The sequence below is a fragment of the Mercenaria mercenaria genome, chromosome 10 (genome assembly GCF_021730395.1).
Source record: "Mercenaria mercenaria strain notata chromosome 10, MADL_Memer_1, whole genome shotgun sequence".
NCBI lineage: Eukaryota > Metazoa > Mollusca > Bivalvia > Venerida > Veneridae > Mercenaria > Mercenaria mercenaria.
Window position 1 is genome coordinate 14,533,684 of NC_069370.1, and position 105,008 is coordinate 14,638,691.

General features: G+C 34.9%; 5 protein-coding genes across 12 annotated transcripts in view; 2 read left to right on the top strand and 3 right to left on the bottom strand.

Annotated features, from left to right (window-relative positions):
- Positions 1-273, bottom strand: part of LOC123560053 (uncharacterized) — a 16,441-nt gene extending 16,168 nt beyond the window's left edge. For both annotated transcript variants that reach the window (XM_053552296.1, XM_053552294.1), the window contains exon 1: positions 1-273. This exon is cut by the window's left edge. The gene's annotated coding sequence lies outside the window, so the exon portion shown is untranslated.
- Positions 274-328: 55 nt separating this feature from the next.
- Positions 329-4,343, bottom strand: LOC128559777 (uncharacterized). The gene is made up of 4 exons (XM_053552297.1): positions 4,061-4,343; positions 3,556-3,640; positions 2,700-2,745; positions 329-2,344 (listed from the first exon to the last, which is right to left on the bottom strand). The coding sequence occupies exons 1-4, from the start codon at positions 4,308-4,310 to the stop codon at positions 2,141-2,143; spliced, it is 585 nt and encodes a 194-aa protein (XP_053408272.1). The 5' UTR covers positions 4,311-4,343; the 3' UTR covers positions 329-2,140.
- Positions 4,344-23,979: 19,636 nt separating this feature from the next.
- LOC123560055 (uncharacterized) lies at positions 23,980-35,788 on the bottom strand. 3 transcript variants are annotated; one of them, XM_053552299.1, is made up of 11 exons: positions 35,675-35,788; positions 34,072-34,359; positions 32,299-32,328; positions 30,379-30,485; positions 29,654-29,783; positions 28,909-29,034; positions 28,031-28,186; positions 26,793-27,521; positions 26,290-26,374; positions 25,447-25,492; positions 23,980-25,091 (listed from the first exon to the last, which is right to left on the bottom strand). In XM_053552299.1, exons 2-11 carry the CDS (start codon positions 34,151-34,153, stop codon positions 24,888-24,890), a joined length of 1,695 nt encoding a protein of 564 aa, XP_053408274.1. In that variant the 5' UTR covers positions 34,154-34,359; positions 35,675-35,788; the 3' UTR covers positions 23,980-24,887. The 3 variants fall into 3 exon arrangements, with proteins under 3 accessions (XP_053408274.1, XP_053408275.1, XP_053408273.1); XM_053552300.1 differs by lacking the exon at positions 35,675-35,788 and adding an exon at positions 35,279-35,485 and having other exon boundaries at positions 26,302-26,374; XM_053552298.1 differs by lacking the exon at positions 35,675-35,788 and adding an exon at positions 35,279-35,484.
- A 6,413-nt stretch (positions 35,789-42,201) lies between these two features.
- On the top strand, positions 42,202-85,932 carry LOC123560057 (V-type proton ATPase 116 kDa subunit a 1-like). 4 transcript variants are annotated; one of them, XM_045352306.2, is made up of 22 exons: positions 42,202-42,335; positions 46,601-46,756; positions 46,993-47,071; positions 50,709-50,806; positions 51,467-51,595; positions 59,308-59,414; positions 59,988-60,114; positions 60,715-60,797; positions 61,148-61,241; positions 61,875-62,087; positions 62,765-62,915; positions 63,421-63,560; positions 64,054-64,190; positions 65,183-65,279; positions 66,219-66,337; positions 67,119-67,270; positions 68,442-68,503; positions 69,370-69,471; positions 71,347-71,466; positions 78,199-78,319; positions 79,179-79,353; positions 80,006-85,932. In XM_045352306.2, exons 2-22 carry the CDS (start codon positions 46,640-46,642, stop codon positions 80,100-80,102), a joined length of 2,520 nt encoding a protein of 839 aa, XP_045208241.2. In that variant the 5' UTR covers positions 42,202-42,335; positions 46,601-46,639; the 3' UTR covers positions 80,103-85,932. The 4 variants fall into 4 exon arrangements, with proteins under 4 accessions (XP_045208241.2, XP_053408276.1, XP_053408277.1 ...); XM_053552301.1 differs by lacking the exon at positions 71,347-71,466 and adding an exon at positions 72,056-72,154; XM_053552302.1 differs by having other exon boundaries at positions 59,329-59,414.
- A 3,283-nt stretch (positions 85,933-89,215) lies between these two features.
- Positions 89,216-93,602, top strand: LOC123560058 (uncharacterized). Of its 2 annotated transcripts, none has more exons than XM_045352307.2 (6): positions 89,216-89,340; positions 89,514-89,635; positions 90,931-91,100; positions 91,654-91,823; positions 92,561-92,754; positions 93,265-93,602. In XM_045352307.2, the coding sequence occupies exons 2-6, from the start codon at positions 89,524-89,526 to the stop codon at positions 93,483-93,485; spliced, it is 867 nt and encodes a 288-aa protein (XP_045208242.2). In that variant the 5' UTR covers positions 89,216-89,340; positions 89,514-89,523; the 3' UTR covers positions 93,486-93,602. The 2 variants fall into 2 exon arrangements, with proteins under 2 accessions (XP_045208242.2, XP_045208243.2); XM_045352308.2 differs by having other exon boundaries at positions 89,231-89,249.
- The last annotated feature ends 11,406 nt before the right edge of the window (positions 93,603-105,008 follow it).

The window sequence follows — 105,008 nt, forward strand, 5'->3', positions numbered from 1 at the left end:
ATCTGGCGTGTTAAAATCTAACGTCCAAGATAAAAACATTGACTGACCATTGATTATAGATAAATGTTTAAAAATATTGAGTTTACAGTTTTTCAGATTAGTCATTAATAAAGATTTTCAGTATAAAAGTCGCTCTAGACCCTTCGTCTTCGTATCAAACATGCATGCTCAATTCACGGGGGACTTGTAACAACATGTAAATTTAAAATAGTATAGGCAAGCGCTAGAGCGGACGCAGTGGTCCAAATTTTGTCAAATTACAAACTGTGACCGCTCAGTACGATCACCCGCACACCCCCACCCCCACCACTCCCCTCCACCCCCCGCCTTCGAACAATTCTAATATTCGGATAAGATACCCATGTACGGGTGTTTTACACCTACAAGAGAAACCTCCTGAACTGAAACATCTTCTTGCTCTCCACTCTCATTAAATATTACTAACACTCTTACACCTTTCTGTGAGTGTCGCCCATATGGGTTACTAGTATCTGTAGCGGCTTTAATTAAACTAAGTGTAATAACGTAATATTCAGCCTAACCATTTTGACCAAGACGTTTTTCTTCATACTGCAAATACCCGTCTTCAAAACACATCATCATGACTTGCATACTATTTATCAAAAGTAACTGGGTTAACTTTAACTGCACTAAGCTGCAATCACTAATAAGCCTGTGTTATCTTTATTTAAATAATGCCCTGTCTCATCTGTTGGATCAGCAATTCAACCAGTCAACGGTAACCCGCTGATAAAAACTATATACATAAATAAGGAAGTGTTCCATTTCATGAGTCACCTTTAGTATATATACTAGATATATAAAATCTGAACATCTCTTATCTGAATGTGAATTGCTTAAATTAAGTTTTCAAGTACTAGGCTAATTTCAGGTAGAAACAAATAGATTCATGTTATGAACTCACTACTGATAATAAGATTATTTCCCCAAAATATTTTCAGTAAATTTGAGTTTGATCGAAACAAAAAAAACCCACAATACTATGATAATAAAATCTGCAAAAGTGAAAACTACTGGTATTGTGGTATGTGCAGAAACAGTATCAATTGGTAAACATGTTCTATTTGTCAAATTTATCTATCAACGATTCATCATACTTATAAAATAGAAAAAAATGGAACATTCGCAGGTCACTCAACACGACAAAAACGAAAATGTTGCAGGCACGGTTTGATTGAGCCTGTTCATGGACGGTAGTGGAAATGCATGCTACCGTCCACGCCCTCTAGCCCCGGGTTGAGCAGAACTCAACATTTACACATGCTAAAAGTACAAAAAGCAGTTTAGAGACATCCGCAGATGTATTCAAACGGCGGTGAACATGGAACCTTCAATGATACACGTGTTGAGGCGTGTAATTCCATGAAGAGCGGCGTTTGGTCCCCAGATAAAATAGTGGGTTTGCCCCAAACGAGAAAACAATGGGCAGAACTAAACAAACTGGAATTTAGGAAGGGGATCTGAGGTTATGGAGCCTGCGTATCACAGGAACTGTCAAAAGACAAAATTAAAAAGCAGGCACCATATCCAAAGGGTGATTATACAATACCCAAGGCTATGAAAGCGGGAGTATTGGAACCACCCAGGCCGAAATGGTCATGTTGAGAAACTAAACAGTACCAATAACACGACATAAAAGTCGTGCTGAACTATCTGAGAAGATCGAAATATAACAGCCCTGATTGAATGTACGGGTCCTGCCTAAAATAAGGTTTCATGCCTTTACAAATTTTCATACTTATATACGGGTAGGCTGATGTAACAACTGTATGCATATTACTCTTTGTAAAAGAATTACATAACCCTAATGACAATATATAGAGAATAAACATGACCTTTTGTTTAAAGGAAATTAAATGATGAAATGTGTACTGCCAATACAAAAGGTTTTGTCCATGAAGTGACAGTCCTTTGATATTTAAAGATATCTGATAACATATTATACATATTGATTTTAGTGACTTACGTCTAAGGTATATTATTAATATATACCTCTATTTTCATGTTTACTAACTCGTCTGGTATATTAAGATTATAAATTACCTCGCGGTAGTTTGGATAATTAGACTAAATGTTTTGACTTATACATGTAACAGAAAACAGTAGTTCTATCTTTAAGTTAGTACAGTACATATTCATTTTCCATGGCTGGTCTGTTATTGAACAAAAACGGTGGCCTGTATCTGTGACTACGAAAATCGGACCTTATTGCTCTTGGACAAAAACTTGTCTCCTGTAAATCACTGTAGGTGTTGGTTCTTTGTAGAGTCTCATCAAAGCCCTCCAGAGAACTGTCTCCGCTCAGATGTGGAGGATCGTCAGTCTAAAGAGCAACAACAAAATATTTTGACTTCTGTGCGGTGGCGAATGCAACGCTTATATTTTTTATAATTGTTATAGGATAAAAGCAACGGTAATTTGACTTGACATTAAAAGCGTGAACGGCTAGCAACGATTAATGTCTAAAAGAACGTTAGGAAGAAAAGAAAATGTATTTTTCAAAATGAGAGATGAGAGACATTGACTATGGACCCTATCGGACTTCACGCTAAAAAACTGGACGGATTATCCTTTAACCATAAAATAATACATACATTTATGCTAATGTTATAAACCTATCTAAACAACACATTCTGTCGGAACTATTAACAAACGAATGGGTTATAAATCTTACTTACGAATGTGGTCGTTCTGTTTACAATTTTCTTCAGGTTGCTCAGTGATCTGCAGTTAGTTTGAAAATTGATGCAAACAAAATTCTACTGTATTATGTTCAGTTAGTCCCTACATGGATATCTTAAACAAAAGTCTGACGAAGGAGCAATCAAATTTTTAAAATCATTCACTCAACAAACATTCAACTTTGTGGAACTTACTGCAACAAGTAAAATCAAAATGTGAATGCAGAAATGAAGTGTTTTAGATTCAGAAATACACAGGGTACTGGTACTGATGATAATCCCGGAAAGATGATAAAGACGACCACCTTGGAATTTTTCAATTGCTATCGGATGTTTATAAAACTGAACACACCGTCTAATAGCAACCACTAACAACACCTACTAGTGTAACCTAAAACAAAATTGGTAAGTGTTATGTATAAATAAATGACTTAGTTTTATCTGTATAAAAAATATTTATCAAAAATTACTGGGGAAGAGTATATACTTTGCGCATGCACACTGTCAACACATGAAGGCCTGACATTGGGTCACTTTTCATTATTTGATCCGGAATGACTGCAGCATTTTTGGGAAAGTTTCAATATAATGATGAAGAAAATTTTGTAAATGACAAAATGGTCGAATTTATCATCAGTCAACGTTCGTACAGTCCCCGTTTCACATACCTGTTTCAGGGCCTCACTTTCTGTGAGTTTGCTTACTTAATATAAATTTGAATTATGTAAAGTTTTCAGCAAATGTTAAGCTTTATTTTGATACCAACCATTGATAATAATTTGCAGAAATAAAAAGTTACAGGTAAAAAACATCATTTTCTGTCCGGGTTTATCATCAGTACCAGTAATATTACCTTTTCATGTACACAAACATAACTCCTGCAGCAGCTAGGGAAAATGCTGCTATGGCACCAACCACAGCTACGGCGACCACCAGATCTAAACAGACAAAATTCAAAAATATTTGTTGCAACAATATTGTCCCCACACGGCATTTATATACTATCCTGTAAATTTCAAAATACACTACATAACTACCTCTGAGTTCAGTATAAATCAAATCAGTACATATGTCTCCGCCAATCTACTCATATCATCATATGTTCATCAAATATGCATATATATAATATGTTTCTTTGGCCTCTTATACAAACTAGCATTTGAAAATATTTCCCTAGTATTCCAAAAATTAATTTTGAAACCCATTTAGCTCATTAAAGTTCTTGAATTAATTAACGTGAACAGAATTTTTTCAATTCTATATCAGTGAGTTATGTATTTATGTATATTTTGTGTTTGACTACACTTTCTTATGCAGAATGGAAACTTGGTCGCATTCCAAAGTGCGATTAGGCTCACCTGTTTCAGAACTATATTTCTGTGTAATAAACGATGGCGTCGGCGATATCTGTTGAGGTATTGGCGTGACTATTGAAGAAGCAAGTACCGCTGCTGTTGAAATTCCATCCATTTCTGTTCGTTGCGATGATAACACAGAACTATGAAACGATGATTCTGAAGCCGCTCGATATGTGTCGGTTTTTGATGGTACTATAGATGTCATTGAAGTACTTGTAAAACTATACTTGATGCTGGATATTTCTAACATTGCATTTGTTGGTGAAATATATGTGTTTACAGCAATAGAATGAGTAACTGAGGAATGTAATTCAGACTGTGATAGAACTGGTAAGCTTGATAAGATTTCAGTGATAAAAGTGACTGACGGGTCTACATGCGGAGGTGATGTACCTGAGAAAGAACTGTATAAATAGCTTGAAGTTTCTGATGATGTTTCAGAGTATCTTTGTGTTGTCGGCAATATGCTTAGTACACTCAAATGTGTCTCACTGCTTTCAGTTACTATCGTGAAATGTGTTGACAATGGCTCAGTATGAACATATGTATCATAAGGCGAAGAAAACATGACTTCGGAAGACTTGTCTGTAAAATCTGATTTCATTCGGTCTGTAACTGAAGCTAGTAAAACACTCGATTCCGCTCGAAAGGAAAATTTTGGTGTCAACGGCAATCGTGGATAATCGGATAACATAGAATGTGATACTGAAAGTAAATCCGAAGTTATCATTTTAGAATATAATGTAGATTGTGATACTAAAATACATTTTGATCTATCACTAGAATATAATGTAGACTGTGATACTGAAAGTATATATGAATGTATCCATTTAGAATACGGTAGTGAACTATAAACGTTATTGAGAGATGTTATCTAAAAATTGCTGTGAACGTGTTGAAATTAGTTTGGTTGGTGTAATACGCCATAATTTTACCTTTTATATACTACGCGTAATGCTTCCGTTCTATTGATAACTCTCAAGAATATTTATTATAAAACGGATATTACAATAGACAAACCATTGGCGTAAAAAATGTAACACTACCGTACAGTGAAAATATAGTCCGATTCGTACAAAAACGAAGAGGGACTTAGAACTAGCTTTAAACAGTACGTTTTGTCTTTGTTCAACATATCCAGGTGTAATTTTGCAAGAATAGAAAGATTTTCAGCTGTAGATATGATATAGTGTTAGTACTTACATTGGTCGTCTAAAGAAAACAAACCAATCCAATACTCCTGTCGACAACCTTGCACGATAACAAACCTGTCCAGTAGGTTATCGTAAGAGTTATAGCAAGAAAGAGGTGACCATTTCCCTGCTTTGCTATCGCAGTTTGCTTTCCCGTTGAAAAGCGCTGAAAATCAAAAACTCAAAGTAAACATCATGCCTACATCATGTAAAGGTAAAGGTACTAAGTAACCGCTCAGGATTATTCCTGTAGAAGTCTGTAAAAGCTTGAAATATATTTAGAGTTTGACTTAGTGGTTGGTCAATTCTTATTGTTAATAATATTATTGTTGTGGATTCAATAAAGATACACGACATAGTACTTGACATTTCAATCTACTCCGTCCGCGATTTTTTTTTATCTTAAAGTGGCATTATACGATTCTGAATACTGCATAAAGTGTGTTTTTGTTAACGTTTTATAAAGCAATATTCGGTTGCTGTGCATTTAAATGTGTTAAATCAACGATAATACCGCATGTGTATTTGAAGTTGATGCTTTAGAAATAAAGAAATCGGGTTTTTAAAATAAAAGCTTTTTTTAATCTTCTGCGCAGTGATCCTCCTTATCTCAAGAGTTTTCTGAAGTTGAAAGGGAAGCAACTCCTGTGTGCAGCTTAACTTTCCCAAGTCTAAATAAGAAAAGTCATTTTTGGAAAAATACTATCTCGTGCTGGTAACAGGAAGAGTTTGGTATATTGTCGTTAAAGGCTATAAGTTCCTCCACCCTTTTTACACACACATCTATTTCAGCTGGATTCTTAATTGAAAAATGCGCATAATTCCACTTTACTTGATCCAATGTTATATCTCTCATATATTTATAATATAATGACAACCTACGACTTTTACAGAGACTTTTAATCCCTGTTTTACTGCAGTTTTCAACACGATATTGTCCTTTTTTGTTAACAACACAACCAGTAACTTTCGTTTGTATACCACGTGCTGCAAGTTCATGTAGCTTAGCTGCCGAGAGAAAATATCATATAGTTGAACGTGTATTCTTCTTTAAACATGACAAACATATGCATATTTTAGTATCAGTAATTTAAGGTTCTAGACGTATGTATTTGTACGATAAACCGAGGGATTTCGAGATTTCTAACATTCCTTGAAGCCACCAATAGTGTCTTTAGAATACTTTTAAGTACGTGTATTGCAGATGCTAACAGACTCTTTTATATAATATTATCTAAAGGATAAATGTCACGGTATGGGACGGTGACGGCATTACACTGGTTAGTATCCGACGCATGTAATTGCTTATATATAAAGTACCCGCTGAAATTCGAGGACGAATTTCAAAATGGCGGGGAAATATGTCACGGTATAGAACTTGAATATTAAAACGGGGAGAAAATGTGTAGGCGGCCGGATAGCTCAGTCGGTAGAGCATCGGAACGGTATTCTGAGGCCCCGGGTTCGAGTCCCGGTTTGGCTGCACATTTTTCTCACCCTGTGACATTTGGCGCCCAAGATGGGACCGTGACTGAATATATACTCCGAGATCATGTTTACCTTGTTCTATATCCCATTAGAAATTCGAGGACGAATTTCATATAGCGGGGGAGTATGTCACGGTATAGGACTTGAAAATTAAAACGGGGAGAAAGTGTGTAGGCGGCCGGGTAGCTCAGTCGGTAGATCATCGGAACGGTATTCTGAGGCCCCGGGTTCGAGTCCCCGTCTGGCTGCACATTTTTCTCACCCTGTGACATAAATCCTTAAGTCTGTCTTAAAACTGTAGTTATTAATAGTAAAATAGCTTTCTGTCCAATTCCCTTATCACATTTGCTGTATATTATTCATGTAATGACTTAAAAATTAATAAAATGTGAAATTTTTAATTTAAACCGATAGTAAACTCAATGAAAAGTTCATTGCAACCAGTCAATATACTGGTAATAGCAATCGGGACTGTTCATTAGAGACAGTGCTTCGTGCAACGCATCCTGACTCCCCTAGTACGGGTTATTAGCTGAACTCTATTAAACCAAAGCCTTGTTATGTGTACAATGTACAAAAAATGATGTTTTGGTATAGGTAACATATGTCATTAAGGAAACGAAGATTGTGACATGCATGACATTAACATGAGTAACAACTTATGATTATTGTAAAAACTACCTTTCATGTAAAGTGACCAATGTCCACCATTGATATTGCCACACGTTATCATTGAATTATGTCCACAGGGTTCACAAGATGAAGTCCTACTTGGTGTTTTAGAGTTGAGCTCACATCTGCACATATTCCCCTGTAAATTGCAGTGTTATTTTTCTAAAAACAATGTATTTGAAAGAAAATGATATAAATAAAAATCAAAAATATATCTGTAACTTATCTTTTTGTATTTCTAATATTTACATACCATATTTACATCTGATCATAGAGGATATTTGTTTTTTTACACCATTTTTTTTAAAGTGCGCGTTTGCGCCCGTTTTCTATTCTCAGTGTCTTATTCTAAACATTTTAAGGCAGTATTTAAACCTTGGATTAGCAGTAATATTCTAGTTTTTAGGATATGTATGATAACAATTGTGACTGTTATTTATACGGCAATGTAGATGTCTATAAGTAGTTTTTAAAAGTCTCTTGTAATTCATTTGTGAATGGCAATGTACTTTTAGGTATTAGGTATGATTTCTTCTGACAAAGCACAAATATTATTAACGGCTTCCCAGGCTAACCACATTTTAGTATACCTGTAAAGCAACGACCATAGACTGCGGTCCACATTTTTCAAAGCACGTGTGTGGTAAATTGTTCGAGATTGGAAAACCATTGGGTGGGATTTTTTCCACATGAAAACAGCCTGAGAAAAGAAGAGAAGCGAAGTCAATCAACCTATCTCTGGGGTCTGCCGCTCAACTAGGGGGGTCGTGGGTTCGAGTCCCTCTGTGGTCACAACCACATCTTCTCATATGACACCAGTACTGCTTTTCTTGGAATCGGATTCGAGATGTGTTAAAAAAAAGTTGAAGCTTTCATCACAGTCATGCTATAAACTAGTATATACTAACCTGGCTCTGTACCCTGATAATAATAGAGATAACATTACGCATTTTCCAGTGAGCTAATACTAACGAAAATAGTACCTGATAATTTCAGGTGTCCAAGCAGGTGTCGTCAAACATATAATAATGGTCGAGGTCGTTGTCACTGTCAATGAAAATATAAACACGAATCGAAAGAGATCAATGAAGTACACTCACCTTGTGTCCAAACCCACATTGGTTCAGCGGCTGTAAAAAAATTAATAGATGTCAGACAGGTAGGAAACTGCAAGCTTTATCAGTTCTATGTCTTCTCACAAATTCTATCGAATGGTTTTGAACTTGGACTCTTTTATTTTGACACATTTTATCATGGAGGTCATTTGATATGCTGTTATAATAGTGTTGATTCATTTAATGCTAGAAGGTCTAAGAGGTGTTGCAAGCTCCGTTACCTCTCCGAGTGCATAGCTGCATTCAGAGGATCATTTTATAGACTCATTTATTATACAGTTATTGACTTATGTTTCAGTCAATATTATTTTTGGCCAATCAAAGAGCGCGTTTAAGAAGGGTATGTAATATTACTTTTAAAAACTTCTTGATTTCAGAAAATAAAATGCTAAAACTAATGTAGCTAAAATGCTAAAATAATATGTCGAAATAATAATATTATTGATTCACTTACCTAACCGTTTGATATATAGAAATATGATCATTTGAAAACTGACGAGAAAGTAGATCCTCCTTGGCAAAATATATTCCATTTATTTCTGATAATATATGAACGCTATCTGTGCACAGTTCTTCCGGCAGTAGTTTGATATACAAAATTAAATTCACTGGTATAGTCCTCTTTTGTCTGTCATGAGAATTCTTAGTTCTACTTTTGTGTGCATCCTCTGTGTTCATGATGTTGCGTATCAGCTGTCTGTATTTTCTTTTTTAAACCTGTATATGATGCTAGAAAATGAACAATGAATACATGGTTTTGGTAGAAGAAGAACTAACCTGTACATGTTGTAGTTCGAATTAAAGTCTTATACATTTTTTTTAATTTAAAGTGCAGAGCTAGATGTAATTATAGTCATAACAATATCAATGATGATGATGACGACGACGACGACGATGATGATGATGATAATGAATTGATGTCCGTAGCAAGATTTTTCTCTAATTTCTCTTTATGAAAATAAGGCAATATCTTTGCCATATTTTGTTTTGTTATTAAACTGAAAACTAATATCCATAGCTTTGAAATTAGTTTATATAAAAATTCTGTCTGACATAATCCATAAAATGTTACTAATATTATTACTCTCAAAAAGTATCCTTATTTCACTTAACAAATTTTATGTATTGATAAGTGACTAGAATAAGTGACCAATACGTTCTTTCCCTGTATTAAAATTTGAATATAATGTATATGCAAAACAAAAAGAAGACGAAAAAAAAACCTGACAGAAACATGGATCGTTGGCTGAAAAGGGGTTCCATAGATGGAAATCAACAGAACCCATCAGTTATTCTGAACTTTGTACTCCTAAATGTATGATGTAACGTTGCGCGAAGTTAGTCTGGCACATTTCTTTGGATACAAGTGTATAGTACTTTTCAGTTTAAAAAATGAGGGACAAGTATTTACAGAAAGTAGACATTTATTTCTGTTAATTGTCAGATTTTCTGATTATTTATAGTACATATAGAGATCAGTACGTACACATATCTGATTAACAAACTGTTTGAAAGAGTGACTTTATCCGAATATAACTAATTGTTATATTTTCAATAAACCACTGAAAGTCATTAAAAACATAATAATTTCAAATTGATGATTTTATAATATTCGTGGAAACAATATGATAAACTATTTATTAGAAATAATAATATGAAAATAGAAAACACTTACCGTTGCTTATTTTCAAATATATCTTTCACTTAATATTTTGTCATAGAAAATTGCGTTAATCAACATGACATATACGAGTGCAAGCTTGTTATTATTTGATAATATGTCGATAAGTTTATCAAATTAATTGTAGCTATCTGATGAATTATACATAAAAAGAGAATTCGGACAATCCATTCTTATCCCATGCCTAATAAATCTTTCAATTTCATTCATTTCCAAAAACATTTACGTGCAATGAAATCTATGTAATAGACATATTAATCAAAAGAAAACTCACCTTTTCCCTCACTCCCTACTTGTCTTTTTTCAGTTTCTAATGGCAACTAATGTTGCTGTAAATCCATGTCCGCCTTGGCAACGGTAAAAATTAATTAAACAAATGATTTACTTACGGAGAATTTTATGTAGTTAATTAGTTGCTGTTATATAGCTACGCACTAATGCAGTCAAAACAAATACAATTTGCCATAGCTTCTTTCCTACAGTTGTCCTGTTGTATTAATCCAACATGTTAAAATCTAACGTCTAAGATAAAAACATCGATTGACCATTGATTAAAGATAAAGTGTTTAAAAGTATTCAGTTTGCAGTTTTTCAGATTAGTCAATTATGTTAAGCACGTAACAAGTTAAGTCAAGTCAAGACAAATAGTTTATTTACGTCTCTTCATACGTATAGCATGATAAAACATTATAATATTTAAAAATAATACGTATGCCTTTCTATATAGAAATATAAGAGACAATTTGATCTATACACATTTACATATTCTAAAACCTAATATCTATTAAGATGACTGAGTCACCAACATAAAACTATTAAAATATTTATATGTAGGTATACCTTCAAAGATTTTCAGTAATTTATATGTAAGTGATTCTAGGCCCTTCCTCTTCGTATCAAACACGTGTGTTCACTTCATGGAGGACTTACGAAATAAAAAAAAACAACAAGTAAAATGGTATTGATAAGGACTAGAGTGGACGCAATGGTCCAGTGGTTAAAGTACGATCACACGCCCATTCTCCTACCTTTCCCCCTTCTCTTAACAATTCTGATATTCGGACAAGATACCGAGGTATTGTTGTTATACGCCTACCAAAGAAACTTCCTGAACTGAAACTATTACTAACACCCTCCATATGGGTTACCTGTAGCGGCTTAGATTAAACTAATTTAAGATATCATGAACTATTTGGCGTTTGTGTAGTAACATAATGTTCAGCCTAATTTAACCCTTTTGACCAAGACGTTTTTCTTCATATAATAATTTGTTGCGTAATGCAAATACCCGTCTTCAAAACACACCGTCATGTCTTACATGCTTTTTATTAAAAGTAACTGGATAACCGATTAACTTTAACTGCATTGAGTTGCAATCACTGATAAGCCTGTGTTATCTTTATTTAAATAAGGCCCTGTCTCTCATCGCCCAGCAGGAGATTGTTGGATCAGCAATTCAACCAGTCAACAGTAACCCGCTGATAAAAACTATATACATGAATAAGGAAATGTTCCATTTCATGATTCACCTTTAGTATATATACTAGATATATAAAAGCTGAACATCTCTTATCTGAATTGAATTGCTTAAATTAAGTTTTCGAGTACTAGGCTAATCTCAGGTAGAAACAAATAGATTCACGTTATGAAATCACTACTGATAATAAGATTATTTCCCAAAAATATTTTCAGTAAATTTGAATTTGATCGAAACAAAAAAAAACAATTATACCGGTAATATCATGAAAATTGGCACCTGAAGTTGGTACCAAAGCAATGTCCAGCCATAATAATCTAGATATTTTTCCATTTTTATCAGAAAATAAGAGACCAAATTTTCAAAGTCAATTTCCCACATACATGTATTACCAAAATGGAGTTAAAGCACCATAATAATGACACGACGAATTTTACTCACTGAATAAAACTAAAACCTAAAAATTCACAAAGAAAGTGGCATAAATCTACAATTACCAATACAATCAGCAATAAAATAACAGTGACACCGTTATATGACTCATTATTCCATATTTCATCTCCAGCATGGAACTACACGCCTTCGTGATATAATTCCTTCGCATCTGAACTCCAAACAATGATTTATTCAGCGACAAATCTCTAAATGAGATGATATTGTTTCTTAACACACACACACACACACACACACACACACACACACACGAAATTACAGTGAATACGCAACAGCTAGATTTCCATATTATTTCGTTTTATCTATTACTTTCTCATCAAAATATATGAGTTCACATAACTTTACTGTATATATCATAAAATGAAATATAGCTATATTCAAAATAAAGCGACTCTGTTTATATACAAAGTTAAAATATTTGTACTACTACGGCTATTGATAAGGCTACATTTGCGTTTTTGGGTGCTAAAATTAACGATCATTTCAATGACATATAAATTGCATTGAATCATGGCGATTAGTAAATATAACCTAAATAACAGACTGTTCGATTATTAATTAAAGGTACAAAAGCATTACATCGTTGACCACGAAACTGAACTATTGAGTATGGTGGCATATTTCTGCCATGAGATAGCTGGGTAGCTATCGCGACACTCTATAGAAAATGTGACTCCTTTCCTGTAAAATATTGACTCCCCTTATAAAAAAACTGACTCCCTTTGAAAACTCTATAGAATAACGACCACCCGGTCATTATTCTATAGAAAAACTGACCCCTCCAAGTAAAATACTGACTCCCTAAAGATGACTCCCTTCGAATCTTATAGAATAACGACCCCGGTAATTATTCTATAGAAAAAGTAACTCCTTCCATGTAAAATACTCACTGCCGAAATTACTGCATTCGAACTCTCATACAATATCGATTCCTGGACATTATTCTATTTAAAAAAGTTACTCTTTCCGTGTAAAACACCGGCTCCTAAAAAGACTTTTGACGATAATATCTATTAAAAAGTGATCCCCACCAAACCTAACGGACAATTTTACTAGATCTACAACTCTAATACCCTCCATTGCCAATAGTTAACATTTAGATTGTACTACTACTACTGGTGCCGCTACTTCTATTGCTATTACTACATGTACTTCTTCTTCTACTACTACTACTACTACTACTACTACTTCTTCTACTACTACTACAACTGCTACTACTGATACTACTATACCTGCTTCCACTAATACGTCTTGTACATCTACCTCTTCTTCTCCTGCTGCTGTTGTTGCTGTCACTTATTCCTCTGCTGCTGCTGCTGCTGCTGCTGCTACTGCAACTGCCACTACCACTGCCACTACTACTACTACTACTACTACTACTACTACTACTTTCTATTGTTGCCGCTACCGTACTTTATTGCCACTGCTAAGTATTGCAACTTCTATTAATACTAAGTTCTATGCTAGCAGTTTCTTGTGCAGTTTTCTTCTGAAGAATTACTTCATACCAAAGTTTGCAGGGATTATTGACACTGGTGTGTTTTGTGAACGTATTGTGAATTGTTATTTTCCTGAACAAAAAAAATGTGTACACCAAGATACAGCGTCTAGAAATAGAATCCCTTTTCCCGTTGCGGAATGCTCTGATTTCTGTGCCAAGTGATGGTATCTGGGGCTAATGGTCAAACGGAAGGACGGACGGACGGACAAGGGCAAATCTATATGCCCCCTCCCCCGAGTAGGGGCATAAAATGCAGCAATTAGGCCTTAGATACATGAGTTATCACTAAATTTGACCAAATGACCGGGGTTCATTTTTTTATGGGAGTCAATATTCTTCGCGAGGTTCAGTTTACTTCACGTGGGGAAGTCATAGTACTATGATCTGGAGGCCATAACACTATGACCGGGGGTCACTTTTTCTATAGAATAATGACCGGGGGGGGTCATTATTCTATGGGGGTCGAAATACTTCATTACACCGGCTTGTGTTAAGATTAAAGAATTGTCCTTTTTATCTTCTTATTGCCAAGGTAAAGTTTATGGAAGAAATCACCAGAATTTAAGTAAAACGGCGCAAGTAACAGAGTAACTTATCATAAATTATGCAACCCACCTCTTAAGACTGAGAGGAAATTATAATATTTCATATAAATGTCTGACTAAACAAGTCATAATGTGATTAATGAAGTGACAATAAAAGCAGGAAAGCTAGAAATCATTGGTTCAAATAATACTATAATTTCAATCTTATTTTTTCATTTTAAATCGTAATGTCGGTGCTGTTTGGACATCAGAACAGATTTTGTCAAGACACTGACAGTATATGATATTTTTGAAGTTGCACTCATGATAAAGTCTGTTATTAACTTTGAACATAATGCCACAAATGCAAGTAAATTCATGTGACTAAATTTGTAACAACATTATTTTGCCAGACAGTCTGCTCTGCTCATAATAAATCTGTATAGAGATTTGACCATTGCATAACTCTGGGTTTATCCTGACACACATTGTTATTTATTTTCGCACCCAGCAGATTTCCGGAAAGTTGTTCAGGGCCCTCACTCTACTTTGGGGGAAGGGGTCCGCAGCCCTCAGGCGGGAGAATTTTCGCGTCGTTTCAGCCTACAGGGGGAATTTTCACTGCCTAAAAGGCACTCGCTACAGTTTTTCGGGACGGGTCGATATTTACCCCAACACCGTGCCAATTTGGTTGTGTTTCTAATCGATGTAGCTCACTGCAGACTTGGTGCGGTCTTCTGCGCATGCCCGGAAGTGATTATCTAATGTCGCATATGGCAAAAATTCGCAAATTATTGTATGTTCGCATGCATTTAATGTGCAAAATGTATAATATACTGACTAAAAGGTTAGGGTAAGTATCACCATGGTTACAAAATATATATTTTTAGTTCAAATTGCTTCAATCCGACATATACTGGAGTCTGTTAGTTATACCAGCGCTCAAACTCTGCATTGAGTCACAGCTGTTTCTAATCCCGTACCGTACATTCGCACTCCAGGAGAACTACGTTCCAACGTAAGTCAAGTCTCATCGATATCATGTGACATACCTCAACGATAAAGCTACGGTATCGCTTCGAATGACCTTGTTGATTCACTTATTATGTGTAATTAAGCATATATTTTACGTTTTCATAACTGAAAAGATAAGTTTGATGTGTAGAATATATATTAGCTATTTGCAGCATTTTGCAAGATACAAAGAACTAGTTACAAATACACTTATGTAAGCTACATAAATGTTGCAAGGCCGCAACGATAACATACATTATGTGACAACCTCTCACATACAGTGTTGCAAAGTCTCAGCATCATAATTACCATTTGAACTTGTAGAAAATTACACTTATTAGATAGTACTGAAACTGCTTTTATTTATTTTTTATTTAGATAGTACGCACATGCGTACGCCGGTAATCAATACTGTATAGATAATCAGGATCGTAAAGCATTACTTCAAGAACTTTCCACATAAATTAGCTATTTCGTAACAAATGTTTTCGACACCATGTGCAGGCATCTGGCTCATTCTGTCCGCATATAGTAATTATTATTATGTCGTGCAAATGTATTAGGAATCTGAGACGTCATGACTCGTGACCATACAAGGCGCAAGTGCCCTCAGGACGGATATTTCTGTCGAGTTCGTAAACACATAACTGAATTTTTTCTTGCATATCGTATAAAAATCAGCGTTTCATTCTGACAGATCATTTTTGTTGCATGCCGTATTTTACAAATAACAACAGAAATTTAAAAGCAATTAGAAACACTTCATTTGCAGTACTCATTCTTATGGCAGAGCATGTACCCCAGCGCGGGAAATGAACGTCCGTAAGCCGAAGTGACGTCATCACATTCAAGTAAGCACAATAACAAAGTTCCACTTTAGTTTTATCGTTTAAAGCGTAACGGTATGTTCTTTCTGTAAAATAACGTATTTCAGACCGACAAAAATACTACATGTAAATAGGACGAAGAGAAGGTCTCAAGGTACATGATATTGTCTAAGTTCACATATACAATACCATATAATATCAAAGCAGCACAAGTTGTCATATTAAACCAGCACGAGAGCCATCGCATGGGGTGTCAGATGGGTTTTGGTAAAGTCGACGGAAAGGCCAGTCCGGTGTGCAAGAAATATTTTTCCTTATTACGTATCTAAAATTATTTCAATTGAGTTTCAGTGGACTGCGATCGTGCAATATTTTTCCTTATTATATACGTTACTATAAATAGTAACAAAAAGCCGTTTAAAACGGTAATTACGGCTTCTGTTTATGTATCAATATTAAATGGCGCAGTGCGCCTCTGGCGCCATAACCATAACGGCCCCGGGTAACCAGAACGACAGCGCGTTCTGATGTTGACGTCATGAAGCAACATTATTTATGGCGATTGAAAGGTCGCTGAATCAGATCGATTGTCAAATATTGATGGCATTGTTGATAAAAAAGCAAAACAAATAATTCTTTTAGGTGTTTGGAAAATATACAAAAAGAAAATACCAAGATAAATATGAAGTGAACGTATTATGATAAAAAAGTCAATAAACGGCTGGTTGTGCCTTCTAGCCGCAATGGCACACCTAGTTTCATAATGGTCCTCGGAATAAAGCCCTCGGGCGATTATAACACTATACGTGCCATTATGGCAAAAAAGCACAACCCAGTCGTAACTTCGTAGCAATTCTTCATTTGATTCAAATGATTTTCTTTTCAACCCTAATTATGCTTTATGTAAGAAAGTACAACTATCAAGGCATTTGATTTTATACAACATGTAGCCTCTTATCCAAATGGTATAGAAACTGAAAAACCCCAGTAAATGCTTGAACAAATGAAAAATGCACTTTAAACTTTTCTTACACGATTATAGGTACACGTGTAATAAACAGGTAAATAGATGGGAGAACGGTGTCTTTTAGTGATAATGGCCTTAAAAGAAAATAATAGCCCTCGGGCTATTATCACCTTGGCAGGGCCATTATTACTCAAAGGCACCACTCTCCCATATATTAAACTGTACATATTGCGGACAATGCTTTCATATCGGAGGGTAATGTTTTCTAAACGTTTAAATGGAAAGAATCGCGTGATGTCCATGTCCATTTGACGTTTCAACTTGCGGAAAATATGAATGCGCGTCAGCTTGATTTGTTTATTAGATTTTCGGAAAAATTCTTCTCGTATTTTTCCTGTTTTTCGTACCAGAACGAAAATTTAGACATAAAGTAATTACTTGATAGTAGGTATGTAATAAAAACGTTATCAACTTTGTATGTGGATATATGCACTCGTTCTTTCGCGGATAATATTGCGCTCCTAAAGTCGCGCAATATTACTGCTGCAGAACAAGTGCATTATATCCACATACAAAGTCAATAACCTATAAATATTGACGTTTTAGTTTTATTTCGGGTGCGTGTAGTCAATTGTTACGCCAGTTTCATGGATGTCGTCACGTTTTTAAGTTCTTTAACTAGGACATTTTCAGATCCACTTTGGTTAAAGAACAATTTTTTATCATTGATATAATGAATAATACACACGTAGTAATTATAAAAAGATTTTTAGATTTGCATCGATAAATAAGCATTCATTCTTCATAAAGTCGCGCAATATTTCTCTATTTCCGCTGCAGAACGCGTGCATATACCTAGATACAAATCTAATAACCTACGATTACATGCTCACTTCAGGTTTCTGAGTTGCGTCCTGTGCTTCAAAAGAATCTTTTTACAGACTTAATAATAATTAAGGTGTGCGCATGCAATAGTGTAAGTCAACTCCGCGCCATCTCGTACATATTACTAGTAAGATATATTGGGGAAACCGTCAAATGATAATAAAAGAAACGGATAAAAAAATACTAGTACATATGTACATACTTTGAACAAAATCTGATTTTCAGTCACAGACTTGCTGGTACATTTCACTCGAATATAAGTAATGTTTAGCCGCAAGACTTCGATGAGTGTCAGTAACGCTTACCTATGTCGCGTTTAGAGTTAGTAACATCATCGGTTAGAATGAGGAACATGATATTAAATAAATATTGCATGTTTATGATAAAGCAGTTGCAGTAATATATTTCTAAGATTATAACTGGCATTGCCTTTAATCGATCATTGACTGTCAGTAAGTATTGCTGTTGAAAAATGTGGTATATTTGTTTTATTCTGGAAAATAGCAAAATGCTTCTATTTTCTAAATAACAGACAACTGTTTTTAAAATTTAAATGTTTTGATAAATTTATGCTATTACTTTTAGAATCTGAATACATGTTCAAGTCAAGACATAAGTATATATTATAAAAGTAATTGCTATAAATGAAAATAATATAAGCCGTGTCATACTGAGCGATACCGTAATCAGAAGTCGTTGAGATATGTCACATGATATCGTTGAGACATGACTTACGTTGGAACGTAGTTCTCCCGGAGTGATTCGTAAACTATAGTATTTTGTTAAAAAAAAAGGGGCGGAGACTTTCATCGTTCTATGCCATCAAAATGCTTCAGAAACACCTTAAAATCCGCTTATTAAGAAATCTGCTGTTTGATAATTTTATATATATATTTCTAAGTCATTTGCTCAAACACTGAAAGAGTATTTCGTACCAACCTGCGTTGTATAAATGTACGCCACACCCCGCCTCGTTGTAATTTGATTTAAGCGAAATCTAATATGGTGACCTATAAATTTTCTTTTTGTTTTAGATTAGGTAGACATAACCAAAGGTATGTGCAGAGTTTGATTAAATTCTATTATGTGAAACTCGATAAAATAGCAGAAGTACCAACTTAAAACTGACAAAAATATGCAAAAATAGCCCTTGGGTCTGCTGAACAAGTATTCCTTTCTTTACAAAATCATGTTCTTTTGATTTCTCTGAGCATGTTTCAAATAGATATATTGTTTTCCTTTATAAAAATGCTTAGATAATCAAATTTATGCTGATTATTGTACTTTACTGAAAGATATTTTAGGATTACAGAAAATTTGAAAAATGTTTAAAATAGCACCATATCTAAGGGCAAATTAAATTGAAACAAAGCTGGTGACCTAGTATTTTTATTTCATTTTTCAATACATCATAACATGATCTTTTAATACAAATTATTTCATCAAAATCTATTATTGAGAAAAAAATTACGAAACTGTAGCGAGCGTCCTTAAAAGAATAGCATACTATGTAAGAACTATAACATGTATAACTTTTTGGCAGTGGATACGATATCGGTACCGTAATCCTAGCCTCCGGTTCTAGCATTACGGAAGTTCCGTATTCCTAAACAACCCTATGAGGATAGGCTAGGATTACGGGAGTATTTAAGAGGCATCAAATATATGTTAGGACATGCATGAATGACGTTGTAAACTTACTTATTTCACTATTATTTCGTGCTATCGATCCGCTGTTTTGGGTTAGTATAATCTTAATGACAGCGCGCGGAAATATTATAGAATTATCTATGTTTCGTATATACATGCAATTTTTCATCAAATCAACACAAATGGTCTTTAATAACATACAATATGGTTATAAATAAAAAAATCAAAGTATAGAATACTTTTTTAAACCTAACTTTGACCCTAGGCCTCATATTTCTATAATATTTCCGCGCGCCGCTATTTTAATTAAGTGAAATAAGAAGTTTACCACTTCATTTATGCATGTCCAAACATATATTATGCCACTGCCTAACTTTTTTCAGGTAGCTGTTTCTTTACTTCAAATACTACTGGTAACTGCAATTATATCATGTCAAGAACAGTTTTTCAGGGGTCAAGCTATACTTTTATTAAAGCAACTTCCACAAACTTTATCTAAAACAATTACATTTATCATTACAGATCTTTTAATCAATTTATATTTTAGTTGTCTAAAGGTCGGTGGGGTTTGGTGCCTTTAAATGATTTTATTATCGAAAAATGCATCAAATAAGACTGCTTTTGCAACAATGATCATATTTTTCTTAAATGCAGACTTACTTTTAAATGACTTTTTTATTTAGCTTGTACTAGAAAAATCTTGTAAGAAATGATAAAAATGTCCAAAAATCACGGTCGCGAAAACGGGTGACAAATATGGAAAACGAAAGTAAACATTTAAAATTCTTGATGAAATACCTGGTTTAAATTTCCTTTTTTTTTACCATACTTATTTAATACTTATATTTTCTGCTTATTTAAATCATTTGATCTCTTTGAACCAAACAAAGCCTTGGCAATGATAATAATAATAATGTACGCGCTGACTGAATATATATTTATAAGTTAATTGATATTTCAAAAGATAAGTGTAGTAAGTAGTTACTGTACTACAATTTCTGTATAAATTAATATTGACATGATTTGTATTCTTAAGTTTTTCTACTTGTTCCGTTTAAGAGTTGGGCTTACACAGAATAAATACGTTCAAAGTGGGTCGTTACTTCCACGATTTGCAGCGACAATCGGGAGAATGTCTGAGCATCAGCACGATTTTGGACAGAAATATCCTTCTCACCACAAAATCTATCCTGACAATATGCAACCGGCTTGCAAAATGCTTGGATGTTCTTCACAATGGATCAATGGTTATTGGAAACCTCAATATAGACAAAGTCTTAGTTTAATTTAGAAATAATCAGTATAATAATTTTGAATTCATAATCGCAAAGCTTTAAAATTCAGGAATGTTCTTAATGTTTGACAGATTTCGAATGTAAATAAATTTTGATTTAATTAACGACAAGAAATTAGAAGTAAATATGTTAGTACTGAAGTAATCTAGGGAAACTTTGATTTATTTCACAGATAATTGGAGATGTTCGGTTTCGGGGCCAACCAGTTCTTCAAAACACACAAGAAGACAGTTTTAACGACATGTTCCAGATGGGAAAACTTGTACGTTCCCTTTACAAATGTAGAAGGTTTGCTCAGAATGTGCATTACAAACAGTCATATTCGACTAAATTATAATTAGCATACTCTGACCTTGAAAAACGCCGCATGTACAAATTATTAAAAATGCCACTTATTCTCGATGCGTATATGTGTCTGAAAGTTCATTACTTATGCTTGGAGACATACTAGTGCATATGTAACACCATATAAAATATTTGCCTGAATTTTAAAACTTTTATTGTCGTTTATGAGACGTATAATCTCGATGTTGTTCTTTATCTGTCAGCTTTTTTTCTGGGACTAGCTGTCAGCAAGCAGTGAAAACCTTTTTGAAATATACGTTTGTATCTGATTAAAGCATATGGGAAGGTTTATTTTAATCTACCTTTCTTCGAAAAGGTACCGATCATGATGAACTAAGATCATTATGTACGTATGCTATGCTTCGACTTTGCGCTTTCTTCAGTATTATTCGAAAAAGAAATAAAAACTTCTCCCTACTATCATTTAGGTCGCATGGTACTAATGCATTTCCTTTTTTATTGCGTGTTAACGATTGTCTCAACAGAATGCAATTCAAAAATTTAGAGCATTTCAGTGGTAGAAACATTATACGTAACCATCAGTGTGAAATGCCTATTTACGAAATAATTGTGCTTATATAGCTAAGTATAAGTCAAGAATGAAAATACGTTTTTTACAGTTTAGAAGGATCTTCTCGTTACTTTCTTAAATGCAATGTTCGCTTTATTGTTACTGTTCAAGGAATACATATGTAAGAATATTTATAGACTGTATTTAATGTGTTCATAGTACTACTGTAGTGATCACAGTACCCATCACGAAAGCTAGTTCACTAAATCTGAATATCAAACGGTCTTTATTTTTGTCCAGCTCCTTAGTCAATAGTTTTATTTAAGCCAAAAAAAAACACATACGTTTCTTCATTTTGAAATACATTTTAGAAGAGAGAAATAATTTAATTCTAACTTATCTTGGTTTCAGTGAGTTTGATGCATTGCATCAAAAATCTACTTATTCTAACATGATGCACAATTTGTTCGAATACATCAATTATTTACAATTAAAAATATTGTTGGACTACATTTATGACATCTTATTATTCTATTCCTTCATATCTAAAAGTTATATTTTGTGTACTGTATATTTTGGTACATGAGGGAATGTGCTGAGTGTTTAGTAAACATTTCGTAAAGTTTTTGTTTGGTGTAAGTTGAGATTTACTGAAGAAAAGATTGTATTTCAAAACATCAACAGAAATCAGAAAGGAAGTAGGAAGCGTGTTAAGATATTCTATGTTTCGTGCATTTGTGTGCATATTTGTGCATTGTTGAATGAATAATACATTTGTGTGTATGTTTTGTGCATTGTCAAATGAACTTCTTTATCGATAATTTAAAAGTAACAGGATAGTTGTCTTTGTATAGTACAAATATTGTCCTACCCGTGTGTTTTTATGATATTTTCTAAGTCCAAAGGGGCCATAATTCTTGCAAAAAAGCAGGATTGAGTTATATTTATTGCTGTACAAAGTCATTTTGATGGTGAACAAGTGTTGCAAGTTTTAAAGCAATAGCTTTGACAGTTTAGGAGAAAAGCTGACCTTAACACAAAACTTAACCAAGAAATCTGATTTTCTAAGTCCAAAAGGGACAATAATTCTTGCAAAAAGCAATGTAGTGTTACGGTACTTGCTATACAGTGTCAGCTTTTAATGGCAAATAACTAAGTTTTAAAGCAATACCTTTGACCATTAAGGAGAAAAGTTTACCTAAACGCAGAACTTAACGAAGAAATCTGATAATTTCTAAGTCCAAAAGGGGTCATAATTCTTGCAAAAAGCAGGATGGAGTTAAGATTCTTGTTGTACATAGTCAGCTATTGATGGTGGACAAATATTGTAAGTTTTGAAACAATTGCTTTGATAGTTTAGAAGAAAAGTTGACCTAAACATAAAACTTAACCAGGCAACGCCAACGCAGATGCCGACGTCGATCAAGTTGTTTTCCAAAAAAAAACAGATGAACTAAAAATTAGGTTTATTTCTAAATGGCGTATCCTTCACCCATGTACTGGTAACATTAGGCTAAAATGTAAACGAAATCATCAGAAGTCCCAACAGGAAAAGCTATAATTTAACACAGAAATCGGTACAGAACTCCGCTGCATACAAGACGATGGAAGAGAGCTGGACATCAGTGGCAAAAGATCCACCATGGATTTAAAACTAGTCTACTGGCGCCAAAACTCACTCTTTAATCCATCTATTTTTCTATATTACAAGATAATGAAACAAGTCCTTGTCAGGTTTACCCCTTACATACGTATCAATAACCACAGTATAACATTATAAAACACAACGCATGTTTATGTTTATGTAAAGATATATATATATATATCAAAACTCATCTAACCGTAACCGTATGTTCTCAGTGACTTTGCAGGGGACGGTTGCACTAGAGAGAAAATATTTCAATAATTTAAAAAAAAAAGTTATTTCCAGAACATAAAAGTGTGAATAAACTATTCTAAATTTAATAACTTTGTGACAAAACAGCTTTAGTTTACAAAAACCAAATACAGAATATCAAGCTCTTAACAAGGCGAAGCGCACAAATGAAAATGCACTTATGTATGTATTTATGTATATAGGCAATACTGACAGGAAAACATATCATAATTATAGTATATTGGAATATATACATTTAATACTAAGTATAGACTGTTTTCAACATCGTCTTTACATCGTCATCTCAACGCAAGGAGTGGATAACTTCACTTTTTGCGCTAAGGTGACGACATGTTGGTTTATGTTATTTATAACCTTCGTACATTTCTGCAAGTGTCTTAAGATCTTTTCTACAAATGCAAGAACTCAGAGCCTTGCGACCAAAAAGAATACCAACTTCTTATAATACTTTTTTTTTTTATTTTCAAAACAACAACGCTTAAATAAATAGATAGATTAATCTTATTAATCCCTGTGCTTTTGAAGCAACATGGTCTCGTCAATATAATGATTCCCTTGTCTGTCGAACTCAAAGGCTGGAGTCTTAGTATGGTTACATACCTCTACCCCAATCCTGTTTGGTGCAGAAAATCTGTGTTTGTCACCGACGATTTCAATACTATTATGATAAAAATTGCATTTGTGATAAAGTGAAAACTACTGGTATTTTGGTACGTGCAGAAACAGTATCAATTGGTAAACATGTTCTCTTTGTCATTATCATGACAAAATATTCACAGATCTATCTATCAACGATTCATCGTACTTATAAAGTCGTGCCTGAATAAGGTTTTATGTCTTTACAAATTTTCATTCTTATATACGGGTAGGCTGATATAACAACTAGAAGCAAATTACTCTTTGTAAAAGACTTACATAACCCTAATGACAATACAATGTATAAGACAAATCCGTCACGGTGACGTACTCTCCATAAAGAAGTGTCTAGACATGCTTCAGAAATGCCTGAAATCATGATGAATTGAGAAAAAAAGAAGTTTTTACATAGAGAATAAACATGACCTTTTGTTTGAAGGAAATTAAATAATAAAAAGTGTATTGCCAATACAAAAGGTTTTGTTCATGAAGCGACAGTCCTTTGATATTTAAAGATATGTGATAACATATTATACATATTGATTTTAGAGACTTACGTCTAAGGTATATTATTAATATGTACCTCTATTTTCATGTTTACTAACTCTTCTGGTATATTAAGATTATAAATTACCTCGCGGTAGTTAAATGTTTTGACTTATGCATGTAACAGAAAACAATGATTCTATCTTTAAGTTAGTATGGCACATTTTCATTTTCCATGGCTGGTCTGTTATTGAACCAAAACGGTGGCCTGTATCTGTGACTACGAAAATCGGACCTTATTGCTCTTGGACAAAAACTTGTCCCCTGTAAATCACTGTAGGTGTTGGTTCTTTGTAGAGTCTCATCAAAGCCCTCCAGGGAACTGTCTCTGCTCAGATGTGGAGGATCGTCAGTCTAAACAGCAACAACAAAATATTTTGACTTCTGTGCGGTGACGAATACAACGTTTATATTTTTTATAATTGCTATAGGATAAACGCAACGGTAATTTGACTTGACATTAAAAGCGTGAACGGCTAGCAACGATTAATGTCTAAAAGAACGTTAGGAAGAAAAGAAAATGTATTTTTCAAAATGAGAGATGAGAGACATTGACTATGGACCCGATCGGACTTCACGCTAAAAAACTGGATGGATTATCCTTTAACCATAGAATAATACATACATTTATGCTAATGTTATAAACCTATCTCAACAACACATTCTGTCAGAACTATTAACAAACGAATGGGTTATAAATCTTACTTACGAAGGTGGTAGTTCTGTTTACAATTTTCTTCAGGTTGCTCAGTGATCTGCAGTTAGTTTGAAAATTAATGCAAACAAAATTCTACTGTTCAGTTAGTCTCTACATGGATATCTTAAACAAAAGTCTGACGAAGGAGCAATCAAATTTTTAAAATCATTCACTCAACAAACATTCAACTTTGTGGAACTTACTGCAACAAGTAAAATCAAAATGTGAATGCAGAAATTAGGTGTTTTAGATTCAGAAATACACAGGGTACTGGTACTGATGATAATCCCGGACAGATGATAAAGACGACCACCTTGGAATTTTTCAATTGCTATCGGATGTTTATAAAGCTGAACACACCGTCTAATAGCAACCACTAACAACACCTACTAGTGTAACCAAAAACAAAATTGGTAAGTGTTATGTATAAATAAATGACTTAGTTTTATCTGTATAAAAATATTTATCAAAAATTACTGGGGAAGAGAATATACTTTGCGCATGCACACTGTCAGCACATGAAGGCCTGATATTGGGTCACTTTTCATTATTTGATCCGGAATGACTGTAGCATTTTTGGGAAAGTTTCAATATAATGATGAAGAAAATTTTGTAAATGACAAAATGGTCGAATTTATCATCAGTCAACGTTCGTACAGTCCCCGTTTCACATACCTGTTTCAGGGCCTCACTTTCTGTGAGTTTGCTTACTAAATATAAATTTGAATTATGTTTTCAGCAAATGTTAAGCTTTATTTTGATACCAACCATTGATAATAATTTGCAGAAATAAAAAGTTACAGGTAAAAAACATCATTTTCTGTCCGGGTTTATCATCAGTACCAGTAATATTACCTTTTCACGTACACAAACATAACTCCTGCAGCAGCTAGGGAAAATGCTGCTATGGCACCAACCACAGCTACGGCGACCACCAGATCTAAACAGACAAAATTCAATAATATTTGTTGCAACAATATTGTCCCCACACGGCATTTATATACTATCCTGTAAATTTCAAAATACACTACATAACTACCTCTGAGTTCAGTATATATCAAATCAGTACGTATGTCTCCGCCAATCTACTCATATCATCAAATGTTCATCAAATATGCATATATAATATGTTTCTTTGGCCTGTTATACAAACTAGCATTTAAAAATATTTCCCGTGGGTTCCAAAAATTAATTTTGAAACCCACTTAACTCCTTTAAGTTCTTGAATGAATTAACGTGAACAGAAAATTTTTAATTCTATATCGGTGAATTAAGTATTTAAGTATATTTTGTGTTTGACTACACTTTCTTATGCAGAATGGAAACTTGGTCGCATTCCAAGGTGCGATTAGGCTCACCTGTTTCAGAACTATATTTCTGTGTAATAAACGATGGCGTCGGCGGTATCTGTTGAGGTACTGGCGTGACTATTGACGAAGCAAGTACCGCTGCTGTTGAAATTCCATCCATTTCTGTTCGTTGCGATGATAACACAGAACTATGAAACGATGATTCTGAAGCCGCTCGATATGTGTCGGTTCTTGATGGTACTATAGATGTCATTGAAGTACTTGTAAAACTATACTTGATGCTGGATATTTCTAACATTGCATTTGTTGGTGAAATATATGTGTTTACAGCAATAGATAGTATTTTATTTGACATAGAATGAGTAACTGAGGAATGTAATTCAGACTGTGATAGAACTGGTAAGCTTGATAAGATTTCAGTGATAAAAGTGACTGACGGGTCTATATGTGGAGGTGATGTACCTGAGAAAGAACTGTATAAATAGCTTGAAGTTTCTGATGATGTTTCAGAGTATCTTTGTGTTGTCGGCAATATGCTTAGTACTTTACTCAAATGTGTCTCACTGCTTTCAGTGACAAGCGTCAAATGTGTTGACAATGGCTCAGTATGAACATATGTATCATAAGGCGAAGAAAACATGACTTCGGAAGATTCGTCCGTAAAATATGATGTCATCCGGTCTGTAACTGAAGCTAGTAAAACACTCGATTCTGCTTGAAAGGAAGATCTTGGAGTCAACGGCAATTGTGGATAATCGGATAACATAGAATGTGATACTGAAAGTAAATTCGAAGTTATCATTTTAGAATATAATGTAGATTGTGATACTAAAATACATTTTGATCTATCACTAGAATATAATGTAGACTGTGATACTGAAAGTATATACGAATGTATCCATTTAGTATATGGTAGTGAACTGTAAACGTTATTGAGAGATGTTATCTAGAAATTTCTGTGAACGTGTTGAAGTTAGTTTGGTTGGTATAATACGCCATAATTTTACCTTTTATATACTACGCGTAATGCTTCCGTTCTATTGATAACTCTCAAGAATATTTATTATTCATTTATTATAAAACGGATATTACAATAGACAAACCATTGGCGTAAAAAATGTAACACTACCGTACAATGAAAATATAGTCCGTTTCGTGCAAAAACGAAGACGGACTTAGAACTAGCTTTAAACAGTAGGTTTTGTCTTTGTTCAACATATCCAGGTGTAAATTTGCAAGAAAAGAAAGATTTTCAGCTGTAGATATCATATAGTGTTAGTACTTACATTGGTCGTCTAAAGAAAACAAACCAATCCAATACTCCTGTCGGCAACCCTGCACGCTAACAAACCTGTCCAGTAGATTATCGTAAGAGTTATAGCAAGAAAGAGGTGACCATTTCCCTGCTTTGCTGTCGCAATTTGCTTTTCCGTTGAAAAGCGCTGAAAATCAAACACCCAAAGTAAACATCATGCCTACATCATATGCAAAGGTAAAGGTACTAAGTAACCGCTCAGGATTATTCCGGTAGAAGTCTGTAAAAGCTTGAAATATATTTAGAGTTTGACTTAGTGGCTGGTCAATTCTTATTGTTAATAATATTATTATTGTGGATTCAAAAAAGAGACAAGACATAGTACTTGACATTTCAATCTACTCCGTCCACGATTTTTTTTTTATCTTAAAGTGGCATTATGCGATTCTGAATACTGCATAAAGTGTGTTTTCTTTAATGTTTTATAAAAGCAATTTTCGGTTGCTGTGCATTTAAATGTGTTAAATCAACGATAATATCGCATGTATATTTAAAATTGATGCTTTAGAAATAAAGAAATCGGGTTTATGAAATAACAGTTTGTTTCTTTAATCTTCCAAGCAGTGATCCTCCTTATCTCTAGAGATTTCTGAAGTTGAAGGGAAGCAACTCCTGCGTGCAGTTTAACTTTCCCCAGGCTAAATAAGAAAAAGTCATTTTTGGAAACATACTATCTCGTACTGTTAACAGGAAGAGTTTGGTATATTGGGTTAAAAGCTACAAGTTCCTCCACCTTTTTTACACACACATCTATTTCAGCTGGATTCTTAATTGAAAAATGCGCATAATTCCACTTTAATTGATCCAATGTTATCTCTGTCATATATTTATAATATAATGACAACCTACGATTTTTACAGAGACTTTTAATCCCTCTTTTGCTGCAGTTTTCAACACGATATTGTCCTTTTTTGTTAACAACACAACCAGTAACATTCGTTTGTATACCACGTGCTGCAAGTTCCTGTAGCTTAGCTGCCGAGAGACAAATATCATATAGCTGAAAGTGTATCCTTCTTTAAACATGACAAATATATACATAGCTTTGTATCAGTAATTTAAGGTTCTAGACGTATGTATTTGTACGATTTTGAGATTTGTAACAGTCTTTGAAGCCACCAATAGTGTCTTTAGAATACTTTTAAGTACGTGTATTGCAGATGCTAATAGACTATTTCATATATCTAAAGGATAAATCCTAAAGTCTGTCTTAAAACTGTAGTTATTAATAGTAAAATAGCTTTCTGTCCAATTCTCTTTTCACATTTGCTGTATATTATTCATGTTATGACAAAAATAAAATATGTAATTTTGTTTAAACCGATAGTAAACTCAATGAAAAGTTCATTGCAACCAGTCAATATACCAGTAATAGCAACTGGGTCTGTTCATTAGAGACAGTGCTTCGTGCAACGTATCCTGACTCCCCTAGTACCGGACATTAGCTGAACTCTATTAAACTAAAGCCTTGTTATGTGTACAATGTACATAAAAGGATGTTTCGGTGTAGGTAACATATGTCATTAACGAAACGAAGATTGTGACATGCATGACATTAACATGCGTAACAATTTATGATTATTGTTAAAGCTACCTTTCTTGTAAAGTGACCAATGTCCTCCACTGATATTGCCACACGTTACCACTGAATTATGTTCACAGGATGCACAAGATGAAGTCCTACTAAATTTTTTAGATTTGAGCTCACATCTGCATATGTTTCCCTGTAAATTGCAGAGCTTTATTTTTCTTAAAAACAATGTATTTGAAAGAAAATGATATAAATAAAAATTTGAAATATTTCTAAATTATTCATTTTTAATCAAGGATGATTTATGAATATGATATACCATTTTATTATATACCTATATAAATTCTGTAAAAATATCGGCTTGTATTCCACAATTAAATATGAACAGACAGACAAAAATTCCGTATTGTACCTTTTAAAATCCGTATTGTAACTTCCGTATTGTATGCTGTCGGACTATTTTCATAAATATGCATGACCCGACAAATTTCTATAAATAGCGCACATAAAACTTCACTATGTTCCATTTAATATCGATAAACATTGAAGATTTCGTTCAAGAACAAAACAAGAATCAAAATGGTAAAGGTACGATCCGATCTGGCAAAATCCACTCGAGCCGAATACTGCATCCCAGATCAATCTACTGTTATAATAACCCTATTATATAGCCGTTTAGAAACACGTAGTCTTTACACGAGATTATAGTGAGGACACATAATAGATGTATCTATCTGTAATTTATCTTTTTTATGTTTCTAATATTCACATACCACAATTTAGTATACCTGTAAAGCAACGACCATAGACTGTGGTCCACAACTTTCAATGCACGTATGTGGTAAATTGTACGACATATTAAAACCATCTGGAGGGACATTCGCTTGAAAACAGCCTGCGAAAAGAAGAGAAGTGAAGTCAACCAACCTATCTCTGGTGTCTGCCGCTCAACTAGAGTGTCGTGGGTTCGAGTCTCTCTGGGGTAACGATCACACCTTCTAATATGACACCAGTACTGTTATTTCTAGGAAGCGGATTCAAGATTGGTTCAAGTAAGCTTGTAGCTGCCATCACAATCAAGCTAAAATAAACTGGTATAAACTAACTTAGCTCTGTTAAGTTACGCATTTTCCAGCGAGCTAATATTAGCATAAAATTTACCGAATAATTACACTGAGAAAACCAACAAACACAAAACAAATATATAGCACTTGGTTAAAATCACAGAAAAAAAAACATGAAAATAAAATCAAATGTTTGTTTAAACATCTTTTACTTGAAAATTTTGTTGCTGGTGTTCACTCGCATCCTCTAAATCTGTTTAGGTGTATTTCCTTTGTTCACTTATATGGAACATTCCTTAATTACTTTTTATATTAAAGGAAGATATTCTTGTATTGCGTTAATTGCACAAATTTTGTTACAAAGGCTTGCATTTCTTAATCTATTTACAAGGTTTTCATTGGTTATTAGACTGTGGTATGTCACTTTCAGGGAAGCGGGCGTCTAGGCAGGTGTCGTCAAATATATAATAATGGTCAAGGTCGTTGTCACTGTCAATGAAAATATAAACAAAACCTTTAGTTAGGGTTGGAAAATTTCAATGTACCTTTGTCTATAGAGAATATTATTGGGGTTGTATTTGGGAATGCTGTGATAGAAGACAATATCACTGTTACTTAAAATGTAAAAGGATATCCTATGGCCTACTATTTTCATCCCCCGCCGAAGGCGACGGGATATAGTTGTTCGTCAGTCCGACTGTCTGAAACTATATCTATGACATGATGCGGAATATTTAACTTAAACATGGTATAAATGTTGACTGCTGTAGAAAAGTGCCACCCTGTAAGTTTTTGTCAGACTGTAGTTGTAAGACTGAGATATTGCCCTCTGTACATAAATCATACAGAGTTACATATAATTTTCTGTCTGTCCGGAATCATATTTCAAGCATGGTTGGAAGGATTTCTATAAAATATGGTAAAAATAATAACTGCTATAGGACAATGCAGCCCTATTAGTCATATTTAGATTAATTCAAACAGTGAAAGTTGAATCGAAGTTAACTGAAGCCCTAGTTACACTGAAAGATGAGACAGCTTAAGACAAGTTACGAACAGCTGAAAATCGCAAGAACTCGCAGAAATTTCTTGTCACAATAGCTGGATGGTTTTGTCACAAGACAGGAAGTTTTCATGGGGAGGTTTCCATCGTATTAAAATCCTTACTGTGACCAGCCAGGTCACAGAATTCTTGTCTTTCACTTTTTACTTTTGTTCTGCAACAAGTCTCATGTAGTTTTATGAGGTCGCGGTCCGTCGTTCAAAATTTGTACAACTATGCCCAGCTATTCGCATTTTAGTCATGATGAGTTGAGACCAGTCATACGACCGATCCTAAAGTCAGTATCACGACCGGTTAAGACTAGTCGTGCGAGTTGGCCTTGACAATCGTAGGTAGTCAGGGTTGACTGTACAATAAATCCCGCAGTGTATTGCGCGGCCAGTGAGTCAGTTAGTCTGTCCGCAGAATTCTTATGCGACCGCTACGTTGACATCGCAGAAAAAGCCTCAACCCTACAAAAGATCGCTCTACGTCGTACGGCTGACACGGTCGTGGACAATTGGCTGGGACGAGAATCGAGTACAAAATATAAAGAATTTAATTTTGGTAAACTCGAATAAGATCAAATGAAGTACACTTACCTTGTGTCCACACCCACATTGGTTCAGCGGCTGTAAAAATGAGTAAAAATGAGTAGATGTCAGGCAGGTAGCAAACTGCAAGCTTTATCAGTTCTTAAAGCAGATACTAAATCAGAATGTTAAATATGAGCATACAATAATAGTTTTAGCGGGTTTTTTATGTTTTTTTTTAATCAGAAGTTTCTAAAAAGTAATAAATCAGTCAATAAAATGATCTTTTGAACGAAACTAAGCTCAAGAAGAGGTAATGGAACGTGAATTAACGCTACTAAATCAGCCTATTAAATGGCCTTCATGATAAAATGCGTCAAAATGTAAACACCAAGTTCAAAAACATTCGATAAAATCTGTGATAAGATTTTTTGGAATCATTGAACGCAGCCAGGCAAAATAATAGTGTTGGTTTGATTGAGTCTGTTCAATACAGGTAATGAAATGTCAAGAAGAAGAAGAAGATGATGATGGATGAGGAGGAGAAGAAGAAGAGAATGTGATAACGATGATGACAAAAAAAATGATGATGAGGGAAAAGGACGAAGAAGAAGATGGATGTTAAGGAGAAGAAAATTGTGAAGAGGGAGAGGAAAAAGATGATGATTAAGAAAAGGAGTAGATTAAAATAAAGGACATAAACATGATGATGATGATGATTATTATTATTATTATTATTATTATTATTATTCAGCCTTTTGCCTAATCATAATTATATTCTAATTAATTATAATTAATTAACAAATTCGAAATAATTGAAAATAATTAATAATTGAGACAAAAGTCAATGAAAATAATTGTAATTAATTAATTACTGACTCAGATTTGACCAATAATTATCAATTAAATCTAATTATTCTTAATTATTGTGTCTCATGTGTAAGTGCTCAGGTGAAATTTCACACTGTAAAGCAGTCATAGTTTATATCTATTATGCTCTAAACAACAAGGTGTCAACACCTTAATTTTGTATTCTTTCATCACATACAGATTTAAGATGCATTTCTGGTCTATAATAACTTTAATTGTTTTTGCTACACAAAAGCTGTTATTTGCATTATTTTTCTTAAGAAAATATTGTATTGATAAAATAATGTAACAGTACCTGATAACAATTTGGTTTTTTTTCCCCTTTTTCAATCTATTGAATAAATAACAGGGGTCCAAACAAGTTTTTGTTTTTGTCCAGTACTGTTTACTAATATAAAATGATTTTATATAACTGAAGAGTGATTTCTGAGTGAATACAGTAGTGTCACCTCATATACAGAGGCCAACTTGTAGGAAACACATTATTTGTCTTGTTTGCTTTTCAACTGGTATCCTTCGGCAAAATAAAATATTTCAATACAGCCAATTCTTAAGGCATGACTTGATGAAAATTATTTGTAGCTAATTACTTATCCTAAATAATTGTAATTAATCAATTATTTGTAATTTAATTGACAGGATTGGCAAAATAATTGTTATTAATACTTACTATATAAAATAATTAGGCACAACCCATTTGTTATTATTATTATTATTATTATTATTACGAATATAGCACAATGATTTAATAATAACAATGATAATAATAACTTTCAGATGTTGCTGCTTCAGGTAATAAAATATGTAAGGTAGTGATGACAGCAGTTGCTAAAAATACCAATTTTGTAATCAGTGTGTGCTATGAAAAAAAGTGTGTGCGCAAAAGTAATGCATCGGTCATCTTTTATGGTCGAAAGTATATGTCGAGATATATTATTGATTTCACAGTAATAATAATATTGATTCACTTACCTAACAGTTTTGTATATAGAAATATGACCATTTGAAAAATGATGAGAAAGTAGATCCTTCCCCTTGGCAAAATATATTCCATTTATTTCTGATATTTAGGAACGCTATCTATGCACAGTTCTTGTGGCAGTAATTTGGTATACAAAATTAAATTCACAGATATAGTCCACTTCTGACTGCCCTGAGAATTCTTAGTTGTAGTTTTTATGTGCATTTCCTGTGTGCATTTTCTGTGCTCATAATGTTGCGTATCCGCTGTCTGTATTTCCTTTTTAAACCTATATGATGCTAAAAGATAAATAATGAATACATAATTATTCAAGTCTTATACATTATTCTATTTTAAAATATAGAGCTCAATGTAATAATAATAATAATAATAATAATAATAATGATAATAAATTGATGTTCTCATGCCTTTCCTACGTAGACAGGTTTTTTTTTCTTAATTTCTCTGTAAGAAAATGTGTTATCACACTGGAAACTACTATCCATAGCTTTGAAATTAGTTTATAGAAAAAATATATGTCTGTCTGACATAATCCATAACATGTTACTACTAATATTTTACTCTCCTTATTTCACTCTACAAATTTGATGTATTGATAAGTGACTAGAATAAGTGATCAGTACTTTCTTTTACTATATTACAATTTGAATATAATGATATAATTTTAAGTTTTAAAATGTAATCATTAATTTTAATGGCAAGATGCTATTTAATATTCAGATCTGTAACTGGCATATGGAAACAACCTGACAGAAACATGGATCGCTGGCTGAAAAGTGGTTTCACTGATGGAAATCAACAGAACCCATTAGTAATTCTGAACTTTGTACTCCTAAATGTATGATGTAACGTTTGGCGAAGTTGGTCTGGCACATTTCTTTAGATACAAGTGTATAGTAGTTTTCAATTTAAAAAATGAGGGACAAAGTATTTACAGAAAGTAGACACATTTATTTCTGTTAATTGTCAGATTTTCTGATTATTTACAGTACATATAGAGATCAGTACGTAGACATATCTGATTAACAAACTGTTTGAAAGAGTGGGATATAACTAATTGTTATATTTTCAATAAATCACTGAAAATCATTTAAAAAAAAACAGAATAATTTCAAATTGATGATTTTATAATATTCGTGGAAACAATATGATAAGCTATTTATTAGAAATAGTAATATGAAAATAGAAAACACTTACCCTCGCTTATTTTCAAATATTTCTTTCACTTAATATTTTGTCATAGAAAACTGCGTTAATCAACATGACGTATACAAGTGAAACGTACACTTGTTATTATTTGATAATATATCGATAAGTTCATCAAATAAATTGTAGCTATCTGATAAACTATACATAAAAAGAAAATAGCCTCCAATCCTTTCTTATCTCATGCCTGATAAATCTTTCAATTTCATTCATTTCAAAAAACATTTACGTGCAATATTAATCGCGGAAAACTCACCTTTCCCCCCCCCCCCCCCCCATCCCCACAAACTACTTGTCTTTTTCAGTTTCTAACGGCAACTAATGTTGCTGTAAATCCATGTCCGCCTCGGCAACGGTAAAAATTAATTAAACAAATGATTTACTTACGGAGAATTTTATGTAGTTACTTAGTTGCTGTTATATGGCTACGCACTAATGCAGTCAAAACAAATACAATTTGCGCATAGCTTCATTCTTACAGTTGTCCTGTTAAGCTGACGTGTTCAAATCTAACGTATAAGATATAAAACATCGATTGACCATTGAGTATAGATAACAGTTTTTCAGATTAGTAAAGATTTTCAGTTATTTATATATAAGTCATTCTAGACCCTTCGTCTTCGTATCAAACATGCATGTTCAATTCATGGAGGGCTTACGAAATAAAACAAGTAAAAACAAGTAAAAACATGGTATTGACAAGGACTATAGAGTAGACGCAGTGGTCCAATGGTTAAACTGTGACCGCTCGGTATGATCACACGCCCCCGCGCCCCACCCCACCCCTTACAATTCTAATATTCGGATAAGATACCGTGGTATGGTTGTTTTAGACCTACCAAAGAAACTTCCTGAACTGAAACTATTACTAACACCCTCCATATAATAATTCGTGCATACTGCAAATACCAGTCTTCGAAGCACACCGGCATGTCTTTCATGATATTTATTAAAAGTATAACTGAATTAACTTTAACTGCATTAAGTAGCAAGCAATGATAAGCCTGTGTTATCTTTATTTAAATAAGGCCCTGTCTCATCGCCCAGCAGGGGATTGTCGGATCAGCAGTACAACCAATCAACAGTTACCAGCTGATAAAAACTATATACATGAATAAGGAAGTGTTCAATTTCATGATTCACTTTTAGTAATTATACTACATGTATAAAAGCTGAACATCTCTTATCTGAATGTGAATTGCTTAAATTAAGTTTTCGAGTACTAGGCTAATCTCAGGTAAAAACGAATAGATTCATGTTTATGAATTCATCAGCTGATAATACGGTTATTTCTCCAAAAATATCTTGAATTTGATCGAAACAAAAAAAAACATTTTGGAGGTAAATTTTCCATTGTAAACTTCAGCTGTTTTGGTTCAGATCATTTCAATAGCAAGTTTTCCTACGTAAAATATATTTTGCTGTTTTAGTTAGTAATCACCATTTATATCAAATGATTTTGAAATATTTGTCCATATTCCATATTCATATGGATAAAAAAATCAAGTTCTGCTACCGTCGCTGGAGACATTCAAGTCTTATTTGGTTTTCCGGCAAAATTAAAAAGTAAATCCTAAATCAGGGAACCAAGTAGTATTTTCTGTCGTAGAAATGCACTTGCATTCTTAAACTTCATTTACTGTTGTACTAAAAAACATGGCAAAAGAAGTTTTAGATCTAGAATTTTAAAGATATCTCAAAATCTATTAATTTATGAAAAAATATGAGTGCTGAATTGTTTATAATATATTTTTATTGCTTTTGTTTATTTTATGACTACACTCTTAAAGCCCTTTTTGAACGTTTTGAAAATCACAAAATTGCGATTTCTTTTATTTTGTTGAAATTTACGATGCAAATTAAAAGGTTCTATTGTCACCCTTTTAGTGAGCGATGTAAATATAAACATCAAACGGGATTTCTATTAAGTAAGCACACTGTAAATTTAAACGGTAAGATTTCAAGTCAGATTGTGTAAATTTATGTGCAGTAGACCAATTTTCACGTTATATAACAATTTGAACCAATGATATGAACACATAGAAAGAAATATGAAAATTATTAATGTCAGTGCTTCGAAATGAAATGAATGCTCAAATAAAATGAGCGCTTCAAATGAAATGAGTGGTCGATTGAGATGAACGTTTAACTGACATATAATCTCAAAAAAAAGAAAAAAAAAACACTTCCATTCTCGAAACTAAAGCAATTCAAAAATATATATGGATGAAGATAATTACTAAAGAAATTTATGGTTGCTTGAACCACGTTGAGTGTGGGATGATAACTTGTCTTTTTCTAATTCAGTCTAAGTTCAGTTTGGAACTATCTAAACAACATAGTATGCATATTAATAGCATCTATGTAATCTGTTGTAAAACTGCCTCTCCAAATGACTTTTGGTAATTTTCATATTGAACATATTTTGCGGCTCAGTTAGTTCCAATCATACTCCCGCTTTATTCGCTTTGGGCATACGCCGTTTTTCATGGAATTGCACTCTGTGTGTCACTGATTTGCACTGATTCTTCTTTGTTGTTTTTGTTTGTTTGTTTTTTTTTGGTTTTTTTTTTTTGGTACTTGGGCAAATGTTGAATTATGCTCAACCTGGAACTAGAGAGCGTGAACGTTAGCACGCATGTTCACTACCGTCTATGAACAGGTTCAATCAAACCGAACCTGCAACATTTTCATTTTTGTTGTGTTTATCCTGATATTCACGCCAAGACGAAATATGAATCCATAACCCATTGCCCAAATGCTCCCATGAAAAATGCTGTTGAGAAATAACATGTGTTTAGACATTTACTCACTGAATAAAACTAAAACCTGAAAATTCACTAAGAAAGTTGCATAAACCTAAAATTACCAATACAATCAGCAATAAAATAACAGTGGACTCATTATGCCATATTTCATCACTAGCATGGAACTGCATTTCAAGCTACTACTTCGATTTTCATTTACGGACTTATGAAATCATAATGATATTGCTATATACCTTATTTAGGTTAGAACCAGTGACTGTTACAAACAACTATGTCACAGACAGATGGGGTTTAATTCTACGACGATGTCTGTCACAGGAGGAGGAAAATGTGCATCCAGACCGGGACTCGAACCCGGGCCCGAATTCCGTTCAGACGGTCTACCGACTGACCTACCCGGCAGCCTAAACATCTTCTCCCCTTTTTAGTAGTCAAGTCCTATACCGTGATATACTCCCCCGCAATCCCGAGTAGGTTACTAGAACAATGTGAAAATGATCTCGGGGATTATTTAGTCACGGTCCTATGTTGGGCGCCAAATGACACAGAGTGAGAAAAATGGGAGCCAGACCGGGACTCGAATCCAGAGCATCGGAATATCGTACGACGCTCTGCCGACTGACTACACATCTCTCTGTTTAAATATTCAAGTCCTATACCGTGACATGTCATTTTTTTTTCATTTAAAAAAATTGATGTGCAATTATATTCTGATCGTGATTTTGATGTAATTGTGTAATTTTACGTTTTTTTCCGTATTATTGTCATGTACTTTCAATGCAATTTACCATTCATAATGTTTCATCAGCGGTTGGAGTCAGAATATATACAAAGACAATTATACATTCTTTAACCTTGCATTAAAGATAATTATAACATTTTCTATTTGCACATTTATGCATTACATTTTGTATTCTATAAAATATTTTAAAGATTTTTTGAACCCCCCGACCCCCCCCCCCCCCCCCCAAAAAAAAAAAAAAATCACAATGAATACGCAACAGATCTCCCGACCATATTATTTCTCTTTATCTATTTATTACCTCATTAGAATATATGAGTTCACGTAACTTTACTGTATATATTAAAGAATGAAATAGACTACTTATCAAGATATTAAAGCGACTCTGTTTGATACATACTTAAAATACTTGTATTACTACCGCTAAATTGATAAGGCGGCGCATTTTTGTGCTGCCAAAATGAACCATCATTTCAATGACATTGAATCATAGCGATTAGTAAACATTACCTAAATAACAGACTGTTCGATTATTAATTAAAACTACAAAAGCATCGTTGACCTCGAAACTGAACTATTGAGTATGGCGGCATATTTCTTCCACGAGATAGCTAGGTAGCTATTGCGATACTTCAAAAAATTATCTCGAAATTTTGTGCTATAATATTTTCAGGAGATGAATAAAAATATCTAGAAAATATTGTTTATTATTGAAATGTTTTCAGAAAAAAAAAATGAACACGTTTCCTGAAATGTTTATAAATTATCGTTATAGCTACCTAGAAATCTCGTGGCAGAAATATGCCATCATACATATGTTTTTTTTTATTTCCAGGAATCGTTAGGCTATTCGAAGAAACGTTTCAGAAAAGTTCGAAATATCAAGATAGTTGCTCACAGTATCGACATCTATCTATCTATCTATCTATCTATGTTTACTGCCTCACGCCTCTTGCGAGTATTATGGGCAGGGTGCACGCCGGGTGTTAGTGAAGATAAGAAGACTTCCAGGCATAGTAAGAATATAAGACATAGCATGGGTGTTAAAATGTTAAAAACAGTAGAATAAAAGAAGGTTAAAAACAACTGATATATTTAATACTGGGACAGGGTCACTGCCTGCTTGAAGGATTCAAGATCAGACAGAGTCGCAATATGCCGGGATAACCTGTTCCACAGGACTGTGGTGTGGGGGAAGAAGGAGAATTTAAAGAAGTCCGAGTTGACGTGAATTTGGCGGAGACCGAGGGGGTGCATCTGTCTGGTTAACCTGGTAGGGACTTCTAAATAAGTTGGGAGGGGGATGGCTACAAGATGGTGATAAATCTTGTAAAACATGACCAGTTTGGTGTCTAGACGTCTTTTCTCAAGTGTGTTCCAGCCTGAGGTGTTCTGTAGGTCCGTTACGCTTGTGTATCGTGAATAATCATTTTTGACCCATCTGACTGAACGTCGCTGGACCATTTCCAGCTTGTGCATGTTAACCTGTGTATGGGGGGTGGGGGCCATACAGATGATGCATGTTCTAACTGTGGTCTGACCAGTGTTTTGTATGAAAGTGCTTTGACCTTTTCGTGTTTTGTTTTGATGTTGCGTTTGAGGAAACCTAGTGTTCTGTTTGCATTTGTTGTTATTCTGTTGATATGTGTGTTCCAACTGAGGTCGTTGCTGATATCGACACCAAGGTATTTTGCATCCTTAACTGGGGATAATGTTTGACCATGTAGCTTATAAGGAAACTGGATGGGCTTTCTGCTACGTGTGATATGGAGGAACTGGTACGTGCTGGGGTTGAATTCCATGTCCCACATTTTTTCCCAAGTTTCTAAGTTTAGGAGATCGCGTTGTAACCTTTGACAATCTGTGAGGGAGGTAACTGCAAGGTACACGGCTGTGTCATTTGCAAATAGCCGTACCTGGGAGGTGACTGTGTCAGGGAGATCGTTTATATACAGTAGGAAAAGCAGAGCCCCAGGACAGAGCCCTGGGGGACCCCGGATGTGACAGGAACTTAATCAGACATATGACCGTTGACCACGACAGACTGGGATCTACCTATTAGAAAATACCTGATCCAAGACACGATTTGTTTGGAGACACCATGTTTTTAGAGTTTGAATAGTAATTTAATGTGGTTAACCTTATCAAAAGCTTTACTGAAGTCTAGTAGGATAAGGTCGGTTTGTTTACCTGAGGAAAGATTCCTTGATATTTCATCAACAAGTTCTATTAGCTGGGTCTCACAGGACCGTTTTTCCCGGAACCCGTGTTGCAGCTCATATAGAATGTTGTGTTTGGAGAGCTGTGTGGAGAGGCTAGAAGCAATAATATGTTCTAGGAGTTTGCATTGAACACATGTTAGGGATATGGGCCTATAATTTGCTGGGTCACTAGTATCACCTTTTTTGAACTATGGGCTACATTTGCCTTCGTCCATTCAGATGGGAGTTGCCCAGTATTTAGGGATCTTTGGACTATCAGTGGTACTATGTCAAGGATCTCATACCGGAGCTCCTTAGGAACAATGAGCTTTATCAGATCTGGGCCAGCAGCCTTATCCACCTTTAGGTTTTGGAGAAGTTTCAGGACACCTCTGGGGTCAATGACGATATCGTTCATAATCGGGTATCTAGTTTTACCGAGGGCATTCTTACATAGTTGGGTCAGTGACAGTGCAGAAACTCCCGAAAAAACAGACTGAAACTGTTTATTCAGGTTGTTTGCTTTTCCAATGCATTCTGAGTTAATTTTACCAGTTGTCTGATCTTTTATATAGTGGGGCAATACCTTGGTTGTCTTGTCTGGCATTTTTTATGAGTGAGTAAAGTTTCTTAGTGTTGAATTTAGAAGAGTGCGTGTTGTCTGTATGTTGAATGTCAAGAATGTTTTCGATGTATGTTTCGTAAGATAATCTAATTTTTTGTTGGATGGGGTGTTTAATGGTTTTAAATTGCCGGCAACACTTATTTTGACTACTGTACGTGCAATTTGACCTTTTGAAACAGTTTGTCCCTTTTTCTGATTAAACGTTTTATATCTTGGGTGACCCATGGGAGGAGCTGCTTGTACCTATTTTTTTTTCATCGGGACAAACTTAAATATGCCTTCTTGTATTAGGAGTTTAAATCTGATCCAGAGGTCTTCGACTGGGATATCCTCTGCATCTTTAAGAGCTAATAATTGGCAGCGGAGGGCACTTATGCAAAAAAAAATATCGACATACTAATGTAAATTATCGTAATAACATTTCCAGGAAACGTTCCAAATTTGAGATAATCGTTTCAGAAATCTGCGTTTTATCAAGATAATTTTTTAAACATCGCTAGATACAATGTAGGAACTCGATTAGAATATTGGAACAAGAACATATTCTACTTACGGTTACAGAATTCCGATCAAACCGACCGTTGTTGACATCACCAAATCGATCATGTCATGTGAAAATGAAATAAATTTAAGAAATTAAGCTGAAACGTACATTTGCAGCCGGCTTGTGTTTAGATTAAAGAATTGTCCTTTTTATCTGCTTATTGTCCAGGTAAAGTTTATGGAAGAAATAATCAGAATTTAAGTAAAACGACGCAAGTAGTAGAGTAACTTATCATAAATTATGCACCCCACCTCCTAAGACTGAAAGGAAATTATAATATTTCATATAAATGTCTAACTAAACAACTGATAATATATTTAATGAAGTTACAGAAAAGCAGGAAAGCTAGAAATCACTGGTTCAAATAATACTATACTTTCAATATACTTAATTTTTCAGTTAATCGTAATAATTTATGTCAGTGCATTAAAACGGATTCTGTCAAGACACTGACAGTAAATGATATTTTTGATGTTTATACTCATGATGAAGTCTGTTATTAACTTTGAACATAATGTCGGAAATGCAAGTAGATTCATGTGATTAAATGTATAATAACTTATATTTACCAGACAGCCTGTCATAATCTTTATACTGTCATTATTACTGAGAGATCTGACCATTGCATAACTTTGGGTTTATGACACACATTGTTAATTATTTTAGCACTCGGCAGAATTCCGAAAAGTTGTTGGTCCGACAATCATGATTGCAAAGTTTTGATGCGGTCCGCCACTTTCTCAACCGATACGGTCCGACTGACTGGCATTTTGTCCAAATAGTAATTGATGACGTTTCAGGACAGCATGATAACTTTTGACTGTCTCCGTTACATCCAAGCTTATTCTGCATATTTCTGTTAGGAAATCCTCAATGAAAATCCATTGGGAACATTTTCTGGTACATGTACAAAGTATTTGTATTGATAGCATCTCTGATAATGAATTCATGTTGATATTAAAGCATAAACTTACCTTTCTGACATTTTATGAATGTACAGTGTTCCAGCCAGGATTTGAAAAGGGCAGGGTGATACTGGCCTTCTCCCCAAAGAAAATTTTGAAAAACAGAAGGCTAGAGAAGGCCTCAGATACATTTTCAGCATAAACTATTGTAATAGTCTTTTATGTGATCCTGTTCTGACTGGAATCATTGTGTGACATGGACAAACAATAATCTTTCAGAGTGAAACTACATTTTCATTGGCGTGTGTAGTTGTCATATATGTCCTGGACCTCTGGGTTTTTTGCAGCCTTTTTTGTTGTCATTTTATGTGGGAGAGGTGGACCTCAGTCTGGGTAGGATGTGTGGTGGTGTAAAACGTATTTCAATTCCGTAGATTTTTTATGCCCCCGGCATTTACTGATGCGGGAGGCATATAGTGATTGTCCTGTTCGTCCATCTGTTGGTTCGCCCGTCCGTCCGTACGAAGTTAACCAAATGGGACCGTTTCGTCTAGTATCAATACCCCTTACTAGAATGACTTGATACTAATGCAGATATAACCTGTGACCATTCCTCATCTTCAGACATCACCTGACCTCAGTTTGACCTTGAACTTGACCTCGTTTTGGACTTAGGTTCCTTTGTATCTACAAGGATGCCACCGGGGGCATCAAGCGTTTATTGAACACAGCTCCTTGTTTTTTTTTGTTTGTTTTTTTTAGCTCACCTGTCACAGAGTGACAAGGTGAGCTTTTGTGATCGCGAATCGTCTGATGTCTGTCCGTAAACTTTTACTTTAAACGACATCTCTTCATAAACCGCTAGGCCAATTTCATCCAAACTTCACAGGAATGTTCCTTGGGTGAAGTTCTACAAAAATTGTTCAAAGAATTGAATTGAATTCCATGCAGAACTCTGGTTGCTATGGCAACCGAAAGGAAATACTTTAAAAATCTTCTTCTCAAAATCCAGAAGCCCTAGAGCTTAGATATTTGGTGTGAAGCATTGCCTAGTGGACCTCTACCAAGTTTGTTCAAATCATGACCCCGCCCGAGGGGTCATATGATTTTACATAGGAAAATCTTAAAAAATCTTCTTCTCAAAAAAGCAGAAGCCCTAGAGCTTAGATATTTCACATGTAGCATTGCCTAGTGGACCTCTACTAAATGTGTTCAAATCATGACCCCGGGGTCACTTGATTTTACATAGATTTCTATAGGAAAATCTTCAATTTTTAAAAAAAAATAAAGCAGAAGGCCTAGAGCTTAGATATTTGACATGTAGCATTGCCTAGTGGACCTCTACGAAGTTTGTTCAAATCATGACCCCCCTGGGTCAAAATCGACCCCGCCCCAGGGGTCACTTGATTTTACATAGGAAAATCTTCAAAAATTTTCTAAAAACACCAGAAGGCCTAGAGCTTAGATATTTAACATGTAGCATTGCCTAGTGGACCTCTACAAAATTTATTCAAATCATGACCCCCATGGTCAAAATTGACCCCGCCCCAGGGGTCACTTGATTTTACATAGGAAAATCTTTAAAAAAATTCTAAAAATAAACCAGAAGGCCTAGAGCTAAGATATTTAACATGTAGCATTACCTAGTAGACTTCTACAAAATTTGTTCAAATCTTGACCCCCGCCCCAGGGGTCACTTGATTCTACATAGATTTCTATAGGAAAATCTTCAAAAAAAAAAAAATAAACCAGAAGGCTTAGAGCTTAGATATTTGACATGTAGCATTGCCTAGTGAACCTCTACAAAATTTGTTCAAATCATGACCCCCCCCCCCCCCCCACACATGGGGCTCTTTGAGAAAGGGGCAGGGCGCTGCGCCCTTCTGTTCCATGCTAGCTGTAACACTGAATGTATATTTTGTGTTTTGTTTCTGCAATTTAGTATTATCAGCAGTCTGTTGTGTAGTGAAACCCGTGTCAGGGTAGATATCTCCTCGCTGACATTTATAGTATCCTGAGAACTGCAACATCTCCAACAAAATGGCGTCATTAAAAAGATCAGTGCAGAAACCAGAAATTAATGAAAATACATGCCTGCATAACGTACAGAAAGCAAAAATGAGTATGAAATAATAGAAATGAAGGGGTTCTGTCTTAATACAAAGGATAAGTGGCGAAGATTCGTGCCTGCCTTGTAAAACAGCATGTTAAACTGGTAGTTTACAGAGGCCCTTTTTGCTTCTGCATTACAAGTTCATTTTCGGTCAGGTGGATTATTTTTCAATCTGGCAGATTTTTAGACCTTGCGGAACCGAATGTCTGGCCATTTTTCCCAACTTTCCTGAAGTCTGCCCAGATTACCAAATTACCCCCTAAATAATTCTGAAATATGTAAGCAACGGTTGCTGACTCAAACTCCCAACCAAATTTTTGGAATTTTCAGTTTGCATGTTAGTACACATTAGTAATGTGGTCTGCATCCAAAGTTTATCAGATACACTTCAGGGTATGTATACATTGTAAACTGGTGTATAGTTACTATACTAAGTAATAAAATAGACTGTGTCGAGAGTTTAACAGTCTGATATACCTCACAATGACCTGATAGTTAAATTAAGGTAAACCATTCTTCAGGATGGCAGTCATGACACTTATATGTTTCCTGTCATCTGCTGTGTGCTGAATTGTCTTTAGTTATTAGTAGCTACATGGTTTCTGCCAGAAGTAGTGCTTTAACAAAGACGTTCTTTTAAATATATTAAACGGAAAAATGAATTTCAGGCTGTGTCAACATATAAATACAAAGTGGCAGGGCACTCATAGTATGTTTATTATTAAATTAAAATTATTTTATTTCTCTTTCCTCCTTTCCAGATAGCTAACTTAAAAAAAATAACCCTCCAAAATTGAAAATGACCCCCAAAGCCCCAAAGACAAAGGGGTCTTGATCACCCTCTGTGAAAATTTCCGAGTGAAAACCCTAATATCTTCAGTAACTTCATCATTTCTAAAGAAAGGCATCTGAAGGTTGAAATCAAGTGTGACATAGACAAAAAAAACTGGTGAAAATCCAAAATAACTTGGAAATCCACTTACATGACAGTCGATCATGGGCATGTTTTATACAAACAGCTCTTATTATGATAAAACTTATCATTTTTAGAGCTTTCTTCAAAATCTTTGACCCTTTTCTCTTGATATACTAGTATATACAGTTTTACACAAGGCAATGAAAAGTTTATTTACAAGTTTGGATAAAATGTATTTATCAATCCAGTTTGTGGTCATGTGTATAATATAGTATAAATTATTCTGTATCTTTATTGTACCCAATAAATTTTAAGAGCCAAAAGTGGAACACATTACAGTTGTTTTCCTGTTTGTTTTGTAGAAATATATGGCCTCTCTTCTACAGTGAGACCTAGTGCTGTCTTTGTACCTTTTATCTGTATAAACATCATAAATAATGATTCAGAACTACAAAAGCTGTAAATAATATTTTCAAATAACCAATTTTAAACATTTCAGAAATTGCTACTGAAGTGAGATTATAAAGAAGGCAGGAAGATGGGGTCGTTGTTTCGGAGTGAGGATATGACTTTATGTCAGCTGTTTCTACAGTCAGAGGCAGCTTATGCTTGTGTCTCAGAACTGGGAGAACTTGGACTTGTACAGTTTAGAGATGTATGTACAGGTTATTTCTACTCAATTATGGTATATTATTATTAAATTCTGTATTGAAATAAAAGCAAGTAAAGAGGACTTTTTCTTTGTACTTACAGTCACTAAGTGCTTCTCGATTTTGACACAATTGATGTAAATCAGGTATTTTGCTGATTTCAAGGTTCATTTATTCTTTTAAAGATTAACGAAAATACTGGTAGATTGGTTAAATCACCTTTATTGATATATTGTTTCAGTTGAATCCAGATGTGAATGCTTTCCAGAGGAAGTTTGTGAACGAAGTGAGGAGGTGTGATGAGATGGAGAGAAAACTAAGTATGTATTACTGTGTGACAAAGATGTTGATAGGTTGGCTCGATTGTGTACCTCGATTTTGCCTGGTACACTGATTTCGTCCAATTTGTACTGTCTTGAAACTTTGCTGCGCATTTCAGTGTAACAATCATGTGATCGGGTTGTGGAGTGTTGTATGAATCAAGCACACCTAGTGATACCTCTGGAGAGGTGGTATCTTCATGCAGAAGCAGATATTCTCTAAAAAGACCATTTTTTCATTCTTTTAACATCTCCAGAGATACAATTTTCATACAACAAATAAATTATCATCTTCCCTGTGGTGTAAGCTCAACACAGTGGCATTTTTATGCCCCCGAAGGGAGGCATATTAGTTTTCAACTGTCCGTCTGTTAGTTCGTCACAACGTTAACTTTTTGCATGAAGGCACTTTACTCGCGAACCACTGCACCCAGGACCTTCAAACTTCACATGCTGATAGTACTTATTGAGTACACGACCCCTACTGACATTGGAGTCACCAGGTCAAAGGTCAAGGTCACCAGGTCAAAGGTCAAGGCACTGAGGGGGCATTTGTCACCATTAGTGACAGCTCTTGTAATTTTGTTATATTGCTGCTGTCTATAGGGAAGTTAGATTCTTGCATTTGACTGTTCTAATAACCTGTTTTGAACTTGTTAACTTCCATTTAATGTCCTCTGTTGATCTGTAAACACAATTTGACGAGAGATGGCAGGTTATAAGTGTTTGTGTATGCCAGTTTCTGGTTTAACCTTTAGCCTGCTGGTGGAAAGTGATTCTGCCTTTGCAACCAGTGCAGACCAAGATCATCCTGCACATCCGTGCAGATGTGCAGGATGATCTTGGTCCATATTGTTTGCTATTCAGTCAGTAAAAAATTTACAGTGTATGCCCCTTTGAAAATAAATGGTACTGCCCTAATTGAATGATGGACCAGTCCATTTTAGAAACTTTGCAGGGTAAAGGTTAAACAGTATTTGTTACTGATTTCACATACACTTAATTTGATAATCACATTAATTCAAATAATCTTGTTACAACCTTTCATAATCACACATTAAGAAATCAATTGTTCTTTTCATTTTAAACAGAGACATAATAAGTAATATTTTGACATAATTATTCAGGTCTGTTGTACCTACTGGCATAATAGGAGAGGCAAACTTCAAACTCTGTATATTGGAAACATGTTACACAGAAAAATGGTCCAAATTGTTCTTGAAAATCTTAGTAAAGATGCTTACAAACAAGAATGATATTCTTTACATGTAATCTGAAGAGGAAAATATTGTTATGGGAAAGTATGAGAATGTTTAAAAGTTAGTGCAGAAATTTTGGAAATCAAGAGGAATTTCCTGTAATTTGCAAAAAAATAAAACTAAAAGCTAAATATTTAATATATGTTATCAAAAAGGGATCAGGTAAATTGATGAATCCTTGCACTGCATAGTAAAGCATGGCTACAGCAGTACATTACTTTACTATAAATTTGTCTAACATTAAAACATCTCAGATGTGCTTGATAGAAGATGCAGCATACCAGGAATAAGAATATGACCCAAACTTTTCCCCAGAAAATAATATGAGCCACACCATGAAAAAACCAACATAGTGCATTTGTGACCAGCATAGATCCGGACCAGCCTCACATCCATGCAGTCTGGTCAGGATCCATGCTGTTCGCTGTTTCTCTAATTGCAATAGGCTTTGAAAGCAAACAGCATGGATCCTGACCAGACTGCATGGATGTGCAAATGCACTATGTCGGTTTTCTCATGGTGCGACATAGTTATAAATATACTTGATTAGTTAATATGTTTAAGTGATCATTTCCTGTACATTTCAACAGTCATAAATAATGACAAAAAGAAGTTTGAATGTATTTGATTAAATGCAGATAAATACCAGGAATAGCATAGCAGTTAAAATGAGATCAATTGTTCAAGGTCAAGTTTTGCTAGGTATTTGTGTATGGGATATCATGGTGTGTTTTGCTGTCCGTAGGAACTACTTGAAATTTAGTAGTACTGAAAAGTGCCGGTATGATGTGATAACAACCATACATGAATTAAAATTGAATAAAAGAAAAAACAACTCAAAGAAACTTCTTGACGAATTAAGAATGCAGAGTGCATAGTTAAATCTCGCCCAAAGATGAGTGATGCTTCCGCTGCAATGCTTGACCTTTTATTGGCAAAACATGATTTTGTAAAATAAATATTTCTGCATAGTAGGAGGTAGTAACCAGGAAACCTGGCACCAATAAAATCAAATGATTACATTGTACTATTGTTTTAGGACAAAGTGTCAGCAAAACAGAACTGTATAACAAATACATGTATTACAAGGATGAACATTAATTAGCTGGTACAATAATATTTACATTTTATTAAGTTTTATCAGCAGATATCATCATGCCCACTAATTGGGCTCTCTCATACCAATAAACCTGCCTTTCTTTGCCCCATGGCACCAATTTTTGTGGGTTTTGTGGTGCACGGATGCGCGGTGCGGTTCAAACGATTAGTTGTCAGCTTTTAAATTTGTTATCCTTTGATTCAGCAAACCAGTTTGGATTTGTAGGACCAGGGTTTAGATTATCAGAGTTAAACATCTGTGTCACTTGGAAATCAAATATCTCCAGTTTGGTCTCTTCCTGATTCAATGTTGTAATCATTGTTTACATTCCACTTCATATAAAAGAAATCATAAATTTGTAAATTGATTGTTCATGAAGGGTAGCCAGGTTTCGATATGATAAAGTTTGATCGGTAGCAATGTTATTATATTTACTAAGGATTGAAGCGCAATAATCAGTTACAATTGAAAGAGAAGAAATTTCCAAGGCCTTGCCAAATTTATACATAGATTTTCAGAACAGCCTCTTCCAAAATTTCATTTTTGGAGAGAAAAAATCATCTGAATCCATAATAGTTAGAGCCTTGATAATTGGCAGGTGATACCAGGGTTTTATATTTTACCGTAATTGTACCAGTTATGGCCCTAGGTTGAAAACATGTGTATAATGTAGGCTAATATAAAGAAAGTTTTAATATCTTCTTCCCTGAATCCAAAATAGCTAGAGCCTACCTTGCTATTTATATAAACCTAACATTACTTGTACCATTACATTATACAAACACACTTGAAGCCTTGTACACAGGTGAGCGCTTTAGGGTCAGTGACCCTCTTGTAAAATTTTCAGACCGATTATAAAAACAAAAAAAGAAAATCAGGACACTTAGTATGGAGAAAGAGTATAAAATTATAGGGGATCAATCCCTCTACTATAACATGCGATATATACCAAATGAGATATACTATCAAATTAAAGAATGTGGTCTTCCGGCACGTGCACAGAGCGTCTGACATCGGGTTCTTTGGGAGAATACGCTTAATCCTAGTGTGTAATAAGCGTCCACGTAACTTGTCCAAACCGCTGTAATAAGCGTCCACGTAACTTGTCCGAACCGCAACGTCTTGCACATCAGTAAAAATGGGCAGTATTGTTTTTTATTCCAAAATCTACCTTTAAATTTCTGAGCAAGCTGATTGACTGTAACGATTTTCGATTAAGGCATTGCCTTATTTCATATTATTATTATGATAATTAAGTGTTATTATCTCCCTTTGACAGGGTTTCTGGAAAAGGAAATAAAGAAAGATGGTATACCGATGTTAGATACTGGGGATAATCCAGATGCTCCACAGCCTCGGGAAATGATTGACCTAGAGGTAAATGTTCTTCTAATACAGAATATGGATTCAAACTGAATGCATGATTTGTTTTGTGTGCAACATTGGCTGTAGGAGACATACTTGGTATGAATAAGCCAAGGTATTGAACCCATATCCTGAAATTTGTCAGGTACTTTTTTAACAAGAACACTAAGTGGTACGTTCTAAGAAAAATTTTCAAACTCGGACAAATGTCCATGGTCTACCTGTTGTTTATCATTTGCTTTTCCATGGTTCAGACTTCAGGTGTGCAGGAATTGAATAACAAGGATGAAAACTATCCAAGCTTTTGAATGGTGGTAAATCAGACAATAATCCACAGAAAGGCCTGGTTTATTTTAAGTTAAACATGCTTATTAAAACATAACTAAGACTATGCTGGACTTTATTAATTTGAATTGTAATGAGCAGGACGTCATGTGGCCATTTGACATAATGTTCTCCCACTGAACTAGTCATTCAATTTTTGTTTATTGCAGATTGTACAATGCTTGACCTCCTTTGTTAAACTGACAGACGAATCAAACCATGTTAGCATGTTGATTTACTATGTGTTACTAAATAGAAAATAAGAAAATTTAATAAGAAATAATTTGAGAAGTTGAGTTGTCAGGCTTAGACATAGAGAACTTGGAAGTTTACCACTCTGTATTCCAGGCAACCTTTGAGAAGTTGGAGTCAGAAATGAGGGATGTTAACTCTAACACAGAAGCCCTGAAGAAAAATTTCCTAGAGCTTACAGAGCTTAAACACATCTTGAGAAAAACTCAGACATTCTTTGATGAGGTAGGTACTGTTACTGTTATAATCATTATAATATGCGGGATAAAGTAGTCCAAAATGTTATTGTTTATACGGTCTTTAAAGGACATATTTAAAATCTCATTAGATACATAGACTTATCCTTTTAAGACAGCCTTATGGTAGAGCACCTGCTGTGAGTGCGGGAGGTCGTGGGTTCGATCCCTGGCCGCGTCATGCTAAAGATGTAAAAATGGTACTACTAGTTTCCTTGCTTGGCACTCAGAGGATAGTGCTAGGACTGGTCAGCCCGGTGTCAGTATAATGTGACTTGGTGGGGTATCATGTCACATGTCTATGGCGTGATATTCCAGTGAGGCAGCACTATAAAGTTGGGTATTGTGCTCACTGCTACAAGTGGACACCATCGTTTATATGACTGAAAAATTGTTGACAAAGATGTTAAACCTGAACATACACATCCTTTTAAAGAAAATAGCACTAGACAGTACTTCCAGTAACATAGACTTTATAAAATGTGAAACATTTGGGGAAATGTGTACATTTTGTGATTTATGGGAGTGTATACCATTATATGGGAGGAGATTTGTGTATTATGTACATTTTGTATTTCTTTATGGATGTAAAACTGTTTTTGTTCTAATTAGTGAGTATTATTATTATTACTCTGATTGTTATTGTTACTTTTATTATTATTATTATTTTCATTAAATGTATTATATTATTGTTGTCCCTTTGTAACAATGTATTGTCAGACAAGACAAGATGTCATAGAAATTAGAATTTATATATATAATTTACTGTATATAACTATTTTGCTTCTGTTGTAGTTATTTTTTATTGTAATCCTATAGACTTAGTTTTTGTCAGTGTATTGTCAAAATATCTTCTACCAGGTGAACACTAGATGCAATATATTTTATCATTGGCATAGCACTGGGATGATAATATGAGCCATCCCATGAGAAAACCAACATAGTGGCTTTGCGACCAGCATGGATCCAGACCAGCCTGTGCATCCGCGCAGTCTGGTTAGGATCCATGCTGTTCGCTTTCAAAGCCTGTTGCAATTAGAGAAACCATTAGCGAACAGCATAGATCCTGATCAGACTGTGCAGATGCGCAGGCTGGTCTGAATCCATGCTGGTCACAAACTAGTCTGGCTACCGACTAGATAATCTTTTTTATTTTAGAAAAAATAATTCTTTTATATATTTTGACTTCATCAGTCTTGGCTCTGATTATCTAGTCTGGTAAACTCTGGTCAGAGCTTGTGACCGATATCTCATGATAAACCGTTAGCTGACCGATCACACAGTATGGCACACTGCAATAAATTTCTCCTATGGATAGAGATCTTAATCAGCATTTAGTTAACAGGTGGTGAGCACATGAGCTGAGGTTTAATTTTGTCTTTCATTTTAGTCTGGCTAGTTCTGATTATACACCAAAAAATTAAAAAGGTCAGAATTGCCCTTTGTCTTCAATCATAATTATGTAAAAACAATAATTCCTAAATGAAATCATATTAATAATTATAATAGTCTTCTTATTGGTTAGATTAAATAAATATGTGTAAACTATTTATACTATTGATACCAGTAAGTCTTATCTAATAGCACAGTGCATAATAAGAAAAGAAGTCATAGGCAGAATGAATATTTTAACAATGGATTCAGCTATTAGAGAAGGGATTAGAAGTTTTACAACGTAATTAATGATGATTTTAATTGATTTTTTAAGTTGAAAAAGTATGTGCAGTATACTATATATGCATTTTATGATGTGTTTTTGAATATTGTATTAAAATTTTCTAGTTAGTAAACATCTTAACCTCCCAGATTTGGTTAGGTTTTAGGGGCAAAAAAACACAGTAAAAACATGTTTTGACTGTTATATCCGTCTTGTTTGATTTCAGTCTTTGTCTGTATTTTGGGGACGGGATTTGGGATGTTTTCACTTTCATGGTTTACATGGAAACTTGTCTTTTTTTGCCCGGTAAAAATGCTGTATATTGAAATTCACAAAGGCTTTTGAATTTTGCAACTCGTTTCTTACGTTCATTGTCCTTATAGGTTTTGTAAGTACTAGTGACACGAGCTTTCAGTGTTGTTCGTTTCATAGTGTTGAACTCTGGCTGGAGAAGACAAATCCATTCCTCAACTTTACTGGCTGTAGCCTTGGACTTTGTAGCATACTGTACGAGTTCTACAACAATGCCGTTATTTAATGCACCAGTTGGAATTTCTTTGATGTTTCCATTATCAATATTTTCACACTCAAGATTGATGCCCTGACAGAAACTACCAGGAAAGGCCACAGATTCCATCATTCCAGAAACGATAAAAAGCACCAAACATCTCAGAAATCTGTAAAGAAATTAGGAAAAATATATTTAATGTGTTTCACTATTATTTTATGTTTACTAACAGAAAAATAAAGAAAGACGAATTTTTCATCCAAAAATTTGCATATCCGAATCTGGTATATTTTTGCAGGTGCTCGCGGCCGCTAGGCTGCGATTTCCAAACTTTATTCGACAATGTTGGCTTTAATATTATTTTTCATTACCAGAAACATTTTTAAATTTGTTCTTTTATTAGTTTTGCGATGAAATGATTCATATTATAAAAATAAACCTACATATTTACTTCAAAATTAAGATAGTTTGATCGGCGTTACGGACGAAACTCAAAGTCGTCCGCTAAGCCCATATTTCGTATCAAAATTAACACAATTCTGTAAGTCAGTTGAACATTATTTATTAGAAAATATAAGCATAAATGTATGAATAAATGTTTTCAATTTACATTTGATGGGGAAAAACAGTTTTTCAATGATTTATCGATCGATTTTATTTGGTTGATACATTTTTTCCTACTTTCAAAATGGCGGCGAGTTTTGGCGCGCGTCTCGCGCTTAGAAAACAAAGATCACCAATTTCTATAACAAAAGCGACGGGTCAAATCGCAATTGATTTTGATGAATTATATACCATTTTGAAGCTAAAATAATGGAGAATTTATTTATGTACATGATTTAAATATTTACCTGTAACTTTTTCTATAAACGGCGCTCAACTTCACTGAATCGTAGGTCGGCCATTTTTTGTTTCACAAAAAAATCAAAAGTAGCGTCGGATAGGTCATTCTTTTATCTGATTGGATAACATCACTTCATGAATATTCATTAAAAAACAATACTTCGCATTACCCGAACAATACATAGACCCCTAAAAGACCGCGTCCATTTACTGATCGTAAACGGTGATAAGAAATTTCAGGTTAAATCAGTAATCAACAAGTACATGATATAACAATTTTATTTAGATCAAAATGAAATTTATATCAAATTCAAGATAATTTATTTTGCTTTTAAAATATATAAATTTCAAAATGATTTGAATTATATTTCTTAACAAAATAATTATTTTAAAACAACCACCCCTTGAAAACCAGTGAATTCTGGATGGATTATTGGCTTATCAGTGGTTGCTACTTGTAGTATATATAAAAAGGTTTTATGGATAAAAAGCGTTGAGTGCATAGTATAAAGGTTTATGGTACATTCAACTTCATTTGCACAAACTCAGCCTGCTATGCTCTTGACCTATGGTCCTTATAAAACCTGGGTGTCAGACGTTTCACCCCCAAGACTGTTCCTCCCAAGACTTTTCCTCCCAAGACTTTTCACCCCCAATTTGGGAGTGAAATGTCTGGTGTTTTATAGCATAATGTTTGCAATAGATAGTTTACATCAAAAGACCATTTATTAACAAAATGATTATTTCTGTCTTTCATCATCAACAAATTATATAACAATGAGTCTGGTTGCTTAACAATTCGATACCAGTACTTGATTATGCGTACTTTACGTAACACCAACAAAGGTACTCTTCCAAATTCACCATATACAGCAGCATTTGATGTTTGCTGTCTTACACCTAGTAGTTGTTTTAAAAACTTTTTGTGAACACGTTCAATATCTGGTGAATTATGAAGACCCCAGACTTCAGATCCATAGTTAAGAATAGGCATGATCATAGAATTAAACAATTGTAATTTTTCAGATAAATCCAGAGGTAAATTATCGAAGAGAGAGTTTAGAGAGTATAGAGCCTTCGTAGCTTGCTCTGACAATGATTTTTGAGCTTGAAAGAAGCTACCATTAGATGAAATTGTTACACCTAAATAAGTAAATTTATCGACAATTTTAAGATTTCTGGTTATTATACATAAATACATCATTTTCTTTTCTGTTACCCTTTTTACATATCATAATAACTGATTTTTCAGGGTTAACAGTAATTCCCCATTTTTGGCAATACATATGTAATTTATCTAGTAATATCTGCAAACCGTTTTTAGTATATGAAAAAAGAACTGTGTCGTCAGCAAACAATAGCAGAAATATTTTTATCTCTTCCAGAGAAAATACTTCAACATTTTCCTCATATAAATAATCGTACATATCATTGGTAAAAAAGATAAATAACAGAGGAGACAATGGTTCTCCCTGTTTAACACCAGTGTTACATCCAAAATACTCAGTTATTGCACCATTCACCCTTACACATGATTTAACATTTTCGTACATAACTTTTAACATTTTAACAATTCTAGAAGAAGCTCCATATTTTATCAGTTTTAACCATATACCCTTAATTCAGTGTACATGTTATAGAATTATGGTCCGTAAAGTAACAAATTACTTTTATATATGCCCTTATATAACCTATACAAGATAAAAAAAAATATTTTGAATATCAAATAACAAAATATTTTACAATATTTTCAGTATTTTAAAAATTGGGGGTGAAATGTCTAGGGTTTGTAAAATTGGGGGTGAAAAGTCTTGGGAGGAAATGTCTTGGGGGTGAAATGTCTAGGGGAGGAAAAGTCTTGGGGGTGAAACGTCTGGAATTCATAAAACCTCTATCTTCATACGGTATACAATTAATGTGTTGTTTTTTTAATAAGCATAAAACTGTAATTCATATCATTTCCATACTTTCTTTAGTCAATTGCTGAGTAAGATATGTAGTACATCATGTTTCTCTAGAAAGCTTACCTAATTCAGTTGGTTCGAACTACTTATAGCTCGAATAAATTTGAGGATTTCTTTGTTTTTTGAGTAGAGAGTTTTGAGTTAAAAAAGTGAATTTCGAGTGAGTTTCGAGTAAGAAAAGTGAGTTTCGAGTTTAAACTCACCCCTGTGGGTTGGAAACGTTGCTAGTGGTGCAGAACTCTCGGGTGAGGAAGCCATCTAGTTGGATGGTTGTGCTTGAAGCAATGCATGGAGGGGTACCTGGGATCTTCCTTTAGAACCATGTATGGAGGGGCACCTGGGGTCTTCCTTTAGTACCATGCATGTTGGGGCACCTGGAGTCTTCCTTTAATACCATGCATGGAGGGGCACCTGGGCTTCCTTTAATACCATGTCTGGAGAGGCACTTGAGGTCTTTCTCTAGTTTTCCTCTTGTACCATGCATGGAGGGGTATGGCCGTAAAAACAGCCCCCCCCCCCCCCCCCCCCCCAATAATTTGACCAATTAAGTTAATTCTCTTAGCAATCTTTTGACAACGAGTCAATTTTAGCTGTGCCCTGCAGTTTTGTAGTTGTTTTTGATGTTTTAACAACCAAAATTGTTATAGGTCGTCTGACTTTCAAAATGTGTGCCGCCCTCCCGCCCCCACTCTAAAAATGCTTCCTACGTGCCTGACGGGCACCTGGATTCTTCCTCTAGTACCAGAAAGGCTGGAAAATCATCAAATGACACATTTTCCTGTCAATGTTATGTTTAACAAAAACACACACAATATGTAACTGTCTGGCAATGAAAGCCTTAATGCATGAATATTTGATCACCACCCGAAAGTAAATGCACCTACCTTCCAATCAAAATTTAACAGTGACTTAATGTTAATGAACATTTAATGGAGACCAAATGCAAGTGGTATTAGAAAACTTATTTTTCCCTGAAAAGATCAAATACCCAAAATTTTTATGCAGCTTCTTTAAGCCACGTCCTTTAACAAGTGCATGTACTTATTTCACATCTGCCAAATAAGAAGTGTATCTATTGTGAAACTGGCGAATTCACCCAGATTTTCCCCTTTTCAATAAAAACATATGAAAATGTACTCAGAATGTAAAACCCCTTATCTGATGCATTGTTTTATAAGAAGACTTATAATATTTTCTACAATTGTTCACAAGCACATACAGTAATTGTGGTCTAAACTGAAGTAAAACTCTTAAAAAGAAACTTTGAAAAATTAAACAAATTCCTTGAAAAACAGTACAAACTATTATCTGATGAATTGTTCTTCCACCGCTATAAACCATTTATCTACCTGGTACTAACAACATACCGGTAATTATTGGTTTTTAACCGATATTTGCGCTAAGTTCAGTGATTTGAATATCATTTTCTTTTCTTTAAAACAGTGCAAAAAAGCACTTACATATCTTAAAGATGATTATCTCTAAGTGAACTGAAAAAATAAGGCAATTAATTTGGATGGCAAGATATGGGAACCACAGACTGTGGTTTGAAATGAAATGGAATGGACTGAAATACATAGTTTGACGTGATATGCGTTCTAAATCCAGTTAGACCTCAGATTTTTCTGTTATTTCTCTTTTTTTATGTTCTGTTAGATTTGTGTATTTTTGGATATTTTATTTGTTGGTTAGAACACGACAGATATGCCATGTTCATTTATAATACTTTTTAGCAATGAATTATAAAAGATAATAGGTAACGGTAGATTTCTTGGAAGCACAGTACCACAAACACAGCCTCAAAGCCATGCATTTGCAAAGTAAGCCCACAACAATATATATATAAAAAACAATTTTTTAGAACGAATATCATTTAGTGCTGGTTTGTGAAGCATTTACACTTTTGACACATCAGTATAATACCGTCATAATAGTATTTATGCGGATGTTCAATAATTTTTACCAAAGTGCTTCCTGTAATCTACAGATCAAGGGATTGTTTATAAACATGTGTGAATGGCAATAAATATCCCAGAACCACCAGGTCATGTAACATGATCATTTTCAGCTGTAATAGCTTGACCTTAGATAAAGGTCGATCTCCAGAATTCAGGAGATGCTCAAACCAGATTTGCACAGACCGTATGTTTTGAGAATAAAAGGGACATAATGATACAAAATTTGTATTGCCTCAGGAGTTATCTCCTGTGAACAAAACATACGGTCTGAACACAGACTAGTCACAAACGCACTATGTTGGTTTTCTCATGGCATGGCTCATATAAAAATTTAGTGTTCATGACTTAAAGATATTTCATCTTATATGTAAGGCACTATTCCTCATTTTATTTCATATTTTTCATAGATTTTAACCAAATTCTGTTTAGTTGATGTTTTTCACTGTAAAAATATCATGTAAAAATAGATACATGTATTTCCAAATTTGGCGTTAATTTCTAGCTTTCGCCTTTGCAAAAGGTTTCAGGGACATCAGAAATCATTTTGTCTAAAAATATGGTATTGTTTTCAGCATGCATGTGGAGGTGAATGAAATTATTTGGCAGCAGAGTAGAATGGATCACCAATTTCATTTGGATATGTTGTAATTCTGTATTTAAGTTATTCAGGAGTTTGCTTGAATTTTATTGAATTTGTTTGCGTATTATGTGTTTTATATTTTGAGTTGAGTGGGTGGGGTAATTGTTGTGTTTTGTTGTAATATTTATCAGGCAGAACATCATCATATACAGGCAATGCATGAGCCAATTGTGACAGACGACAGCGTGGGACTGCTGGGAGAGGACATGGCACGCACAGGACAGGCACTTAAACTTGGGTAGGAACCAGTTTAGTTGTCATTTCTAGTTCTGCTTAATAGATTAATGATTATTGCTGGTGTATATTATCATGCCAAGATTTCATGGAAAGAGGAAACCATGAAAATATATATGGGAATTTTATTTTCCTATGTGGGTTTAATTTCATGGATATAGAAAACCATAAAAACAATGAAAATATGTCCCACATGTCAATGAAAATGGTTTCACATGTTGGTGACTTGTGTCGGCCAGTGGTTCTGGCGAGGCAAAAGCTTAACTTGCAGGGTCTGTATTCATCAACACTTTGGCTTAATAATGGCAAATATTAAGTTTGCCATAGCTTTGTGTATTTGAATATGTTTTATACTCAAACCTCAGTGTCACTTACAGTAGTTACAACCATAGCATTCCAGTTGGTATTCATGTAAAATGCAACTGAGACAAACATATGATCTGGAAAGGTCCACTGATAGTTGTTGTAAACTAAATATGAAACTTAATTATTGCTGTCTGGTTAGAGTCTTTGTAAAGTTTACATGAGTTTGAAATCCTTGGCAAGTTATGATGTAGCAGTTATGTTTTATATACAGGTTTGTAGCTGGAGTGATTCTACGAGAACGTATTCCAGCATTTGAGAGGATGTTGTGGCGTGTTTGTAGGGGCAACGTGTTCCTGAAACAAGCTGAAATAGATGCTCCTCTAGAGGACCCTGTCACTGTAAGTGCATAGCAGATACTTGAAGAATGAAGAGTTTGCTTCTTATTCTGCAGTCATTGGACATTGTACATAGACTAGATTATATATATCTATTAAAAGTTGGAGAAAACTGCTGTACAATGTCAGTACAAAACTTGATGCTGGAACCTTGGTGACTGTTTGGTTAAGATAGCTTTTTTTTTTAAATTACTTATCCCTCACCCAATGAGATTTTGAACCACTCTAGGGTTATTGTGTGAGGAAACCATTCAGCTGGCTTGCAGGAAATTGGTTGTTCTACCCAGGTGCCATAGGTCCCTTAAATAATGCTGTTCTTCCTCCATTAAAACTGGCTAAAATGGTGAATACCCTCAAGTCATTAAATGCAAGGGTAGATTATAGGAATCTTCCTATGGCTGTTGATAAGAATGGAAATATCCAGTTCGAGGGTGCAGATAAAAATATCCCGCTCAGTGATGCGGGTATGAATATTCGGCTCAAGGGTGCAGATAGGAATATCTGGCTCAGGGGTGCAAATCTATGGAAATATCCAGCTGAAGGGTAACTGTTTAAGTATTAACTGGTCAGATGCTGTAATAACTAATTATTTTGCTATTTCAGGGGGATAAAGTAGACAAGTCTGTGTTCATTATATTCTTTCAAGGAGAACAACTTAAAACCAGAGTAAAAAAGATCTGTGAAGGGTAAGTTTATCTGTATTCCATTTCAGATAGTTTCTAATACCAGTTTTCTTTGCATACAAAAAGTTTGTATTTCAGATATCATTTGAATCAAACATTTGTTATGGCAAGCCACTTCTACCTTTTATATTTAAAGGGCAGGCAGTATGCTTTTATATTTCTTAGATATTTCTGCATCTTAACATGAAACCTTATGAATCCGGCCAAAGGAAACTGAAAATCTCTGCTGAAGTTGTAAAAAAAATAAATTAGATAGGAATATAATTATAGTCACTCTTTTAGAACAGGTAGTGTTATTATTAATATTATAAATTTTGATTGTTGTATATTAAAGAGCATTTTTACAATTTCAGTTTCCGGGCAACTCTTTACCCTTGTCCAGAAACACAGCCTGAGAGGAGAGAAATGTCTATTGGTGTTATGACACGTATAGAAGATCTCAACACTGTGAGTACAGATGTTGGAAATTTTTACAATTTGTCAATAAAAGATAAAATAATACGCAAAGAAGCATATTAACTAGGTATGTTACATGAAATTTGGACGATTTGACTAAGGCAGTCTTAGTATATACACATTTTGTTTTCTGCATTATATTAGGAGATTGTTAATCTCTAACTGTAAAATCATTAATTTCATGGGGGATTAAATTTCGTGGATTTAGTGATAAAGTCAATCCACAAAATTAAATTCCAACGAACAAGTAAAATTCCCATTCATTTTATGTTCAAATTTTGAAATCCACAAATTCTAATCCCAATGAAATAGCAATTTTGGTCAAAACCACAATCTTTTGCGACAATGAAATTAAATGATTTTTCAGTACTTCGAAAGTGATAAAAAAATATTATGACATGTCTAAAATTATATCGAAATCTGCATTAAAATTGTCATGCTGAAGTTGTATTGAAATGTGGCATTTTAACCAATAAATAACTGAAGGAATTTCAAAATTTCATTGTAATCTTTTATCGAAGTATAAATTAAAACCAAAAAGAAAGGTTATGTGCTGGTTGTGAATAAGCTAAAGTAACAGAAATGTTTTTATGTTTTTCTTATTTTGAATATTGATTATTGCAGGTGCTAGGTCAGACCCAGGATCATAGACACAGGTTACTGGTAGCAGCAGCCAAAAATATCAAAGTGTGGTTTATCAAAGTGAGGAAAATCAAAGCTATATACCATACACTGAACATGTTTAACCTGGACGTTACTCAGAAATGTCTGATTGCCGAGTGCTGGTGCCCGGTTGCAGACTTAGATAGAATCCAGCAAGCTCTTCAAAGAGGAAATGTGAGTTCAGATGAGCATATTTGAAGTTACACTTAATGCTTTATTCATAGACATATCTGATTCAAGATATATTTCATTGTCAGACTCATCACTGTCTGGGGTGGTGGGGGTGGAGGAGTGGGATTCTGTGAGAGTGATTGTGGTTTCCACTGTGGTGTGGAATTTTTATGCCCCCAAAGGGAGGCATATTAGTTTTCAACTGTCCGTCCATTAGTTTGTTCATTCGTTCGTCACAACGTTAACTTTTTGCATGAAGGCACTTTACTCGCGAACCACTGCACCCAGGACCTTCAAATGCTGGTAGATTTTATTGAGTACACGACCCCTACTGACTTTGGGGTCACCAGGTCAAAAGTCAAGGTGCTGCAGGGGCATTTGTCACCATTATTGCATATTTTGTTTCATTGTTCAAACCTGCACTCCAGCCTTTAAAACCAAACAAAAGAAGCAAAATATTTTGTCTCAATCCGAGTAGATAGAACCATACTTGATGGTGAATGATTTTCTCATTGTAGCAGTTGTTAGCATTTTAATTAGCAAAATACTATTTTCATTTCTAGTTAAGTCTGAGTAGATACATGTAATATTGAACATAGCCTATATTTTCATGTAGACTATTTTGCTGAGTGAGTCCCGACTTTGCTTGCAACAATTGAATTGTTACTTACTTTTTCTAGGAGAGAAGCGGTAGCTCTGTACCTTCAATTTTAAATCGAATGTCGACCCGCCAAGAACCACCCACCTATAATAGACTGAACAAGTTTACAGCAGTATTTCAACATATTGTTGATGCATACGGTGTAGCTAGTTATAGAGAAGTTAATCCAGGTAAACTTTTTACATGTATATAAAAAACATTTAGCATTATGTCCTATAGATGTTTCTTGGTTTTGAAATTTTAGATGTAAGTTTTATATATTCTGTGTTACACAGTCACGTTTGTATCTATATAAAGTAAACTTGAACTTGGCATACCTTCCTTGATTTATTTGATAAAGTAACATTTAAATTTGTTAATAAGAGTTGATTTGAATTTAAGTTGAAAGTTCAATAGGGAAAGTTTACCACAATTCTATGACAGACATTTCCATAACATAATTATATTAATTGGTCAACACAATTAAGGATGCTTATATATATGTAACACACAGTAAATTGTTAGGTTGCATGAAATTATACAAGCTAATTTTGATTATGGAAACAAACCTTTGAAACATGACATATGGCTTTATATATTTATTAGTGTCTATTGTCCTTTCTATCAGTATATGGGGTGAGTAATTTATGTTCTAACAGTATCTCATTAAACACTTCCATACAATGTATATTACAGCTCCCTGGACAATCATCTCTTTCCCATTCCTGTTTGCTATCATGTTTGGAGATACAGGACACGGTACCATCATGTTACTGTTTGCCCTGTTCCTTATTCTCAGAGAAAAACAGCTGGCGGCAAAATCTGCTGATGATGAGGTAAGCTTAATAAATTTGTTTATAGCAGTTACTGAAGCATTAGTTATCAGTTCATGTTAAAGCTTTAGATATTGAATTGATAGAATTTTCACATGCAAGATGTAGTATGTTATGAATTTATAAAGTTGTTGAAATTAGATGATACAAAAAAGATGTTAGGAAAAGGAAGGTATCTTACTTTGAATGGTTTGCCCAGTGTAGCCTTGTATTTGAATTCCTGCTTGGGATGTGGAATTTTGTCATGTGAAAAAGCTATCCACTATCATTGGTTCTGCCAGGTGCTTGCCTGTGCATGATACATCAAGACAAATTTTTGGTTTTATGGGGACTACCTAGAAGAAGGTCTCTGGTACCACTTCAAAGTTATTTTAGGCAAGGGCAGACATCTTGGTAGAATCACCAATTGTGGGCAATTGAAATTTCACTCGAGCTAGCAGGGCTGATGAAGTCTGGTTTATCTAATACAGAGTTGATAAATTTGATTTATTTTCAGATATTTGGAATGTTCTTCCACGGACGTTACATAATTATGTTGATGGGAGCATTTTCTATATACACGGGTCTTATCTACAATGATATTTTCTCGAAATCTCTCAATATCTTTGGATCTGGATGGGCACCTGACCCTGAGTATGTCATAGTTCTTGATAGTCTTATTATTTTCCAGTTACTGGTACTGATGATAAACCCAAACAGAAAATGAGGTTTTGTACCTGTAACTTTTTTATTTCTGGAATTTGTAATCAATGGTTGGTATCAAAATAAAGCTTAACATTTGCTGAAAACTTTGCATAATTTAAATTTATATTTAGTTAGCAAACTTCACGAAGTGAGGCCCTGAAAGGGGTTAGTAAAATGGGGACTGAAAGCAGGTTGACTGATGATAAATTCGATCACTTTGTCGTTTACAAAATTTTCTTTGTATTATTATATTGAAACTTTCCCCAAAAAGCTGCAACAGTCATTCCTGATCAAGTAATGAAAAGTTATCCAATGTCAGGCCTTCATGTGGCGACAGTGAGCATGCGCAAAAAAACACCCTCTTCCCCAGTAATTTTGGATAGATATTTTTTATACAGATAAATGTAAGTCATTTATTTATACAGAATATTTACCAATTTTGTTTTTATTTACACCATTTGGGTGTTGTAAATGGAAACTATTAGATGGTGTGTTCAATTTTTTAAATAACCGATCGCAATCAAATATTTCCAAGGTGGTCGACTTTATCATCTGTCCGGGTTTATCATCAGTACCAGTATGTGTGTTATTAATGATGAGTTGTTTTTTAAAAAAACTGAGTTATTATTTTAATTTTCATAACAGACAACTAATGAACAACAGTTTCTTCTATTTCCTAATTTAATCAGTGCTGAAGATAAGCCATAGTTAAATGCTGTTGATATGATATACGTAACTATTTGTGATAAACCAAGGTTTAGGCATTATTGTGCTAGACTGTGCGTATAATGGATCATTTATACCATGCGCTAGTCAGGTAAGATTCAGTTTTAGATTTTTTTTTAATGGAAAAATAAATCAATACTTTAGTTATTGTTTATAAGATGCCATTTTAGCAATATTACACTTTTGTCTGATTAAAAATTTTAATCATCTTGCAGTATGTACAGTTACAAGCACATGGACAAAAGTGCATATAAAATCAATCCAAATGCCAGTTGTTATGTGAATGGACCATATCCATTTGGACTGGATCCAGTAAGTGATTTTAGAATATCTTCTTTTTTTTTTTTTAACTTTGAATGATAAGAATAGGCCAGCAAGTAAAATAAGAACTGAAGTTAAGTGGTAAGGCCGTAGTATATAACTTTAGTGTAGTTGGACCAGTGTTTGGTGTGAAATCGGAATAAATGCCTTCATTACAATTGAACTGCGCCATGAAAAAACGAACGTAGTGTGTTTGCGACCAACATGGATCCAGAACACCTTGCGCATCTGTGCAGTCTGGGCAGGATCCATGCTGTTCGCTTTCAAAGCCTATTACAATTACAGAAACCATTAGTGACCAGCATGGATCCTGATAAGACTGTGCGTATGCGCACACTGGTCTAAATCCATGCTGGTCACAAACACACTATGTTGGTTTTCTCATGGCACGGCTCAAATACATGTAAGTGATTAATCTGCCTGTGCCTGTTAGCTGTCAAAATTCAAAAATATATCCAAGTGCTAACTTTGGTTTGTAAACAAAAGAAAAAATGGATATGACATCATAAAAATAGTGTCCTATTTATAGACTTAATAAAACAAATGCACCTTACCTTGAAACTTGTAGTCTTACTTATACTTCAGTTTCAAAAAGTGTAAGCCAGCATCATGTGTTAAGTGAACTTTAAAATCAGATACTGTAAAATCATTTCATTTTGTGGGCATGACATTTTGTGGTTTAGTCCAGGACAGCATTGATGTGAATGTGTGAATTAATGGTTTTCAAATTGCAAAAGCTAAAACAAATTGGGCATTTCTGTTTTCATTGGGATTTGATTTCATGGATAAATCCAACCGTAAAATCCAAGAAAATTAATTCTTCGCAAATAGCAATGTCTTTATATAGTATTTGTGCGATGTAATGATGTACAGCAACAGATTGTTCCTGGCCACAAGATAAAGTTACCACTGTGTTGGTTTGTATTTCAGGTATGGCAAATGACAATAAACAAAATTACAATAACCAACTCACTTAAGATGAAAATGTCAGTGATATTTGGAGTGACACACATGTTATTTGGTCTGTCTCTGAGCCTTTTGAACCACAGGTAGGTGACATCTTTACATTCAGGAGTACCTGATAAATGGTAGATGAATGGTAGATAAGTCTGTTCAAGTGGTCTCACTAACTTCATCACTAGCACCTCTTCCCCTCACCCCACCCCACCCCACTCATCATCTCTGGGTTTGAAACCTCACTTGGGGCGTGGAATTATTTCTTTTGTGGAAGCTATCCAGCTAGCTTATAGAAGTTTAGTGGTTCTACCAAGGTTCCCACCCCACCTTTAATAATGCAAGGAGGGGTACCTTGAGTCTTTCTCCATCATCAAAAGCTGGAAAGTGGCATTATGATTTAAACATGTGACTGTGTCACTTGAAACCCAACAAAACAGTCTGTTTGATGGAATAGTCTGTTACTGGTGTGGTTGATTAGTTTACATGAAGAGTGTTTGGTTTTAGTCCAACATAACACTCTCAAGGTTGAGCTTAACTGAGCTTTATGTGCTCAATATTGAGCTCACCTGAGCATGATGTGCCCAAGGTTGAGCTTACCTGAGCATGATGTGTCCAAGGTTGAGCTCACCTGAGCATGGTGCCCAAGGTTGGCTTTATAAGTATGGCCATTTTCTGAATTTATTTAATTTAGTGGACATGAAATTCTGTGGTTTTTGCTGAGACTACTTTTTGTTGGAGATTTGAATTTGTGGATTTCCACATGAGTCCTAATTTCTTGGACAGTTATATTGAATCCTGTATGTTGATATTAATAATAGTGCTATGACAGATATTGGCTTCATGAATAAGTCAAGTTTTTGTTGTTTATTTCAGGTACTTCAGAAAGCCTATCAACATTTACTGTGAGTTTATTCCACAGCTCATCTTTATCTGCTCTATCTTCGGATACTTGATTCTGCTAATCTTTGTCAAGTGGTTAAAGTTTACAGAGGAGGATAGCAGAAAAGCTCCAAATCTTCTCATTGGTAAGTCTAGGTATCTTTAGGAAAGGATGTTCTGACAGTGTTTCCAGCCTACCTCAAAATTGTTTTGGGTTAGATAAAAATAATGACTTCAAACTATTTGTAGTTGGTGATGGCAAAATTAACTAAGCATATGTTAAATGGCTGAGTGGTAATAATCACTGATTTTGAATATTGTCACTATGGGTTCTAATCTTCTGTTTTTTTTATGCCCCCAAAGGGAGGCATATAGTTTTTGAACCATCTGTCAGTCTGTCCGCAATTTTCGTGTCCGGTCCATATCTTTGTCATCCATGGATGGATTTTCAAATAACTTGGCATGAATGTGTACCACAGTAAGACGACATGTCGCACGCAAGACCCAGGTCTGTAGCTCAAAGGTCAAGGTCACACTTAGACATTAAAGGTCATTTTTCATGATAGTGCATTCGTGTCCGGTCCATATCTTTGTCATCCATGGATGGATTTTCAAATAACTTGGCATGAATGTGTACCACAGTAAGACGACGTGTAGCGCAAGACCCAGGTCCGTAGCTCTAAGTTCAAGGTCACACTTAGACGTTAAAGGTCATATTTCATGATAGTGCATTGATGGGTGTGTCCGGTCCATATCTTTGTCATTCATGCATGGATTTTAAAATTATTGGGCATGAATGTGTACCACAGTAAGACGACGTGTCGCGCGCAAAACCCAGGTCCGTAGGTCAAAGGTCCTAAACTCTAACATCGGCCATAACCATTCATTCAAAGTGCCATAGGGGCATGTGTCATCCTATGGAGACAGCTCTTGTTTAGTGTAGAATTTTTTCATGTAAGGAAGCAATCCAGCCTTCTTTCTTAACACTTAAGGTTGGTAGTTCTGGCCAAGTGCTGCTTGTGTCTGTAATTTTATCTAGAGAGGCACCTTACGTTCCTCTATCATTCAAAGCAGTAAAGTTGCCATTTGACCTCTAATTATGTCAGTGTGAAGTTAAACCCAACAAAAACAAAAAAAATTGCAATTGGGAATATATATGTTAGAGATAAAGCATGACAGATGACTGATACTTAAATTTATAAATCAAAATTATGCTTGAATGTATGTGAATCAGAGTTATGACTTAAATGTAAAATGTTTGTTGAACATGTATATAACATGCTTTCTAATGTTAAAGCCCAACTTTGTATATTACAGGATTGATCAATATGTTCCTGTTTAACTACAGGAAGGAAGAGGAACTCTGGTATTCAGGACAGGTATAGTTTACTTTTAAAATTCATTGATTTTATTTTGCGTTCTATGCAGTCCAAGTATTATACCTTTAAAAGAAGTTCAGTATTTGTGATCTCCTTTTCTATTTCGTTGATCAAATTTTCTGAAGTCTTTAACCTTCAGCCTGCTGGCGGCAATTGATTCTGGCTTCGCGACCAGTGTAGATCATGACAGCCTGCACATCAGGTTTAACGTCTTTTTCAACAATTTTTTATGACTGAAAAATTGTTGAAAAAGACGTTAAACCCGAACACACAAACACACACACACACATTCGTGCAGTCTAATCATGATCTGCACTGTTCCCAATTCAGTCAGTAAATTTTCAGTGAACACCTCTTCAAATAATAAATGGTATTGTCCAAACTGAATGATGGACCAGTCCATTTTAGAAATTTAGCAGGGGAAATGTTGATAAGGATAAGGGTGGTTTGCTTGATTTTCAGTAGTTTGCTCAATTTTGTTTATACAATTTCTACCCGCTTGTCCGGCTGTGGCACCGTGTTCCTTACTCTTACGTCCAGGCATTACGAATCCCTAAGTTACCTTGTAAAAAATTTTTGTTTAGTTTAGTTTAGTATTACGGCATGGCTAAATTCTGGACCGTACCTGTCATCAAAACGCACACTCTAGGTGATGTGTTTAAGAAGGATTATCGAATTCAAGATTCTAGATAATGAGGCCACAATAACCCCAATTAATCATAAATAGGAGCTATTCTGCATATTAATAAAGAAATCTAGTAACACTGATGATTGCTAAAACTTTACTGATTTTGTTTGCAGTGAAAATGAAAAAAACCGAAAATGTATAGACAATGATTTAATGGAAAACATACTTTGTGTTGCAGAAAGGTTTTCAGATATTCTTGGTGTTAGTTGGTGTTATGTGTGTACCGTGGATGCTGTGTGTAAAACCGTATCTTCTCTGGAAACAGAATCAGTCAGGACAGGTGAGTGACTTGAATGTCTGCAGTGCTCTGTTTTAGCATTTGTTTTTCTCGGAGTTTGCATTTGTTTTGAATATTGTCATAGAAGTCTTTTTTTTAAAGCCTGTATATTTATTTTGTTTACTTTTTCTTTTACTTTACTTCATGTCGTCAAAGTTTTCTAATTTCACTACTACTTGTATGCTGTTGAAGTCATTTGTTTGAAATTCATTGTTGTTTTTGTAGTTGATTTTAAACATGTATTCTCTATGGAATTGATGTCTGAATGCAAGTTTGAATTCTTCAGTCCTCTGGCAGCTTAACAAAGTCTCTTTGCAGATAGTTTCCACCCTTTGTAACTTATGCAATTTTGTCATTTTGTGATATCATTTCTAACAATCTTTGCAAATACTGGAAAAGGATGAATATACACACAAACATATCTTGCCATTTGTACTGGAATAATGACAACCAAAACTGCATCATTTTTGCAAAATTCTTACGGTTGTGGTTATGGGACAATTATAGGTGTCATACCTTCATAACTAGGTGCTGACATCTATCATAGACATCTTTAAAACATCGCTTGATGCTGATGGCATAGACATAGTTACTACCTTTTCCTTAATGCTGACATCTGTTTTTGGCAGAGTTTCTACATTCTTAGAAGGTGGTGTCAATTGTAGGAATAGTTACTACATTTTCCGTAATGCTGACATCTGTTGTTGGCAGAGTTTCTATCTTCTGAGGTGCTGATGTAAATCGTAGGAATAATTACATTTTCTTTAATGCTGACATCTGTTGTTGGCAGAGTTTCTACATTCTAAGGTGCTGATGTCAATTGTAGGAATAGATACTACTTTCCTAGATGCTGACATCTGTTGTTGGCAGAGTTTCTACATTCTGAGGTGCTGATGTCAATTGTAGGCATGGTTACTTCATTTTCTTAAATGCTGACATCTGTTGTAGGCAGAGTTTCTACATTCTGTGGGGCTGATGTCAATCGTAGGTATAGTTTCTACTTTCCTAGATGCTTACATCTGTTGTTGGCAGAGTTTCTACATTCTGAGGTGGTGATGTCAATCGTAGGCATGGTTACTACATTTTCTTAAATGCTGACATCTGTTGTTGGCAGAGTTTCTACATTCTGAGGTGCTGATGTCTTTCATAGGCATAGTTATACTTTTTTAGATGCTGACATCTATTGTTGGCAGAGTTTCTCCATTCTGAGGTGGTGATGGCAATTGTAGGTGTAGTTACTACTTTCCTAGATGCTGACATCTGTTGTTGGCAGAGTTTCTACATTCTGAGGTGCTGATGTCTATCATAGGCATAGTTACTACTTTTTTAGATGCTGACATCTATTGTTGGCAGAGTTTCTCCATTCTGAGGTGCTGATGTCAATCGTAGGTGTAGTTACTACTTTCCTAGATGCTGACATCTGTTGTTGGCAGGGTTAAAAGCATCGCTAGGTGATGACATCCATGGTAGGTAAAGTTACTACCTTGCTAGGTGCTGATGTTGTTGGTTAGCATAGTTAATACATTGCTACATGCTTACGTCAGTGGTAGGCATTGTTATTACTTGGTGCTGACATCAATTGAAGGAATAGTTACTACATTACTATGTGCTTACGTCAGTAGTAGGCATAGTTACTACATTACTTCCGATTGGTGCTGACATAAATCGTAGATATAGTAACTACATTATTAGGTGCTTACATCAATGGTAGGCATAGTTACTATATTTCTAGGTGCAGACATCTTTACAAAATGATAAATAAAAAAAAAAAGTTCCACAAACCCTAGATGATCATCTTGCTTGCCGTGACATTTTTCATGTAATCATTTCATTATTGCATGCATCCTGTATCATTGTTGTGTTATTTTGCCCCGACAGAAGTCCCATGTCTACATGTTAGTTAATGGTGATGCAGATACCGATGTACCCGAAGTTGTTCATCATGTGGACTCTGAAAATCCAAATACCCATGATGCTGATGATGATATTGAAGAAAAGGTGATTTTTATCATGCCAGAGAAAAATCATTAATAGTGCTATGTTTGTTGTTTATATTCTTGAAGCATTTTCCCGCAAAGCTTGTACAAAGAAATAGAGGCCAGATTTGATTTTACAGTTTTACCTGCCTCAGCAGCCATCTGTATTAAGCAGCCACTTGCCACAAGCAACCAGTCAGCTAACTTCCCATATTGACCTTTAGTTCTAAATTCAACTTGTCTTACACAGCAACCTGCTGTAAGCAGCCAGATTTGGTTGCTCCCTCAGCTGGCTGTTTAATGCAGAGTTCACTGTATTCCTATTTGTGAATGACATGGGAGGGAGGTTGTTTAAATATCTTCTAGATCAAAAATATTTTACACTGCTTTGGGAGAATGCTTCAGAGCTAATGTTCAATGTATGTAATGACCAGCAATGCTGAAACAATGCTAAAATTTAAATGGTGAAGTGGAAGCTTGGGGGCTAGGTGGCAGTATAACGCATTGAGTATGCTGTGTTCATTACAATACACTTGGAACATTTTAACATTTGAGAATATTTTGTGTAAGGGAAATAACTTATGCTATACTCTCCTCCTTGCTTGCCGCAGTTATCTGTCAACAGTGGAGACCTGGTGAACTCGGATCACGAGGGCTTGCAGCGTGGGGACGGGGAAATTGAGGCACAGGTCGGCCCAAAAGTTCAGGAGGTAGTGCAAAATGTTGTGCAGTAAAAGTATTTTCTAGATAGATGTTCAGATTTGACACATGTGAGTTACACATAGACAAATAATGAAGAACTTAATAAACAAAAAGTTAATATTAACTGATTGAAGAACATCAGTAAAATTTAATATTCATTTGTTGTCCATCTGTTTCCTTAAGTTTCTCTGTTCCTTGATTGATAAATCTGTTTTGAAAGAAGATATTTGAAAAATTAGTGAAATATGTTTAATATCTGAACTCGGATTAGAAACTTATTTAAGCAGAAGGAAATGGGTGCTCACACATGTCATATTTTCTTTTCTTATTTTGTGATTATTTATACAAAAGTACTTCTTCATTTCATTTGGATTACTGCAAACCTCCAGGGCTGAAACTGTTGCTAGGGCAACATAAATCAGGAAATATTACTAGAAATTGCAGGAATATGCAGGAAAGAATGACTTATCTTGATAGAGTGATGGCAGGTTGTATTTGACTGTGGAATTGAAACAAAAATAACAGCTGTTTTTACATGACTCATTGTATAAATCACCGGTCCATAGTTTATGCTGGATGATATGCCTATATTCAACCCATATTTACTGGGCAAAGAAGTCAAAAAAAAATTCGTTGTAAAGGAACATTGTTCTGTGAAAGCACTAAGGGTAAATGTCCAATCAGCAAGAGATTGTCAAACTTTTGACACACCTTAGTTTTTATTATGCCAGGTTACACAGGACCTATAAAGTGGTCATTTATTGTGCAAATATGGGGTAGCTATTAGTTACCTACAGTTTTACTTGTTAAACTAGTAATAGGTCATTGATCACTTTTTGACTTTATAATATATTAAGTTCTTGTTTTCACCTTGCTGTGCTCCATTACTGCAAAACTTAATTTCATTAGAAAGTTAATAAATGGTCTCTTACCTTTTCATATTAGAGACAGTCATTTCCTGGTTTATGTTGTAATAGCTTGTAAATATGTGGGTGTAGTTTAGATTTAGGTATAGAAATAATTGCTTTTATATAATGCCGTGCTTGACACTTCATTTATAAATAATGCAATTTTTGCCCATTAATTAAAACAATTAATTGATGTGCACTGCACATAAAAGTTATTCAGTCCTATGATTCTAACAATTGGAATTTTGTTTTGCTTTCATGATACAACAGTTCTAGTCAGCTGTTAAAGTGTATTAACATGTTTTGCAAATGGTGCTCGTTTTTGTTTGTTAAAACCACATCAGTGCTTCTTTGTTGTTTAGTGTTAAGTGGTGAACTGGATTGTTGTACCCCCCAACAACAAAGTTGTAAGGGGGGGTATACTGGTTTCAGGTTGTCTGTCTGTCCGTCTGTCCATAGACGCAATCTTGTGCGCACCATCTCTCCTTATCCCCTTGACAGAATTTAATGAAACTTCACACAAGTGATCAGTACCAACAGTAGTTGTGCATGGGGCATGTTAGGTTCTTTTAGAAAAAAAAATTTGCAGAGTTATGGGACTTTGTTTTTTTTTTTTACTATACTATATACATAGACGCAATCTTGTGCGCACCATCTCTCCTCATCCCCTAGACACAGTTTAATGGAACTTCACACAAGTGATCAGTACCAACAGTAGTTGTGCATGGGGCATGTTAGGTTCTTTTAGAAAAAAAATTTGCAGAGTTATGGGACTTTGTTTTTTTTGTTACTATACTATATACATAGACACAATCTTGTGCGCACCATCTCTCCTCATCCCCTTGACACAATTTAATGAAACTTCACACAAGTGATCAGTAACAACAGTATTTGTGCATGGGGCATGTTAGGTTCTTTCAGAAAAAAAATTTGCAGAGTTATGGGACTTTGTTTTTTTGTTACTATACTATATACATAGACACAATCTTGTGCGCACCATCTCTCCTCATCCCCTTGACACAATTTAATGAAACTTCACACAAGTGATCAGTACCAACAGTAGTTGTGCATGGGGAATGTTAGGTTCTTTTAGAAAAAAAAATTGCAGAGTTATGGGACTTTGTTTTTTTGTTTTTATACTATATACATAGACACAATCTTGTGCGCACCATCTCTCCTCATCCCCTTGACACAATTTAATGAAACTTCACACAAGTGATCAGTAACAACAGTAGTTGTGCATGGGGCATGTTAGGTTCTTTCAGAAAAAAAATTTGCAGAGTTATGGGACTTTGCTTTTTTGTTACTATACTATATACATAGACACAATCTTGTGTGCACCATCTCTCCTCATCCCCTTGACACAATTTAATGAAACTTCACACAAGTGATCAGTAACAACAGTAGTTGTGCATGGGGCATGTTAGGTTCTTTCAGCGACAAAAATTGCAGAGTTATGGGACTTGTTTCTTGTTAACATACTATGTACATACAGTCTGCATATGCAATCTTGTGCGTGCCTAATCTACCAAACCCTTACACACAATTTAATGAAACTTCACACAAGTGATCAGTACCAACCCTAGTTGTGCATGGTGCATGTTACATTCTTTTAGATAAATATTCTGCATAGCTGCATAGTTATGGGACTTTTTAGTTTGTTACTATACTGTATACATTCAGTCTATGTATATACAGTCCACAAATTATGCAATCTTGTGTGCGTCAAATTGCAATGTACTGTGTCAGTGCATGCAGGGGGTACATTCATCACCTTTAGTGATAGCTCTAGTTATATTTGAACTGTTATCTACACTACTCATAGATAATAACTGTAAAAAGTGTAAACTTATATCCTTTAGTTAAAGTATCTACTTTGCCTGTGTAAAGTTTTATTAGCTCGACTATTCGAAGAATAGTCTAGCTATTCTACTCACCCTGGCGTCGGCGTCGGCGTCGGCGTCACACCTTGGTTAAGTTTTTGCATGCAAGTACATACAGCCATCAGTTAAAGGCATATAGCTTTGAAACTTATTTTTTCTTTTTCTAGGTCAATTACCAACCTCTCTGGGTCAAGTCCCATAACTCTGACATGTATTTTGAGCAAATTATGCCCCCTTTTGGACTTAGAAAATTTTGGTTAAAGTTTTACATGCAAGTCACTATCTCCAAAACTAATGCAGATATTGATTTGAAACTTCACATGTGTCTTTGGGGTTATAAAACTAGTTGATAGCAGCAAGTCCCATAACTCTGACTTTCATTTTAACCAAATTATGCCCCCTTTTGGACTTAGAAAATTCTGGTTAAAGTTTTGCGTGCAAGTACATACAGCTATTTCTAAAAGGCATATAGATTTGAAACTTATTTTTTCTTTTTCTAGATCAATTACCAACCTCACTGGGTCAAGACCCATAACTCTGACATGTATTTTGAGCAAATTATGCCCCCTTTTAGACTTAGAAAATTTTGGTTAAAGTTTTACATGCAAGTTACTGTCTCCAAAACTAATGCAGATATTGATTTGAAACTTCACATGTGTCTTCGGGGTTATAAATCTAGTTAATAGCAGCAAGTCCCATAACTCTGACCTTCATTTTGGCCAAATTATGCCCCCTTTTGGACTTAGAAAATTCTGGTTAAAGTTTTACGTGCAAGTACATACAGCTATTTCTAAAAGGCATATAGATTTGAAACTTATTTTTTCTTTTTCTAGATCAATTACGAACCTCTCTGGGTCAAGTCCCATTACTCTGACATGTTTTTTGAGCAAATTATGCCCCCTTTTAGACTTAGAAAATTTTGGTTAAAGTTTTACATGCAAGTTATTATCTCCAGAACTAATGCAGATATTGAATTGAAACTTCACATGTGCCTTCGGGGTTATAAAACTAGTTGATAGCAGCAAGTCCCATAACTGATATGCATTTTGGTCAAATTATTCCCCCTTTTGAACTTAAAACTCTTTTGATATTTAACCTTTTTGGGTAATATTTTCCTGCTTCTGTGACAATATTTCGAATAGTCGAGCTTGGCTGTCTTACGGACAGCTCTTGTTATAAAACGTGTCAATTTTTTCAAAAGATAATAATATTAAAAAGACCTTTTTAGCTCATCTGATTTTTTGAAAAAAAATGATGAGTTATTGTCATCACTTGAGCGGTTGTCGGCGTCGGCGTCGGCGTTGCCTGGTTAAGTTTTATGTTTAGGTCAGCTTTTCTCCTAAACTATCAAAGCTATTGCTTTGAAACTTGGAATACTTGTTCACCATCATAAGCTGACCCTGTATAGCAAGAAACATAACTCCATCTTGCTTTTTGCAAGATTTATGGCCCCTTTTGTACTTAGAAAATATCAGATTTCTTGGTTAAGTTTTATGTTTAGGTCAACTTTTCTCCTAAACTATCAAAGCTATTGCTTTGAAACTTGGAATACTTGTTCACCATCATAAGCAGACCCTGTACATCAAGAAACATAACTCCATCTTCCTTTTTGCAAGATTTATTGCCCCTTTTGGACTTAGAAAATCAGTTTTCTTGGTTAAGTTTTATGTTTAGGTCAGCTTTATCCAAAACTATCAAAGCTATTGCTTTAAAACTTGCAACACTTGTTCACCATCATAAGTTGACCCTGTACAGCAAGAAACATAACTGTGTCCTGCTTTTTGCAAGATTATGGCCCTTTTGGACTTAGAAAATATCAGATTTCTTGGTTAATTTTATTTTAGTCAACTTTTTTCTCTAAACTATCAAAGCTATTGCTTTGAAACTTGCAACACTTGTTCACCATCATAAGCTGACCCTGTACAGCAAGCAACATAACTCCACCTGCTTTTTGCAATAATTATTGCCCCTTTTGGACTTAGAAAATCATTTTCCTTGTTGAGTATTATGTTTAAGTCAACTTTTCTCATAAACTATCAAAGCTATTGCTTTAAAACTTGCAACAGTTTTTCACCATCATAAGTGGACACTGTACATCAAGAAACATAACTCTATCCTGCTTTTTGCAAGAATGATGGCCCTTTTTAGACTTAGAAAATCATGGGTAGGACAATATTTCTATTACACAAAAAAAATCAGATGAGCGTCAGCACCCGCAAGGCGGTGCTCTTGTTTTCAGATCTGTTTGTCATTCAATATACTTGAGTCTAAAGTAAATGTAATCAAAAGTCTGTTTCATTTTACCTAAGGAAATATATTTCAAGATCATATTTAGTTCTTTCTGTAAGATCAGATTTAGAACAAAGCTATTAAAGTTATGTTGAAAAAAATATATATGTAATTAAAAGCTTTTTCCACATTTTCTGTACAAACAGACAGTTTGCTATTATTAAATTTACCAGTATTTTAGTAGGAGTAACCTGTTTATCATTGGCATTGCCTCCAATACACATTCCATGCTTGTGAATAATAAATGTTTGCATTATAATTATTATAGAAAAACTTGAGTGATAACTTTAAGTGAGAAATTGATTCAAAACTTTTGTTTAGTTGTACACAAAATTTGCTGTAGGACAGACTTCCCTGAATTTAGTTCAGAAGGGTTGAGCTCAAGTTGAAGTGATGCTGTGCATTCTGTCAAAGCCCATTTATAAATATTAGAAAATTGATATGACTTTACACAGTGACTTTGATAGAGCATAATACGTGATCAAAATTCCCTCAGCAGAATTGAAATAACTGCACTAATAATTAGTTAGTCATGCAAATAAGTTTGGAACAAACACTTTGATGGATGTGCATTGCAGTGATACTGCCAAAGGTCAGGTAGTGATAAGCATAAAGAAAAAGTAATTATACAATTCATCATAACCATACTTCATAAATATAATGAATTTATTTAATTCATGCTTTGGTGGATGTGTTATTATTCTGTGTTATGATTAAATGAAGTCAGTAGTTGTTTGAAAACTTTCTAAAATGGCTTTGTAGTTTTTGTTGATTCATACAAAATAAAATTACTGTACACTTTAAAGAAGTGATGGCTTGAAACACGAGTAATCATGTTATATATTAAATATTAAAAATGATATTCTTAATTGCTGTGGTATTCATATTAAACTGAACTTTAACATTGCAGCTCTTCTATTTTACTATGGCTTGTTTCAGTTACATATGTATAGTGTCAAGTATATATTTCAGCCATTTGACATCAGTGAGGTGATCATCAACCAGGCTATACACACTATAGAATACTGCCTAGGGTGTATATCCCATACAGCCTCGTACCTCCGACTCTGGGCACTCAGTCTTGCCCATGCACGTAAGTTCACGGTTCATTTGACATAACAGTACATATTTAATTTAATACATGACTCTTTACAGAAGTCAGAGGTCTATAGTTTATACTATTGACTGGTCTGTAGTTCCAGACAGGTTTGCACAGCTAAAATCAAAACCAGAAATTGTGGGGAAATTGACATGACTTTGTGTGTCTGATGTTATGTAATAAAACACTGAGTGGTTTGTTGGTGAATAGTTGAAACTACAGGCTCTGTATTCATACCTTTGGCAAAGAATTTTTAGTGTTGACCGGCACGCTGTTCAGCAAGTGTATACTATTGAGTACTGCCTAGGCTGTATATTCAGTACAGCCTCATACCTATCATTGCTAGCGCTAAGCCATACATATAAGTTTTATGAATATCATAATTACGCTTCAGTTCCTACTGATAAATAAACTCATTTAATGATTCAGGGTTTTTGCTCATGAGCGTGAGCAAAAACCTTGCACATTGGAAAAGTTTTTACTGTCTTCTAATTACTTGCTGTTATTGTAGTCCTTGGGCAAGTGTGAATCACTTCCTGTTCTATTACTAATATTTAAATTTTTGCTACATATGTAAGAGCAAAGGCTTAATATATAATATGACAATTACTGACAAAAATAGACTGGTATTTATTCATTATCAAGTTATATTTGTACGGTATGTTTTACTTCAAAAGAGAATTTTAGGCAAAATGTAAACATATGTTCATTTTGTGTTCAGATGTCAAAACCCACGAATTCATATCCCTATGGCTTTGCCGTTTTGACCAAAACCACGAAATTTCATGCCCACGAAATTAAATGATTTTACAGTATAGGTTCAGAAGTCTGATTTGTCTCTGCTTTATTCCAGAACTATCTGAGGTGTTATGGGCTATGGTGATGCAGATTGGATTCAGCATGAAATCCCAGGTGGTCAGCCTCTTTTTGATAATCTTCTGCTTTGCATTCTGGGCCACGGCGACAATTATCATCCTTGTGATGATGGAAGGAATGTCTGCTTTCCTTCATGCTCTGCGTTTGCACTGGTAAGTAATTTACATTTAGTAATTGCCTGTTTTATTAATTTTATGGTTTTTTAAACTGTTACTTAATTTTCTGCTACATGCATGAGCTTATTGTTTTCCAAGTCTGTTTTTCAAGCCTTATAGTATGCTTCTGGATTTAACCGTACTATGTTTGGCCTACACTTATTCCTTTACCCCTCTGTTGGGTTTGACTTCAATATCCAGCTTTAGATGTGGAATACATCATGCGACAAAGCTGTTCATGTTATTTATGGCACAAATCCCTACCATTGCCTGAAATAATGACACGTCTACCCCAGTCACCAAAGCAGGAAAGTTTTGCAAGTCTAGCTTAAAACATAAATAGTGTATTATCCAATTTACACCAGGTAACAAGTTGTTTTACAGTTAAACCTGTCTAAAGCAGCCAACCAACGGAGGAAAGGAATTTTTCTGCTGAAGAAAATAACCAAACTACTGGATATTTCATAGTCACATAAATAATATTTTGTAGTTCACTTCTTGAAATTAGAATTAATATGTAATTTTTGGAAGTTTGCTCACCGGCTGATTAGGCCATGTGGCTGCTTTATATAGGTGACTGCTAAAACAGGTTTGACTGTGTGTTGTAAATACTTCATTCAAAGAAAGTTTAATTTATATTTCTATTCAGGGTGGAGTTCCAGTCGAAATTCTACAAAGGAGAAGGCTATCTCTTTGTTCCATTTTCATTTGACAACCTAGTTGAGTATGGAGTAGAAGAGAAATAAATACAGCATGTAGAGACTTAGAAGACAGATCATGATGAGATACAATACACAGTGATACTACACTACAGGATCGATGGTCAAAGTCTGCCACTTGTTGGTTGATGTTGGTGTAATAGTGCAGCAGTGTCCTGTCTAAAACATTTATATGTAGGGCATACTAGTAATTCAAGAAAATATCTAGGGTATCCAGTCTTATTAAGAAAGAAATAACAAGTATGTGAGTTTTTAGCTCACCTGAGCAATGCTCGGGTGAGTTTTTCTGATCGCTCGATGTCCGTCGTCTGTCTGTCTGTCGTCTGTCTGTCGTCCGTCAACATTTAGCTTTTGTATGCGATAGAGGCTGTATTTTTCAACTCATCTTCATGAATTTTGGTCAGAATGATTACCTTGATGAAATCTAGGCCGACTTCGAAAATGGGTCATCTCGGGTCAAAAACTAGGTCACTAGGTCAAATCAAAGAAAAAACCTTGTGTATGCAATAGAGGCTGTATTTTTCAATTGATCTTCATGAATATTGGTCAGAATGATAACCTTGATGAAATCTAGGCCGAGTTCGAAAATGGGTCATCTCGGGTCAAAAACTAGGTCACTAGGTCAAATCAAAGAAAAACCTTGTGTATGCAATAGAGGCTGTATTTTTCAATTGATCTTAATGAATATTGGTCAGAATGATAACCTTGATGAAATCTAGGCCGAGTTTGAAAATGGGTCATCTCGGGTCAAAAACTAGGTCACTAGGTCAAATCAAAGAAAAACCTTGTGTATGCGATAGAGGCTGTATTTTTCAATTGATCTTCATGAATATTGGTCTGAATGATTGCCTTGATGAAGTCTAGGCCGAGTTCGAAAATGGGTCATCTCGGGTCAAAAACTAGGTCACTAGGTCAAATCAAAGAAAAACCTTGTGTATGCGATAGAGGCTTTATTTTTCAATTGATCTTCATGAGTATTGGTCAGAATGATTGCCTTGATGAAATCTAGGCCGAGTTCGAAAATGGGTCATCTCAGGTCAAAAACTAGGTCACTAGGTCAAATCAAAGAAAAACCTTGTGTATGCGATAGAGGCGGTATTTTTCAATTAATCTTTATGAGTTTTGGTCAAAATGATAACCTTGATGAAATCTAAGCCGACTTCGAAAATGGGTCATCTCGAGTCAAAAACTAGGTCACTAGGTCAAATCAAAGAAAAACCTTGTGTATGCGATAGAGGCTGTATTTTTCAATTATTCATCATGAATATTGGTCAGAATGATAACCTTGATGAAATCTAGGCCGAGTTCGAAAATGGGTAATCTCGGATCAAAAACTAGGTCACTAGGTCAAATCAAAGAAAAACCTTGTGTATGCGATAGAGGCTGTATTTTTCAATTGATCTTCATGAATATTGGTCAGAGTGATTGCCTTGATGAAATCTAGGCCGAGTTTGAAAATGGGTCATCTCGGGTTAAAAACTAGGTCACTAAGTCAAATCAAAGAAAAATCTTGTGTATGCGATAGAGGGGGTATTTTTCAATTGATCTTCATGAATTTTAGTCAGAATGATTACCTTGATGAAGTCTAGGCCGAGTTCGAAAATGGGTCATCTAGGGTCAAAAACTAGGTCACTAGGTCAAATCAAGGGAAAACCTTGTGTATGCGATAGAGGCTGTATTTTTCAATTGATCTTCATGAATTTTGGTAAGAATGATTACCTTGATGAAATTTAGACCAAGTTCGAAAATGGGTCATCTGGGGTCAAAAACTAGGTCACTAGGTCAAATCAAAGAAAAGCCTTGTGTATGCAATAGAGGCTGTATTTTTCAACTGATCTTCATGAAATTTAGCCAGAGTGATTACCTTGATAAAATCTAGGCCGACTTCGAAAATGGTCACTAGGTCAAATCGAAGAAGAACATTGTGTATGCAATAGAGGATGTATTTTGTAGTTGATCTTCATGAAATTTGGTCAGAGTGATTGCCTTGATGAAATCTAGGTCCAGTTTGAATATGGGTTATCTGAGGTCAAAAACTAGGTGACTAGGTCAAATTAAAGAAAAATCTTGTGTATGCAATAGAGGCTGTTTTTTTTCAATTGATTTTTATGAAATTTGGTCAGGATGATTGCCTTAATGAAATCTAGATAGAATTTGAATAAGGGTCATCTGAGGTCAAAAACTAGGTCACTTGGTCAAATCAAAGAAAAACTTGTGTATGTGATAGAGGCTGTATTTTTCAATTGATCTTCATGAATTTTGGTCAGAATGATTTTGCCTTGATAAAATCTAGGTCAAGTTTGAACATGGGTCACCTAGGGTCAAAAACTAGGGCATATCTAAGAAAATGCTTGTTTTATCGCAAGAGACCAATTTTTTGGTCCTAATTGGTCAGAATATTTGTTTCCATGAAATCACTAGGTCAAACATGTTTTACACTGTTATGGTTTTTTTCTTAGGTGAGCGACCTAGGGCCATCTTGGCCCTCTTGTTTCTTTTCTTGTGTACTGGAATGATATTTACTTTTGAATACATTTCTATAGTGTGCACAAAACTACCTTCAGTCAAAGAGAAGTGTTGTATTCCATATTTAGTGTTAGTCCTTGTAGCGTTGAGAGAAATGGTGTTTTCCACATGTATCGTTAGTGCAGAAAGCTTTATTAAAAGTCTGTGCTTTTGTCCTGGTGTGTGGTGTTCCTTTAACTTAACATTCAAGTTTGTTAAACATTTAGAAATAACAAGTTTTGTTGATAGAAAAAAATCTCTCTTTTTTTCAACTTTCATTAATACATTAGAACATTTATTTATGTATACTGGATGGCTTATGCAGTATAACACAGATCACTCAAAGCTACAAGTTGGGGAAGTAAAATGCTTGAGTTATGTTTGGTTTTGAGTGATCCAAACTTAGAAATAAGGCCAGCCCGCTTAGCTCAGTAGGGAGAGCGGGGTCGCGAGTTCGATCCTCGGGCGGGGCATATGTTCTCCGTGACTATTTGATAAACGACATTGTGTCTGAAATCATTAATCCTCCACCTCTGATTCATGTGGGGAAGTTGGCAGTTACTTGCAGAGAACAGGTTTGTACTGGTACAGAATCCAGGAACACTGGTTAGGTTAACTGCCCGCCATAACATGACTGAAATACTGTTGAAAAACGGCGTTAAACCCAAAACAAACAAACAAACAAACAAACTTAGAAATCAACCCTTGTACTCAAGTTGATGGTCAGATGAGTGTTTTACTGAAAAGTAGATTCAGTTGTACTGTAGTATAAAAGGTGGGAAGCATTCCTATTTAAAAGGGTGAAACTATGATATAATTGCATTTGGTTGTGTGATAACTTGATTCTTGTCTTGAAGACTGGATAGTGACTAAGAATACCCACCTGTAAGGGTGTTAGATAAATTAATGTTTTCATTTTGTTTTTGCCAGTTATCATATCAAAGCAAACATTATTTATTATATGGTTTGTTTATGTTTGTGAAAGACTTCAGTAATTTAGAATATAAATATAATAGATTGTTTCTATTCAATTTTTCAATATGAACATGACCCTGACACAATATTTGAGCCGTACCATGAGAAAACCAACAAAGTGGCTTTGCGACCAGCATGGATCCAGACCAGTCTGCGCATTCGCCCAGTCTGGTCAGGATCCATGCTGTTTGCTAATGGTTTCTCTAATTGCAAAAGGCTTTAAAAAGCGAACAGCATGGATCCTGACCAGACTGTGTGGATGCGCAGGCTGGTCTGGATCCATGCTGGTTGCAAAGCCATTATATTGGTTTTTTCATGGCGTGGCTCATTTTATTATTGAAATACTGTTTTGTTTGCTGTGTTGAATGAGTTAGTTTTAGATTTTCCAAGTTAGTATGTTCAAAGTCTAAAAATTTTAGAAAAATGTACATGACTGTATGCTATATGCTTCTTCCAAGAGTTATGTTTAAATGCTTTATGAATGCAAAACCAAATCAGCTTGTAGAAATTGGCAATGCACAAACTAGTACACAATACTTTGTCGGTCAGATATAGATCTTTGTTGTCATTTCAGTCATAATTTTGTACCACCAGTCAGTGATATTGTAAGGATAAGATCATTTTACATACTGTAGCTTCAGTCAGTATTATTGCAAAGAAAAGATCATTTATATGCTTGTACTGTAGCTTCAAGGAGTGATATTGCAAAGATAAGGTCATTTAATATACTGTGGCTTCAGTCGGGTAAATTGCAAAGATAAGGTCATTTAATATACTGTAGCTGCCGTCGGGTAAATTGCAAAGATAAGGTTATTTAATATACTGTAGCTGCAGTTGGATAAATTGCGAAGATAAGGTCATTTAATATACTGTGGCTGCAGTCAGTTTAATTGCAAAGATAAGGTCATTTAATATACTGTAACTGCAGTCGGATAAATTGCAAAGATATGGTCATTTAATATACTGTGGCTGCAGTCAGTTAAATTGCAAAGATAAGGTCATTTAATATACTGTAGCTGCAGTTGGGTAAATTGCAAAGATAAGGTCATTTAATATACTGTAGCTGCAGTTGGTTAAATTGCAAAGATAAGGTCATTTAATATACTGTAGCTGCAGTTGGATAAATTGCAAAGATAAGGTCATTTAATATACTGTGGCTGCAGTCGGGAAAATTGCAAAGATAAGGTCATTTTACATACTGTGGCTTCAGTCGGGAAAATTGCAAAGATAAGGTCATTTTACATGCTGTGGCTTCAGTCAGGAAAATTGCAAAGATAAGGTCATTTTACATACTGTGGCTTCAGTCAGGTAAATTGCAAAGATATGGTCATTTAATATACTGTAGCTGCAGTTGGGTAAATTGCAAAGATAAGGTCATTTAATATACTGTAGCTGCATCAGTTGAATTGCAAAGATAAGGTTATTTAATATACTGTAGCTGCAGTCAGTTAAATTGCAAAGATAGGATCATTATACATACTGTAGCTTTTGTCAGTGATATTTCTAAGATAAGGTCATACATATACTGTAGTGTCCTGTTAACTCCTAGAATTCTTTGTATGATGTGGTAGTCACTGAAACTAGTAATGTTTTCCTGTTATCTTAACCTTTTTTGTTGTAATTTTTATTGTGTCTGTAAAGTGAAGAAATGTGTTAGTTCCAATTGAAAAAATATCAATTTTCGTTAATCAAGATATGATATGTCAAAGACTGTGCTTTACTCATGATTTACTCACTTTGTGGCATAATATTAGTTTATCAGTGGAACAGAAATATTAACTTTATATCCAGTACTGTATCCTCGGAATTAGTGATTATTAACTAATAAAGTTGTGCAATATTACATGCAACAACATGTGTACTTTGTCTTATGGCAATATATTTGATAAAAAGACAAGCAATATTAATTTTCTTCTGTGAAAATCTATGAAGCATTAGTAGCAGTGTGATATCTTCATTAGCAGTGTGATATCTTCATTAGCAGTGTGATATCTACATTAGCAGTGTGATATCTACGGTAGTGACTAGAGTCTGCAGCATGTATTTATTAGGACTCCTTTGCTAAATCGCTAGTCCATAGTATGTGCTGTATGACCGGCCTAAAGCTCAATACCATTTTTTTTTTAGCTAAAGTCTGAACTTGAAAAAAATAAATAACTAAATTCTATTTCTGATGTCATGTAATAAAACACTTATTGAATGGCTTGCCAGTTGGTTAATAGTAAAAGTTATTGACTAGTTCCTTGAGACCTCAGGCAATAGATTTTACTATTGACTGGCAAGCCTTTCAGCAAGTGTGTATCTACACATTACAAGATCTCTGTGAGAGTTTGTCTTTGTGTGTATGAAATGATTTTTTTCAGACCCCCCCCCCCCCCCCCCCCCCCAAAAAAAAAAAACACATGGAAATGAACTAATGATTTTGCAGTGTATTGAGCTTAAAAGTGTACTAACAAGAATCTCATTGTTATTCTATTTAAAATGTGTGTGCCTGTATATACTAAATTATTTAAGATGTATTAGGATTAGGATTTTATGATGTTTTCGTATAGCTAAATATTGTGTAGTTAAAATAGCAGTGACCTTTTATATAATTGAGCCGTGACATGGGAAAACCAACATAGTGGCTTTGCGACCAGGATGGATCCAGACCAGCCTGCGCATCCATGCTGTTCGCTTTTAAAGCCTTTTGGAATTGGAGAAACTGTTAGTGAACAGCATGGATCCTGGCCAGACTGCATGGATGCGCAGGCTGCTCTGGATCCATGCTGGTCGCAAACCCACTATGTTGGTTTCCCTTGGCACAGCTCATATGTAATTTTTTTGTGAATGTGAGGCATTATGTGTCAACAAAAATACATTCAAAAAATTTAGTTTTCAAAAAAATCCTGGTAGAATTTACAATGTGTTTGGTGACATTTGTTACTTACCTCATGTCATTTTAAGCAGATTTTGACGCAGAATGCGATTCTACAGTAGTAAAGTAATTAATGTTTATTATTAAATTTTGTTTTGATTTTCAAAAAAAGAAATGCTGGAACGTTAATATGCACTTGTCAGTGTGACATGTAGTTTCTTGGTATTTTTGGTATTTAAACAGAAAGCAAGAGCTACAGAAATAATAATTTTTTTTTTTTTTTTTTTTTTTTTTTTTTTGCGTTAGAGGCCTACATTTTTCTGCATGGTTCAAAGAAAATGTTACGTAAAATTGAAGAGAAAACATGGTAAAACTAGGGAGTAGTTTCATTGTGTGTTAATACTGGAAAGTATGTATGAGAAGTTAATTACGGAAATGATCAGCTATACCAAAAAATTGTCTGAGACCTTTTTGGTCTTCATTACATGTTGAGCCGAAACAAAGTTAATAACTGTTTTTGTTTTGACCAAGAAAGAGCGCTACTATATTTATTCTACTGTTGTAGATAAAAGGCATATTACACTTTGGATTCAGTGTTGTTATATTTTCTGGTCCTTTGGGACCATGGGGTCCATTCAACATATGTGTAATATAGAGTTCCGCTTAAGCCGTTGCTAGGGAGCGTGAGAGGTGTTGCATATTTCGTTACCTTTCATGAACAGACTCAATCAAACCGAGTCTGCTATTATTCTTCTTGATTGCTTTCTTTGCTTCCAAAGGATCTTTTTACAGATTTTATTTTTTTTAAATAGTGTATAGCAAATTCGTGTTTTACTTAAATTAATACACTCAAAATCGGTTATAAGCTGGCAGAACAATTCTTATTTCGTGTAGTAATAACGTTAAAACACGGTTTTCTATACATGTTACATATGTGATTTATATGATTTGTGTATGATGTATATATAAGTGATATATCAAGTTTGTTTATGGAGTATAAATGATATATTTGGTATTTTTAGCTGATTATTATTCTGTAGACATTGGTTATTGATCATTGTTGTCTGTTATATGTTGATATATTTATTTCTGCAAGTGTTAATATTGTGATAAGTAAATAAATATTGTGGTTCAAAATCGTGTTTGTGTATTATTTTAGAACATAGACCTCTCTCAACCTGTATGGTTCCTTTCGACAAAATTTAAACTTATAAACAGATGCTTTTCATCTCAAATGCTGGAACTGTTTTGTCCCAACATCAGACACAAAGCAAAGAATTTATCTATCTTACTTCTGGTCGAAGACTGACGGGACCACTCAGATCAACAGACTACTGACCAGTCAGTTAACAGACTAGGGAAGTACAATAAATAGATCCGACTTGTCAATTAAACCAATAATAAAAGTTATCATTCGATGCTATGGTGTCTCATAAGCTTTACGTAACTAAGTGCCTGTAGATGTTGAAGTTCTATATAAACAATAGTCTTTAAGGTCCTCTTCATGGCCCAGTGTGAAAAAAAAATCCGTCATAGCTGTATGTTTTATCCGCCAGTTTGGAGAAAGCTTGTGAGACATAGCAACAATATCCAATGGGGAGAGGGGCGTTCCTTATCAGAAAAAATCGGATCACGTTGGTTGGTCAGGAATTATTTAAATCATGAGGCCCTTCCTGCCGTTACTGATCACTTGTTCTGTAATAACATAAATAAGTTTTATAACTTAAGAAATTATGAATGTTCATTTTGATTCTATCAATCATTCTGATGATATTGCTAATGTCAATAATGAAAGCAACGAACTCGTTTATCGTGCACAAACTACAAATGTTTGTTATGAATATAATTTTGATGAATGTGTTATTTTTGTTAAAAATTCTCTTCACAACCTGAACCTGACCCTGAGTCATGGTTTAAATAAAGGTAAAGGCTTGCATATACACCCCTAAATGTTCGTTTCTTACATCCAAAACTAGTTTTATTACAACACCAAAATATATATATTGATATATTATGCAGCGCCCTAGCTAGAAATAAACAGCAAATAGAAACAAAATTTTCCGTATTAATTAACCCTTATTATGCGGGACACGATTGATTCTGCCTTTGCAACCAGTGCATATCATGATCTGCACTGTTCCCCCCATTCATTCAGTATCTTTTTGGTAAGCACCTCTTTTAACAGTTAATGGTACTGTCCAAATTGAAAGATGGACAAGTTCATTATAGAAATTTAGCATGGTAAGGGTTAAATAGTGATTGAGGGGAGCGGTGGTCTAGTGGATAAGGTGTCGGCCGATCAATCCAGGGGTCGTGGGTTCGAGCCCCACTGGGGTCACGACCATGATTTCTCATATGACACCAGTACTGTTTTTTCCAGAAAGCGGACTCAAGAGGTTCCAATAAGCTTGAAGCTTTCATCACGATCGAGCTAAAAACAAATTAGTATAAACTAAATGTCATATCAAGTTTTCTATTCAAAATTTTAATACTTTATTGAGCTACTTTATTTTACATGTGTTTCTTTGTTTGTTTGTTAAAGAGCTTGTTTTGTGCGCAAATAGCTTTGCAGCTGGTGTAATAATGTTATTTTCCATCCAACTCAAAGCTTGTACTCGGCTGTCACCATTCAGTCAGTTGATGAAACCGCACAGGTCTAGGGGAATAGTGTATCATTTTGACAGTTGTTTAATGAACAATTAATCATCCTCATTTCTCACGATAGAATTACCGCAAGTATCTTGGAAAAGACATCTAGTTAAGCGAATTAAGTTAGCCTACCTATTAGTGGATGGGAACTTGTCAGCGAGTTTTATGGAGTAGCGAAAACATACTTAGTACATATCATGCAGTTTATGGTTTTTTTACCTAGATAATTAATCTTTTGTTCTCTTCACTATTTCTTGACGACAAATCGTGACGTTAACGGTAGTATTTATAAAACTCAATTTCAACTCCTTCAACGTTTTTGGTTCTTTACCATCGTCGTTTGTTTATAGTTTTGTTTGACAGTGAAATGGCTTTCATAGAATAAGATCGTTTCTGAAATTTTACAAATTTTGAAGCTTACTATATCTATATGGTTTAGATTCATTTTTCAGTAATATTAAAATGTTTGCAATAATAACGGACCTATTTTTGGTGTGCGTTGTGTTACACGTGTGCAATGCTGGGATAATTATTAGTGGTCAACAACCTGCAAGTCCTGCTGGAGGAAATTACGGTAACATAAATTACAATTATTAGTTGTCTCACTTATTATTGGAAAAACGATATATTTTTAAATAAAAGCTTGGCAATTAATTTGAAAGTCCTTCATATTATTAAATTGGTAACTTACAAGTCTAAAAACAAATAGAAAAGTTTGCGTTTTTGTTCTATTTAAGTAAGGCGTGAGAAAATCTTAAATGACTTTTGTATGTTCAAGTCAAGTTTATTCATTAAATCAATTGGGCTCATAGGCCCATGAGGACAAGAGTTCAATAAATGTATGACAAACAGTGAAAAATGCAAATACCTAGCACATGTATATCATACATTCATACATTGCATTTCGGAGAAGGTAACATTCATATCAATAACAAACTGTTATATACTAATACATTGGTAAGACATTTAGAAAATAATTAAATTAAAAAGATCGGGAAAATACGTAATACTAATACGAAGCAAGAAGTATATCTAGCGTACTAGATGGGAATAGTACTCAGTCGACCTTCGTCGAAAACGAAATCAAAAGGTTAACATGTTGGCTATTCTCATACATATAATTAATCTTAAAAGGATGTATGACTAAATGTTTAGTCACAAAGACAATGAAGCAATAACATGTGAGCCGCGCCATGAGAAAACCAACATAATGCGTTTGCGACAAGCATGGATCCAGACCAGCTTGCGCATCCGCGCAGTCCGGTCAGGATCCATGCCGTTCGCTTTCAAAGCCTATTGCAATGAGAGAAAGCATTAGCGAACAGCATGGATCCTGCCCAGACTGCGCGGATGCGCAGGCTGGTCTGGATCTATGCTGGTCGCAAACGCACTCTGTTGGTTTTCTCATGGTGCGGCTCATATATAATGTGACTTTCAGTAAGGCGCGAGAAAAAGGACAAAATTAAATCTCATATGACTTTTGTAGCACATTTAATAATTCCAATCATTGGTCATTTAATAACAATAGTCTTATAGGTAATGACAACATTATCACCTTTAGCATAGCATAACACAAGCATTAAAACAACAACATAAAAAGCTTAAGTTCCTAGTAAAAAAAAAAAAAAAAAAAAAAAAAAAAAAAAAAACCCGAATATTTCATAGTCGTATAATTGATATTTTGTAGGGTTTTTTTTTATTTATTCATAGGTAATGCAACACTTTGTAAAATTAGGATGCGGTCTGTCTCAATTTTCATTCTGAAAACATGCTCAACGTAAAGGAAACTACGTTTGTTACGTAGACTGCCGTCAATGGGGACCGTTTTACTTGCATACTAATAGTATATTAGAGTTTATTCATTTGCAGAATTCAACGAGGACGAGTGGGAATCAGTGTACAGAATTTATCAAGGTGACGACTGGGACTCCCATGACGACTACCTCAGTCAGGAACGGACCGCTCGGCACGGCGACAACGATGATTCCCAATTCCGTAGCTGGAAGTTGGACCAGTGGCACCATAGTAAAATACAGAAAGTAAGTTGCTGAAGTCAATGCAAGGAATAGACGACGAGACAGAAAATGGACTATTGGCATTTAAGTAAAGTACAACAGATAAATTTCTAAGTCTGTATGCATCAAGAACAGAACTGACCACTCGACATGGGAATTAGGAAAAATCTCAGCTTCGGGCGCCATGTCGGAGTGTATTTCTACCTGAATGAAAACGTAGGCCTACTTTTCACATTTCTTCGAGAATTATATGCGATGCATGTAATTTTTTAATCATATGGGATAGTGCAAGATACAGGTAACACTTCTATTTCCAAAAGCTCCCATGTTTCTTTGCCAGGTCAGATGTAATCACCCATTATCCGAGTGAATGTTAGTTATTTCAGTTGGAGGCTCGCAATCCGTGAGTGGTTTCGTAGTAAGGCCTCTCGCCATCGAATCTATGAGTCCGTTCTAGTTATCTTTTGAAATAAGTAAGAAGAAAAAAAGTTATCTGTAACAAAATTTACTGTGGTTAAATTATTGATCTATCTTTCACCTATTATTTAGTTCTGAATGTTTTATAACACATTTACAGGTTCGAGTAGAGTTGTACGATGATGGAGATGAGGTAGCAGAGCTTGAATTTGAAGGTGTAATGCAAAATATGACCAGTTTCTTCAATCCGAGAAACCTTCGCAAGACGAATTTCATTGATATACCAGTAGACGGTACGCCGTTCACGGGAGACGATTTCAGTTTTGACGGGTGAGCTGAACTATCTAGAATTTATACATTAATACTTTTTAACGATCAGCTCAGTTGTTTTAAAAAAAAATCAAGCACCACAAAATCATAGAAAGCATGAGTTGCTTTACATGGAAATTAAACAACATATAAAACATGTATATTGCTCTACAAAATAACTGTCAATTTTGAACGCATTGAATTCCAGAAAATAACTGCATAAAGGAGCGCAATTTTGGCCAGTGCAGCGCCTTCAAAATCTCACCATTTTCAAATAACTTTTACATGTCTTTATTTTGATACATTTGCAGTTATGTCATAGTGCTGAAATTTCACATAATTAAGTTATTTACAAATGACATTCACTTTTAAAAGGGGACAACTTTTAAAGAATTTTAAGTATCCAGTCCTATGGGACAGTACGGTAAAACATGTAATGGAGTGTTAAAAGTTTGGTAAAGATGTTGTTCTTAAACTAAATATTTCTACGGTTTTGTGATATAACTCCTAAACCTTACTGGTTTGTTTTAAGAATTTAAACATATATGCAAGATGGTCTCAGACAAAAAAGTCTGTCTAGTTCTGTCATCTCGCACACGAGAATAACGGCAAAGTTTCTCTGGTCAGAAATGCTTGAAACACTATCAAGTGTAAAAAATACTTTAGCCTATGTATGTGTTCTACTCTCAAAAACTGGTGTGACTTTCTGCCAGTTCCTTGGACGTATATGAACATGAACTCGTGTTTATTTTTTTCAGAGATGATGATGCCCGTCATTGGACGGTAAGTTCCCGGCACCGAGGGGATTGCCGTAACGATGAAGGTTGGATACAGGTTATAGACAAGCCCAAACCTGGCCGTGACCGATGTGTTTGTGGGTACGAGAATGTAAACAAATTCCCAACAATAATGTACGCCAAGGGGAACAGGAAAACAAAATGGAGCGACCCACGTATGTTAAATGATGCACTAGTAGAAAGTACATTTTAAAATAGTCCTCCTTCCAGTTTTTCTATTATATAAGATATGACTTCTTGTTATAAAACATGATTCATATTGACTATAAAACAGAAATGTTTAGTTATTTAGAGGTGGATTTGTGTCATTTGCGTTTGTTTCAGCTATAGATCGTCAGCATGCAAACATTGCGCAGTTGACTATCCTGTAGGACAAAAAAAGTCTAACACTTTTAATGTTTCTTTTATACAAACAAAGAACTGAAGGATTTTACCGCGTATTGTCTTGTCGGTTTAACAAGTTTCTCAAATGACTACTTTTGGCTATTCCGGTTTACTCCGTCTATTTTTTACGCCTAAAAAGTAATTCGAGCGTGTTAGAATTTCGGCCTTACTTCACATCTAAATTAAAAACCGTGTTTTATTTGCCAATTAAGCAGGTAAAACTTAAATCTATTTGCCAATTTCAAACTGTATTAACGTAAACAGTTCGGATTATATTCTAGGTAATGTTGGTTATGCGGACATGATGCAGATCTCTGTAAGTCACGTGCCATATCCAGTTTCTGTGCAACCAGTTCCGGTTCAAATATCGCAGGTGCCCCAGATGGCTCAAACGATCCAAGTATCCCAGCCGGCCCAAAGGGTCCAGATGGTCCAGCAGCAGCAGCAGCAACCACAGTTTCAGATACAACGTGTTTATAATCCATTCGAAACAAAGAAATAGGGCCATTTTCTTAAATACGCCTAACACTGGATCGTAGTACGTCCAGTGATATTCCCATTGACATTTTTGTATTATATGTGTCAGCGCTTTTTTTGAAATAAATTGAAAGAAGCATTTCGTCAGTGGTCTCCTTTTCTATGATTTTGATCGATGTAAGAAAGACCCCATCGTAGGTTATACTTGTTTTCTATAGGAAAATGATGGAATGATAAAATGAAACCAAAATATAATATCTAAATTTTTCTAGACATTTTACAGTACATTTTTTGTATAGAGATACAATAGTTTTTTTACTTATATAAATGAGCCGCACCATGAGAAAACCAACATAGTGTGTTTGCGACCAGCATGGATCCTGACCAGACTGCGCGGATGCGAAGGCTGGTCTGGATTCATGCTGGTCGCAAACGCACTATGTTGATTTTTCTATGGTGCAGCTCAAATGTACAAATACTGCAATAGTCTTTGCCATTATTTGGGGCGACTTTTCACTAGTACAATGTATTTGGAATTTTGCTATAAGTAAAGAAATAGTATCATGTTACTTGTACAAATTACAATTTAAATTAACTTTCAAAGGACAAATTACATCTCGGGACATGAAAAAAAGAACTATTGACAAAAATATTAACTTATATTATTAGATGCTAAACTTGAATGCAGACAGTCATGTAACCGATATGGAACTATTTTAGGTAGCGCACAAACTTCAGGAACTATGATTTTCAGAAGTACACGTAAATTGTGACAGCGGATAAACAGTTCCATTATAGCGACAAGGTCCGAAAACTGTATGGCTTATCTCATAAACTTATATGGCATAATTATAATAACTGAAATGAGCCGCACCATGAGAAAAACAACATAATGCGTTTGCGGCCAACATGGATCCAGACCAGCCTGCGCATCCGATTTTGTTGCTTTCTAAAACAACCAGTTTGTTTGGGAATAGCTACAAAACAAATATTTTAAAATGTTTGACCATAGATATCATTAATGAACCGCGCCATGAGAAAATCAACATAGTGGGTTTGCGACCAGCATGGATCAAAACCAGCCTGCGCATCCGCGCAGTCTGGTCAGGATCCATGCTGTTCGCTAACGGTTTCTCTAATTGCAGTAGGCTTTAAAAGCGAACAGCATGGATCCTGACCAGACTGCCTGACCAGACTGCGCGGATGGTCTGGATCCATGCTGGTCGCAAACCCACATTGTTGGTTTTCTCATGGCACGGCTCATTTTATGTAACGGCCTCTTAGACCTCTTGGGAACATATAAAACATGCCCACTTACACAGCGCAGCAAGCTGAATAGTACCAAAGACTGAATGTACCTCTGGACCCTGCGTATCGGATGAGTTGGAGAATGAAAATGACGAATGATTCACTTGATATAATCACCAGCCCATAACAATGCTAATACATGATTTCATCTTCAACCTTAGTACAGATAAGGATACACATCTATAGTAGACCATTTACGGCATATACAAAACAAAATTCGTTCGGTTTCTTTCAAAATGTTGTGATGAATGCCACCTCTGAATACTGATTCAACGTCAAAATTATCAACAATCAAAATCAGATCCACTTGGTATACTAGTAGTTTACTAGGATATCTCTTTTTTTTTCCCCTTTTAAATGTTTTAGACCTTAATTCATTGTTTTCAATTATGTTAATTTAGTAGAAATTAGCACAAATACTTGAAACGAACGCAGTGAAGAGAAGTATCAAACACAATGACGTCTTTGTTTATAATATTTTTTTTTGTTCTGGAGATTAAATATGTCTACTTCTTTTTAAATCCTATATTCAACACTTGAATCATATTTGCCAACTGTTTGAATATCAATTATCTCAGTAAACATATTATTTGATCCTTTGTTTATGATACCCCCCCCCCCCCCCCCCCCCCCCCCCCATTACGGCTGCGACTGTATAAGTTCATGTGCAACATTAAATGTAGTGCTTTTCTAACCATGTAACTATGTGTAATATCTAAATGGACAGCTGCTTTATGCGTTTTTACATAGAATTAAAATCCTTGTGGAACTTTAATAACACAAACACGGGCAGAAATATTCAATCTTACAGATACGAAAAGTAAACGAAGGGACGCAACCGCGAAAAACAACTAGTCAAAGTTAAAGAAACCGAAATTCGGTTGGTAGAATAATGTTTGTCAACGGTGAAATAATGCACCTGTCAATATTTTCCCCGCCCGTGGGGGCGGCGGGCATACACAGGACTTTAGACAGAAGACCATTTCCGACAGGCGGGAATTAGACAAACAATATTGTCTACGGGTCCCGGGTATTAGACTTTGGCCGCCGTTTACATCCCGGGACTCGGGAATATCGACACCGTATTATCAAAAGGGGAGTAACCTCGTCTGAAGACGGAAAGACGACGGCGAAATGGCAGTAGCTAGAGAACCGGAATCGGTTTTCTAAACAGCAAACTTATTCGTCCATCCCGGTTCTCTAACCAAAATAGCCTGCATAGGCTAGGGAGCCGGAATTTTATTTCTATGAATAAAGCTGCCAAAATCCACTTTGTTTCTTGGTAAATGTAATGCAAATTGTTATCTTAATTAATTTTACCGTGCCCTTGCATTTATCTGCGTTTACTGTCTGCCATATTGGAATGATAAAAACAGTACGAATAAATGCGTGAAAACTCACTTTCCCGTTTTTAAATGTTATTTGCTTTCAACATGTACTATGTTAAAATCATTTCAATATAAAATAATATTGATTTGTATTTGTGTCATTACATGTTTATAGATTTCATGCGGATTCTTTGATCAGTTTTTAACACCTCGGCATTTCACGTTATAAGATATGTGATCAATATACTAATTAACAGAAATTACTTAGTTTTAAATGTTTCTTTTATTGTTTTAAATTTTCAAGTTTATTTCGGCTTGCTCCAATGCTTACGATTTCCGCATTCATCCGTACTAGTTTATTTTATCATTCCAATATGGCGGACAGTAAACGGCGAGTACACTTTTGGAGACATGGTAAACACAAATAAATGAAAGGGCATTGCTTACTGAAAATTGAAATGTTAAATTCATTAAGATAATACATGCATAATACTTACCAAAAGAAACAAAGTGAATTTCGGCAGCTTTATGCATAGAAGTAAAATTCCGGTTCCCTAGTCTATGCACGGTACTTTGGCTAGAGAACCGGTTCCGGACGAATAAGTTCGCTGTCTAGGCAACCAATTCCGGTTCTCTAGCCACTGCCACCTATTCGGGTTGTATTTTTAAAATGCAGACGATGGAGGATTTTTCGAAACTTTCTTCGGAAAAAAACCGTGAGATGGGACGAAGCCATTGCCCAAGAATCATGAAAAATATTCAAAGGTATACCAGTACAGTGATTGTATTCTCCATTTTTTCACATATATCCAGACTGTACTAATAATGCATAGAGTCTAGCGGTTTTCAGGTTTGTCATCTGTTTTCGCGATTAAAACCCCTTTTTAGCTCGACTATTCGAAGAATAGTCTAGCTATTCTATTCACCCTGGCGTCGGCGTCACACCTTGGTTAAGTTTTTGCATGCAAGTACATACAGCTATCATTTAAAGGCATATAGCTTTGAAACTTATTTTTTTCTTTTTCTAGGTCAATTACCAACCTCACTGGGTCAAGTCCCATAACTATGACATGTATTTTGAGCATATTATGCCCCCTTTTGGACTTAGAAAATTCTGGTTAAAGTTTTACATGCAAGTTACTATCTTCAAAACTAATGCAGATATTGAATTGAAACTTCACATGTTTCTTCGGGGTTATAAAACTAGTACTCTTCAAGGCCGTCGCGGACGATCCGGCCATGGCCGGACCACTTTTTTGTCCAAGCATGATATCGGCTGTAATCGTCCGGACCAGATTTTTGCATTAACTTTCATCTTTTGCTTTTTTAAAAGTGTCAAAATAATGCCTTGTTAATGTAACTATCCACCAAGAGTGGTATCGGTCATGTATGTCCGAAGGTGTGAAAACAACTTTGACAGAGAGAGAACCCCGAAGCCCCCTTAAAATAATGATAGGGTTGGGGTGGGTATCCACCTCTCGTGCTCCACAACCCTCTCCTTCCTTCGGCACTCGCGGGACGCCATTTCGTAATATTTCAAAATATGATTTGGTTGAAAATGAAAAAAATAAATAAATAAAAGACTTCATCGATATTTGCCTTTAACTTGAATCTAAATGGTTTACAGATAGCAATGTTCAGCCGATTTGTTACATTGTTTTTCGAAAACATGTTAAAATATACATTCTTCTTATATAAGAATATGTATGAAAATAATTTTATATGAAAATATGGTTTTATTGCTGATAGATATGGTCTATTGATATAAAAATTAATTTAATTATTATAAAATAACATGTTAAAAATGCTATGGTTCAGAAAATTACATACTAAACATTCATTTGATAAAAATGACTTCTTTTATTTCTAATGAAAAATCCCTTTTCCATAATTTGTAACTCCAGTGATAATTCAAGCTTGTTTAATTATCTTATGAAAAACCTTCTCTTTTATTACACTTGATATTGAAATAAACATCCAGGTGACAATACCCGGAGGCAGTAGATATCGACATCGCAATACCGGTCACCTGTTACCAATATATGTTACCAATACCAAACAGCTGTTGTCTCCCCTGATATCGATTTTCTGCAATATCGGTCATGAGGTCAATTCTTCCTCATGATCTTATAAAATTGCTTTTAATCAAACGAAATGCCGACATACATCTCAACTAGAAAACAATACATCAACATTTATAGCGATTTGCCAAAATTGGCCAATGTTGGAAAGTTATCCTTGAAAAATATCATGAAATTGATTGAAAATTTTAACAGAAAATGCTTTCGAGATGCACGAAAAAACGCACACACTGGCATCCCAAATGGAAAAATTTTCTCGGAGGGGGCGGGGGGGGGGGGGGTGGAGAGAACCCCGAACCCCCCTTAAAATAATGATATGGTTGGGGTGGGGATCCACCTCTCGTGCACCCAAACCCTCTCCTTCCTTCGGCACTCGAGGGTCGCCATTTCGTAATATTTCAAAATATGATTATTTATCTTAAAAAATTGCTTTTAATCAAACGAAATGCCGACATACATCTCAACTAGAAAACAATTCATCCAGATTTATAGCGATTTGCTAAAACTGGCCAATGTTGGAAAGTTATCCTTGAAAAATATCATGAAACTGATTGAAAATTTTAACAGAAAATGCTTTAAATATGCAAGAAAAACGCACTTATTTGCATCCTTAAATCTTGAATTTTTCTTGAGGGTTGGGATTTAGACAAAAAAGGTTGTCTCTAGGGTGGGGATTTAGACAACAAAATTTCTGAAATGTCAAATTCCCCTGGGTCAGCCCGCCGCCCCCCCCCCCCCCCCCCGGGCGGCAAAATATTGACAGGTGCATAATGTTCTAGAAATGCAAATTTGATATGAGAAATATTAAACCCAGCAGACATGTGAATCTACCAGTCCTTGCAATTAGCTTTTCAATCCCAAAGGTGCAATAAGTAAACAACATATACATAAAAAGCAACGATTCCGTTCAAATACCGCATATATAAATACTAAGAATACTAAGAACGAAACACCAAAGTCACGAAAAGGGAAAATTCCATGTAACATTAAACCTCAGATACACCTGAAGTAAACACTGTTGCCACGACGAACGACCATATCGTTCAGCATCGCATATATAGACATATGAAAACGGATATTTAAAACACGTACAAATTTTGAGTCGAAGAACTTTTTCGTGCTAAAATTATTATTATTATACCAGATTTATATAGCGCCCTTTTCATGATAAACACGTTAAAGGCGCTTTATATATAGCGAACGCTGCCACACAGGGCACGAAATTCATCCTATACTAGTACAGACACAGAGCGATCTGACCTGAGGGACAGAGTGAGATAAAGCCCCCAGAACAGATAGTCTTAGAGAGAAGTCCTTTGTAGATACAGGCCTGTCCGGTTAACTTAGTCTAGCTCTTTGCGAATACAGTCTGGTTCTTTAACGTGCCCGGTGTATAGCACCGATACACGCGAAGCCGTCTTTCCTGGAAAGAACCAGTACAGGCCTCTAGTTAGGTGGGAGACACTCAAGAGCATCTCAGAAATTTCCAGTGCCTGGACCGGGGTTCGAACCCCAGATCTCTGGATTGACAGTCAAGCGTGTTACCACTAGACCACCGGCCCACCTAAAATGCTTTATGAGATTACAGATTTCACAGTTGACTAAGTGGTATAACTTTGTGATGAAGCAAAACAGAGTCACGGGACCTGTTCCATGCATGCCATACATCATCACAGTCAACATGTGAGCTAAGTTTCCTTGCATTCTCACAAGTGCTTACGAACATATCAGCTTGCATACAAAATCATAACCAAAAATTACTAAGTCGAAAAAATGCAAAATACGGTTATGAAACCTGTACATTGCATGTCAGATCCTCACAGTGAACAAGTGTGTGAAGTTTCAATCCTTTCCGATTAGTGGGTACTGAGATACCAGCTTACGTACAAAACTTAACCAGCTGAATAACAAACTCGAAAAAAGATGCACAACTTTGTAAAATGGAACGTTAGACCCCCAGTGTATAAGAATGTGCAGCATTTTGCTAGATACTGAGATACCAGCTTACATACAAAACTTAACTAAAACTTGCAAAGTCGAGAAAAGGGGCGTAACTTTGTAAAAGTGCAGAACAGAGTTATTGAACCTGCACACTGAATGTAAGATAATCAAAGTAGTTTCAACCCATTCTCACTAGTGATTATTGAGATACCAGCTTACATACAAAACTTAACGGAAGCCAACGCTGACTAACAGGTTAAAGCAACTGTTACAGCTCTTCCTATTCTTCGAAATGCCGAGGAGCTAAAGAGCGACGATTCCAATCAACTGCTGGACACCGGTATACAAATTTTAAAATAAACCAATGAGGAAGAACCAATTTCACAAGAAGCAAACAATCACCTCAAATACACATGAACAAATACCACTGCCACGCAAAACGACCAAACATATGACGACAGCATCAGTCACGTGAAACGGCGAGTTCTTGCAGCTTCAGGCTGACCATTTCCTTCTTATTAGAGGAGCTCGAATTATGGATACCGCAGTTGAAATGTGTGCTTGGGCAAGGCTTTTTATCAAGCCATTATTTATAATTTTGCCAGGTATTTGAGCAAGTTCTAGTTTGTCCTTCCTGAGCCGTGATATGAAAAGCTTGGTAGTGAATATAAACAGAATATAATTCCAAATGGGATTTTGTGGCATATAGTAATGCTGCAAGCGGTGTTCCACTGGAGCCATCGTTGTTTCGCCTCCTTCGCCATTTGGATTGATTGATAAGGGCGATTGTGCGATTATACGATGCGATGGCGCGATAATACGATACAAAAACTCGAAAAGACGAATCGAAAATCGTTAAATTGTTTCAACCTTAAACAAAATATGAAAAAAATGAATTAAAAAATAAAAAATACACAAATTTGATTAGGTTCATAATTATGAGGAAAAAAATGAAGTTGCACGGTTAGGAATACTGCTTACTTCTAGACCTGTGTTGACTACTTTTTTGAAGTGATTTATTTAAAAAAACGTTATTTGCCGATTTTCAGGAACGATTTTGTCCGTCTTCAAATTTTATTACAGTAATAAACTTCTCTGGAGGCCAAATTTTATGTTGTGAAGGTACATGTGGAGACATTTCCCTTCAGTTAAGTGTGATTAAAATTTACTGCATCTGCAACAAATTAGCGATGAGTAAATGACAATTCAGCATTACTTCATTGTGACAGTTTCGCCTTTTGTTTTTTCTTTCTTTTTTGACTGACATTCAACAAAGCCGCGTTTATCTTCGTAAACCGGTAAAAAAATTAAACGTTTTTTTTTTCTCAAATTAAAACTTGGTCTGACATTTATTACACAGAAATAAAAAGGTATAGAGCGTTTCGTGTCTTTCCTAAATACAAGTTCCTACACGAACAATACGAAGCCCTTCCTGAGTTATTGTCAGTTTTTCTCTCTATTTACATTTGTATCTACAATATACTAGTATTTTATCTTTAAAACGCAGTTGGTTGAATGTTATACACTGTAATACAAAATTGGGTCAAAATGACTACATATACAGTAAAACATGTTCTAAAGGTCACATGTGGACTGAAACCGACTGGGTTTAAAAAACGTACATTTAATTTCCTATTTAAACATTTTCAGTTTATATATTTAATGCTTATAATGTATTTGTTTTTAATGTAGCTGCCACATTTTTGTTATGAATATATATGTGTATAGCTTTTTAAAACCTATTTTCGATGATTGTTTTCTCATAAATTTGCCATAGGTTTGAATATTGATTAACATTGTAAAAAACATTATTGAAACTATCGTCTATGATTATCTCCCTTTATGAATCCAACTGTATAAGTGCATGTATAATATTAAAAGAAGTGAATTTTTAACTATACAATTATGCATGAAATCTATTTGGATAGCTGCTTGATTTGTTTTAAACATAAAGTTTAAAGTTAAACATAAAGTTTAAAGTTAAACATAAAGTTTAAAGCCCAATGGAACTTTAAACTGTTTGCACTTAAGTACCACGTTATGGCTTTCCCAAACATAGCCTTTCTATACAGGTTATAACACATTAAATAGCTGTTCTTCTTTATTCTATATAAAATAGACCTATTTCCAATGATCGCAGCACACATCAGGACCCATTTTAAATGTCTGTAACTTACATTTTCTTGAATAATATTGTCAGTGCTAAATAAAAATCAAAAGAAAAGTGGGGGTCATGTTTGATGCAAGATAAATATTTTCAGTCAAACACACCAACTGCAAAATCAGCTAAAAATGAGACCAAAAATTATAGTGGTGGTGTATGATCTAAGTTTTCATGAAAAAATCTGTAATGAAAATATACCTAGATGTCAAGCATAGATCTGTCATGTGGTTTTAGCAAAATAATTGCAAAGAAAATAAGGGCAATAGCTCTATATATATACAGAGCAAAAAAAAAAAAAAAATGAGGACTATTTGTATCCGCCATTATGCGAAAAATTCTGTAATGTTGTTATTTCATTATGAAAATATACCTATATGTCAAGCATAGATCTGTCATGTGATTTTAGCAAAATAATTGCAAAGAAAATAAGGGTAATAGCTCTATATATATACAGAGCAAAAAAAACCTGAGGACTATTTGTATCCGCCATTATGCGACTACCATTTTTTTCGCGCCATTTTTCTATTTAGTGTCTGTATGCCTATAAGAAAAATTTTTTTCTCTGACACTGTGCCAGTTTCAATGATTTGAAATGTAGAAGAAACCTACATGCATGAAAAAATACAAGGTTTTAGCTTGATATCTGCAGTTTCTAAGGTTTTATTGCATTTTCAGTAACATAAGACACCGCGTCAGATTTTGTCAAAAATAGCTGTCGTGACATAATTTTCATGCATTTACCCTAAATGTAACCTTGTTTTGCCCTGTTTTGTCATTTTCTACTCTGATCTGCATACAAATTACACATTTAAACTGTTAAATTTGTTCACCTTTTCCTCTTATGGCCAGAAATTATAGCAATCAATAGGCTATGCAATTTTTGAGAGAAAAAAAATACACTCAAAAGAGTGAAATGTGATATTTTTGGGGTTTATCCTCATTTACATAAAATTGCAATAAATTTGTCATTTTCTATCAAATTCTAATCAAAGTAGCCCATTTCCACCCTCATCTGGCCAGATTTCAATTTTAACCAATGACATCTTATAGGCTTGACTGTACCAAGTTCTGTGAATAATCCTACTTTAACTGAATAACATTTTTATATAATGAACATCATAAATGTCAGATACTCATATTTTTTAATTTATTATGCAAATTTTGTACAAAATACCATCTCGTAAACAGAATAGAACACGGTTCTTTTGTCCCGGGACTTTAAACAATAACTTGTTTTCTCAACTTTTTTTACGTAGAATGACAACAAATTAGAATAGCTTCCATTGTTTCTTTTTTTCTTATAATAGTTCATTGATAACATTTTTAAGTGTGACATTGATGTTCGCATATTTTCAGACATGCACTATTAAAAAGTTTTGCATAAAGTAAACATGCTCCCGCGTGCTTTGAAAAAAAAGCTATTAGATTTTTACAACATCTGAATGTTAGGTCTCTCGTCCTTCGCCTTTAATCAGTGTTACGATGAACTGCGAATATACTGCCGAGTTTTATGGAAATGAAGTATACTGTAAAAGCAGACAGCTAATGAAAAAGTAGATTTTTGTAGTGCGTCAGATTTTGTTCTATGTTGTTTTTTATCAAAAGAATATTTTGACTTGAAAAGACTTTATAGAAATAGACTATGACCTGTCGTACAGTATAATAGTCTCTGAAAGCTGAACGAGTCGTCAGCCCTTGCATGTTTACATAAACTATTTCAGGAACAAGAAAACTGCCGTTAAAAAGTATATGTCGTCTTCTTTTGTTAAAAGAACAGAACGGCTGTACACACTGTTCCGTTAGGACCATAGCTGTGTCGCCCCTTCATCCTGTAGAATGGTAAAGGGTTACAGTGCTGTAATACAACTCGGCGACGCGAAGATGCGATGAGATGGTCGCCCTTTCGCATAGTATTTCCTTGTTTTCACATCATGTTATCGCAAAATTGCCCACTCGACCTTAGGCCGCTGGGGAAATTACGATATAACAGTACAAAAATCGAACCATCACAATATCGCCGTTAAGTCGAAGAGAGGTGGAATGGTAACACGATGTAAAATCGCGGAAACAGCGCAAAAATGTTATGTTGATATCGCATCTTCGCATCATGTTATCGCGTTTTTACATCATGTTCCCGCGCTTCGTCTCTTTACAGCGTGTTATCTCACTACTAGAATTGCCTTTCTCAATCACCGAGGCGAAGGATGGCACTAACAGAACACCGTAATTAATGTAATAATATATAAATACCATATGGCAGCGTGTGTGACATTGATATTGTCAACCCAAGGGCAGAATGTCACCCGAGGCGAAAGCCGAGTGGTGACATTCTGTTCCGAGGGTTGACAATATCAATGTCACACACGCTGCCATATGGTATTTATTTTATTATACCGAACAAAACTAAACACATAAAAAGTTTTTAAAATGTTTTTGATTCATTTAATAAATTCAACAGTTTCATCTTTAGCGCGGTAATCAGTTGTGTACACATTGAATAGCGACGTCATTACAATACGACAATGTGTACAAGGGAGGCAATCATATGGCTAAAAAACCGAAGCAGTTATTTGCCCTTATATGACATTCAAAAGATCAGCGCGGTCACATGACCTGACAGTCACTTTCGCTTGGTCACGTGTCGAAAAGGTTGAAAATGTTTCTGATAGTCAAAATATCTCTTTTTCGGGTAATGGGATTTTACCATTGTAGACAAAAGTGAGGTA

What these genes read in the sequence shown, in the direction of transcription:
- LOC128559777 (XM_053552297.1), bottom strand. Translation starts at nt 4,310, where the DNA reads ATGTTAGAAATATCCAGCATCAAGTATAGTTTTACAAGTACTTCAATG. An exon ending in ATGTTTGTGTACATGAAAAG is followed by an intron (nt 2,746 to 3,555) that starts GTAATATTACTG and finishes AACTAACTGCAG; the next exon opens with ATCACTGAGCAACCTGAAGA. An exon ending in TAAACAGAACGACCACATTC is followed by an intron (nt 2,345 to 2,699) that starts GTAAGTAAGATT and finishes GTTGCTCTTTAG; the next exon opens with ACTGACGATCCTCCACATCT.
- LOC123560055 (XM_053552299.1), bottom strand. Translation starts at nt 34,153, where the DNA reads ATGGAATATATTTTGCCAAGGGGAAGGATCTACTTTCTCATCATTTTT. An exon ending in TAAAAGTCTCTGTAAAAATC is followed by an intron (nt 28,187 to 28,908) that starts GTAGGTTGTCAT and finishes TTTGATTTTCAG; the next exon opens with CGCTTTTCAACGGAAAAGCA. An exon ending in TAAACAGAACTACCACCTTC is followed by an intron (nt 25,092 to 25,446) that starts GTAAGTAAGATT and finishes GTTGCTGTTTAG; the next exon opens with ACTGACGATCCTCCACATCT.
- LOC123560057 (XM_045352306.2), top strand. Translation starts at nt 46,640, where the DNA reads ATGGGGTCGTTGTTTCGGAGTGAGGATATGACTTTATGTCAGCTGTTT. An exon ending in GGGAAATGATTGACCTAGAG is followed by an intron (nt 50,807 to 51,466) that starts GTAAATGTTCTT and finishes TCTGTATTCCAG; the next exon opens with GCAACCTTTGAGAAGTTGGA. An exon ending in AACTCTGGTATTCAGGACAG is followed by an intron (nt 68,504 to 69,369) that starts GTATAGTTTACT and finishes TTTGTGTTGCAG; the next exon opens with AAAGGTTTTCAGATATTCTT.
- LOC123560058 (XM_045352307.2), top strand. Translation starts at nt 89,524, where the DNA reads ATGTTTGCAATAATAACGGACCTATTTTTGGTGTGCGTTGTGTTACAC. An exon ending in GACGATTTCAGTTTTGACGG is followed by an intron (nt 91,824 to 92,560) that starts GTGAGCTGAACT and finishes TATTTTTTTCAG; the next exon opens with AGATGATGATGCCCGTCATT. An exon ending in AACAAAATGGAGCGACCCAC is followed by an intron (nt 92,755 to 93,264) that starts GTATGTTAAATG and finishes ATTATATTCTAG; the next exon opens with GTAATGTTGGTTATGCGGAC.